We start from the raw sequence: 144,179 nt of genomic DNA, 5'->3' as shown, positions 1-144,179 counted from the left end.
CTCCCCAGCTTTCCTGTAGCCCCTTTAGGTACTGGAAGGCCACTATAAGGTCTCCCCAGAGCCTTTTTTTCTCCAGGCTGAACAACCCAAACTCTCTCAGCCTGTCTCCATAGCAGAGGTGCTCCAGCCCCTTGATCACCTTTGTGGCCCTTCTCTGGACCCTGTCCAACAGCTTCATGTCTTTCCTGTGCTGAGGGCACCAGAGCTGTACACAGTATTCCAGGTGCAGTCTCAGCAGAGCAGAGTAGAGGGGCAGAATCACCTCCCTGGCCCTGCTGCCCACGCTTCTTTTGATGCAGCCCAGGATGCAGTTGCTCTCTGGGCTCCAGCACACACTGGCAGCTCATGTTGAGCTTCTTATCAACTACCACCCCCAAGTCCTTCTCCTCAGGACTGCAATCTTGGGCACTGGCCCACCTCTCCAGCCTGTCAAGGTCCCTCTGGATGGCATCCCTTCCCTCTAGGGTGTCAGCCACACCACACAGCTTGGTATGGTCAGCAAACTTGCTGAGGATACACTCAATCCCACTGTCCATGTCTCCAACAAAGATGTTGAACAGCACTGGTCCCAATACTGACCCCTGAGGGACACCACTCATCACCTGCCTCCATTTGGACATTGAGCCATTGACCACAACTCTCTGAGTGTGGCCATCCAGCCAATCTCTTATCCACCAAGTGGTCCATCTCTCAAATCCATGCCTTGTCAGTTTGCAGACCAGGATGTCATGTGGGACAGTGTCAAAGGCCTTGCACAAATCCAGGGAGATTACGTCATTTGCTCTGCCACCATCCACCATCTCTGTAGCCTTCTTGTAGAAGGCCACCAGATTGGTCAGGCACGACTTGCCCTTAGTGAAGCCATGTTGGCTGTCACCAGTCACCTCTTTATTTTCCATGTGCTTTAGCAAACTTTCCAGGAGGATCTGCTCCATGACCTTGCCAGGCACAGAGGTGAGACTGACTGGCCTGTAGTTCCCTGGGTCTTCCTTTCTCCCCTTTTTAAAAATAGGGGCTATGTTCCCTTTTTTCCAATCAGCAGGAACCTCACCAGGCTGCCATGACCTCTCAAATATGATGGACAGAGGCTTAGCAACTGCATCTGCCAGCTCCCTCAGGACCTGTGGATGAATCCCATCAGATCCCATAGATTTATGCACCTTCAGGTTCTTTAGCATTTTGTGGCCTTTGTGTTGAGGTTGGAGCACTTGCCAAAGACGACTGAAGCAAAGAAGTCATTGAGGACCTCAGCCTCCTCAATACCCTGTGTTGCTACCTCACCCATTTCCTTCAGAAGAGAACCTACACTCTCCTTGGATATCCTTTTCTCCCCAGCATACCTAAAAAAGCTTTAGGTTTCTTTAGGTTTAATTCTAGTACGGATTTGGCTCTCTTTCCATGATCCCTACTAGAATTAAACCTAAAGAAACCTAAACTAAACTAAAAGAAACCTAAAGAAACCTGCTCAGACAACCTCTCTGTAATCCTCCTAGGACACCTGCCCTAGCTTCCACCCACTGTATGCTTCCTTCTTAAGTTTGAGCTGCTTACTCATCCATGCCAGCCTCTTGGAGTTTCTGCTTGATTTCCTCTTAGCTGGGATGCAGCGCTCTTGGGCCTGGAGAAGGTGGTCCTTAAATATGAGCCAGCTCTCATGGGCCCCTCTACCCTCCAGGATGTTATCCCAAGACACTAGTGGGGATTGTGTTATTCTGCTTTTAGATTTCAACCTCTTCCACCTACATACCTGCCCAGAACTCTAGCTGATATTTTACATTATATGCCCGATGAAGGATGCTGGTATGCATTGGCTGTACAAACTTGCCAGAATCTAAGTATTGGTGCTGGTCTTAGACATTTGTCAAGGAATTTATTCTGGCTTTTTAGAAGGAACCACAGATTTATGAGGGCTTTACATTACAATGCTTTGGTACTTAGGGCCAGAAATTATGTAGCGTGGCACTTAAGGTGGAAGTCCTGTCCTTCCGAAGTGAGATACAGGCACATACAATTAATGCTCAATATGAGTTTTATGTAAATTTGGACTCCCTCAGATGACAATTCTCAGCTCCTAATACACTGAGCTTACTAGTTCAAACTCAAAGTCAATGGGATCAGCATGCAGCTTCCTAAAAGCTATGCAGAGAAGAGAAGATTTCAGCCCCTGGGCCTTCTAGTGTGTGAGCACCTTATTTCAGATGCATTGAAGCATCTCTATGAAGCTTCTGACATCCTGCGGAGAAGTACTTGTAAGCTATCCTGCAATGAACTGCAAAAGGGTTTCCCTTTCAAAATCCATCTAAAGGAGGAAGGGGAGCAGTGTCAGCATTTTAAGTGATGGCTAATTTGGCATGTGGGAAGGAAAAGGCCTCTACCTTGTTTACTCCTCAGCTTGCAGAGATTGACATCTGTTGCTCTCTCAAGCATGTTGAATCACAAGGCTATTGATCTTAGCAGGCCAGGAGGAAAGTTGTTTCCAGCCATGTCTTTACTAGCAAATCAAACATCCCTCAGCCATGCTCTTCAACACTGAGACTGAGTAATACAGAATGGACCACACCTAAGCCAGTAAAACTTTACTCAGTAAACTCTGTTTTAACAGGGAGATTGTGTCCAAGCTGTGTCCCTGGAATGATTCCTGGACTTTTAGGTGCTCAAATACCGTAGCTGTGTCAGAGAATCAGAAGACTCCTAACTAGCAGAGACCAAAATTTTGCCTGGTAAGAGTGTAAACCATTGCATTCTTCCATAACTTTTTAATTTACTTTTCAGAGGCTACCCTCCACATCTGCTAGAAACCTTTGCTTCTCTTGCCTGGAATATTAAATGTCTGCTTGGTAGCAAAATGAAAGCAAGGAGAGAGAAGTAGCAGGAACCTGTGTCTAACACTTGGGGCAATCAGTGATTTTGTCATCCCTGTTCTCAGAACTTTGTGCTACAAGAGGCTTTGGATAAAGTCTACAAACAACCCTGGGAGCAAAAACATTGGTTTCTTTGCTTTGAAATAACCACTCAAATCACCTCTACTTCAAAAAATGTGTTCCTTCTACTCAAAACCCTTCACCACTCTAAACCAAAAGTGAGAGTGTTCCACCCTGCAAAGTCTACTCCTCAAAGATTAGGATGAGAAAGAGAAGATTCAAGAAGTGATGTGACTGAAAGTAAAGCCCTGGCAGAGGAGAAATGAGGTGAGCATATGAGATACAGGAGACTGGGAGGTGAGAAGATATATACTGCAATCACAGGGTTGGCAGTCACTTGCTGGATAAAGTAGATTCATCACACTTTAAATTATTGTAATATTATTTTAATTTTCCATTTCCTCAGTAGCAACTGCCTAATAATGAATACAAGGAATAGGTGGTGTTTGTTTTTTTTTCTGACATCAGATACCTTAAGATTCTGTGCCTGGCTTGAAAATACATTAATTCATAGATGAGATTTTTCAGGTCTTTGGAAGGCCTGAGAGTCAGGTCTGTCAAGCTGGGCAGTTTTGCAGAATATCTTGAGAATATCTTGTGTAGAGACTTTTGTTTGGCTTTTTGAAACATAGCTACTAAAGTTCAACCCTCTACATCTTGTAAGCAAATAATTCTCTTGTCCTTCTGTTAGTTTTTCTTTCATAGTATAGAAATAAATCCAGAAAGTAATTTGTAGCTGTTTTGTTTTGTCAGAAACAAGATGTGAATGTTCCAGTGAGAAGGTTATCAGAGGGAGTTTGTTTAAGTGGTTTGCAGAAAAGGCTGTGGTGATTCCCTAAGTCCCAGCAAGTCTTTGCCTGTTTTCAAATCTGTTGTTCTATTTGAGTCTCAGAAAAGCAGTAATTCCAAATCACTACATCTAAAATCCTCCACTTGTCATTCCTCACAGGAAAATACTTCCCCCTCTTCATGTACCATGTTATTTTCCTAACTGCACAAGTACTTGCCATTTACATAGCAAGAAAATAATTAAATATGTTTTTCCTTGTAAAACTGCATATTATGGCAGCTAAAAATTGTTAGGAATCCACACTGTAATGTTTGTGTTTTCATCTCACTTCTCTTAGAAGGATATTCTGTGTTCCACAGTAAGTGGCCAATGTATAGGGGCAGTTGTATAATTTGTCTAACTTAACATTGACAGACACTGAAATGTCTTTGAATGTATCTGCTCACCAGCCTAAATTCCCTTTGTCTATTCACATGTGCTCAGATAAAACAAAACTTGCATTGACTGCTTTCATTAAAATCACAGCCTTTTTGGACATAGACATTGTAGTGAGCACTTTTTGTAGTAGTGACAAAAATTATAACAGTAAAGATGACCTGTGGCAATCAATGCTTGCAATAAAAGGGAAACCCCGAAGTGTGTTTATTTGTGAGAGCAAGATCTGGAGATGAATGAGCTCTCTGCTTTTCTAGTCATGTTTTATATTTTAGTTCCAGCCCCACCCTTGCTCTCTGTATGTAAATCTGCTTTCTGCTGGTAGATAAGAAAGCATACTTTGTTTAAAAGAATAATAATTTTAAAAGTATGTTTTTTTCATGTTAATGCACTTATTTGTCTTGGCCTGTGGTGGAACAGCTATCAGCTGTACGGGTTTCTGGTCTCCTGCGATATTGTTTGATGAAGAGGTTCAGAGCTGCTCCATTTGAGAGCTAGCTGGCCTGTAGAAAAGAGGATACACAACTTTTAATAACACACGGAAACACATGCATAAATGCTGAGAACATACCGAGCTTCTAGAAGGAGAATATACTCCCTTTTGCAAGAACTCCAGGACCAAAACCACTTTCCCATACAGGATTGGAAGCCATGCAGCAGTAACCATATACCTTAAAAATTCTGCTTCAATTAGTAGATGCTTGCCATTGTCCTGCAATCAGTATTTGTTTCCTGACACCCTAGGATCACACTGTCTACATCGAGCTGAGGCTTGTGTGGGAGCAGAGTGCAAGAGGCCACCATTATGAGCCCTGTCCTGGATGATCTCCAGTGCTGCTGGAGGCATCATGCTGATCTCAAACCTCCACCCTGAGCTCTTCTGTCAGCCTCTGCCCAGTTCTGACAGTGACTCAGTTTGAATCCCTGGCTGGATGACCATAGCCAAATGTAAGGGACTAGAAAAAAACCCAAAACATTATTAGATTGAAATACAATCCCACTTAAGAAGCTTTATTTAACCTTTCTTCCTTAAGATATTGTAAATATTGATGGAAAAGAAGATTTTGAAGCCTGTTAGAAGAAATGGTGAGAAGCCTGTTGGAGGAATCTAACTGGCTTGGAGTAAACAGCAGATACTTAAAGACAACAAGCAATTAATATTTGAGTCTGTGGCATTGTCAGAGCCACTGTGACTGTGTGTGGTCAGAAAGTTTTCATGCCTTTCCCATAAAAATATGTTCTAAACTGCTATCCCTCATTCTCTTTTTCCTCAGTTTGCTCATATACTTAGGATGACTCTCAGCTCAGTTCATTACAGCTCACCTTCAAATCCCAAAGCTGCCTTGTTCAACAAGTATTCTCATAAAAAAAAGAGAGAGAAAAAAGAAGAGGACTGTGATTTATCAGGGACATCAAACTACGGCACATTTTGTAGATAAAATGTCAGAGCAGACACTCAGTCCAGCTATCTACAGTGTCTGTAGCATGGTCTCTACATTTCAAGAATTCTAAAAGAAAAATTGACTTATTTCCCAGCATAAAGTAATCTTGCATCCAAACTGGTGTTGTGGTGGAGGAATATGATGCAATGAAATTGTTTCTGAAATGTACATAAATCTGAATGCAGAAGAAAAGACCACTATGCAGCTAAATCAGTTGTCATTTTGCACACCAGTCACTGCACTATGTCTATAAATCCCCATCCAGTGAAATGGGAATGTAAAACTTAATGCATAACTTCCTGCAATGACTAGTTTCACTGCCAATCAATGAATGGAACTAAATATTCAATTTAAAATTAGCTAGCAGTTGAGAAAAGAGAAGTTCTAGGAACCACTTTCTCAGTAAAAACAAATGCAAGGAATAAGCTGCTAGTGTTAGCCAGCACACAGTTTCACTAGTGCCTAAAGCAATGGCTGAATGTTACTGCTCTGTGAGCTGCACTTTCAGTCCAAGTAACTCCTTCCCCCACCAAGACTGTCTGCTCCTTCCTGCCAGTGCAGTGCTAATTTTCTTTGCATAACTACTCTGTAACCATGATATTAAAAATTATGAAGTTTTAACAAACAAGTTGCAGTAATAAAGCACCCAGCAGCTGAGGAGGCATAAATGTCTGATGGCAGTGATGAGTGACTGGGGATGTAGGGGGAAAGAGAGGAGAGAAACATCAGCAGTCTCTGTGAAACAGTAACTTGTCTTTAGGATCAAGCAGGCCCTCATTTTACTAGTGCCAAAGGTATCGTGAAAATGTTCCTGCTTTGGAAATAAGCTCAAAGACACTAAAAATACTAATACATATATTGTTTGCATTTAAATGGAGCAGTTAGAATTATGTTAGAATTGAACAGCAAATTATTAGAAACATATTCACCTTTAAAAAAGGGAAATGCACATCATGCTCAATGGGTAAACTAGGTCAGCCATTGTTTAAATTCTGTATTGCTGAGACAACGATGCCAAAGGGAATGTGATTTAGCACTAGATCCATCTGGCAGATCATTACAAAAAGCTAGTGTTGTAATTGCCATTGCTTTATCAAATCATAAAAATCACAGAAATGTGGAGTGAAAGGGACCTAAAATGAATCTTTTATATGCTCTGCTAATCAAGTGAGATTATATCTCTTCTGAGAGATACTTGGATAAGCCAAAATCATCCAGAGTTGGGGATTTCACTACCTTTATGAAAGCCTATTAAAGCCTTTTAGCACTTCCTTCTCTGCTAGACTTAGAAAAAAATAAAAGGAAGGTTTTTCTCATACCTGCCTGATACATCAGTTTCTGAAAATTAAGCTTATTATTTCTTCTTCTACCTTTGGTAGACATGGAGAAAAACCACATATACTATTTTTTACTGCAACTACTTTTTACTACAATTTTTTACTACAAAAATTCCCATTATTCCATTCTTTTCTAGGCTACACAATCCCACTTATTTGGATTTTTTTTCTTTTGTTAGATCACTCTTTCTAGGCTTTGCACTCTTTACTTATATATGTTTTGGATTTTCTTCAAATGCCCAAGATTAGCCTCAAGTGTGGTGACCTGAACTGACCAGTGTTTTCCAGCTGACATGTGGTCAGTGCCATATGATACTCTTACTAATGCATTCTGGAAATCCAAAACTTCATTCACCATTTTTCACAGCAACAGCCCACTTAAAACATCTGGAGTTTTTTCTGTAGTGCTCATTGTTTGCTGGCTCTTCTCTAGCATTTCTGCATTGGATAGCTTTTCATCAGGAGGGGAACTGGCTGACAGACCAGACGGTGACAGTAAATAGTTCCTCCTCAAACTGGCAACCGGTCACAAGTGGGGTTCCCCAGGGATCGATATTGGGCCCAGTGTGTTTAACATCTTCCTAAGTGACCTGGATGTTGGGACCAAGAGCACCTGATGAAGTTTGCTGACAACACCAAGATGAGTGGAGAGGCTGACACTCAGAAGGAAGAGCCACCCTCCAGTATGACCTGGACAGACTGGAGGAGTGGGCTAACAAGAACCTTATGAGGTTGAACAGGGAGAAATGTAAGATCTTGCTCCTGGGAACAGATAACCCAGGAGTGCAGTTCAGACTGGGATCAACCTGGCTGGAGAGCAGCCTGTGGAAAGGAACCTGGGGGTCTTGGTGGCTAACAGGCTCAACATGACTGAACAGTGTGCTGCAGTGGCAAAGAAAGCCAACAGGACTTTCTGGGCTGCATCAACAAGGGCATCACCAGCAGAGATAAAGAAGTCATCATCCCCCTCTACTCAATGCTTGTCAGACCACACCTGGAGTATTGCATTCAGTTTTGGTCCCCGCTCTACAAAAAGGATGTGGACAGGCTGGAGAGGGTCCAGAGAAGGGCCACAAGGAGGATCAGACCTGCCATATGAGGAGAGCCTGAGAAAACTGGTCTTGTTCAGCCTTGAGAGAAGACGGCTTGGGGGAGACCTTATTGCAATGTTCCAGTACTTAACGGATGGCTACCAAGGAGATGGAGACTCCCTGTTTACAAGGAGTCACATGGAAAATATAAGTGGTAATGGGCTCAAGTTGCTCCTGGGGAGATTCTGATTGGACAGAAGAGGTAAATTTTTCACCATGAGGACAGTCAAACATTGGAATAGTCTCCCAAAGGAAGTGGTAGATTCCCCCACATTGGGCAGTTTTAAGTCTCAGCTTGACAAGGTGCTGAGCCATCTCCTATAAACTACAGTAGTACCTAGAAAGGTTGGACCAGGTGATCCTTGAGGTCCCTTCCAACATGGCATTCTATGATTTTATGATTCTTGATTTCAGAGCCCTTCTGTAGTTGATTCAGACAATTCAGATGTGTGTACACTATTCTTTCAACCATGTAGAATATTAATGTATGAATACTACTGATGATGATACAGATTATAGTGTTTCATGTAATGTTTCATAGGGGACCCACTAGCCCCCTAATGTTACCTCTTTGACACAGTAGCAAGCAAATGTGTTGTGTTAACCACAGAAATTTGCAAAAGGTTATAGCACCAACTTGCCTCACTGAGTATCTAATCCAATATTAGGCACCATAAAGGTCTGAACAATCAAAACTGTCAACATAGTCACGCTTATGATTCTCCAGGTAAGCATATAAAAAACCTGCCTGAGCTGGCAGTGTTGCCCAGTCCTGCCTGCTGACAGAGGGCTCAGTAAATAAAGGGGAATTTACCATGTGGAACAGACACAGACTGAAGATTAAATTATATACATGCAAGCAGCAAATGAAAAAAAGAGGCTTGGAAATAACTCATACATTAGGTGGATTTACCAAGACAAAACTGTTTTTTTTTTCCTTGCACAAAGTTTCATAAAAGCATAAGTGTGACAGTAATTTCTAATTTTGGACGGAGGAAAACAACTCAAGTGAGAAATGCCTCCATGTGAGAGGGCAGATTCCATTTCCTTGCCATCTAAGCCGAGCAGTGCCATCAAAGGCAATGGTTTCCGTAGTGCCAACAGCTCTCCAGATGACTAACTCTCTGTGCCTGCCCGTTCCTCCTATGACAATTTCTCCCACAGTTGATTTAATCCCCAAATAAAATCCAGAATTCTGTATTACACAGAATCACAGAATTGCCATGGTTGGGAAAAAACTCTAAGAACACCGTGTCCAACTGTCAACACCCTCCCCAAAAAAACCCCAAAAAAGCCCTCCTCCCCCCCAATGTTCTACCTTGGTGGCAGAACCGGGAAGGCTGGAGGTTGACAGAGGTAGTGATGCTCCATTGCTACCTTACCTATCTTCAGCCTCCTCTTCCACATCCAGCACCGAGAGGCTATTTCAAATGAGGGCCAGATGAGTGAGATGAGAACTTCTCCCCCGTTCCTCTGTCCTCAGGCAATACAGAATTGTTCTGGTTTAGTTTGGTGGATTTTTTTGGTAGCGGGGGAGGGGCTTTCTGGGCTGCAAGTGCACCATGTTGAGCTTCTCATCAACTAACACCCCCAACTCCTTTTCCTCAGGGCTGTTCTCAATCCATTCCTCTCCCAGCCAGCATTTGTGCTTGGGACTGCTGCAACCCAGGTGCAGGACTTTGCACTTGGCCCTGTTGAACTTCATGAGGTTGGCACTGGCCCACCTCTCAGGTCTGTCAAGGTCCCTCTGGATGGCATCCCTTCCCTCCAGCGTGTCAACCACACCACACAGCTTGGTGTCATCTGCAAACTTGCTGAGGATACACTCAATCCCACTGTCCATGTCACTGACAAAGATGTTAAACAGCATGAGTTGGAGTGCTGTCCTGAGGAGCAAATGCTTTAAGACCTCCGAGAAAACATCTTTTGTAAGAATCAGCCCTAAAGATGCTGAAAATACTCTGGCCTTGATTCAGTAAAGCACTTAAAGAGGTATTTAACTTAAGAGTCGAAAGGAATACCCTGGGGAAAAAAACACTCTTAAAGCTAAGTACAGACTTTTGTGCTTTGTTGGATCAAAACCAAAGCACTCAAACCCTTGCAGGGCTGAGCCCTCCTGCTTTTTGTTTTTATTCAGTATTTGTTTACTGAGTTTCATGCTCATCCATCAGACAGATAATAGATGTACTGAATGGAAGATGAGTGACAGTCTGTGTCCTGAAGTTATATTCATACCCCGGTATTTATTGCTTCCAGAAATGTTTGGGGTTTTTTTCAGAAATGAGTTTTACAAGCAAAGACAGAGAGAAACTCTTTCAACAAGGCATTTCCCATCTCTATATAGGGCAATCCTGCAGAGGAGCATCGCAATTAAGCAAGGGTGGGAAGAAAGGAAGAGGAAGCTGACATGGGAATATACCCACACGGCAGGAGCAGAGCGTGACCCCTGCGGAAGCAGTTACCACAAACAGCCTGAAGAGTCTGCCTGACTGCAAAAAGAATGAGTTAACAACCTGCCACTTCAAAACAACAAAGTAAGCCTTCATTTCCCACTGCTTCTGAAAGAGGAGATGGTCGAAAATATCAAAAGGCAATAGCTACAAGAGGCAATTAAAAAGAAAGAGGAAGGCAGACTTCAGGGACACAACAGGGCCAGGCTGTGGATTTCTTGCTCATCTTTGAAAATAAAAAATAAGTAAAACAAGAAGGTACTTACTGGTAGGCTTCCCCACTGGGCTTTGACTGGAGCTCAATAATATGCTTGCGTTTGCCCCATGCAGAATGCCAGAGCTGTGTGTGCTGTCTTGGTAAATCCTATCAGCATTGCTATAATGAAGTTCGAGGGTGTATGTTGACTACGGCAACCACCTGGACATACTGGGGGGAACCTGCCAGTGAACTTCTCAGGCATATCAAAATCAGCACTTAGCCAATAGTAATATTGTTCACATACCCCTAATCTATCTTTAGCAAATATTCTGAGTTTTGGTTTGGGTTTTTTTTTCGGTGTTTGTTTGTTGTTTTGGGGGGTTTTTTATCCTTTTGCCTCTTAGGCTCCATGTGTGGAAAACTACCAGTCTGTTCTCCTAGTAATGGTAGTTTCTGCCTTACGAAATAGAAGCTGCAGAACTACTGGCAAGATCAGAAACCACAAAACTAAAATAAGTGAGAAGAAGCTGAATCAAAAGAGTACTAAAAATGAAGATGGTGCATAGGATGTATATTTAAACAAAGAAAATAAGTAGCAAAAAGGTAAGTGTACATTTAATGTTAAGGAAAACTCTTTTTTCATAAAAGTCTGCTAAAGGAGCAGCCTTTGAGTGTGCAGAAAAAGAAATCTCACAGAGGCATGATTTTACTAGACCCTAAAAATGTTTACCTCAAACAAATGTGTTATGACTTGTAAAGTGGACTGATCTACTACTTCTTTTCATTTTCTGTTTTATCATTACAATGTTGCCACAAAAGGTTAGACCTACATGTTGTTTTTAAAAAAAATGCTTGGAACATCTCACATGTCTTTAATATAAACTATCTAGTCAAGTTGAATGTTTTATGTTTCTGAGTCATGGCTCTGTTGTAGTCTGGGTGCTACCAAAACTCCCATGTTTTTATTCATGCACGTTACCATGAACCATTCAGTACATGGTGCATGTTTCTTTTGCTTCATGCTACCTTCCCTAGTGAATCTAGTGCTAAGTAATTGCCTACAGAAAATTGCACTGGCCCCAGGTTTGGTTAAGATGGAACTTTACACCCATAGATGCCTATTTAAACATTTCCAAATTGCAGTCGGTGTTTTTTAGTTTGAGGCTGGTGAGACATTGGAACAGGTTGCCCAGGGAAGCTGTGGAAGCCCCATCCTTGGAACTGTTCAAGGGCAGGTTGGACAGGGCTCTGAACAACTTGGTCTGGTGGGAGTCGTCCCTGCCCATGCAGGGGGTTGGATCTAAATGATCTTTAAGGTCCCTTCCAACCCAAACCATTCTATGATTCTATGATTCTTTCATATTTTTTACTGGTGTTCTTTCTTTCTGTCCTAGAAGATCTCCATATCATGAAGCTTATGACAGTGTTTTCTACACTCCATTTGGATTCCTTTCAAGAAACACGTGAACACATAATCAGAAAAAGAGCAAATGAAACAAAATTTAGTATTGATATTTCATGATCCTCCTGAACTTCTGTCATGTAAGAGTCTCTTCCCTGAACTTACAGATGTTTCCCCTTGAAGTCTTCGTGTGATGTGTGCTCACCATAGCAGGCTTGTTTGCATTTTGTGAGAAGGACCTCGTCACATTTTTGTTCTTTTCTCTGGTGCTCTGAGTTGTATTCAGGTCAACACGATGGTTCAGGGCTTCTCCACATCCCTTTCTTCCTGTGCAACATCACTTCTGCCATATAACCAAGATGTGGGGATAGCACTGAGAGCTGCTCTCAGAATGTGGAGATTTTGATTTTGGTAAATGAAGCAGCACTGCACTCCTGAGTCCTAGTTGTTGTGTCCCCCCTTTACACATGCAAACCTGAATGGAAAAAACAAAAACAAAAACAAAAAGATACTATGTTTGACATAGGTCTTCTTCAGTTCATCATTATTTTGAACATCCAGATAAATCACTCAGTAGAGATAGACAGCAAGATCTTTAATCAGCATAGTTGCACTGAAGTCCCAATATACTCAACATAGTTCAGTAATCAGAATAACTGGAGGTAAATCATGGCCAGACCTTTTTTTTAAAAAACCCTTAACAATAACTTCACAAAATGCATAGATCTACAACAAAGTTATGGCTATGGATGAAAATTTAACATTCTACTGATACACAAACAGAAACATGTTTCTTGTATAGACACATGTCAAAGATCCCTGTTTGGTTCATAAGTACAATGGTACAGTGACTGCTGCAGGCAGTGTAGCTTATGTAGGTAAGCACACCATATCTCTGTTGGATTAAGTCCTAAATGGAAATTCCACCCTAGATTGAATTATTTTATTTTAAAATGCACAATATAATGATACACGTTCCTAAATTTGTTCAGCTACTGACTTCTCATTTAAAAGCTAGGCACAATGCTCCATTGTTTACTGGTTTTATGTTTTCAATATATTTTACCTCTTGCTTTACTATATATTAATACAGTATCCCTCACAGACATATCCTTTTTGAAGTTCAATGAGAACTATTAGCACTTAATTAGCTTTGAATCTGTGATTCCTGAAATTTAAGTCCATGTGAAAAATCTGATGAGGACAGCTCTATCAGGAGATAGAAAAGAGAAAAAACCTGGAACATTTTAAATTAATTAAGTAAATCCTTTGTGTGTGTGTGTGCATAAGGAGCTGTATTTTCTCCTCTCTTCTTGCTTATTTTCAGTCCGTTTCTACAGTTCAGTGATTTATTTTTTTTTTTTTAACTTACTATGAGGAAACTGCAGAGAAGCTTTCTCTCCTAGATAGGCATGAAACAAATCACTTCATTCTACTTATGCTTTTTCTGTTTTCCATGGCTTTGAACACATGGATGTGCTGCCTTTTATGCTGCTTAGATTTTCTGCAAATTTCCATTATAATGAAGGATCAATATTCTGTTTTTTGCCAACACAATGAATCAATGAGCAAATGCCAGAAGCATGACAAGCATGATAAATTACAGCAGTGATCAATACCAGTAGGAGTCATTGCAGAAAAGATCTCATACAGCCACTGTTGTTTCATTGCTTTGCAAAGCATTCACTGTGTGCTCACACCCTGGTGACAATTACACTGTTAGCAGATCTTTCACCTACTCAGGGGATTTTACATCCTCTCTTGGATGGGACAAGTATGAATTATTGCAAATAAATGACCAAGCAACACCAGATCTTCTTTGAAACTTCTAAAATACAGGTGGGGACCCACTGTTTTGAAACCAAAAGTTGCAACTGCTCACTGTGTCTTCTTACCAGAAGGGCCAAAGAAAAGGAATGGCTGCAACATGAATAATATTGACTAAAAAAGGCTTAGCACTTGAGATGTCTCTAGATCTTCCCTTCTGTTATTTTAATTTTTATTTGCTTTCGTTGGCAAAAGTTGTAGAACATCAAAAAAACAGTCTGAAATTTAGAAACCAGGAAACTCAGCAGCTTTTACATGGGAAAACAAAATCAAAAGGGTTAGAGTCTTGTAATCTCTTATTATTGGTCTGAATTTCAGAAAAGTTGAACTGTCTACTCTCAACAGTCTTTCATGTACAGATTATTATGCCAGTCACAGTAACTTGAGGTGAAGAGGATGAGGTGGTGGTAAATAATAATCCTACACCCAACTTGTGGGGAATGCAGTGTTTCTGCAATTTTGCTGCACAATATGAGTACAAGGTGCAAGTGAGAGCACAAAGTGAAAAAAGAGAAGGCAGGATATAATTAGATGGTTTATGTATAGACCATATATTCCAAAGGAAAATGGCTTGGACTTGTTTGCCAGAAGGACTTTTCAGCTAACTTCTTCCAAGAGTAAATCTTGGCTGTTCACCACCAGCCTCAGATAATTGTGGAAGTGAAACCTTTACTCTGTTGATAGATTATACAGATTTATCACAGTATAACCATTTTTGCTTAAAATAGAGATGTGTTCTCTCTTTAATGTGTGAGAAATAAAACATAACCTGCCCTTAAGGTCTTAATACTCTTTTGTGAACTGAAGTAATTTCCTGACACTTTACAATTCCATTGCTATTTTAAGAATGAAAACTAATACAAACTGAGCCCTGTAGGAAATTTAGCATCTGTTTCAGACTCTATTTGTACCCCAAATGAGCTAAGTAATGAAATAACACAGATGCATCAAACTTCCCATATGGTTAAGCTTATTAAGAAATGGTGCATATGCCAATTTGAAGAATTTTCATAATTATTTATGGAAAAAGGATCTGTGTCCCCCTCCTGTCTTCATTAGTTGCATAGTGACAATGGCACAAGTGCTGTGTCATTGTAGTTGTGCCTCTGATGTCCTACCTTGTCCACACTGCAGCTGGCTCTAGTCCTATCCTAAAGGCTTGACCTATGTGTTTGTGTAGACCACTTTAGCAGAGTTCCTTCCATTGCCACAATACTTCCTATGACATGGGCTTTATTACTTTTCCATTGTTTTCAACTTTTGCTTGTTGTCCCTGTCAAGAAAAGCAAAAGGTCCAGGTGCCACAGTCAAGGGTAGCTTTGCACACCAGTTTCTATATGCTCTAGCTTGATCAAATTCAAAGTAGAATAAATGGTGGGAACAAGACAGACAAAAAGAGCAAGTCTATCTAATTAATCCTTTAAAAAAATGTTTTATATAGGTCTCAAATACCACATGGCTAACAAAAATCCTCAATATTCCAGCAAAGGTACCGCTTAACGAGATAAGCACTTCCCAGATTTCCATTCTGTGGGGCATGTCAATATTGTTGTGTTTGATTTTCTGTCACGAGGACAGAAGTCAAAATACAGAAATACTTTTTAGAACACATCTTTGCATCCTCTTCACCCAGCACCTTGCCCTCTAGGACTCACTGCAAGTGAATGCCTGAGCCTTGCTCTCCTCCTGCAGCTCATCTTCCCTGGTCAGCTGTGGTCCTACCTGCAGCCTCTCCTCTGCAGCACAAAATCACAGAATATTCTGCTTGGAAAAGACTTTTAAGATTGTTGAGTCCAACCATTACCTCCCAAGCAGGGAGGATGATGCTGGGTCCAGTGTGATGGGGGTTGATCGTTTCATGGGTGCATAACGGAAAATGGAATCAAGGCAGAACTGGGACTATGAGCACAGGATTTTGAAGTGCCTAAGGTGAACATGAAGATTTTCAGTCAATACCTCTTTCGGATTTTCCTGATGGAAATGTTTAGTGTTCTTTCTAATAGGCAATTTCAATGAGATCACACTTTCCTATAGAAAAAAGTCTTTAATGTAATTTTGTACTAGCTCCTTGATATTATTTAGCATTACAGCTCATCAATTATACAAAATAAATAAGAAAATAGGGAAGGAAATGCCACCTTGTGCAGTGACGTGGTCCAGTGGCTGTTTTTGCATTACAGGTAGGATAACTAAGTAAAAACAGACAGGTACAACTGGTCTCTGCTTAGGAGTACTTTATAAGTTTATAGTCTTAATAATCTTAAAAGTTATTAAAAATAAATACTCCACTACAATTTAGCCAAAGCTAACTTTTTTTGGGCCAGACTCCTAGCTAATATAAATAGTCAGAGAGCAGCTGAAATCCAAACAGAAAGAGACTCAAATTTAAGACATGCAAAATTGGATGCTGGGTTTTTGGTTCAAGCCCAAATCTAGATTAAATGAAAAAGCTTATGGTTAAAACACTGATTTAGAAGCCTTTTAAACATTCCTTTTAAAGTCCTTTAACATGGTTTGTGACCCAAAAAGCACTTCAGTCTGAAAAGCACTTCATTTTATATACACATTTAAGATCTATTGATATCAAATTGGCACTTTTTGCAACTAGTTATGTACTTTTCAAGCATTAAATCATTTTAGTGTTCATGTCACTTCAGTAATGTGAATCCTTTGCTGTAATGTTCTGACCACGCTCTGTTGCATGCTTGAGGAGCAAAGAAAACAGACCATTCAGTTGTCTGGAGTCCCATCATCCTGGGATCCTGGCAGCAAGTGCAGTCAGGTAAGCCTAAGTAGATTGAGCAGCTCCTCTGGATGCAGCAGTATTCATGGGGGACAGGAGGGAACAAGCACCACTGAGGTACTTTGAGAAGGGAGGTAAATATTTTGTTGACCAGAAACAGCTCTTAGCTACCCTGCTGGTCACAGCTGCCAGCTCCCCTTAGCTCAAGTTGCCCTGCAAATTTGCATCAGTAGAACATGAATTTAAAACCATCTTCTGTGCTTCATTCTGATTGATGCTCCTTGCTGTGCTATTTTAGATAATATCTACTGTCATTATTGCACATTATTCTATAAAGGGCTTTCTACAGATTTACAATAATAGAGATAAGAAAGAAGCAAGCTGCTGGGGAAATGCAAAGGAAATATTTTTTTGGCTATTCCCCAAGCAGCTTAGCAGTACTCCCCAAATAAATGAACTGTAGCAGATCTAGATGATGTCTCATACGTGATAAGACACCTTCCTGTTACCACTGCGCACTCATGGCAATAGTATAAATTAGCTCAACAGGCACTGTGGTATGTCAGGCGTTCTGTTTGGGAGTGACTAATATGTTAAGGTCATGTCATGGGCTGCATGTGAGAAGCAATGGTGGAATTCACCTAAGGAATTGTGCATGTCTGCACTGGAGCTAGTTAGCCCTGGCTCTTCATGGCACATCAGAGCACAGTTCATGTGCTTATGGGGACATCTAACATACAGCAGCTAAATTATGCCAAAACAGGGCTTGTTTTCCACTGCTGACCATCCAGGGTAGTGAGTTAAACATACATTTCAGTATAGTAAACCACTGAAATTATACACATGACACAGCTGGACAAGAAAAAAACCTAACTTCTGTTAATTTACCAGCAGTTACCAGATGGTTTTGCAGTCATATCTGAACTTGTGGCCAACCTGCAACCCATTTTCCCAATAATACCATAAAATTTATTTTTTGGAAGAGCTGAGGTGGTGCAGTATCTTTTCTGGACATAGCAAATTATAAGACACTGACTAGCTGAGGAACATGAGGCTTTCAGGTGTCCAGGCCAGCCAGATTCCTGGATTGCCTGACTTTTGGCAAGATGACCAGGAGGCTGGAAGCTGTAAGGCCTCTAGCCTTTGGAACGTCTATAGGACAGGACTGACCGAGGAAGAGAGGGCTGTGTCTGACAAAGATGACTGGTGTGTGAGCACAAGAAGATGTTTTTTGTTTTTTCTTATAAAAAAATATTTTCTGAAGAGTGTTGGTTATCTTGCAAACTCTGAAGTCAGCCAGGAGAGGACAGGATCATGCCAAGGATGAGGAAAACACAGCTGACAGGAAGATGCTGGTTTGTGAGTCTGGCTCTGCAAATGGCAAAAAAGTCATGGGCAATATATCAGGAATTTGCAAGTCAGATCCAACTAAAGAATGCAGCAAAAACACAGAAACAAATTGAAAATACAGACCGAAGTGGCAACATGTTTGGTCTGAATGTGTTATGTATTTTTGCTTTTCCAGACTAAACATGTGCCCCTGCCATTCCCTTACACTGAGAGTCAGGGCTTGGTGAGGGAATGCTTTCTAGAGCATTGGAAGATGAAGCATAGTCAAAAAAAGAAAAATAAAACCCTTTCTAAAAATTTTCAGCTTTTTTTGCATTGTGGGTGAAAAAGCAAATTAGCAAGGACTTCTAGGAACTGCATGATTTTTAGTGTGTGATATCCAGTGGAGTAGCAGTACTTCAGAAATTGTATATAATGCTCCAGTTGTGGTTCTTCCATTGTTCTGGGTGGCAGAGGCTGGAAAAGCTGGGTGTGACCCAGCTGTGATTAGGAGACAGGCATGCAGGAAGTACTGGATTGAAAATGCAGTAAATCTCTGAACTCTTTGCTTCAAGTTGCCTACACCAGTTCGTATGGGTTTAAAGAGACAATATAATGAAGGAAAACTAGATAATTCCTAACCACACAGAAACAACATCAGTTTAAGGAGGTCCCTGAGCCTGAAAACAGTTGGAAGCTCAGAGTGTATTAGAAAGAAATGCTGTATTTGCACACTCTCATTGTATGTTCTGGTACCTGCTAAAAATCTCATTGGCAGTTTCCCACTTGAGACATTGGCTGAATCATTCCCCTGGGATGACCCTGGAGGGCAGCTGGGACATTTGGCTCCATCTCTGCCTGGCAGCTTGTGGGGATTTCCACTTGTCAGTCATCCTCTGATCTTAGCTGGGCCTTTGGGATTATAGTGTTTAGCCTTTAATCCTTAAGCTCTTCCTACCAACAAGACGCGGGATCAGGCGAAACCTGCAAAACAGCACATTTCTGAGCATGAAATGCTACCTTCTGCAAAAGCCAAGAGTTGCCCCTGTCTTCTCAATTACTATTTCCAGTTTACTTTTGTAATGGATTTGGAGCAACTTTTTTAAAAAATCACTGCAGTATGTTTCCACTTCTAGCATTCAATACAGCTTGCAAATGAGTTGTACAAAACACGAGAAAGAGTAAATTTGCCGTTTTTATTTACTTCCCAACGCACACACTTTCCAGGGCTACTGTAATCTGACATTGTTATAATACTCATTTGCTGCACAAAAGGAGGAAGAAAGGAAAACAACTGTGGAAACATCAAGCTCTATTAAAGGAAGCCTAAGTATTTCTTGAATGAATGAGCATTAAAAAGAAAAAGTGAGTCTGTTTTCCAGTTGATATTGTGAGAAACATTTGTCACAGGCCCAAACGGATCCTTCAGCAAAGCACAGTTTATTTACACTCTTGCAAGAATGGGTGACTTAACAAGTAGGCACACCCAGAGTAAGGTGAATAACTGTTTATATTCCCTATTCCCGATGCAAAGTTCCCTCCCCTGTTTCCTCACTGGCTGGGTACTCCAGGGTTTACAGCCTATTTGATGCTTCTAATTATCCTATAAGTTTCCTGCCCCTGTTTACACATTCCATTCTAGGAGTTTACTTTTTGCCTTTTAAGGTATAATTCTGACCTTTCTTGCCCCCTTGGCTGTCTTCCCAGTCACCAAAATGATCTATACCTACTGGTGTCATCATGCTCCAAGGAGCAAGATAGAAGTGACTTTGTTTGGTCTTATCTTGGGCCATAAATCCTTCTCCGTGTTCGGATTCCCCAGGTGGAGCCCAATTAAGTCCCTTAGTTTCTTGGACTGTAGACCACCCCAGGTGTCCTTGGAATGTGCAGATATCTCACTTCTCTCTTAAACAAACTATTATATTCCTAACACTAGGGTATATAAAAAAACTTCTAGCACTAAGATGCGAAAACCACACTACATTTCCTTTTTAACAATATGGACCTGTCAGAAGGGAGACCTGGGCAGGCTGGAAGAGTGGGCTAGTAAGTTTAAGCATGAACTTTAACAAAGACAACTGCCTAGTACAGGCTATGATCTGTGTGACTGAAGAGTAGTCCTGCTGAAAGGGACCTGGTGTTCTTGGTGGACAAGAAGCTGAACATGGGTCAGCAGTGTGCTGCTGCAGCATTCCAGGAAGATCAGCTCCTGGGCTGCATCTGCATGGGCATAACTAGCAGACATAGAGGTGTGACTATCCCACTTTACTCAGCATTTGTCAGGCTGCACCAGAACTATTATGTCCAGGTCTGGTTCCCACAATTCAAGAAAGACACAGACAGACTGGAGAGAGTCCAAAGGAGGGCAGTGAAGATGACCAAAGGGCTGGAGAATCTGCTCTGTAAGGATGTCTGTGAGATTTCCTCTGTGAGGAAAGACTAAAGGAGAAGAGAAGGCTCAGGGGGGACCACATTACAGTATTCCACTGCTTAAAGAACAGCTACAAAGGGAATGGAAGCCCTCTCTTCAAAAGGAGACAGAGAAGACTAGGGACAACAGGTACAAGTTACGCTGGGGAAGGTTTCATCTCAACAGAAGAAATATTTTTTTTACTGTGAGAAGAATCAGTCACCGGAACAATCTCCCCAGGGACATGGTAGATTCCCTGTCACTGGAGGTTTTAAAGAGACAATGGGACAGGGTGCTAGATGGTCTCACCTAGGCACCTTTTCCCATGTAAGGCTGGACCAGATGGTCTTTTACTGTCCTTTCCCACCTGGGCTGTTCTATGGTTCTGTGAGTCTATGATCTGTACGTAGCAAGTAGGGCTGTAATTCCTACAAATTGTTACTGACGCTATTGCCACTGAAGTGTGGATGGGCAGTGAATCAATTTGTGAACCTATTAATCCTCAAATGACAAAGAAATGAGCAATGAATGCTTAAAAAGTAATTGCAATAATCTGTAAAGTCAAGGCAGGTGCAAGAATAAAAACTAGATAAGGAAAAAGTGAGAAAAAGGTAACTGTTACCTTAGATTTGGTTAGTCAGCTAGCCAGTATCCAAAACAAGTTATGGTAAATGGCTAGATAGTTGAGAAAGCAGACTTTGTAATTCTGTTATGAGATTACACAAATGAATACTAGGTGGGAGTATAATGAAAATACAGTCATTGCTGAACATGCACTCTCCTGAGGAACAGCTTCAGCTGGTAAAGCAGAGATCAACATCAGTCAAGGATCATTTAGTCTTTACTACAACGAATACCACTTTCCTGGCTGCAGATGTCCATTTTGTTCACAGAAACTGTGAGACTAGCAAAGAATAACCAAGTAGAATAAAAATCATTATCAATCAGATGTTTAACTTCCACACATCATTAGTTGATACGATAGTCTTTCAGAAGAGGATGAAAATACAAATAGCCTTTCTTGCAAGCAAAGAATTTGAGAAATCTCAATTATAGTTTCCAAAGTCACTTTGTGCAGGCTGTTTATGTCTTTGATGTCACTCATTCTATTACAGCTCCTTTCAAGCTTCAGAAATATTTAGTGCATGAGTAACATAGAATCTTTTCAGGAAGCATTTTTATTAAATACATATTCTTAGACTGAGTTCACAGTAATTTTCTGCTCACTTGCTGTAGGTATATTTCTATCAAAATGTAATAGCAAAAATAATTTTGAGTCACTTGACTTGAACAGCAGTTCAAAATGTCCACAGAAAGCACCTGTTTTAAATTATAAAATTTTGCCCAGGAAATTTGGTCCAAATAGTTCTATTCACCAGCTAAAGCCACAGAAAAGAACCTGAGCTATTTTCCATAGAGTGCACAGACCTATCTTCACATGGATACAGTCCACTCACACCTTGTTAAAGCAATGGGGCATAAATTCCTATATTCATATCCAGCCAAAGGATGGGGACATGCATCTCCAAAGGTTACCTCCACTGTTGATGTCTCATGCAAACACCTGTGACCAATGCTGGCAGCAAGTTGTACACCTTCTCACAGCATGCCCTGGGTTTGCAGTCCAAGAGTTACCTAGTCATCTTTGACAGAAAACCTTAATGTATCTAAAGCAGCATGGTCCACCAGGCAACCCCAGAGATGCTGCTGGGTGAGCCAGATCCCACCCTCCTGCTACCCAAATGGCTGGATGAGCCCCCCTGCCCTTGCTTACCTGCAGTAGCAAGTGTCAAGTCACTATGAGGGTCAAAAATGGTGACTTAGACACAGGGGCAAGTAGGAATATAGGGAAAGGCAGGTGGACCAGGGCGGGCTGTGACTCCAAGAAAGTAGTTCACCAGTATGACTTGTGAGGTGTTGATCTGGTCCTTGCTGCTGTCACAATTCAGCCACCACCAGTGGAATCCATTCTCCACAAGGTCACTGGAAGGGAAAGTGGGGAAAGGGGAGGTAAACTCTTCACTTCAAATATAAATCTACATATGGACAGGCACCCAAAGGCATACTGTGCAGCAGAGAAAGTGATTTTACTAGGACTTATTCACCTTTCACATAAAATGGTGCAAATCCACAGTGAGGGTGGAAACATCTGTTTGGAGACATTACTGCAAAAATGGTGAAGATCCGACTTCACATGATGAAGACTTATCCCAGCGCAAAAAAACACTCTAGAACAACTACCAGAAGATGGACACCAAATGAGAAGGCAGATGAGGCAGATGTAATTGAGTATGAGAAAATACTCATTCCTAGTGGTTTTCACTGAATCTAAATCTAAGCTGGATCCCCTTGTGATGGACAGTCTGTGCAGGGATGACTCTTCTCCGGTTGAACTGGTGGTTCAGCTACCTCCCACTTCACTCCCATAATTTGAAACCGATTTGTAGCAGTTCCAAATGATCCTGGACAATTTCCCAGCTGGCAATTTCAATAACAAATAGAAGTAGCTATTTTGTTTACCTCGGTCAAATTTATGTTTTTCCATGGGTACTTAATTCTTATTTTGACAGCTGTTTCTGGACATGCCTGATCTGAAGGAATGGAAGCACAGGCAGCAATGGCAGTAATTCCTGCTTTAATGACATTTCTCACAACTCTGCATAGTTTTGATTAATTCCTGTGATTATCACTTTCTATCCAAGATCACTCATATATCAGAGCTGTCTGACTGTTAGGATGAGGAAATAACCATTCCCTTCCCCATCTAGCTCATGTGCAGACATCCCTAATTTCTGGACTAGCTAAAGTAATTTTATGGACGAGGACACTAGGTTCTTACTGAGTTTTATGTATGTTGCTAGTCCCAGCACTTGTTGTTGAGTATTCCTCAGGGGCAACTCCCAAAAGTAAGCTCTTCAAAAGAGGATATTTTGTAATAAAAAATTCTGAGAAGAAATTAATTTCCCCATCCTCTCCAGGTCTCATATCCTCATTCTGGAGTGCACCACTGGTAACATTATTATTTCATCTGCAATGGCTGTGGCAATTGGAAGGGCTGTGCGGCCCTTCCACAAAATAGTGCACAGCAATAATTCAGTCCAGTATTACAAAGCATGTTATGATATGGCATGCTCAGGAAGAGACTGGAAAACATACCAAAATTCATTGGATATCTATTTGGACCTATTAATTTGAAAACTGGCCTTTTTTAGCCAGTTTTCTTCAGCTGTACACTTCATGCCTTCTGTTTCTCAGATTTATGTATCGTAAGATTTTGACAAAGTGTCTGAAGACTCTAATGCACTAAAAATTCTTCAGTGGAAGAATTTCATAACTAGAAAGCTTTCTACCAGTCAGTAATCCCTGTTATGTTTTAATGACTCCCATGGCTTGCTCCAACATCTGCCTCCACAAATAGCAATCATGAGGCAATCCATGCGGTTTGCCACAAGCAGTGGGAATAACTGGTACCTATTTAGATGGGATTCACAGCTTGGCAACTAAGTTCCCTCTGCACTCCATCGATGCAGTCCATAAATTTGTAACACTGCTTTTTCTACAATGGGATTGGTGGCTCTCTGGAGATGCTAATCTCTCTCTCTCTCTCTCTCCCCTCCCTCCTGGAGTAGAGGCAGCCATATTGACTAGCTTAAACCCCTCTTTTATATTGTTAAGGTATGTGTGCATAACATACGTAAGTGGGCTGCAGTGTCCCCTGGGCCAGCTGGGGGTCACTGGGTTATTTGTCGTGGAAGAAATCTCAATTGCACTGAATAGTTCTGCAATAGAGACTTTACTGCACACAGTGCTTGAACTAAGAGACCATCTGGTACTTTTAAAATAGTTTCCATTTTAAATTCTTCATACTCTCTTTCCTTCAGACTGAGGGGCCAGCAAAGCAACCTTGTGTTTGAAGAAATTGTCATCATGTAAAAAAGAAAGGCAGTGAATTGATAAGGAATGTAAATGCCATGTTCTAACGTAATGTTACCGAACAGCAACACCATGGAGTAAGATGTAGCTTTTCTATGATGCCCTAATGCATTTTAAAATTAAGTTTTCTAGTAGCACCCTCCCTCAGTACCCCCAGGACTGCCCCCTGCATACCAAATGCCTCCAGGATCCCCCTAGCACCCATAAGAGCTTTCACTTTAGTACTCAGAGGACCCCTCTGCACCCCAAATACCCCCAGCACCTGTAAGACCCCTCCCAGCATCCATACATCCCCCTTGGCACCTATAGACCCTGGCCCCTAGACTACTCCAGGGCCCCAAGGGACATACCCCAGCCGTCTCCCTCAACAACCAGAGCCTCCTAAACTAGCAGGATTGCCTCTTGTGTCCAAGTAAGTGCTGCCCTGAATGGGTTCCTCCTGGTTTTGGGGATCCCCCCCTCCATGGTCTTGCTGTCTGGGTGAATCCTTTGTGGATCACTGCAGCTCTGCTAAGAGAGGAGACTGGGCAGAAGACACTTGGCCAGCAGATGGGCAGCCAGCAGACTGAGTTCTCCTGTGAATTGCTTGCAAAGATGAAGCACTCCAAGCAAATCTGTTTCTTCTCTTCCCTTTGGACATGGAGGAACATCCTCCAGATGGCTTGTGGAACCCTGAGTGCTATTTGGGAAGCAATTGGGGCATTGCCTTTCCCACCGGAGAGGTTGAAGCAAGGGTTGGGACTGCACAGTGTGGTAAGTTTGGTTTGCTGGCTTTTCTTTATTGGTAGTGCTTCAAAGAGGCTCTGGTTTTTACAGAGCTGTGTGAATTTGTGTGACCATCCAAAACCTGGGATGGGCACAGTCTTGGCAGCCCAGGACACCCCTTAGGTCTCCTTGTCTCCCCCTGTAGGTCTAGGTAATGGTTCCTGTAGGGGGAAACTGAAGTACAGGGGAATGGTCCAACCACCTTAGGGAGCAGCAGTACCTGGACAGCTGCCACCTCCTGCACCATCTCCTCAGTATTTGCCCCTTTTAAAATACTTTTCCCCTACAAAACTGTGCAGGTTTCCTGTGACTTCTGTTCCCTGTCCATGGATGTTGTTGGCCTGGTTGCCTCCCAGCCTCGTGAGAGGGGGTGATCAGGATCCAGCCCTGGCACTAACAAAGTGAGCACCAACTTTACTCAATTTGCATAAAATAGATTACTACCTATATGGCATCTGCAACTACTACCTGGCATGTGAACACAGGTGGCTTTAACAAATATTTCTAATAGATCATTGGAGGACACCCTCCATGATCAGGGAAATAGTGGGTGCATTCAGAGGTGATGTGGACACGGGACTCCAGCTCTAGCTACAAGAGCTCCAGACACATTTCAGCAGTTAGAATCACCAGCTCTAGTGCATGGTGCCTACCATTAAGCCTCAGAGGTCTCAAACTGAGCACCCGAGATCCTTTCTAAGGAGACATTTTCTCAATGTCTGATTCTTTGCATGTTCCAGGATAGCTCACAAGGCCTCAAAAACGGAAATGAAAATGCAGTCCAGAAGTGCAAAGGGCTTCTAGTCTTAAAATAAACACAAGCCAGTCCCTCTCTTTAGAGAATTCACCCACAATTATCTTTTTAATACATAGCACTGGGGGACAGGAAAGCTTACACTGTAAACTACATGGGAAATCTTGGCTGCATAATTTTCTGCTTGTAGAGATACCACTATTATTATTTTATTTCACAGACTACAGTGTCTGAGACTACCTACGGATGAGCCAGACATTTCAAAATAAAATATACACCAAATGCTTCTCTCTGGTGTTGAACATGGAGCCCAGCCACAACTAGACTCAAAACTGTGACAAAGTGAGAACAAACAGATAAACCACAGAGTTTGCTTGGTGAGAATGGGGCCTTTGTGGCTTTTTCTACTGTTTTCCTTTTATTCTCCAGTGAGAGATGTTGGAGGTATGGCTAAACAGTTAAATGACAGCAGTCAATCCCCTTTATTTTATAAAGGCCTGGTTCCATCTTTGATCAGCAGACTTCCCATACACTTTCCCAGGAGGTTGCTGGACCTTCTCCCTTCCAGCAGGGACACCTGCCAGAGAGACTGGTTCTCGAGAATTACGATCCACCCAGGGACACCCAGCTGCAGCTGGGCAAGGGTGAGAGGTATTCACCCCTTTATTGTCTTTATTAGCAAACTTGACGTTAAGTAATTTTCATTATTAAGTTTTAAGACTACAGAATTCTTTAAAATTAGTAGTTGTGTTCTAGGCTTAGTATAAAACTTGGTAATAAGTTAGTGGCCAACATTTTAATGATTATCCTTCATTGTTTGATCCAACTATAAGTGGTAAATTTTACTGTTAAGATACTCTGTTGTTTTTACACAGCATTTCCCTGGGTCTGACAGACAGAGCTTCCCTTCAAACCTTGAGAAATACTTAGAAAAACAAAATCTTTTATGTTCTTCAGCCTTTGAGTAAATCTTTTTTATAGTCCTTATTCACAAAGAAAATTATCTGAGACGTTTGCCCATCCAGGATAATTATGTTTGTTATTCCATAGCTTATAGTTTAAAATTCCATCCTCCTGCTACTACGAAAAACAAGCTGTTATAATTTTCTATTCAGTAACATCTTCTAGTAAGTGGTTTGAACTTGGGCTTCACTCTGGTTTTGTCTGTAGCCAGACTATGGTTTTAGAGCAGGTGCAGAGTAGTGCTGCCCAGGACAGATGCTGCTGCTTGGAGACAGAGGCCCTGCAAGGCTTGTTCTGGAAAGGGGAGCTGTGGGCAGGGCACACCGGGGGGGCAAGATGCCTTGCTGTGACCATCAGTGACCTCAGGGGACAGTTCTATTCCCAGAGAATTCAACAACATGAGCTCTCACTTGATTCTGTGAGGGCAGTGATATTAGATCAGACACCAGGAATAAATTCTTCACCATGAGGGTAGTAAGGCACAGGAGCAGGTTGCCCAGGGAGGTCGTGGATTCGCCCTCCCTGGAGGTGTTCAAGACCAGGTTGGATGAGGCTTTGTGCAGCCTGGTCTAGTGTGAGGTGTCCCTCCTCATAGCAGGGAGGTTAAAACCTGATGGTCTTCAAGGTCCCTTCCAACCATAGCCATTCTATGATAATAAAGAATTCATGGATTATGATGTGATTTTGTCTGGGGGCTTTACCTGCCCAGGAGCACGTAGCATGTAGCAGTGTGCTGAGTTATGCATGGAGGTTTTATACTGGCTTTGAACACATCTTGAAAATAATTAGAAGTTCACAAAGGTATTTTAAGCTATGTTTTCTCCTCACCAGTAAATTTTTAAATGTGTTTGATAATTTCAGTAGGAAGAGAGCTCTTCTGCAACATTTGCATGTATACTTCTTAAATAATTAATTGTACCCTAAAGGGGATGATTCAATCAACTCAAAAGTGATTTGTGTTTGTCCAGTGCAGGCTGTTTCTGTTTGTGCAATACTTATTCCACAAGATATATTAAAAGATATATCAAAGAGTGGATTGAAAAATCCATTCTAAAAAGACAGAACTGACAGTTTTGCAATGCTACTCGCAATGTCTGAGATGTAAGAGCCCAATATCCACTAATGAACAACACACTCATTTTTTAAACTTTGGTCTCACAGTTGCTGCTGCATCAGGGGACGTGAATTAACTGCTGCAGAGAGTTGCTCTGTGTCCACAGTGAGACAGCCAGAACTTTGCTAAACATTTCTTAGCAGGAAAGCTGGGCAGCTGCAGCCTTGTCTTGCTGGTCACGGTGTGCCTTGAAGGTGGCAGTGGGGCAGCATGGAGCCAGTGGGCTGCTCCCAAGCAGCTTTGAAAGTACAAACTGGTTCTTCAGTCCTACTGGGGCAGTTGCTGAAAAAATATTCTTTTTTTTTTTTTTCTCACCATGGAAGCAATTTCTTCTGAACATTAAGGGAGCTACCTGCCTGCACCAGTCTCTCAGAGGTTTTCACCCCTCTGCTCAGCCTCAGCAGTAAACACTTCCATTCTTTACACCAGTAGAGAGGCTCTGGCATGGAGAAACCTCAGTCTGACCTGCAAATAGCCAACACAATGAAGTGTGCTGGTGGGAAGAGCCAGTTGTGTCTCTCACTTGTGCCATGGAAGCCACAGAGCACATGGGAAGTTGTGGGGACTCAATCAGAATCACAGAATCACCGAATCACCAAGGCTGGAAGAGACCTTTAAGATCATCAAGTCCAGCCTATGACCAACACCGCCACATCAGCTAGACCATGGCATCAAGTGCCACATCCAGCCTTTCTTGAACACATCCAGGGACAGTGCCACCACCACTTCCCTGAGAGGTCCATTCCGATGTCTAATCACCCTCTCCATGAGCAAGTACTTCCTAATATCCAACCAAAACCTCCCCTGGAGCAGCTTGAGGCTGTGCCCTCTTGTCTTGTTGCTAGTTGCCTGGAAAAAGAGCCCAGCCCCCACCTGACTACAGCCTCCCTTCAGGTAGTTGAAGAGATTGATAAAGTCTCCCCTGAGTCTCCTCTTCTCCAGGCTAAACAACCCCAGCTCCCCCAGCCCTGTAAGACTTTCCCTCTAGTCCTTTCACCAGCCTTGTTGCTCTCCTCTGGACCGGCTCCAGCACCTCAATATCTTCCTTGAAGTGAGGGGTCCAGAACTGTACAGAACTCGAGGTGAGACCTCACCAGTGCTGTGTACAGGGGGAGAATCACATCCCTGCTCCTGCTGGCCACACTATTCCTGATACAAACCAGGATGCCATTGGCCTTCCAGGCCACCTGGGCACACTGCTGGCTCATGTTCAACCAGTTGCCAGCCAGTAATCCCAGGTCCCTCTCTGCTGGGCTGCTCTCCAGCCACTCCTCCCCCAGCCTGTAGGGCTGCCTAGGGTTATTGTGGCCAAAGTGCAGGACTAATCATGGATCATGAAATCATGGATCAAGGAATCCCAGCATCTCCAGTGTTACACCTTTGCTGCCCAAGCAGTGAGTGCACCCCTGGGAAGGCTGCAATAAAACCCTGATGCAAGACACTGGTGATGAGCTCTGCAAGGGCCCAAGGTGTTAAATGAAAATAGACTCTACTTCACAAGGAAAGACTTTAAACCTGCAGCTCACGGCAGTAACTGCCCAATTAATCTCCAGTGGGATGAAGGCAGCAGGAGGAACACACTGTGTAACACATCACTGGCACTGGGGACTGGTGCAGATCTGAGGAGCTAACGTTGGGTGACAGGGTGGCTGGAGGCAAACCAAGCAGGAAGGAGGTGATAGGAGAGACGGGCTGAACAGGTAAGTGGTGCAGACAGCCTGAGCTGCTTCCTCAGGGGCTGTGAGCAGTGGATAATCCTTCCTGCAGAAAGGTGCTGTGGGTGGGATGCTGGGACATCAAGGAGCTCTTGTGTGGTCTCCAACTCCCAGCACTGCTGGCACCAGCCTTACAGGGAGGACAACTGCAGACCTGGGTTTTGGGACTTGCTCTGAATAGCTGTGTAGGTGCCATGGACACCGTGGGCTAGGGACTCGCGTAGGTTTGGTGCTGCCACTGACAGGAACTTTAGAAAGCAGCAGCATTTTGTATAAATGTACTAATTATTCCCAGGAGCTTGTCACCATGCAGCAAATGCCTGGCACTGTGACAGTTATTAAAAATCTGTAAACAGGCTCTGGAGGAAGGTGCCTGGAGTCACCTTGCCAGGTTGAAGAGAACTTGTCAAATAAGTAAAAATAAATTGGATCTGAACCTGTGTTAGGCAGCTACAGAGATTCCTCAGAACCAGAAGCTCAGGGAGGATCTTATCAATAAGTAGCTGCAGGGAGGGCATAGATGAGACAAAACCAAAGTCTCAGCGGTGCCCAGCAACAGGAGAAGAGGCAGTGGGCATGAACTGAGACACAGGCAAGTCCAATTAAACATAAGAAAACTCCTTATACTGTGAGGAAGATCAAACACTGGCACAGGTTTCCCACAGAGGTGGTGGGGCCTCCTCCCTTGGAAATACTCAAAAGTCATGTGGACATGTTGGTAGCCCTGCTGAGCAGGGTGTGGGGCTGGACCAGAAGACCTTCAGAGGTGCATGGACTATTCTGCAATTCTGAGTTTCTGTGCAGATGTGCTGGGTTCTTGAGAGACAGCTCTGACAAGCATTCCCAGAGGGAAGCAACATGTGAGGGATCTGCTCACCTGGGAGCAGCCAGTACAGCATTGGCTCCAGTCCTCTTAGGGGCTCAGTGTGACTAATGGATGGAGTCAATGAAATACTCATCTGGAGTAAGTATTTCAGCCCAGCTAGAACTGGACTCCATTTTCTTCCTCTTCACAAGCTGCTGTTCACAGGTCCAGCGTTAAAAGGTCTTTGCAGGATGTGCAAAGTTAGAGTTGCTGCCATGCACAAGAGAAAATTCTAGACAAGAAAAGTCCCTGCTTGGAGCTTCAGCTTTCAAGTAGCAAGTCCCTGAGAGCAGGGTTTGGGTGATGGAGGCAACTGCACTGGCTCAAGGTTGTTTCCACATAGCTACTTCCTTCATCTCTTGGCCCATTTGCTGTGGTTTTAGTAATAAATTACTATCTTCAGAGCCAAGTTGCAGCAGGAATTGCAGTGTATCAGAGGACACCACAAAACCTGGGGTGAGGATATCACTTCTGAACTAGTTCTCTTAGTGATAGTTTATGTGTCAATCCAGGTCTTCTGGGCCTATGTGCTGTCCAGACCAGGAGATGGTGGAAGTGTTGCTCCATGGGTTGTGCACAGGTCCCCCCACACTGTATTTGCCAGAGCTGTGCTGAGGCTGCTGTTTGCAGACAGGTGTTTGAGAACATTTGGTCTCGACCAGATGTGTAGTCTCAAGTGTGCCCTGTGTCCATTGCTTTCAACCTGTAAAGCCAGAAAATCATGGTGCAGCAAAGCTCTGGGAAGAGAGCCTAGCAGGGCCATCAAAGTGACTGCTGGAGTATGCCCAAGATATTTGGCCCTGTGGACCAAAAAGGACAGCACTTTTTTGGGATCCAGGACACCCAGGATCTCAGTCTTGATGGTGTGATATAAAGGGAAACACTACAGGACATCTGAACACTTAATTTGAAGGAAAACATCATATGCACAGGAAAAGCTTCAGATATCTGAAGGGATATCCTATTGATGAAGAAGTTCGCTAAGGGTGATCTGCCATAATTTTTAATACGTGCCCAGCAGAAGCAGTGGCTATCAGGAGGTTGGTCACCTTCGTGAATAGCTGTGGCAGTAAGTCCACAGTCCATTGTCCTAGCAGTGATAAGCATGCTAGAAACTTCTCCAAGGGGCTTGCTAAGACTGACTGCAACATGGAGATCAGTATCTACATCCGTGAGCATGCTCAATTGGCATCCACTCATGTGAAGATATGAAAGCTGCAGAGACTTTGCTATGTTTTTACATCTTCACTTCAGTATCTCCTTACTTTCTGCATTTCTACAATCTCTACTCTCTTGATTGTAACCTATCTGACCTCCCAGGACATTCATTCTAGAAATGAGAAAGATTTTAAGAAAGAAATGGATTAATTGCTAACAATGGTCATGAAAACACCCATTATAAGGAACACCTAGAAGGCTGCTGGAAGGGCAGGAAATGTTTTATCTGTTTTTTAAAGACTGTCAGAACAGTAGCAGGCCTCTATAGCCTGATGAGTATTCATTATACCATTCAGATAAACAAGCAGCAAGGCATGAAAGGGGAAAGCCAGCTCTGGTAAAAGAAAAGTCATGTCTTATTCTGATAGGACTTCTAATCTTTTTCAGACATTCAAGCTGGACTTGTCAGAGTTCCTCACGAGAACATAATACCTTGGCAATTATGGGATGATTATGACATTTTGTGTGGTTAAAAAATGTATTTCAGTGTTCACTAAGAGTAAAGTGATCCCAGAATTAACACTTGTAAGATCAGAAGCATTTTGGCTAACGTACAATCAGCAGGAAAATTCCAGCCTGAACAAACAGTACTGGAAAAAGAACAAATTATTAACTTGGCGTGTTGGGATAAGAGAGACACTGAGAACTTCTCAGCAGAGCTAAAGAAATGGGCAGAATGAGACCACAGGACCAAGGGCAGGTTGCACCAAAGCTCCCTTCTTTCCATTATGACAATCCATTATTCAGGTACTTTTGAGTTAGATCTGAATCCCCAGCAGACCTACCAGCCCACTCCATTTCTGCTTTCATGTAAAGAGGCAGCACCTGAACACTTTGTCCCATGGCATCAATGAGCAAGTGACATTCCTACAAAGCCTGAAATACTTACAAGGCAAGTGGGCACAAACTAGTTGATGATGCATAGTAATTTTCCCACCAAAAATGTCTTTACTGGGTTTTTATTATGACAGCTAACAAACTGCTTCTGCTCTAGATTTTTCAAGATGTATTTTTAAGTCGAGTCTGTAAAATATTAACAACCTACTGCTTTTTACTTTTCTGGAGGTGCTCTGTGTAAGAGCTAGGATCTTCAGTCTTCAGACTTATAAAAACATTGCTTTAAAAATGTATTTCTCACAGGAATAGCTCAGATTTTTATTTTTTTTTTTATAGTTTACAAAAGCAGCATGCCTACAGTTTTCATCAATAATGTTTTATGATACTCCATTGATGTAATATCCTATCACTCCTCTCCATAGCCTGCCTTCCAAACCAATTCTTCCTTTCTTTGAGTTTTTTTAGTTTCCTAAATATTTTAATTCCTAGTATTTTAGGAATAAAAGGTCACTTCTGTCATGCTGCTTCAAGGATTGCATATCATCCCTTATGTATCCAGAGGGGCAGAATAGTTTGGTAAATTATTACTTAATTGCTTTCAACACTATGAAGATGGGAATCAGAAGTCTAATGCTTGCTAACACCTCCAGAATCCTTGCAGCAAAACCCAGAGCTAACAGCAAGAGAAAAGACAGCCCCTATTACCAGAATTGAAAGCTCCTTGTCTTTCCCTGACCTGTTCTGCCTCCACAGGGCCCAGGGAGATGTAAAATACCACCAGTTTGAAGTTAGAAGTGACTAGGCTATGTTGCAAGACCTTTGGAGAATGTGATACTGACATACGTTTTGTGATAGCATCAAGATTCCCAAACACGAGGTGCTCATTGCAAAAGCATTTTTTGTCTGAACTAGGGACTTGAAAGTTAGCCTACCTGGGGAAGCATGTCAAGGCAGAATATGGAAAAAACTCCAAACTTGAAGCTGCCTTTTAGTACAACTGAACATACTCTTCAGGTGATAAAATTATATGACACAGGTGCTTAAATAATCCTGAACTCAGTTTGCAAAGAGAAAGAAAGCGTAAAACGTTAAAAGAAGAAAGCTTTTATTCAGTTTTCAGCTCTCACAGTTCTAAACAGTAAACATAATTAACAATTCACCCATCCTACCAGAGGACATACCTGCGGTATCAGTAAAATGTCTACTGTTCAAGGCACTGATAGTGGGAAGAAAAAAGATATAATATGGGTTGCTCCTGTTTAATCAGAACTTGAATCTATTATGAATAGATGCTTGCTATCCAAATGCTTAAAGTTCCACAAGCTAAACCCACAAACAAATTTTTATACAACTTCAGTAATTTCTGAAACAGCAATCAGTGGTTCTCCTACTTTGACTAGTACTGCATTACTTCAGAGCGGAATCAATTTTTAACCTACTACAGGAAAATATCACACAAATTACTTCAACAATATGGCTTAAACCCCCGTATTTGGTGACAATACAGCAAGCAAAGTTAAATAACAGCATACAAGTGCCATATGCTGTCATCTTAAAAGGAGCTGTTTTACAGTATAGAAATTAGTTCAGAACATACTTGAGCTAGTTTTTGTACAAACTTTTTTACAAAAGTGAATTACTCAAAGAAAAAAGAATTGAGATCTTTTTAAACATGAATCCCTCTTTGCATGTATGCTTCAAATTGCTTATCTTGATGATATAAATTAGGAATACTACAGAATATTAAAGCTGGCATCCATATACTCTCAGAATGCACACATCAGAAAATACTGAAGTGTTAGTTCTGCAATAATCTTTAAGAGTTACATTTATACTTGCCAAATACATACACAGTGACTTAGGTTTCTGATGGAGCCACAGTGACCTCCCGTGGCCGCTTAAGAAATCCCTGTCCTTAACCTTTTCCTTCGATTTTGAACACGACATTCCTCAAAAATGCTAATAAACTTGAAGGTACAACAGTGGTTCACAGATTGGTCCACCTAGCCCTGAAAAGTACAATATTTCTATTTGAGATGAGGGGAAAAGAACGTAGCCCTCACACAATCTAGCTCCTGGTCACAGCCTCCTCTCTGCTTTAGCAGGAACCTGTTCCAGAACAGGGACCTGTTTTCTGTAGGCCAATGACAGATATGTTCAATAAACAGTCAACACATGTTCAGCATTAGGCTCCCAAATATCTCACTTCAGCTTCTGAGCGAACAAAGGAGAGATATAAATGGGTGCTGTCTGACTCAAAGCCCAAACCAGAACACAGACCAAGTTGCATCAAACATAAATGGTGTGTCAAGTTCATTGGTATACAAAAGCTCCCAAAACTTTCAGAAAGAAACCAAGTATAACAAAGGATCAAAAAGCCCATCAGGTGCCTTCTTCCCTTGCTCTGAAAGAATGTAACAAGAAGGAACAAAACATTGGCTTCTATGTCATGAACAGATGAACAAGGTGAGAACAGAACAAAAATCACAGTAGTGACTGTCTCTCATCTGAGATACATTCATCAACTCTTCTCGTCTTCTGCTGTTTATAAATCCTCCCTGTTATATCCAACTTTCTTTCCATTAACTGACTCTTCTGTGTTTGGTGCCAGCCATGTGAAATATACCTTCACTGGATCAATATTCCAATGCTTGTGGAATGATACTGGAATTTGGTGAGAAAGGTAGTCTTTTGGGTAGTCCATTGGCCGTGCCTAAGATGGAAGAATAAATCAAAATCACTATTACTCCATGATGAAAGATAATTTCAGAACAACAAAGTATCTCCATTCACTGGCCTCTGTGTCATAACAAAGCCACGTGGCACTGACAAAACATACAAGGTGGTAAAAAAGGGTTTTTACATCATTCTGTTGAATTAATTGATAGGCACTAGTTCAGATCTGCAACTCATGGTTCAGGCATCCTGGTATGAAGTACACTGATACTGAATATGCCCTGTTTCTCAGGGTGAAATGGTCCCCATCTATGAAAGCAAGTGATAAACAGTGTCATTTGTATTCCATCTTTTTAAATATACAGTTTGGGTTCAATAAAGACAAGATTATTTAAAGTAATACTCTCTTGCTAATTCTCTTAATCAGAGTTGCTAGCACTGCCAGTGTGATTGCAGGATTCCCCAATAAGGCTATAAGCAGCCAAAATATATGAAGTTTTATAAGGAAAGGTTACCAAGCACAGGAAACACTGTGGTGCCAGAAAACTGCATTGCTGCTCTTTATGGGGTTACATCAAAGGAGAAAGAACTGCAACACGGCCACGTGATGCAGCTGCCTTCTGAATGCACCAAGCATGCTTCATTTCCTCTGGCAGTTTAATGGCATCTAAGTGCATCATTATAAATAAGCCCCACCTGCAGAGGTCCCTGGTAAAATAACTAGATTTTGCCATTGTAAACAGAGTTTTTATAGAGAAATACATGAAAGGCTCACATTCAGTTTTTTTTCTAGATGTAAAACACAGTAAGAAAATGAAGTGATTTGGATATTGAATGACTGACTTGATGCCTGAGCTAGTGACTGATTTAACACTGCAGACTTCATCTACTTACGGGGGTATTAATGAATTCTAACTCTGTGCTCTTCATGCAATTCTGTATACACTCCAGCTGTAAAATTAGGCAATAGGATTTGACACTAAGAAATCTCTCTCTATATATATATATTTAAAATACTGATATTTAAAACACAGAGAACGTTGGTTTCAAAAACCTGAAGAATTTAAAGCAATTTACTTCAGACAGAGACAGTTTTTTGGTATCTGAGGCCAAAGTTCTTTGCTGTTTGAAAATCAATCCTTTTATTGAGCTATAGACAAAATGGTTGTGTTTTGATAATACTGAAATAATGAGATTTGCTCTGATAACTATAGTGTTTATTACATTGCTCTCTGAGAATCATACCCCCTTATAGCCAGTTGAACTTAAAATAGGAATTTCTGGAACAACTTCTTCCTTGTATTTTGTGGAATCAACCATGGTAACCTTTGGGTGTTGGGGGTTTTTTGTTTGGTTTTTGTTTTGTTTTTCTGGTGCTAGAATTTGTATTTGGTATTTTACAAAAAGAAAGTACATTGCTATTGCCCAGATTTTACATTTTAAATCACAATCCTGACTGTCACTCAGCATGGAAGATTTCCATTCTCCTAAAAAGCTTGATCACATCAGAAGCCTCTGGAACAGGTTACAAAACATGTGCCTACCCTAGGATGTAGACAACAGGAAATGCTTAAGAAAGAGCAAGGCCTGTTACCTTACAGACACTCTAAGGATGAAGATCTCTCTGTTTCTGTCTCATAATATATACTCAGTACAATTTTGGAGTCATGTACTTTAAGGAACATTGTACATCATAATATTTCAGTCAAGTCTTAACAAAAATAATTTTCTGGTTGACAGAAAATCCAATTTTGGTTTTCTCATTTTAAAACTATTTGTTGCATAATAGTGGAATTCATAGAATAAGCACACTCAGTTTTTATTCAGTAGTTTTCTCCTCAGGATTAGTTTTTGTTCAAGGTATGTTAAAATTAGAATTTGTTATAAGTGACAGTGCAGATGAATTACAATTCGAGTGTAATTTTCTATGTGGAAAACCAAACTGCTAGGATTTCACATTCAGAGTGATTCAGTATCAAATGCACAACATTAAGGATTATAGAAAATGCTTTGGCCATTCCTACAAATCTGTAGAATGTGTTCTGTTTTTTCTGACTCTAACTAGGTGGGGTTTATTTTTTTAAAAACATCTGTGCAAGCACAAATTATTCAATAATTGTGTTGATTTTTTAAGATGCCTTACTTGTTTTCTTTCTATACTGAAAGGAGTAAGTGATGATAAACAAAGCAGGAAAGTAAAGCAAATATGGTTTTCTTATATGGACAAGGAATTAAAATACTGAATGGTGCATTCTCAGTCTTCCCATTTCTCTAAATAGTAAATGTAATCTGGGAGAAAACCTTAACACAGAGAAAACTTTTAATTTAAATAGCAAACTCCCCCCTGACAGCTGCTTTGAATTACATGGTAATTTACTTATTTTCAAATACCCTATTATCTTAATCTCAGTTCCTATCAGCTACACAGGTCTTCCCAGTTTTTAAGCTAGATTAACACCTTAACACTAATTTATATGCTGATTTTTAAAACAGTTGTGCACTGCTTGGGAAAAATTGTAAGTGCTGCTTCTCTTCAATGCCATGAGAGGAAAGTTAAGTGTTTATTTGGTTTACAAGGCAGCAAATCTCTGGGATTCAATGCATCGTGTTTTCCACTGTGACACCGTAGTTGGATTGCTAAATATTCTGGAAGACAGAAACAAGATTCAATATATTCCAACCCACTTCTCCCAAACTGGAGAATATACTCACAAAAAATGATGTTTTGTTACCTCTTTTTCCCCTTGGGCTAGCATAGGGCAATTGATCATATTTATCATATCTTCTTTGATAATTTATTATATTCTTCAGAATCCACCACAAAAGCAACATTCTGGGAATACTTTTACATTTTTTATCTTCATTAATGGGATATTTCAGAATAGTAAACACTGAATCAATAGACAACTTAGATAAGTAGAGAAGACAATTTACTGAAAAACTTCACAGTCAGCTCTCCATCACCTGAAGAAAAAAGTATTGTGGTGTGGGTTTTTTTCTCAGAGGACATTTCACAAGTAGTCAAAGCATGTGGCTTCTAATTCTATTTGATTTTCAAAGATCTCACCTCTGGGTGACAGGGTAACTAAAGTATCTTATAAACTATTAAAGCATTGTAGTAATTAATGGTTTGATACTATTCTTATTTGGTTGATCAAACTTGTTCCGGAGAGAAATAAGGCACAGCAGCAGCATCTCGGCTACCACTATTAAACATTATTTAAGTTTGCAGTATTTATGAGTCCTGCGTTATGTGTATACTGAAAAGGATTAAATATATTTTAAATACTATTAAAAATAACTCTCTGACCTGATGGAAAAGTGGACTGTGTGTTATTGGGATTCCTAAGCCACTGAAACACATCCCAAGCACCATATCATCAGGGGCATCCATGCTGTAACACCGGCATTTACTAGCAAGTAGTTTCTGAACAGCTACTCTGCTGAAAACCATCCTGAACAAAAAAAAAGGAAACAAAATGTGTAAGACAATATCTACTAGAGAAGCCAAATGACTGTAAAAAATAAATACTGCTAAATGACAAAAAACTGCTAGACAAAATGTATCCCTTTGGTGCCATGAGTGAAATTTCAAAACTTGAGAAGTCAGTACTGGCAAGTAGTTTAAGAGGAATTTTCTGAAAGGTAATTACTTTATCTAATGAAAATTAATTATATCAATTATGCCAGTTGTTTTTATTCCAACAATTACTTTGCTAGCCACCATTTTTACCACAGCTGATAAATCCTCCTAAATTTGGCCAGGATATTCTCCTCTATTTTACTGAAATGTATTGTCCAGTTATTAACATGTGCCAATTAAATTAATTCTAAACCTGAACTGTCATTTCTTGAACCCTCAGTTATAGAGTTCTCTGCCTAAGTGCAAAATGTTCCTTGAAGCCATTGCAAGGCTCTTCTGTTCATCTTAACTTTCTTGCTCATCTAAATTTCAACCACAGCTTGGAGCTGTTAGATCATTATCACTAAAATAAGCCTTCAATAGACCAGAAATATGATGATACCTTCAACAGCTGAGGGCATATACTCCTGTGTAGCATTGCATAGCTGCCTTTTCTAAAGTATCCTAGTCTACCCAGTCTGATCAGAACACAGGGTGCTCTAGATACACAAGCAAAAAGACTCACATTCTGAAATGTCTGCATGGCTTCATGAATTCATTCCCTATATGACAAACCCTTTGCTTAGCACTGGCACATAGCAAAACTTCTACCGAAACGGAATGCTAAGGCAAAGACCGACCTGAAAATACTGTCAGACTGAAGTTGTAAAAGACTCCATCACTATCATTGCAACTTTGAAGACTGCATGTATCATAAAAAGAAAAAAAAACAGTAGAGCACAATAGGAAGTAGTATCTCAGTACTCAGATCAAACAGAGAAGGAATAATAAGCTAGAGCCTTAGGGGAAAAAAAAAAAAAGAAAATAGAAAAAATACTAAAAAGGGAAAAAAAAAAGGAAAAAAGGAGAAAAAAAAGAGCTGGGACTTGTGCCCAGCATGTGCTGCCACACAGAATGTGTGACCTAAATTTGCATACATTTGGGGAATACACTTGCTAGTTGACTACCTGGACTGTTATATGGAATTTATAAGTTACAACAAACCTTCTCAAAATCAGAGTATGAAGCACGGTGGATGATCTGCGCCTTTATCTGCTCAAAGAGGAGAATGAAAATAACCCACATCTAGATGACAAAAGAGAAACTAAGACATAAACACTAAAATTATATAGAAGTACAGGACTGGTAACCAACAAACATACCAGCACCAGCAGAATGTTTGTTTCTTAACTCAAGCATAAGCCCTACTTAGGTAAGATCTTAGGCAACTCTGCAAAACAAAGAGAAGGCCAGTCAGCTGATTCTTCCTTACTCATGGATGGGTAAGAATCCAATAGCTTACTAGAGCCATTATTTTTCACTGAGAAAGACACTAAGAGCATTCAGACGTCCACACTACTTGCTGTAGACACACAAGATGGATAGATCAGTCTTACTGCAATGTTAGCCAACCTGAAAGTCCACATACATATTATTTAAGCCAAATTTTGCACACAGTCACAGGGACCCCTGTGTCTTATGCATGAGATCAACCCACAATGACCTCTTTCTATGAGAAACTATTTTCCAAGACATCAACATCGAACTTTTTGCTCAGCCACCTCTCAATAAATCACAGCATAAAGTTCAAGAACTAAAGGAGAATCAGTATCATTTTTCTTCACGCTTGGACCAAGAAAGAAAACAGGAAAGAATATTCTCACTGTGGCAATTTGTAGCCCTAGGTGTGCTGCTTTGGGTTCTCCTGCTAACTCCACAACAGTTGAGATCACTAATGTACTTTCTAAAGCAACTATCCCCATTGGCTCTGCTTACTACACTTTGAATCATACTGTAAGATGGTCTCGGAGGATGCAGAATGTAACGGGTATCAGGAGAACACATGGAGCAGATAAGTGATGACAGGCACTCAGTTCCCAGGACCAGTCAAGCTGAAGTGACCCCTCCTGACACATGCATGGTCTTCAGCACCTCAGATTTGCTCTCAAAATCTGTTCCTACTCGGCAGCACAGCTTCTTACTAGTTAGGACACTCAGGTCTTTGAACATCATTACATTCTCATTGTACAAGAAAACATCACTGTTTCTGTTGCAACGAATTTGTGTTGTAATTCAAAACATTTGCATTCAAAGCAGGGACTGCTGTAGATGTCAGTAGGAGTTTAAATAAATTACCCTCCACCACCAGTGATATAACTATATCCTCCAGTTCCCAAGCCATAACCGTAACGCTCTCCAAGAAACACCGGTTCGTTTGGGTCGTAGCAGCTCAGCAATTTTCGGAGCCTGAAGATACTATCATATGAAAATCCATTACAAAAAAAATCAAATCATGTAGACATTCATTTTTAAAGACACTGCAAGTGTAAATGGCATTCTAGTAAACAAGACAAAAATGACAGGAGAAATTCAGAAATTCTACAAAAAACAGAGATACAAACTTTGACACAGAAATTTGTGATGAGTTATTTACTACATGATTGCTGATTTTGGTCAAATGAAGAATCAATTAGCTTAAAAATATTTTTCTGAATAAGCAAGCAAAGTTATTCAACAAAACTGAGTCTTATAGCCTCTTCCAAATTCCTTTTCTGTTGCACCATTTAATGTAAAGCATAATCTTGAACCACTTATTCTCATGTTCACAACCATGTGACCCTGCTGGCTGGTCACTGTGCCTTATTTCACTTATATCCCAGTGCCAGTTTTCACTGAATGGGATCCAATTTTCTAACAAGGGCAAGTCCCTGGACAGCATTCTGGGTGGCTTTGACAGCTGATCCTAACTTACAAAACCTTTCTTCTGGCAGTTATGTGAGGAATACATCTTGGAAAGTGTATCAGCAAATGACTAAAACCAATCAGCTCAGACATGCCTACACTGAAGAATCCCCAAGTGTTACAAGCTGTACTCATAGGTATATGATTACACGGTAACACTAATATGCATAGTTTTTATCAAGTTACAAGATTACCTTGTTCTTAATATCAGACAAGGAATGCAGAAGGAAAGTGACAGTATTTTCCTTGAAGGAATAGAAATCTACATTAACAAAATATCTGCACCCCTTAAATACAAAAGAAGAGATGAATATTGCTAAAGATGTAATTGACATGAGCAGTGGTAACACTGACACATTACAATGTACCTTATCAGTGTGTCATCATCCACTATGACTAGCCAAGGAGTCCTGGGAGAGCTATAATTCAAAAACCTTTCCAAAATGGCAAAAGTTTTCCCACAGTGACCTAAAGGAAGCAAAGTAACATAGCATGTAAATTTAAATAAAAGGAGATTTTGTAATAAACAATAATTCATTAATTAAATAATCAGCTTATAGTGCTATGTAAAACATTTTTTAAATGACTGGTACAGTATTTGAGATGCAAATTCCTTCATTTCTGTGGTATTTGGTATTTGTACAAATAGTTCCAACATAATTATTGCTTTCTATGCAGGAACTGACTTTTGAAGAACGCTAAAGTACGGAAATTCTTTGAAGTATGAAAATTCTTTGAATTATGGAAACCTTAAAAAAGAAGGTCTATTCTAGCTATCCTAATATGCTGCTGGACAATACTTGGCAAACTGCTATTCATAATTTTCAGAACTGTGGAAGGAGGAGACTATGATAGAAATGTGTTCTGCAAAACATGTCACTGCACCTCTGCAAATGGAAATCCCCGCCCTTTCCCTCTCTGCCTCTAATAGACCCCATGGAGGACAAAAAAGGGCAGCTGAAAATAAGCCAGAGATCAGAACAATTGACCTAGTGGGCCAGATAAGGCTAACAGGTCACAGCTTGGACAGCTCTAATTCAGAAGGTAACAGCCTATAGAAGAGACTATGAGCCTAAGAACAATAGATGAAATGAAAGAAAAAGCCCTAAAACTAGTAAACTCATGTAAGCCATCAAATCCGTAGCCTTTTTTCCATTCAAACACAAAGTAAACTACTTTAAAACCACACTATTTGTCATAAAAATATCCTCCAATCTTAACATTTACATTTTGTGCTGAAATCAAGACATACCAGGCACAAGCATACAATATTTGAGTACCATATGGCAAGTAGTTTATGCTCAGTAACCAGATGGCACTGCCTGAGGACTTCTGACATAGATCTATGACTTCTGCTATCACTGATGATCTTACTCAAGAATGCCAGTAACTCAAGAGTTATTATTCTTATCCAGACTAATAACACCAATTTTGGGCTCTTGGAGCATATCAGTGTACCAAGCTTTCATACTCACAGTATTTAGGTTTCTACTAAAAAGAACATTCTACCTAAGCAGGTGAACTGTACTCTCCATTTCCTGTGTGGAAAAAGCATTTGTTTACTTTAGGCTGTACAAACCTGCCACAAAAATATAGAATTTCTAAATTATAAGCCATACATATAATCCATAAAACTTACCAACTTTAGACAATTATTTGCACAAAACTGACAACAACAGTCAGCAGCTCACCTCTGTCAGTATTAGGTATGCCTAAATCTATAGTAGGAATGGAGTTGTCTGCATAATCACTGTAGTATTCAATAAGGGCAGCTTCCCTTTCCCAAGTCTGCTTTACCACTGGTACTGCAAAACAATCATTGACATTGAAACATAAGTAACATGATTAAAACATGCACTTGATCAAAACGTTTATGCACCTTGTTAACTGACATATTTCTTTTCATGCTAATGGAAAGGCTGTTTCAAATACAGCATCATGGTTCTAAATGTTCATTCTTTTTTCTTTCCTACAATATTTAGAGAGACAGCATTTTACATTTTTATGAAAGCCAGTCAGGGCAGTTTTACTTATAGAGTAATAAATTTTATTTTAAAATATGACTAGTTTCATACATAATACATTGAAAAGTGTGATGTTTAAATTTCTGCTAACCCATATATGGAATACATTACTTCTACACTTGCAGTAACAAATTGTATAGCACACATCAGCATGAACACTGTCAGAGATCAATCATTCTTCCTGTACCGAAACTGCCACATTTTAAAAACAGCACATCCAACTGTACAGCAGGTAAAAGATTCTGATTCAGAAACAGACCAAATGTACCTTTTGAATTACTACACTTGTGTATATACATCATATCTGACAGCAACATCATGTTAATGCTCAAGGGCACCTGTCTCTGGAGACATACTAATAGAAGGACATTTATAAATACCATACAACCAGTTTTTATTCCATGGAGATTCTTTTCAAAGGAGGACTGCTTAATGCTTCTCTACAGGAGCAATCCTTTTCTTATTAGTTGTCATTTGACATAAAAATTTAATTTAAGCATACAAAGTTCTAACAATGATGCTACAAATGTTTAAATTATATCCAGAAGTGAATAAATCATGGGCAACACAAAAAAAAAAAAAGCTGAATGCCTTCAGGGTGTTTAGAAGAGAATGATCAGATTAAAAGAAATGTTGGATTTTTTTCCATTTAAAAATTAAATGGTCAGGACTTAGATGAACCACAGAATCACAGAACGTTAGGGGTTGGAAGGGACCTCTGAAGATCATCTAGTGCAACCCCCCTACCAGGGCAGGATCACCTAGAGCAGATTGCACAGGATGGTATCCAGGTGGGTTTTGAGTATCTCCAGGGATGGAGACTCCACAACCTCTCTGGGCAGCCTGCTCCCGTGCTCTGTCACCCTAAAGTAAAGAAGTTCCTCCTCATGTTTAGACGGTACTTCCTATGTTCAAGTTTGTGTCCATTACCTCTTGAACAACTGCTCTGAAACACTGTGCATTCTGCTGTAACTGTTTGTACACTTTATGTTCTTTGATACCACCCAGTAGGTCTTACTAGTAGCGGCCAGCTCTTTAAATTTAGGAAATATTTACACAACTTCCCATTTTTGCTATATTACTCTGATACTTGTGAACAACTCATTTTAGCTCCATGCTGGAATCGTTCATCAACTAATTTGATGTTTGTTAGGAACTTACTTGCTCACTTTCCTCTGCTCTGACCACAGAGAGATTTGTAGGATTTATTATTCTTGACTGACCAATAGTCAGTTTGATAAGACTAAAATTAATTGAAAGGTGACTGTTCGCATAGAGTAGTAAAAACTTAATGCACTAACAGAAAGGTTTTAATATTTGGAAATAATAAAATTGTGCAATGGACAATACTGCTTCTGAAAGTTTTAAGACACTTGAAACTGCTCTCAAACTTTTGCATTAAAAAATACAAAGGGAATTTTGTACAAAAAATACGTTCATAGAATATGGCAGTGGAGTTTTGAAATGCAAAGCTAGGAATTTCACAATACATTATCTCTTATTAGGTACTAAAGTCACATTACATCATACAACAACTGCATAATCATGCATTAACTGACAGAGAATGCCATGCAAACCTTTTTGTTTTCCCAAACAGAAAAATGAAGTAGGTAGGAAATTATTAGGGTTACTATTTTGTGGAAATGTTCTATTTCAAAACTGGTTATTGGAAAAACAAAATCAGAAATCTTCCAGAAAGGCCCCTATACAGAAAGGTCACAGATCTACAAAATGCTTCCAACCTTCACCTGGCAGAAGAGACATACCCATAAAGGCTGTTTCCAATCAAGGACCTCAACCTAAGTGTGGTGTTTTAGCATACAGAACTATTTTCTGTTATGGTCTAAGCCTCTCAATATCTTCAGTGGAGCCTCCTTTTTTTGTATAAATGAACAAAGATCACCAAAGCAAGGACCTGAGTCTTATCTCAGGTAATTGGTCTAATGTGGAGGCTACAAGCTAAAAGCATCTCTCTCTTTGCCTTGCTTGTTTTGACGGAAGTGTCACCTCCCAGACTAATGTCTACTGTAAACTGAATCCCACAATACTTTGTAATTTCTATGTTCCATAAAAAGAACTGTTTGAAATTTCTGACTGTGCAAGTATTTATCAATATGTATTAATACTTGTGATCACTCCAAAGTTGTAATACTGCACTACAGAGGTACTTACAGAAGGTCAGCTCTAAGCTTTTAATCATATTTCATTTGTGCTAATTCTAGAACCTTGTGTCTTGGTTTGAGCCCGGAGGAAGCCAATTTTCTTTTTACTGATTTTTTTTCTTCAGAGAACTCTCTTTCAAGCAGCACACTTGCTGAAACTAACAGCAAGTTTTCCATCTAGTGGACTGATAACACCCTAATGTTTATAGTTACTGCTGAGAGACTTTGCTCAGCTTGTTGAATCTACTGCTTTGGACACTAAAGGAGCAGAAGAGTCATATCTACACCCTCCTGCAGGGAGGAGCAGACTAGACAGATGGCAAAATTGGTCAATTAGATTATTCCATATACATAATTATTAGTATAAATTCAGGGATCACAGAAGTCAAGTCCCTTTTTCCTTCTTCTTCTGTCCATGGCCGGTGTCCAGGGAGGACTCCATCCATCACCACTGATCCCCAGGCTTGTGCATCCCTGACCCTCATCACTCTCCCCTCAGCTCCTGTCTACTCTGCCCTCTCTCCAGCAGCTCCGGGACATTTCAGAACTGCTCACAGCTCAGGAAATGCTGAGGGAGACGCTGAGGGTGGGGAGAAGCGATAGGGGGTTCACATATTCCTGCACATGCTTATGAATATTTGTACATATTTATTTTTATCATTAGTATTTAATCAAAATTGTCTAGTTTAGTTTTCAACCTGGAAGCCTCTCTCCTTACTCTCTCTCCTTTCCCTGTCTGGGAGGGCATCAAAAGCATTATTGTCATTGGTTTAATTGCCAACCCTGAATCAAACCGTGACATCTTGATGCATGTTTGCAGTCCTGAAAGTTTCTTATCTAACCTATACAGTATCTGTAAGAAGGAGAGTTGTACCTGAACTAAATTCTGAGGTAAAATTTGGCTGCTTTTGCACACTTAATTCCAAGACATACGGTGGCACTAATGTAGTTCTTGGCAGACAATAAAAAAGTGACTTACCAGGTAAAAGGAGCTCTCTGAAGCTGGCATCCACTAATCTTTCAAAATCTTGAGTAAGATTATCCTCTATTGCATAATACTGGAAGCTGTGAGGAAAGTTCAAGAATTTTCCTCAGTCTTCAGCAGATGTCTCTTGAAGGACGTTTACATTATCTTTTTGAAGCTTTATATTATTTTCTGTCTTTCTAGGTTTGTGTGGGTTTTTTTGTTTTGTTTTAATTTTGATGTAAGGAAATAAACATGGATCCAGAAAGGAGAACTCTTCAGTGAACTCCAATTACAGGATAGTCAATTTTGTTTTGTCTAAAGCTACTTTAAAAATAGCCTAATAATTAGGTGATTAAAAGACTTTCATCAAGTGCAGTCACATTAAAAAAAATCCATACATCTTATTTTGAAGAAAAAAAACAGCAACTGGCAAATTGTCTAAATTACAAGTAACAGAACCTACAGGTTTTTATGCAGAAGCAAAGGGGGACTTAGTTAAAAAAATAGCATTTTTCTTCATCCTGTCCTCTGACAATAGATGTGGCAAAACTGCCAAAAAAATCAGTAAAACTATCAGCCATTACTTAATCTTCCATTTTTTTGGCCAATAATAATCACCTTAAACTAATTAATGAACAAACTAAGCCTGGAGTATTCAAGGGCACATAAAACTCAAGTAAATTCCTGGAAATAATCCATTCCTGAATTTCTTTATTAACGAAACAACTAGAAGTAAACCAGAACGAACTGGCAGGTGGCATCAAGCAGGTAGAGCATCCTCTGTTAAATCAGTGGATTTAGAATTCTTCCTTCCACGTTTTGTAGCCATTGGATCTACCTCAACTTAGCTGAGCCTGAATGTGTATTAGCTAAAGCTGAGTGTCTCTGTCTTCATTTTCTGTCCCCCTGAGATGCAAGTTAATACCCACTAGACATACCCTGTTGGGCTGTGCTAGGTTTGTTTGCTTGTTATTTTACCATGGATATGATATTCATATTTTCATGGTGACCATCAGTACCTGCATAACAGTACTATTTCCAGACAAAACACAGTATAGTGTTGGCACAGAGACCAAATTTCCCATTCCAAGCATTATAAAACACTGGTGCACATCCAATTGCATAGGGTGACAACAGCTCAGTCTTTCATGGCAGGGGAGGGCAGGACAAAAGGAAGGAAGGGAGAGACCTTTCAGCTCGTTCCATTTCTAAATCAGCCACCATACAGCTGCACAATTGCCATGCTGAGGGATACTAAAAGCTGCTATATTAATTAATACTGCAACAACTCCAGTTTACAATACTACAAGCTAACTTTATGCATACTCTTCATTTAAATATTAAGTTTCAAGATTTTTGCCAACCAGGCACCATCATGAAAACATTAAAATGACCACAACTTTTCATCTTAAACATTTCACAGCACTCCTGAAGAACTCTGAATAGCAAAAAAATCCTACCTAAAGAACAAGTTGTTTAAATTCTAAAGCCTTCACTTTTTTCAGTGGATTTTACATTTAGTCCCAAGACCTACACAGACAGGGTATATCAGCTTATATTTTAAATATTAATTTAATAAACTATATTGCAAGGAATTACTACCTTGACTAACAGACAACTTACTTCTGTCTCCATGAAATTTCTGACACGTTTTTACAGCAACAAAGACATCTTCCTTTTTCACTGGCTCTCCCTGTATGAACAAAAGAAAAAAGAATTTTGTAATTGCAGGCTCTGCCTGTAACATTTTATAGGATATGTATGTCCATGCAAATAATAAAACAGAAAATACTTTTTCATTGTACAGCACATCAAGAAGAACAGTGTACAACTAATACAGTAGAAAGCACATTTTTGTCTTTTGGAAAAAAAAAAAAGGTCACTAGTGGTTTAAAATTCCTGAGATAACGTTCCTGAAATACTTTTTCCATTGAGGTAGTATTCTAACATGAACTAAAACACATCTCATTAGGAAAAGAGAATGGCTAGTAGAACTTCTTGAACTAAGAATAATTAATCTGAAAAAGAATGTTTTCTTAATTTATTTTAAATTAGTCACTGTGAGAACATGTTGAACTGTATCATACTTGGAAAAAGAAGCTTAAATACTACACATGAGAAATCTTTGCATTTTCTCAAGCTATAAAATAATTTAACCTTTTTTATTTGTCTTGTTTTCTGGCACCTAGAATTTTGCTCTCCTGGAAGTATGGAACACCTTTTGGCCTCTAGACACAGTTAACCCATTAATAGCATAAATGTATTATTCTAGAGGAACAAGAAACGGGTTGTACATGAATGCATCAAATATTATATTTTAATCTTTAGCCTCAAAATTTTTTAGATTCCCATCTGTGAAAAAAATATTATCTATACCTCATTAGCTCAAAGAAATGTAAGAAGAAATACTTTCTAGATCATGGGCTGCTCAAACATTGTGGTAGAAAGACCAATTAAAGCATATGCAATATTTGTTTGCCATGAAATATCCTGTGCCACGGAAGGCTGAAAGCATATCCAAAAACCAATAAATGCCAGAACAAACTTTTCCTTTTTTAACTTACTGAAAAATATTTTCTTTAAGCTTGAGATTTTTAAGGTCAAGTACAATGCATTTTAATAAGAGTTTCACCTTTTAGTAACTGGAATTTAAAATTTAGCACTTACACAAAGCGGCAGAAAATTACTGAATGTTGTTGCACAATGATCAGCCTTATAGGAGCTCACACCATCTGTGCAGAACTCAGGCACTGGAGTAAGATGGGGTCCTTCCCCTTTCTGCCAAATATACAGGGCAATCTACCAAAACAGAAAACATTCATATCAGTAATGAAATTGGGAACAATTCTCAGGGAATACAGAAAAATCATACTAAAGGGCAAATTTAACAGGAAAAATGAAAAATAAGGGATGCTGTAGAAAATGTGTCCCTTAGTTGATTACCTAGTTGCGTATCTTAATTCTTGCTCACATTTCTAGAGCCAACATGTAATTTCTTTGCTATTTTTTTGTTCTTTTTTGTTTCATACAATGACAATTACTTTCATATATGTAAGCATGTCAAAACAACTCATCTTTAACTTTTATAAGAAGTGGTATTTATGCCTTCTTTTAAGTAAAGAAAAATCCTTTTTGTGTTGTTCTTTTTACATTATTTTGATAATTTGGAATATCTAGGTCTGTTTCATCATATGTGGCAATTTTCAGCTCTTCAAAATAAACCTATTATCTGGTGACAATTTCAAATGCTCAAAATCTGTAATGAAACTGAGAAGCCATAAAATACAATGAAAGATACTGTAACAGATATGCTATCCTACAGTAAACTATCATATATTTTAAATGCAACAACAACAAAAAAAAGCAGCCAAAATTTACAGGAAAAAAAGAAGCAAACCAGTAACATCTGAAGAAGATAAGAAAACCCCAATCCTTCGCATTTACATTAAATTCAGAACAACAACAACCAAATCAATCTGTACTTCAAAAACACTTAGACTTGCCCAACATTTCCACTGCAGTACTTTCACACCACTAATAACTTTCCCAGACTAAGGTTTCAGGGGAGGCAAAGGGGGCCTGATTCTACTGCAAAAGAGGAATGAGTCTCCTCCAAGGGAGGAAAATCAGTTCTAGTTCCTGCTTCTTGTGTTATTTACACATATTCCAAATTACTCTGACATGGACAAAAAGTGCTCCGCTACAATATGTGACCAGACTCAGCACATGCCAGAAGCAATGAAAATTAGCTTCCCTTTACTGCTTTATGCCTTTAAACTCCCTGCCCTTCCCAGGCCAGAAAGTATCTCTTCTTTTAGAAAGTAATGTGATAATTAAGCTATTATTAAGAGGACAAAATATTTCCTCTTCTCCAATGTTCAAGAAGAACTCAGCACAAACCAAGAGCATTAACTATGGTCTGGACAAGCCCAAGTCACCAAACCAGTTTGACTTCTAAGTTATAGATTATTTTCCTGCCCATCTCATCCCTGTCTATCCTCAGAAAATCACAACTACCTGCAGTTGCTAGTTGAAGAAAGCTCACTGAAATAAAAAAAAAGGATCAGCAAAAGAAAAACTGGCTTCATCCTGGCTCAAACCAGGACACCTGCACACAGCCATTTTGTTATGGGCCTGATTAGGACTAGGGACAGGGTTACGAATAAAATAGTATTTTGGAAACTTAAGCTTCCAGATTTAAAAGATTTTTTTATAGCAATCAGCTGGGGTACAGCCACATACTAGAACACAATTAACTGATGACTTTGTAACTGACTGTAACTGGCCTGTCATAACTACACATGCATTCTTACACCACCTCAACTGCAAAGTAAAAACACTTAGTTTGACTACACTAAAAAGATATTAAATTACTGCATTTTTCTGTGTAATTAAGCAGATGCAGATGACTGGGATCTGTGAGTAAAAATACGGTCACTACTACTGCTCAGCTGATAGTGACTTGCTAAGCCACTGTAACTCAGGTTCTTTTAAACATGAGTTTTGGAGTTTCCAAGTTCTAATTTTTCTTAGCCTCACCATTATTAAGAGGTCTGTTTCTTTGCTCTTTTGGCAACGCTTCTGAAAACACAGATCATCTTAGCATTACAGATGAGTTCAACAAAGAACTAAAAGGAAAGGCCACTCTACAGGGCAGAAGATGCAGAGGCATGACAGGCTGTTAAGACAAATACTGTTGACAGAGCTTAGAGTAGAGGAGTATGGAAATTACATGTAACATACATGCTTGTGGTAAGGAGGAGCCGATAAACACACACATACCTCACTTCCAAGGTTATCTTTTGGCCTTGTCACCACATTCACATTACGGGATAAAAGTGGTTCCTGACCCTGCCTTGTAGCTGGAAGACTACACAACAACAAGGGATGGCACTTCTAAAGAGCTTCCAGCAATTTTTAAGATTGTATTAGTTCAAAATTCAGCTATTCAGAATTCATGTCCATCACAGGAACCAACAAAGAAGCAATGCTCCTGAAGTACAAAGAATACTTAACAATTGTAACTTAACATGAATTATTTATGGAAGTTCATAATGGGCTAAGATTTTCCATTGAATAATGAAATCTTCAATAGTCTGATAATGGTGTGAAGCTATCATATTCCACAAGGGAGATTAGAGTGCCATTTTGGGCTACAGAGCAGGATGACAGACAGTTCCTGAAACAATGGAGATGGATTTACAGTAAAATGATAAAAAATATTCTCAGTTTTGGTCCTAGTTCAAAACCTAATGTTAGATATAAAAAAAGTTATTCATTTCCAGTTTTGAATAAGCATTAGGGAACATGCTATGTATTGTGCAGTTAAAAAGTCTAAAAAATAATCTATGAATGAGCAGCAGCATGACAAAAACCCTCTACCATATCTGCAAACTAGGCCATACAGATGGGAAGTGATATAAACAGACTTGGAAGGCAATAGGGTGAAAAAAACCCTGATACAGAGCAGAATAAAATACCAGGGTCTAGAGGCACACATTATTAGGACACTATCAAACTAAAACATTTCTACATTTCTTAAAAATTTTATTATCCTTCCTAAATTTAAACATTACACACAATCATTAGATCACATTATATCCTTCAATTTGTTGTCAATCTTGATTCACACAAGAAAGATGCAGAGATTAAAATCATTTAAGAACGAGAAGATGGTGAACTATAAAATAAATGAGGGGGAATGGAAGTGTCTCTAGGGAGACAGCAGACTATGCAGAAAGAATAACTACAGGTCTGAAGAAGGTTATCTATGGCAATAAATCTGAAATGAAACACATGCAAAGCACTGCTAACGGAATAAGAAGTGGATAGAAGTTAATTTTGCCAGTCCAGTGATCAACTGTTTTTCATTAAGCAATCTGTGGCACATAAAAAATGTCTGCTAGTGATTTCTGGTTTTTTTCATGACACTATGTGCAGAGGCTTTGCTAATGCTGAGGTAGGCTGGAATATTGGGAACATAAGAATGACTTTGAGATAACTTAGAAAAAGAGTATTAGCAGTGTGAAGCCCAAGGTCTCGCATTTAGAAAAATTAACAAGAGGAAAGAAACAGCTTGTTGGCTTAACTCATGTAGCAGAATGAAAGCTGAGAATAGTCCAACTGCTTTTGAGAACTACATCAGTCGAGGAGGGGAAAGTATGTGAAAGAATAGTGTTAGCATAAAACCAAATTCATTTAATATGCTATCAATTTATACTCTTGAAATACATTGTAGATTTATGTTGGAAATGAGGAGCTTTACAAATATTACAGAATAAAGATCTGGAACAGGAGCAGTAGTTTCAGTAAGGTAGGTTTTCTTCTGGGCTGGAAACACAATATATAGTTGACTTTCAGGAGAGTTTTTAGAACTTAAAACTAATTCAACATCACCCAATTTCAGGCTGAAAATCAGTTAAGCTTATTACAGATTCATCCTCCCCTTCTACCCTGGTTCAGGGTGACAGTAGAAAACTGTGGGATGCACAAACATTTTGAAGGCAGAAAACATAAAAAAGCTTCAGAAAAGGTTCCACTGATCATCTTTCAGTCCCCACACTCCTTTCTTCTCCTGTTCCTTTCAGTAAAGGCACTTATTTTCTGAAAGACCTGGTAACTACCTTTAAAAACTGTTGCAAACCAGAGGCAAAAAAAATAAATAAATTCCAGAATTCCATGCTGCAAGTTGTAGAGTTGATTGTTCACACAACACCTAGGTTCCTCATATGGTTTAGTCCAAACTCCATCATATTTAGCTCTGTAGTCTGAATTAGAAAGTGAGTGAGGCTGGCGTGTATCAGACATACTATTCATGTCAGCTTATGCTTCATGAATTGGAAGTATCTTTCCTTCTTTATAGGGCAAGTCTTAGAAAATACTTCACTGTACACAGCCATGTAGGTGTTCATACATGAACACCATTTTATTCATTGAATCCTCTATGCTTGAAATACACTTTTAAAATGTTACGTTTTAATATTCTAAAGGAAGGGAAAGAAATTAAATATGCCATTGCAGTGAAACATTTTAGCAACCTCTAAGAAAATTTATTGCGATTATCATTTATCACCATGCAAATACATAGATTGGAGATAATTTTTTCTTTCATGACATCACTGCTTACCTCATGCTTTAAATCTATTGTAAAGTCTGACTTGAGTGGTTCACTTTTCAACTTCTTTGCAAGCCTATACAATCAAAGATGAAGAAATTTACTCAAAAAACCATATGAAAAAAATAAATCAGCCACTATTGTATGCAGCAAAGTGTAGCTGGTAGTCATGACCATCTTAAAAATTTTTTTAAAAAATTAAAAATCACACTTCTGTATTTATTGCCCCAAGAAGAAACTATATTTCTTTTTCATATACAGCTTTTTTTTTTTTTTTTCTGTTGAGCATAGTGTGATGTTAATATTTATTTACAGCACACACATTTTAAATATATTCTTTATGCCCAAGAAGAAACTGTCACCTGGAGTAGATGAATCATAGAATCATAGAATCCTAGGGGTTGGAAGGGACCTTGAAAGATCATCTAGTCCAACCCCCCTGCCAGAGCAGGATCACCCAGAGTACATCACACAGGAAGGCGTCCAGGCGGGTTTTGAATGTCTCCAGAGAAGGAGACTCCACAACCTCTCTGGGCAGCCTGTTCCAGTGCTCTGTCACTCTCACAGTAAAAAATTTGATGAATAATCTGGCATAAGATTTCCGAGACATTAAAAGCAGCAACACGTTTGAAGCCCAATACTGATCAGCATCTCAAGCTTCAGAAAATACTGTTTTCTGTATTCCAAAGCACAGTATTTAGGCACCTTCAAATTACATCAATCCTTGCTACAGTAAGTTGCATTTCAGATTAAAAACTAAGCATCTAATCTGAAATAAACATCTAGTTTGTCTCTATAGTGTGGGAGAAACACTTCTAGAGGGCAATGCAGCCACTCGAAGATCCAGGAATAAAACTGCTGTTTGGGGGAGAACACATTTTTAAAATTACACGCCATGGTATTGAAGTGGTTGAATGACTAGTAGTGGACAATCAACTAGCTGACATAACAACTTTCAGATAGGAAGAGTGAAGCAAAACGGATCACACACTCAGCAATGATACAGAAATCTATTTCTGTACCCCTCTCTACTAATGAATTCTTAAGCGTTCATCAAAAATAATTATGTTTGGAATGTGCAGAAAAGGGAAGAAATGGAATTTTAGCAAAGATGGATTTTCTGGGTAGGCAGGTAGTAGGAACACAAGTCTAGGTAGCCATACCCAGAGCTTGCTGTACGTGGCTGTGCCTGGCTACACACCTTAGATCTTCAAACTGAAGCAGACTTACATGCACTGGCATGGATGCTGATAAGGCAGGTGGCAGCAGCAAAAGCTCAGTGTAGGCTCTGAAGTCAAATCTATGACAGGTCAGTCTGCACTGACTGACTCGATCTCAAGCTGTCTGTCATAGCTAAATGCAATCAGCAACTTCAATTCAAAGACAGCTCACAGTTATTTGGCTTTGCATACCTATGAGTTCTGCAGTAAGACCTTCAACTGCACTGCAGGCAGACCTTCATGCTTTAGAGAAAATATTAATCCATATGAAATCATAACTCATTAAAATAACATTGATTTGCATTTAGAAGTAATCTATAAATACAGCACTCTTAATTACTATCAATAAACAACTAAGAAGTGATTAAAAATTAAATTCTTACTTGTTAACAAGTGGAATGCTAAGTGCCCAACCAGCAGCAAAATCTGGAAATTTAAAGACTGTAGGATTCTCAGCAAAGGCATAATGGTGAATTATTGTAGATTCTTCATCATATAATGCTTTACCTAAAAACCACTCCTGTAAAGGAATATAGAAAACATTTTTTTTTTTCATCTACAGCATCCTTTTAGTGAAGCTGATGACTATATTCATGCTGAATGAAGCAAACCTGAAAACAAGAACAAGGGAAGCGTATTGTTGACAGTAATCCAGACAAAAATGGTACTTGGTAAGAAATGAAACAAAAAGTCATTCTCTTGAGTTCAGGTACATACTGTGTTTTCAAACTCCAGCATATGCCCTGGATTCCACCTGTTCAAGGAGCACTGATTCCCAGAGGGGTTGAGGTTGGAGGGGACCTCTTGGGTTTCCCTAGTTCAATCCCCTTGCTCAGGCAGGGTTGGCCAGAGTAGGCTGCCCAGGACTGTGTCCAGTCATATTTTGAATACATTCCATAACCCTCCTGGACATCCTGTTCCAGTCTCTGACTGCCCAAACTCACTACTGATTAGACAAGACACCCAAAAGAATTGCGTTCCAAGAATTTCACGAGTATCTCCATTTTGAATTCCATCTGTCTGGCCTCTTTGATCCAAGGAACTTAAAAATAAAATATTTTTAAATACCTGGATCTTTAAAACAGTTAAATGAAGAAGGTCCCAAGAAGGTATTTCTAAAGTAAAAAATTGAGGAGTATTATTAGTTTTTAACAACAGTGTTTAAGAATTTACTACTGACTCTGCTGGACTCTGACTTAAACACTACATTTTTAATGTTCCTGTCAGTTATCCTGATCTTTCTGTTTAAGATGGATATAGAACAAGTATCCCTCCAAATTTTTGCAGAATAAGCACTGCAATGAAGGGGGAAAATAATATATGCTGTGTGTATATATATATGTATATATGTAAAAACATTTAAAAAATTAAAATAAAAAAATATCAACTGCTTTTCATGTCTACAAATACAAGAAAATGACATCAGAATTCTGAATTACCTTAGTGATTTTATTAAATGCATAAAGTGTGGATTTCTTTGCATTATGACAGTACCTCAGGCTTTTCTTTTCCTGAAAATTTACAAGTTCATCACTACAATAGATTCAAAGTGAGGGTGGCTGTTTGTTCACAAAAGATTCTTTCTCCACCTTCCCTGCAGTATTACATTTTTCTCCTCCTTTTAAGGAGCAGCTATCAGAAATAACAAAAAATTCCTTCAAGGCATAAGCACAGTTCACACACTTGACAGAAAGTAAATCAATAAAACAAAATTCAAGACAAAAGGAAAAATATTCAAGCAAAAGTACGGCAGAAACATCTGGGCAAAAAACCTTGATCTAACCCCAAGAGCATCCTGCTTCTCAGTAGCTACCTTTTTAACTCCCAGCAGATGTTGCTATATATGTAGACTGAGCTACATTTTATAGCTCCCCAGAGTTGATGAAGAGGAATGAGTGAGATCTGGCCCGGGCCAGTCAGCAAACAGCAGAAGAGAGACCTGTGTACACCAGGAGACATCTCCAGCCAAAACCCACTGGCTGAGCCTGGCAGGAGTCTGCAAGTATGGCTGCCCCAGCAGGCACAGCCTGGCAACCTGGATACAACCTGGAGCTTCCAACCAGGACTCAACCTGGCAGCCCAGAAAGCAGTAAAAGGGCAACCCTGGGGAGCTACCAGGGATGCTTGCCTTGCTGCACACATAGAGCTAAAGCCACAGGGTGCTGCCTGCTTCAAGAACCCCACCTCTGCAAGGATGGCCAGGACCCATGTTAAGCAACTGTGGGTCAAAGATACAGGATACATATAGTGTTCCCCTGCCAGGAACATGAGCTCTCCAAGGGACTGATGCAAGTGTAAGGTTAATGGCATGTCCCTGCGTGAGGTGCTGAGTGCACTGCCCATGAATTCTGCACATTTCCTCCCTCTCCTTTGATCAGCTACTCTCAAGAAAATTAAATTGAATCTATCTTGTACTTGACCAGCAACTTCTTCAGGTAACACAAATGCTGAAAACTTGTTTGCTCCCATTACCCTCATGTGCCTCCTGAGGCCAACAGCTAAGTGTTTAGGAATCTGTTGAGGAAACAGCCAAAATTAAACCAATACTACCCAACAGGTAAAAAAGGTAAGGGCTGAGGCTTTTCCACCATTTTTAAAATCACCTTTGTAGGAATTGTTACCTGGTACCTTCTTACTAAGGCTTGAACTTACACCTTTAATCACAACCGACCTTGTTTTCTCCTTCCTTTTTTGAAAGGATTGAATAGTGTTCACTGGAAGGATTAAAAAAAAGACAAAATATTGGGACATAAAAGAATATGGGCAAACATACTAGCTTTTATACACAAAGATGATTACCCTGAAATAATAAAAATTTGTACATATTTTTTAACTCTTTCACAGCCTGCAAGGCTTCAAGATACTGACAACATAAAAACACTGTTCTGCTTCAGAAAGTTAATAAACAGCAACATTTTAATGTGACAGTACTTTTTTTTTTTCTGAACCTCCACTTTGTTATGCTATGCAGTGAACAGAAGTTTTTACTTATCCTAATTTTGCATGCTAATTTTTACATCAAAGCAATGTATGGACTAAAAAACCCCACATCTTACTTTCCCTGCTCTACAAATAAAACACAAAATTAATCCCATACACATACCCTCCTCAGGTTTTCACATAATATTATTTCTGGCAATATTAAGCCAAAAATCACACTGAAAGCATTCCAGATAACAGACAATACTCTCCAAGCTTATTTAGTCATAACACTGTTTATTTACTGATATGCAAGACAGGTCAAACTGTGCAGGCTGCCTTTACAAGATTAAATTAGTTATATGAGAAAGAACTTATAAAGTAACTTAAGGAGTGATGGTAATCAAATTGCATACAGGCAAAAATCTGGATAAGAGAAAATAATGCAGTTTATTGCATTACAGGTAACTACCATCCACAGCATCAGTTAATATATTGTGCTTCAAAAAATAGGAAAAATCACTTACCTTCTGTAAGAGCACTCCAAAGACTTTGGAACACTTTAAACTAATAGCTAGGAAGAATTAATAGAAGGAATTTGCTGCTAGAAAACTCAATGCCAGACCTCAAGGAGGGCAGGGTTGACTTTACCTAACTTGCTCTAAGTTGATTGCACTTGCTCTTGTACCCACTTACAAATACCAAGACAAGTGTGGTGAATTCATCCTTTTGACTTGTATCTGACACAGAGGACAGGAGAATTCAGCTGTCACATCCTTACAGTGTCTTACTATAACACCTTATGATTTTTTATGATTCTCCAAGACAAACTGTTCCTCAGACAGATCTTTTATATCCTTTAGGTATCAACAGCTACTAAGTCATTAATACCCATCAGCTTGGTTTACTCATTCTGGGTATCTTTCGGGCTGTAGACTGTCATCCTGTTAGGGTAACAGGATGAGGAAAGGCACATACAATTTGGTTTAACCTTGCTTCCATCTTCCATTATGAAAGCACAAGTTGAATCAATCTGCTGTTAAAACACAGAAGCACAGAGAAGCTGAGGTTGGAAGGGACTTCCAGGGATCAAGTGGTTTAACTCAATGCTCAAGCAGGGCCATCTCCTGGTTGTCCAGGACCACATCTAGAGTCTGTGAGTTATCTCTCAGGATGGAGACTCCATAACCTCTTTGGGCAACTTGTGCTGGTGCTCAGTCACTCTCACAGTAAAACAGGGTTTCCTAATGTTCAGATATAATTCACCATGTGAGTGCTTGCCTTGAGGTCTTTATGTAAACCAGATATTCCTCACTGGTTTTTACTGCAGTCAATAATGTGGTTATCAATGCAGGTCATTCTCTTAATATTTCTCCACAGTCTCTTATGATGCTTTCACACTTTTTTTTCCCCTCACTATTACATATCAGTCTCAATAGTTCTGTTACTAACCTCTACATATCCAGATTGAAAACCTGCAGATTCATCAACTATTCACATGCCTCTTCTAGACTTTTTATTGTGATTAATGTATACCAGCTTTTTATTAATCAGACTGCTGATGTTTGAAAATGAATAATGAATGAGCTCATTCTGGTCTAACTCTCCTTACATTTTCTGACTAAGGGACTTCTGCTGTATATAAGGAATCAGTTATGGGCTGTTACACTAAGATGATGATTACTATGTAGAAGAGCAAAATCTTTTACTTTCAATGCAGGTTTGAACATAATTTATTATTATAGTAGAATTTACATGTGATGCAACAGAGAGATTAAAACTGGCATAAGAGCAGAATCTAGAACATCAATTAGGAGCAGGTGTTTCTTAAATAGAAACAAATCGATATTCCAAATGTCTGAATATATTCACTCAGCCATTTTGAAGACAGTGTTAAAAAAATGCAATCTCTGAGTTACTATTATTACCCATTTTATTAAAAAAAAAAATTGTGAGAAAAAACTGACAAGTCCATGTGCCTGCAAAAGAAGTAAAAATGCTACAGTGAGACCTGAATCAGGATTCCATACTCGGTCAAGGAAGCAAAAAAGAGGCAAAACATATTTCACATAAGAGATTTTTACTTCTTTCATTCCAGACAAAGGACAGAGATCAAGCTGAGTCTTCCGAACACTGAGAATTAACAGCTTTCATGCTGCATTGCCAGATTTACTTTATTCCTTGGTGACTGCATTTTTCTTTTGCTCTGCAAGTCTTTTGGTCTCATTTCTTTTCCAGCAGGTAAAGAAATCTGTCTTAGCACCAAGAGAGTTCAGAAACAGATTGCAAATAAAATACCCTACCATATTAGATGAGAGACATATAGACAAACTAACATCAGTCATTCTGTCTGATGATAACTGGAACTGATGGCAGACAGGAAAACATGGAGAGGGACCACATGGCAGATTCTATTAATCTTTTTACTACTGCTACATCATTTTCAAGCTATGCACAAAAGGAAACTTTTCTCCACTCAATTTCAACAGTTATTCAGCAGCTAGACAGGTTCTTATACTGTTTCATGTTAAATACCTCGCTCATGTTCAGCCTCAGCAACAGAAATCTATTCCCCTATTTTAAGCTGTTTGGGCACATCTCTTCCCATGTTTGGAGCTCTGAACCTTCCAGGCATTGTTCAAAAAATTGAATTCTGGACCACAGAAACTGCTCTGTAACTAGGAATTCTAAAATTCTGAATTTATAATTTTGTACTTAAAATGATTCCATGTTTCATCTAAAACTCCATTCAAGCACATACAAAATAAAGTTAAATATCTAAGTTTTTATTTCACCTTAGAACCGTCAAATCTTCCAAGTGTTTCTAGCAGCTTTACAACTTGTATTCTTGTATCTTCTTCACAGAAGAAAATCCATGTGGAGTTCCTACCATAGGTAACAGAGAAGCTAACAAAAGAAATTAACATTTTACTAATAAGCTGGCTTATGAACAGAATGATAGATTCAACCCACATTCCCCAAATATTAGTACTCTGCAATCAATTATTTCTTTATTATGAAACTGAAACTTTTATTACTAACTTAGAATTAAATATCAAGGCTACAGTGAATGGATAAAGATACTGCTTTGCCTGCTATTTATATAGCACCAGTTATTCCAGAAAGAAGGGAACAGAGATACATAAAGATTCTTCACATAGGAATGTATAGGTACTACAGGTCTAATAGCCACCTATGAATTCAGAAGTTTACAGATAACGTTTTAAGTTACTTTCCCCTCTGTACCTCAACTTTCTGCCAAGGAACCTCACTGCTGGACATCTAACACCATTGCAACTACCATGAACATGCCTAATGAGAGATTTTTTCACAGATGTTTGACAATTATCACCTCCAACCCAGAAGATTCATTAGCTTTTTCAGTACAGTGACATTACACAGATTGAAGGGGCTCCCCTACCTTTTTCAAAGCTAACACTATAGTCAGTGCAGGAGTCTTGACTCCTTCAAAAAATTCTCATTCCTCATTTCTCTACTCCTACCAGCTTCACTCTTCCACTACTCAACAAAAGAAAACCTTATAAATTCATGACATCCTAATGGAAAAAAAACAAAACAACCAACCAACTATCTTGTTCAGTTTCCTTTGCATAGCTTTTATGTTGATTGAATTTTTTAAATAATCTGAAGAGGGGGATAACAAAATTAGCACCTATAAACATCACAGATTTGTTTCTCTACAGTGCTGTCTACTCATAAAATCAGACATGTCTTCCCAAGTTACTGTTAGGCGTTATGGAGCCCTGCTTTCCTGGAGATGGGAAGAAGGGAATGAATTCCTTGTTTTGCTTCGCTTGCATACATGATTTTATCTTTACCTGTTAAACTGTCTTTATCTTAACCCACGAGTTTTCTCACCTTTATACCCTTCTGATTCTCCCTCCCATCCCACAGGGGCAGGGGAGTGAGTGAGTGGCTGTCTGGTGCTTAGTTGCTGGCTGAGGTTAAACCATGACAATCACCTTCCTATAAAGCTTCCTTTATGTCTTGCAAGTATTCACTGCTTTCTGCTTATGATACTTAATGTGCTATACTGTAACAGCCAGAAGAACTCAGGATCCATTCATCCCTTTAGTTCGTAGGATCATATACTTGTTGTCTACTCAACACTGAAATCTGGGCATCTCTGCCCTTCAGACAAGAAAAAAAAAAAGACACAATCAGCTGGGAAAGACACTTTCTAGCCATTCCTTCTGAAACTTGCCAAACAAGTACAGAAAGAGTATCAAACACCCTAATGTTTTTAGATATGTACAGTATTTAATGCTCTGTGAAGGCTTTTCTCTCATGCTTTAATGCTCAGTTAGAACTTTAGGAGAAATATCTGGTTATACAAAAGCAGGTGGGTGAAGGGCAAGGAGAATACACCTGAATGACAACCCAGAAAGGCTTACTGTATCTTGTGAATATAGCACATGCAAGTTCACCAAAAGAATAATCTGTTAATCTAGCTGTTGATGGACAAAATGGATGGCTAAGTGTTAAAGGCCTGCAGAGAGGCTTATACAGACCTCATACCACAGAGCTTTGGAGTTCAGATTGCAAGGAGACATTGGAGATACTCAGGTAAGATACAGTTTTGGGGTCACAATTAAAAAAAATACTTCTCTGCTTAATGAACATGGTTACTGAGAAGAAATGTGGTGGGCCTTTTGGAGACAGTAATAAAACATCCACTGTGTAAAAAAACCCCACAACAATTGATGTTTTATGGTTTGATCTGAAATAAAGTATTTTGGTCAAGTTGACCTATGCTCAAAAACTAAGAGGTAAGAATTGTTATAAATATTTAGAGGCCTCTTTAAAAATGCTGACAACTTCAGAACTGAGGAAAGCTATTCTTTTGAAAGCAGTTTCCAGATAAGAATACATTTTATATCACAATTCCAACAGCTGCTGCAGAACGGGGTGATCTCCCATCCTCCTCTTCTGTCCATCAAGAAAACTAAACAGTACAAGCCTCACGACATCGACATACTTCTGAACTACTCCATGTTTCTTTTCTCCTAAAAGTGGCATATTCCAGAATTATCAAGATGGAAATCTTGTACTTAAGCTTTCCCTTCTGATTTCTGAAGAATTTTCTTCTGTTTTAACATACAAATGAGCATTTGTATTTTTCTCCTGAGTTCTGCTCTCTTGTAAGAGCTGTGGCTGTAAACCCTGGCACTGAGACAAATAATTCAGAAGAGGAACCACTAGGTCACTGAAACAGGTGCTTGGACAGAAAAACAATGATAGATAATAGTTGGAACATAAACAATTTACTTTAATTCTCCTTTTGCTTCTTTTCACAGTTTACATGTATCTCAGAGACAGCTACTATGCAAGTACTATTTTCATGTTTCTACACACACAGAAAGCAAGGAAAAGCAGAAGGAAAAGCATCCTGTCCCTGCAACCACTCTGATGCAAAAAACTCAAATCAAACAAAAGCATCCTTCTAAGTAACTCAAATTATATTAACTAAATTGGGGCTCAAGAGGTTGCATGCATTTCAAGTGCAAGTTTTAGGCACAGGATAGCCTTCAGCACCATGGAGCTTTTAGGACTTCCTGAAACAAGAATCCTTGCTTCTTAACAGTTTGCAACATACTACCATGTAAATGCAGCATGTCTTCCTTGGAGCCATCTGCACACGCTAAGACAAAAAGGTATTTGAGATAACCTGCCTTCTCTGACCATAGCAGGATGAAAACTGGCCAAATGAGCTTCTAAAAAAAATGTTGAAACCTGCACCTTTGCACTATAGAGGCATACTACCTCCAAGAAACACTGAAAGCAATAAAAGATAGAAACCCAAAACAGGTATCATTATTTTTAAAACCTTTTTATTCACTTAATTCAGCCAAGTAATCTGAAAGGTCCAATGTTCTGAAATATCTCATACTTTACACTGTGCCAAGTGAGGACCAAATAGGAAAACACGCATTTTAAAATGGTATTTGACTGACTTCCCCAATAATTTTTAAACCTACAGTGACTTCAAGAAGGCAGCTATTCAGTCATGCTATATTATTGTTTTTCTTTTATTTAAAACAGCTTTCACTGATTTAAGGAAATTTAAAATAAAATTTATTTGGAAAACCAAAAAAACCAGTAAAGTAAGCAAGTGAAAAGATAAGGTTACAACTCTCATTCATGCACTTTACTTCTGAAAAAAGACCTTTGAGTAATTAATATTTATGTTCTTGGTTACAAATAATTCTAAAAATAACTGGCATTCGTTACACTTACTCTCTCATTAATGGTAATATTGTCCATGCACCTTCATGCCCTTCCATCTGATGAGTAAGCAGAACCACAGGTAATTCCTTCAAGAAAAACAAAACCATTCCCATTAAACTTGACTTAAATGCACTTTTTTTTCTAAACACCAACTAACCTTAAAAAATTACTCTGGAATGACTACTTAGTTCTTAACTGTTTTTTACTGATAAGTGGCCCTGCAGAATAGATGACTTAGAATGGTATGAAACAAGGTGAACTGCAATTCAGGGAAAATGCTTCTTCCAACTCAGGATTTCTTAATTCTCTACTAGATATAAAGCAAAACCACTTCAAGTTAAATGTTTTCTATCGGTCCCATGTGATCAATTAAGGAATATATCATACTTATTTCTTTACCATATCATAAAATTCCATACTGTAAATAAACTTTAAAATTACGTAGGGTATTCTGCAAAGTTTTCCATTTGATAATCATGTTACACAGCAATTATGTGAGAGTTCTAACACACTTTACTTTGCCAAGTTCAGCTCTGACCTGTCACACTAACAGCATGACAAAACCCCAATGGGCTTATGCAAAAATCAAAACAAGTAGTTCACATTTTTTTCTTACTGAAAAATCAAAGAAACTTCCTACAAAACAACTTTTTTTCCTATAAATTTCTTTGCTCTTTTATCACGTGAAATCTCCCTAGTGTGATAGATCCAGATGTTTAGCAGACAACCTGTCATTCTGGGGAAGCTCCCAAGAAAATATCCTTTAAACATGGTCCTCTGACAAACCCAACTGCATAATTTATTCAGTAGTTCATATAAAAAATGGGAGAGCTCTCTATCTCCCATAATATACAGGCAGTTATCTTACTCCATTGATTAACTACCTATTCCTGGTGTGGGAAACAGTTATTTTCTTCCCCACATAAGTCTAAACAAAATGCCTTTCAAGCCAGCGAAGGCCTCTCCTGATTATCCCCAGCTAACAGACTAAAACAGACTTGCTTCTCAAGGACAACTGAACCCAAAACAACAGATGTGGTCCGGGACAGAAAGGATGAGCAGCAAGCCATCCTGTGCCCCTGGCAGTCACCGCCCTAACCTGGGGCTCATGGACGCTCACTGGCTCTGGACAGTGACACTGAGGGGAAAGGTGGGTCAGGGGGTATCAAAGGGGCAAGTGCAGCAGGTGGGCCCTTCCCTCCTCCCTGAGGCTCGTTCGGACGCTTTCTGCGTGGGACACCCCCCTGCTGTGGACACTGGTGCTGGGACCCTGCCTGCCTGCCCTGGTTCCAGCCTGAGCCTCAGCGCCCAGCACACCCACACACACCCACACACAGGAGGATCTCTGTTGCTTTTCCTTTCTCATTTTATTATTTTCTCTCTGAATCTAGTGTATCTGGGTTGACCTACTAATCTTACTTATTCTATCTTCAGTACAAAGAAAAAGGGCAAAAAGTACCTGATGTCAGATTTGGAGAGCAACAGAGCATGTGCAATGAAGAAAAAGATAATTCAGAATAAAATATTTTTAAAGAAATGATTAAAAGGATTGGTAACCTGAAACAAGTACCATAAATCTTTCAGTACTACATGCAATTTCATGTTACTTTACCAAAACCTATATAAGAAATGCACAGTTTATAGAGAACGAAACAGTATCATGTGAAAACAAAGAAAAGGGCTAAAATTTCATAGACTACAAGGTCAAAAGGTACCTCTGTAAGCACCCAGGATGGCACAGATCATCCCCAGCTAAAATGGCATTTCCACAGCTGGGTCACAAGCTCAAAGACCCTCTAGCAGACCTGCACTTGCTTTATTTTTCTGCAGAACAGAGTTCACTGAATTTCATCTAAGCATAACTGAATCTTGCCCCACACATATAGTTTAGTGAGAACACGCTTCTTATAATGTAATTCAAACTGGAAGTTGCTCACCAGTATTTATTAGATGCCCTACATGACACAATATTTTAAGAATTATGGAACTGAGGTGAAATGCAAAACATGACAGGAATATGTTTACTGTTATATTACTGAGTCACCTGAGCAGAGCAAACGGCAAATTTGCAACACATTGCAGAAGAATACAGAAGTGTACAGGAATCTCACATTGCAGAAGAATACAGAAGTGTACAGGAATCTGCTCTTAATGAGTCCAGTATACTGGTACCTGCAGTTTATTAAGCTGCCTCATGAAACCCAGAACTGGGAAACAGGAGGGGGCATCCTAAACCCTAGACACTGTTATTGAATTAGAAATGTTTTCCAAGCTTTTGCTCTACATGGTTTACAAGCACTGAATATTTTCCCTACTCTCTTACCTTCTTTTCAGAAATTAAGCCTAAATCATGGTCAGAGCTAGCCTATCTATCCTCTTCTCAGCCCTCCCTTGCGAGATTAAATAGAGCAAGCTCTTTGATTCATCCATTATGAGCACTTTGACAAAGGAGAGTTGTGGAATACACACTGAAATCTCCCTACAGATTTCTTTCCACAAACATGGCACTCCTGTACCTGTCCTGAAGATTTCTAAAATGACAGAAAGCAAGAGCAAACCTCCTACCTCTAAACCCAGTGGGTCAATCAATTTGTAAAGGGATGTTGAATACTACACTGTACACTATATCTTCTCCATATTCTAACAATTCCCTAAAACTGAAAAATATAAGACACATTTCAAATATTTTCAAATATTCAAAGTTTTTTGTTTTAAAGACATAAGTATAAACATTTATCAGAGCATCAAGTCCAAGAAACCAGGCCAAAGCATTATTTCAATATATCCCCTCAAATAAAACCGATTAATGATTTAAAGTACTATTTTAAAATAAAGCACTTTGCTTCTGTTTAACAAGTCAGTAATCTGGGATCTTGTAATGACCTTTTTAAACCTTAGCTCTATTACTCCCTTCAAGCTGTTTTAAAAAACCCACATTGCTAATGAAGCATAATATCCAATAAACAGACATTTTGTAATGTTTCACTCCTTAGGAAGTCTAAAGTAATAATCTACTATTTTCTGTTAAGAGAGAATATCTGCTTCTGTTCTATTCTCAGATGTCTGCTTATAATTTTAAAAAATAATTTGAGTTTTCTCAATATATTATGTGCAGTTTCAAAGGGTTCAGGGAAAGGCCACAGCTGTACTCTACTCTCATCAATCAAGAGCAAGATGCTGTGTGTAAATCTGTTGTCAAACAAACTTACATTAAAGAAAAGACAGAAGCATTTACCCAGTCACATGGAGGTAATAGCTGCAACTTAAAAAAGTGAATTGCAGTGTTCCTGACTATAACTTCAGATGAAAAGCAAAAAAAAGGAAGAGTCTTAATAAAGAGGAAGTAATCTTATTCCATTTTCCTACTGTACATTATATTGAAATCCTCAGGACATAGCTTAGCTGCCAGTAAAATATGCTCGAATGCACAACTAAACCACTGGCTTTTGAGCACTTGCAGGTCAGATCCAAGAACTCATTGCCTGGGAAAAATCTACAATGAGTATTGGTATCTGAAGAGACTGAATTTTAGAGAGTTAGTTTATCACACAATGATTGATATTCCAGCAATTTCATCATGAAAAAGAAAGGTTTCTGGTACAATATATTTCTGCCTTCAAAACTAGTAATTATTATTGATGTAACTTTTTCATGTGGGAAATATTTTTTATTTTACTGGCTTGTTCTTCAACAGTAGTGGGAGTAAATTTCAGCATGCACAATATAATGCTGCCAGTTGCTAATGTGCTGCCTGGAGTTCCCACAATTAGAAATTCAGTAAAAAGATCCATTAAGCTTTTTGTGATCCACAAATAATTCACTTATTGTCAGTAGTAATCAGTGTTAATCTGGTTTCCAGTGTGTTGATGGGACATCACAACTACTGGTACAAACAACTGTCCGGTTACAAACTGAAAAACAGCCATACAAAGAACTTATAAGCATGCCTGTTTTCCATGATCAGGAGCAAAAAATGTGTCAACATCAATACAACTGCCTCCAGTCTTGCAGATGAAAACCTGGATAGGTCACAATTCAGATGATGAGGACATAAGAAGACTCAAGAAAATACTCTATTTTTACAAAATTATTTTTTTCCAAATAATTGTCTATCAACACATGAATTATGCCAACTCACCTGCCTTGCCCAATTAGTCAAAAACCATACAATAATTCTACTTTTATTTATTTTAATCTAGATTGGGCTACCTGTTTCAAAGCTCCAAATGAAGTCTGGAGTCTTCAATTAGTGCTTGCTGATAGAGCTGTCAACTCCTGACTGGCGCAGCAAGTTCACAGAAGGGCAACTGAGCTGGTGAAGGGGCTGGAGAACAAGTCCTTTGAGGAGAGACCTAATTGCCCTCTCTGTCTGAATCGAGGCTGTAGGGAGGTGGATGTTGGCCTCTTCTCTCAAGTAAATAACAGTAAGAGTAGAGGAAATGGCCTGAAGTTGCACCAGGGGCAGTTTATACTAGATACTAGGAAGAATTTATTAACTGAAAGAATGGCCAGATGCTCAAACAGGCTGCCCAGGGAGGTGGTGGAGTCACCACCCCTGGAGATATTTAAAAACTGTTTAGATGAAGCACTTCAGGACATACTCCAGTGGACGTTTTCTTTCTTTTTACATTCTCATTTTATTATTTTATTTTAGGACTGGAGGGAGTCGATGGTTGGACATGGTGATCTTAGAGGTCTTTTCCAACCATGACAATTCTGTGATTCTGTGACTTTTCAAACTACACAATACAAAAAGCTAACTAATTTAATTATTGTAATTACTGACACGTGAATAACATTCAGAGGTATTGATCTACTTCAAAATTATAATCATACATATTAATATCTAAAAAAGACATACTCAGTCAATAAAGTTCAAACCTAATTGCAAGATGGAAACCTAGACCAAAACCAGCTCCTACTGCTTCCTAACACTGTCTCATATATTCAGTCTAGGTTAGTCCATTTTTGTGCAATTTTTCCTAATCACTGCGCTGTCTGACATCACAGACTGCACAAACTGTATTCCTTTGGAATGGAATTAAACCAGAAGACATGCTGCTAACAGACTTCTAGTTCACAGAACCAAATCAGAACTAGTTCAAAGCAAAACCCTTTGAAATGTCATGTAACACTAGTGTTAACTCCTCAGCCACAACTACTTTGCTCTTCCTATTTGCTCATTTTGCATTCAGCTACTTGCTAATGTAGAAATAGTCCAAAAACTATTCCAGATGTGCCAAGTGTTTGGCATATCTGCTATACTTTCAGTTAACTGGGATCTAATAAAAAATAAAATAATTACATGGATTTAAAGTCATTGTAATATTTAGTTTGAGCAGCAGTCTGAATTTTGAAAACTGAGACAAGTATTTGAACTTGTTAATTAAAAAGTGGACCTTTGGAGGGAGAAACTTCAACAATATAGGCGTTCTCACCAATTTATACTGCATTTTCTTCTTCCGCCCCTAGAATCCTCTATCTTCTCTGTTTTGTCTTTTTGAGAGTTAATGTTCACCAACATCCCAAAGTCAGTCTTATTTTGTAACAAGACAAGAAAGATGTAGAAAAATCTGGAAAATATTTGAGTACTTACTATAAGAAATGCTACCAGAGCTGTGTATAATGAGACAGTAGGCTAGAATGACAACAGTAAATTGTATTTTAGTGCCATTTGTTTATCACTTGCATGGATAAAAATCTGTCAAGAATACTGTCTCCACAGCTCACAGTTTGCTGGTACACTAAATAAAAACAATCATACAGAAGACAGATGTGTGATATACAGTACATAGCTATTATTCATGAAAGCAGGTATTAATGGTGAACCATAATAATTAAGTTGCCAACTGATCTGAGTAAGATTCTTTATTTAGAATGGGTGTTTAAGACTTTGCTTTTAAGTAAAAACTCATACATCGATGGTACCAGCCACAATACTAAAATCCTTTCTCAATCAGAACTAATACATAAAACCATTTAATAAATGAAAATTTCCAGTGATGTCCAGTGATAGGACAAGGGGCAATAGGTGCAAACTGGAGCACAGGAGGTTCCATGTGAACATCAGAGAAAACTTCTTTCCTGTGAGGGTGACAGAGCACTGGGACAGGCTGCCCAGAGAGGTTGTGGAGTCTCCTTCACTGGCGACATTCAAAACCTGCCTGGACACGTTCCTGTGTGATGTGCTCTAGGTGACCCTGCTCTGGCAGGGGGGTTGGACTGGATGATCTTTTGAGGTCCCTTCCAACCCCTAAGATTCTGTGATTGTGTGAATTAAGCTATTTATGGATTTCTGTTGATTCTTTTATTATTAGTAAATTGTCCCTTCAAAATCTATGAAGACTATTCTAACATTGGATGGTTTGCAAATTCAACATGTAGGACACACCAATGGATGATGGTTTGTTTCTGCAGTCTGCTCTTCTTTCCCTTTAGCCTATGGAAAACTATACAAGCTCACTAAACTTCAACTTTTTATTGCAGGATCTACTGAAATTCTTAGCCTCACAGAGGGTTTTAAGTATTTCAATTTATTAGCAGACTTTTATATTTACAGACAAATAAGTGTGGAGCATCAACTTTCACTAACAGTGAGTTTGAGGCAGTCATCACCCTAGCTGACTTAATGTGATACATGGGCCAGCAGGTCCCTTCACCCCAGTAGACTCTTACCAATTAACCTAACATAGATTTTCTAACTTATGGAGGAGAAATGAATAAGAGAAGGAACTGGAGAACAGAAAGAAGCTTCCCCAAGGCAAGAAATGTTGTGCTCAGGAGAGCTTAAAAGAAACAAAGAAAACTAAACTAGTACTGATTTTAAATAATTTCTCATTATTTAGTAATTCTAGTCTCATATGTACTTGAAAGCACTCTATTCAAAGATGATTGAGCAATATGACAGATGACTGTCAACATGGCAGACAGCTGTCGCAGTGGGAGAGGAAACTTTAGATCAACCTCTTACTCTTCACTAACAAAGATATCCCTTGGCAAAATCCAATCATGTATGCAGAGATTGCTGCAGAAGAGGCTGAGAGGCATCTTTTTCTAAAACACTTAAAACTTGCCAATTTCATCTATATTTTTTTGTCCTGACATGAGAAGTCATGTCTGTAAGGTGACAGGTCCAATTTTCTGCATACAAAAGCCACTGCAGTTATCACATATTTGACTAGGAAAAGCAGCTACACAAAAACAGTGTATGCTGTACAAGGCAGGGCTGAGAGAAGCCCATTTGCCATTACTAAAACTTTAAATAACTCTCATTAGTGCAGTGTTCTTCAACTTCTGCTATTTCTTTCAAATCTACTGAATATTTATTATTGGAAGATAATTTTTATCTTCTAGCATTACAGTACAGGTAAGCTTTACAGTTTCAAACAAAATAATTAACAAGCTAGACATTGATTTTGTGGATAATAAAGCCTAGTAAGTGTCAAAAGGATTCTGGTACCTTTGCAGAATGAGAAACAAGGGCCTACTGGAAAGTCACAGAGATCAAACAATTAAAACAAAAAGGCAGGAGAACAGCTGGAGGAAAGCAGAGATGAAACAAAGTCTGTCCAATTTGTAAAGTCCTACAAGATGAATCTGAAGAAAAAAAGTTCAAGAGAACCCAGAAATACATTTTCCAAGCTAAATAGTAATTTTGTACACTTTTCCTCAAACATTTTCAAAAGGTTTGATTTTTGGAACTTGGGGCACCTCACCCTTCAACAGATCAGAGCTTAGAAGCATTTCAAAAATTGAGCACCCAAATATCAAGGCCCCAAAAGGAACAGGTGTATTTTAAAAAGGCAATTCCTTAAAGAAATTAAGCATTATGAAGACAGACTATATACTCAACAGGAAAGAAAATGACCAAGAACATGCTGATATCAGACAAAAAGTAGAGTAAGTAATACATCAGAAAACAAACAAATGCAGATGTTACTACGGATGAGGGGAAATATGAACTTCATACACTGACCACTTAAATGCAAGCACTTATTAGAGACAAGATTTTTTTACACTGCAAACTCTACCAACATAACAGACGTGAAGTTTTATGGACAGATGTGGAAGACTATAAAAATTTGAAAGTTTTGATTGATGTTACAAATAGAAGTCAGGCCAAACAGAAGCAAAAGTGGAAAGAAAATAGGTTGGATAAAAATGAATGTCCAGCTAAGCTGCATACAAGAATCTGAAAATGACGGCAAGTCCAAAATACTAAATTAATCCATGAATTTGTTTTCTATCTTTTAAACAACAAAAAATATGCAAATTATGCAAGGTCCAAGCATGCAAGTTCAAGACAAAATTCAACTAGTATGGCAATACCTCACAGAATCATTAATCATAGAATCATAAAGTTGGAAAAGACTCTAAGATCATCAGGTCTAAGTTAGGTGTTGATTCTCTAAATGGAAAGCATTAACCAAAAGGGGTGAGAGGGAAGAAAAGAACAAAGAAATCTTGTATCCAGAATTTTCTATTCATAAACCAGAGACGATCCAGGGCTCCTAGTAGTTACTGGTACAATTGTCTGACTCAAGCAAAACAGACAGAAAAAAGGATCACAAGAGCAACTCATACTGAGTAATAAGATAATTGAAACACAGTCAAGGATCTGTGTAGGTTCAGGAGGCCACTGATATAGGCTGGAACTTCTTCCTTCCTCTCTTTCACTGCAATACCATGTTCCCTAATTACTCTAATTCTTTGAGTGCATGATGAACCCCCCGCAGAGACTTCACTTTTTTGAGAAATAAGAGTGTCCCATGCTCCAGGTACCCCATCAGTGTCGCTGTCCTCAACACAGAAATGGAGAACTTGTCATCTCAGCAAGACACCTTCACACAGCCTATTGCCACTCATGTGCCAGGTTCATCATTTTGCTGTGGAAAGAGTTCTCCTGATCCGCCAAAGACCACCAAGACCTGTGACAAGTAGAGTGGGCATACAAGATTAGTATCACAGATGACATGACAGTATCTTCCCCAACAGCTCTGGAATAGACTGCCATCTGATCTTTGCTCTACAAAGAAGGGAAAACGAAGGAAAGGTAATAGAGAAGGTATGCCAAAGAGTCCTGTTTTCCATAAATTAAGACTGGAAAAACTGTCCACTCCTGGCAGGATAAACTCTTACATCTTAAGGAAAAAGCTTTTTAAGAATTAAGGTGACAAGCACATTTCATAAGCCTGCAAGATTTATTTGACATTAATAAATCCTTGCAGAAGAAAAGAAAGCTGTTGCTAGGAAGGAAACAGACTGCACATTAACACTTTAAACAAAACAAAAAAAATAATAGACACTAGATCTAATAACACTGGGAAATATAATAATTTAAAGCTATGAATAAACCACCACTGTTCCAGTTTTAAAAAATGGAGTTAATCTTGGTATTGTAGAAAACCAGGCCATAAGATAAACTGTTGTAGACATGGAGATGGAGAAAGAGAATGTAGCCTAACACTTCAATAAAATCAATTAAATGTTGCTGAAAACTGTAAGATCCAAAGATGAATAATCTGATCAGTCTCAGTTGGAAGCAGCTTCCAAGGCATGGAAGCCATTATAGGAAGGGGAGGAGGAAACAGGGTCTTCAGACTGGCGTCTCAAATTTGAGAAAGAAATCCAGAAGTTGAAGCAACAGATATATTTATGGATTGCCTTTATTTATAGTATTAATTTTGAAAGGGCTCCAATAAATTAAGCCTATTAAGAGCTTTTCTAAATACACAGTTCAGTTTAAACAACTCTGTTGCAGTATGCAAGAAATCATTCCACTGGATTTTATCACCACAGCATTATTACCATGCATGTGAGCTTTACATTAAGGGTAAAATGCAGAACAGTTCAGACTTACTCCAAGACTCAGAACTGCCAGGAAATTTTAGCTACACAGCCTGCTGTAAATCTGGAAGCAGAATGTGTGGCTGTGCATTTGTGGAATACATCTAACAAAGAATAAAATAAGGCAACTGCTACCACAGACCAAGAAAAATCCAGACACGTTTTCAGAGTTGTTTCTATCATAGCCTGATAGTATTTCAAAGTCTCTTTCAGATGAGCTATGGATGTCAGAATTCACTGTGGGAATAGTATCAAATAATAGAGGAATATTTATGGAGGCTTTTGGACAATAAAACTTCAGCTGCTTCACACCAGTGTCTGAAATCAGATGTGGAATTAAAGCTAGGAAGTACTGCAGAAAACACTAATTCACCCAGAAAAGGAATGCATGTCCCACTGGCATGGGAGTGAAAAAAAAGATAGTCTATAAATTCCCTGAAAGTAGTCTCTCACAGATGGCCAAAACATGAGCAGGAACAATTTGGAAACAGATCATTTCAGACAGGAATATGGGGATGGTTCAACATGTATACATTAAAATTCAAGCAAACTAATTATACTTTTTTTCCTCCTCTCAACTTTTTAACCAAGAAATCTTCCTTATTATTGAAACAGTGCAGTGCTGCCATCAGTACAGCCCACACAATTAAAAATAACAGACTTTTAAAGCACACATGCCATACTCAACAACAATTGGCACTTTGGCAACAGATATGGTGGCCATCACTCTAATGACATAACAAAATAAAACTGAGATAGGCACCAAGAGGCTTTTAAACCTTATAGATGCAGCAGTTCGGATACTGAGTTACAGTCAATGTGTGCTGGAAGCAGAAAAATAGAACCTTCTGTCAACGTGATCCCATAAGATAACAAAGAGACTGAACTTCTGAGGCACAGACCAGCAGCACAGGCCAGCTGGCTTTCTGATATTTTTTTTTCCTGCTGCACTTCGGGACACAGGATTTTGCAAAATTGTTTTAAATAAACAAGAATACAACTATAGAATGCTCCTAATGTGTCTCCTATTTCCAACATTAGCCAAAATGGGAGACAGACAAAGAAAAAATATTATGAAAATTTAATGAAGATATTAACTAAAGCGAGTACCTACTTAAGCAACATAATGTGGAGGTATTTGACATACAGTTCCATAATTTTTTACTTTTTCTTCCTTTTAACTGATGCTAATGATCACTATGGTAATAGTCCTAGAGCTCATGAACAAGCAATATTCCCCTTTATGTCCAGGAATAGTTTACACCAGAAATAGTTTAAATTTCATTCCTATGAGATGATATAGAAGGTGGGATTTTACTCCAAAAAAAAGTAAGCCTAATTGTAAAAATACTGCAAAATATAGTTACCACGCTTCTATAAAAAAGGGTCATTCTTCACATCATCTATTATTCATATGGAAGTATGTGATACTAATTTTCATTTTCCAGTACTCCGAGGTATCAGTCTTAAAACATTATTCTTACATTCTCAGTTTCTTTTTTTGGTGTTTGCTGTTGGTTGATGGGTTTTGCTTTTTGTTTAATTCCATAATAAATACTACTTATTTGTTATATTTATTCTGGTTAATATACATAGGGTAACATTTAATCTCTAGGCTTTTTGGGAAAAATAGAAGTGTTTTTTTAACATAATGAATTGGCTGAGGGTGTTCAATGGAAGAACCCTTGGAGTAAAAAAAAAAAAAAAAAAAAAAAGGGCATTTACTCTTTACTCTACTAGACCAGTTTTCATGAAGAAATACAAAAATGTTTGTTTTCAAAGCAATGTCATTGCCCCAGACAATCAAACAGCATTAACTGCATCTAAGCAGAATTTCAGACAAAATCTACCCCTTTTCAAAAACCATGTTTTACCTGTCTTCTAGCCTTAAATGTAGTAGCCAAAGAGTAATCCTGGTCTTAAATTTTTTCAGAAGACAGAAAGAGAACAGTCCGAAACATTATTATTTCACACCATCACAGCTTTCTTACTTGTATCTGTTTTTTCTTAGGAGAGTGTCACTTAACAAGGCTCTTAAATACAGAAATCTCAGAAAATTAAGAAACTCGGTAAAAATCTTGAGTAATTTTCTTCATTGCCATGTTCCAGACATTGTTTAATAGACTTAAGAATTTTGGTTAATATTCAATAAATAGCCACATGCTTTTAAGCATGAACTGAATAATGACATCTATTGGTGACTGGAATTACAGGTTAGTTTCACATGAAAAAAAGGTGTTAAGTACACAGTGAAAGAAAAAAAATGGACAAGCTACTTGTAAATATTAATGTAAAGCAAATATGAATGTGATTGATCTAGTCCATTTTAAAGAAATGCAGATATTCTAGTTTCATTAAATAACACAAATCTAGCTGCTCGTTTCCACTTCACATTTTAAAACAACAGAAAGTAATAATTAATGAAAACACAAGGATGTAATATCCTTTGTCTGAAAGTAATAACTTCACATGTATTATTTTTAATGAAAAATTGACATGCATTTAAGAGATCTTCTGTCTCTTCTCCATAATTAGTATTACTAGTCATGCCTCACAGTAGCTGACAGTAGAATTATGGCTTGACAAACCAAGCAGATGCTGGCTCTGCTAAATTTTTTTCCTGTACATTGATGGATTTCCCCTTTTCCTGGATTAAGGAATGAGATTTTTGACGCGATGTATCTTCATCACTTCTTGAGCTACCCCAAATGTATCAGGAAACAGATACTCTTCATGTTGGAAAAGCACCACCATTTCAGCATTTGCATAAAGGAATCTCCTTAATTAGACAGTAAGTTTTTTAAAAGCTATGTCAGTTTACTCAAGGCAGAACTATGCATATGTAAACTCTTTGATTATAGGAAGGATTTTACCTCTCTCCCATAAAATATGCCTATATTCCTGCCTCACTGAAACTATTTATACTTCCACTTATTGATCTTCTCATAATTCATTTTCTGTGACACCAATTACAGAACAAAAATCCTTATTTTTAACAGAAGAAAGCATAATCCTCTCTTCACACTGTATCTGAACACTTGCCCAATCTGAAAGAGGACTCTGAAAGAGCAGAACTCTGCAGAACAAAGGCTGTTCACATGACTGATTTTGTTAAGGGATTAAAAATTGTATTTAGAATGGATTTAGTAACAACAGGTTTGATAAGCTTGGATAAATGAAGTCTAAAATGCCCAAGAACCTGATTTAGGCACTCCAAGGCCAAGATACATAAGAAAATTTAAATCAGACTTTTTTTTTGTCCCTTTACAACAAAGAACCTGGAATTGAAAGATAAGTCAAATAACCTTGCAGCAAGCAACTCCATATTATGGTATATGCCTCTTACTTTGCTCTCATTTTTATTAAAGACAAAGAAATTAGGCATTATTTATGTACACGTAACTTTCAATGAAAGTATCTTAAAACCTCTCCTCTCTAAGCTCAAGCTTTACAAGTAAAATTTCATATTCAAGTGTTAAGACAAAACCAAACTTGTACAATGTGCAGCTGCCAGGCCAGCATGGCCCCCCAGCAGGTGACAGGCAGAGTGCTCAGTCTGCAGTGGGGTGGCAGAGGAACAAGGAGTAGTTACAGAAGGAACTGCATCACCATGGGAGCTAATACCCACACGGGCAAGAGAAGTGTGGGGGGCTATAGCTGGAGAAAGTAGGGAATCCTGTGTCGGGATTTTAATGTCCATATACATTGCTGTTCTACTGCCACAATGCTACAGTCATCCAATGCAATTCTGACAAAATCTACATTACAGCGTCTTCATTGGCTCTAATAAAATAAAGTGTTCACCTAAAAATCAGTCTAAGTATTACCTAAATGATTCCTTCCTTATGAAGTGAAAAACATAATCTGACTTTGTCTCAAGGTCACATTACAAGTCTCTCTTGTTAACACTTTTACATGAAATGCCATCCAAACAAAAACAGTTATATAAAAAGGTAGATAGTTCAAATTAAAATTACTTGGTGATACATCATGGCATACGATCAGTAAACACTCACTGAAATAGTTACCTTATAAGCACACAGAACACAATAAATAAAACGGATCAAAAAAAGCACAATAGAAAACCGTATTTTCAGTAAAATGCAGTGAAAACATAAATAACAAGGTGCAATCTATATTATCTAAACATACCTTTCCAAGATCTGCAGCCTGTTTTAAAATATCTCTTTTTAGATCTTCTGCTTTCTTGGAATGAAAATAATTACTTTGACTCTGGATGACAAATACAATTTCTTTTAATTCTGTGAACCAGAAAATAAGAAGATTTTAAGACAAAAGAAGTTATTTTCAGTTTTGTTCCAAAGCTACTGAGAACCCAGCTGTGTGGAGGGGAATCTATTACATAGCAAGCTGCTTCTTTAGTTATACAAAAACTTCATGGTACAATAAAAAGTCATAATTTAACAGAGAAAAAAAAAATCCAAACCAGTCCTTTTAAGGCTTAATACATAAAAAAGTATGACATGACTAGAAGACCTGCAGCCACAAAGCAAATTATGCCCACATTTAAGAGTAGCCATATCCATACAGTTTCTTTTTCTCCAATACACTAGCACTCCTACTACCAGAGTTAAAAGATGTTAGCCATAGACCAGCATCTCCCCTCACGAGGCAATGGATGAACACAAAATGGAAAAGATGCTACCTTGATAAAGAGCTTAAAATCCTACCCCAAAACAAACATAAGCTGGAGAGAAACCCATGTGAGAACAATGAACTAATACTTTTCTGCTAGGGCAGCATCAGCACCTCAAACGTGCTCAGTGTTTTACAGCATCATAGCTAAGAACTTGGAACAGGAGGCTGTGAGAAATCAAAAAGAAAATAATGAAGTAGCTTTGCAAACATCTATGAACAGGGAAAAAAAAAAAGCTTATTAAAAATTAGAAGTAGGTGAAGGCTGATACCATGGAGAAGCTGAAAATAGCAATGTTTTATTGATGACTGTACCTAGAATATCTCTCAGCACTCTGAAAGGTAAGAAAAACAGGCAGATGTGATAACGTTCAGAAGCAGAACACAGCAGAAGATGAGGAGGTGAAAGGAAAAGGAGAGATGCCCTTTCCAAAATTCTTACCATATTTGACCTATGGTATGTAAGCCACCCAAGACTATAACTAAGTAACAACATTTAAGATAAGGAGACACTATTGGAGTTTCCGTTTGGTTTGCCAAAAAAGGTTGAACTTTATAAATAACTTTGCAAAAACATAGACAAGGAAATTCAGGGTATAATAAATTTAGAGTTACAAGTAATGGCCTCACCAATTAATGCCAATTACTAACACAGGATTGTAATGATGTTCAGTGTTCAAAGAGATAAGCAGACAACTCCTAGGGAGGGTGGGCGAGGACTGAGAACTGTATTTTAATTCTGTGACTCGAGGTGATATTCAGACCAGGCATAAGAGATAACAGATTCTACTTAATTCAAGGAGACAGCACAGAAAAGGTTGTGTAGTTAACATTTACAGATGACATCACTCCAGCACAAGGGAGCACCAAAAGGAAAGAAATCAAACATGAAGTTCCATGGGATCTGCACAGAATGTCCAAAAATGTGGAGAAAGAATGAGGTGTGCACACAAAAATATATAGGCAGCAAAAAAGACATAGTAAACAAATTTCAGGAAAGTGAAACTTCAAGACCACGAACATTAACAACATTATTAAAGCTGGCAAAGATATAAAACATCCATGAGAGCTTTCTAAGAACTGTTACTGGCATTCCATTAAAACCAAACTTCCAATGACACACAGGAGATGTAAAACTGAAAACAGTCCAGGATCTAAGTTCAGAAGAGAAAATCCTGAGTCACAGCTGCCAGAAAGCTGCCAGATTTTACTACAACCAATGTTTGTGTGTAGACATTCCAAGGACAGAGCACCTTAGAGGAAGCATGTGAAGCTTCTCATCAGGCAGTATTTCAATACTTTTAATCTGCAGTTTCATTGCAGTATAAATTCAACTTTTACATCATGCAGTATTTATTTTTAAAATGTTTATTCTTGCATCATAGATCAAATCAAGCTAAAAGAGCTTAGTTTCACATCAAGATCTTGATCTCTAGGTTAAAAATGCTAACTTGGCAAACAGGGTGGAATGAGTGAAGAACAGTGGAATAAAGATGAAGAATAAATATCCAAAGAAGGAAAATAGTACTCTCAAGGAAAAAAGGTAACACTGAGCACTTGAAGAAGGATTACAATAAAAACAGCAGCAACAAAATGAGCATTAACCCCACATACCTTTGCTAACATTATGAGAAGTTGCCAAATCCAAGACCTGACCATCCATTACCTTCCATTGTTCCTCTGAACAGTTACTTGTTAATTGCGACAGCCTGGTCTAGTGTGAGGTGTCCCTGCTCATGGCAGGGAGGTGGGAACCTGATGATCTTTCAGGTCCCTTCCAACCTTAACCATTCTATGATTCTATTCTATGAGACCTATGACAACTCAAAGCTGCAGTTATGTTTTTCTACTTCCCCCAACATTCACTTCTCTCAATTTATTAGCTCATTCACCAAGACAAACTCTAAAGATGTCAAAATGTGTGAGGTTTCTGGTAATAAGAGTTGCGGAGATGGCATAAGCACTAACACATATCAATACTCATGTCACCTTTTTTTCCATGCTCTGACCCACTCTGCTTAAAAAAACTATGCACAATAAAAATGTCTGAATGGCAGTTATTTGCTGTCTAGCAAGAAATTTTCTAGATTTCCTGTGCAGAAATCAAAATTAGTGTAAAAAATAAAATTATGTTCCAATGACACTACTGAGATACAAAGGGCTAAATCTACATGCACAACACTGAAAACACCCCTGGAGATACAAAGCAAAACCTGTACTGATTTATATAATTACTGTTTCAGTATCAGTACATTTTCAGATATGCAAGCATCTGCATTACACTCATTTTCACTTACAGTACATTTAACAACAGCTGTGGTATCCCACAATAGAATACTTCCAAGGACTAATCTAACACCTGCTTTTGTGTTACTGCTTTAAACTGATGGAAATAGTTTCCTCTCACATAGACACTTAAAAATAGTTCATAAAAAGAACTATTCATTTATTAAAATGTTGACAGAACGTATGTATGATTTTAAACACCTACATTGCTTCTCCAGTCAATAAAAAGTCAACCAAGTAAGACAAAGAATGGAATATTTTCAAAGATTAATATCCAAAAGAGAGATACACTGACACTTTATTTCTCTTTTATTTCTCTAATATATTTCCATATCTGCAGAGTATCTTCAACAATCTCTAATACTCACTGATTGGAAAGAAACTGCAAGCTGACAGGAAAAAAATATTTTAAGAAAAGTGGGAAACAGTAATGCTGAAACTTCCTTACCTTGCTGAGTCTCCTTATCACAACCATGGCTCATTGCTAAACAGAACGGAGCCTTAAAAAACAAGCCACCAACAGTAATGTGTATGTTAGCCAGCATACAATGACCCTAAGCAAAGTACACATCTTTAGGAATTACCACTAAGTCAGTTCTAAAGCCGGCAAAATGGAAATACTGGAAATACTGCTATTTGGAAGATAAGCATTGCAGTTTTGGGGTTTTCTTGGTGAAGTTTATTCACCACAAAGGGCTGCTTTAGTCTACTCAAAGCTACTGAAAAATTTAAAACAAACATTTCAAGAAAAAAAAAAAAAAAAAAAAAAAAGATGATGATGCTGCCTGCTAGCCTTCCTCTGCTAGCCAAAGGTTCAGGTCTTCACCCAGGATGCAAGAAACCGATTCTCCTCAGTGAGGCAGTTTGGGCCTGAATGTAGGTCTCTGGCAGCCCAAGTCAGTCTCTGCATTTCCTGGCTACAAGGAATTCTGGGGTGGGTCTTCCTCATTCTCTCCTATTGTTCTAGAAACAGAGAAGAGTAAAAATGGCTCCTGAGCTTCCTAGTTACCTAACTCGCCTCAAACAGTGGGCATCTAGAACAATGCCTCTGACTCACTGAGTGTTTTAACACATCATTAAGAAGGTACAACTGGCATCAACTGAAAAGGAATCCCATTATGATTTATCTACTTATCTGGAATATGTGTGACCCAGTTCAAGCCATTTCCACAAAAAAATTACAGTTCTAACTACCACTTAAAAATAACTGGGATGCAGCCTAACCACTGGCCTCTAACAGGTAAAAGAATGCCACTGACATTTTTGCAATTCTGTCAATGATCAATAGCTCCTCTACCCTTTGGGGTTTTCATTCCTAGGTAATGCTGGAAATAAAATTAATTTGTTTTAAGGCTAAATTGAATACTTGTAAAATAAAAACCCATTGAAAAAGTACAAAAAGTCTCATTACTCATTCAGACATAACTAAACTGCAGAAGCACTGGTGCTTTAACTCATAAAACAGAGACTATACTGTGTAGGTCAGAAAACTAGGCTTCCAATTCAAGTTTAAAAAAACTGAAGTCACTTGTGTATCATCAGCCTTCCCCTCCTTTTATGCCAACTCTAAAATCAACCTGAATCTCCAGATCAGGATTTTTTAGCTCCTAAGCTTTGAGCAGATTATTGCAGCCTAGTATAAAGCTTCTATGGGTAACAGTAGAGACAAGTCTTTTTTAACACTAAAAACACTAATTTGCAAATGTGTTTATATAAAGTTATTGGAATTTTTCTGGATTAAGGACAGTGTATACATACATATAGAGACACATAAGCTCATTTGTGTGTGTGCTTATTTATCATACCTGTCATAAGCATTGTATATGACTGATTTATCTGTTTATGGCCTGCAACATGGAACTGAAAGCCTTCCTGACTTCAAAACAATCTCCCTCAACACAGTTTGAGTATTACTAATATTTCTATTTCCTGAATTTTACTAAGCTACTTGCCTTAGTAACTTTCAAAAACCCTACTTCAAAATACATGCTCCTCAGACTGCACTCATAGTTTTGCAATATATAAAGTATTTTGATTACCACTTCAGAAGTCATGATGTGTCTTAACACTTACTGAACCAAAAAAAAGGTTCATCACCTACACATTTGCTCTGATACTAAAGAAAAAAAAATTAAACCTTGCACGTTGTTCTTGACTTTCCACCTGAACTTCCCTCATTAATTCCTAGAATGCTATCTAAAATGCAGAACTAAGCAAGGTAGGATACTAAAAGGATTTAACAGTGAAAAATACTTCTGATCCTTCCAGAATACTGCACATATTTGATGATCAGAGGACATATAACATCACCATATTTGCAAGGATCAAATCCAAGAAAAAAAAGACCCAACACTCCTTCATTATTCTTCTCTCATTTAACACACAGGTTTAAACAAACAAACAAACAAAACACCATGAAACTAAATACTCCCTCATCCTGCAGCCAAAAGCTAGTACATACTCCTGTGGCGAGAGGGGTATCTCGAGAGAGAATGACTCAACATACCTTGGATCCCAGTTACCCTCTGGAAATGCTCCTCTCTTTCCTCAAACTGCAGGAAGAATCTAGAGAATTCACGCACTCAAACTCAGTGCTTCCTTGAGTTTCCAAAGGAGGTAAAATCATTATACTGGCCTTCCAGTACCTGAAGGGGCCTACAGGAAAGCTGGGGAGGGACCTTTTATAAAGGCATATAGTGAGAGGACAGGGGGTAATGGTTTTAAGCTGGAAGAGGGTAGATTTAGGTTAGACAGTAGGAAGGAACTCTATGAGGGTGGTGAGACACCAGAACAGGTTGCCCGGAGTTGTGAATGACCCATCTCTGGAAGTGTTCAAGACCAGGTTGTATGGGGCTTTTAAGTAACCTGGTCTACTGGGCGGTGTCCCTGCCCATGCAGGAGGATTGGCATTAGATGATCTTTAAGGTCCCTTCCAACCCAAGCCATTCTACGATTGCACATGAGCCTGAAATAGCCAGTGTCCCACTTCAAGAATCAAACATTCTAAAAGCCGAAAATAATATTGGTCAGCAATACAGCCCACCGTGTGGGCTAAAACTCACTAATAGAGTACCTATACATCAATCTGAAGTGCAAGATGTTTTCCCATAGTGTGGCAACGATGACACAACATTGCTACGTCACAACACAGGTCTGCTGGGAGTGATTAAAGCAGCAGCCAGCACCTGGCTGTGCTGAGACTTCACAGAAAGAGAAGAAAAGAGGAAGTGGACTTTCTTTGACACCAGATAAGGATTGGTGAAAAGGGAAACAGTAATACTCCTATAGACAGGTCCTGACCTTTTAATGGTAAAATAGGAGATTATCAGCACAAGAGACTTCATTATTTTCAACAAAAGTTATCTGTGTTAGGGACAGAGCTTGCAACTATGTCCAAAAAAAGCCAAAAAAACAAACAAAAAACAGATCTTCTCAGCACCATTCACAGTTCTCTTAGCAACTCCAATGAAAGCATGCCAAGTCTTCCTGGTGTTCAGCTTTCATGTCAGAACTACTCAGAAACTGCTGCAACAGAGACATGGTCAAGCTGGCTCTTTATAGAACAATAAGACCCAAGTGTTCAGGGTTTAGAAGTGTCCAAACTGTCCAAGTTGCTTTAAGAATTAAACTGCTATAGTATAGCAGAGGCAGCACAAAGTTATGAAGCAGAGACTGCAAGTCCTTATCTCAGGTCTGTAAACTTTTTGCTGGAAGGACATCAGACTTATTTTCAGGAAAGACAGAAGCCTTTATCTCACATGTCCAGAAAAAATTATTTTACCACTCAGTATCCTATTAACGTTTGACATGTTTGTTAAATACATAGATAGATAGATAGATAGATAGATAGATAGATAGATAGATAGATAGATAGATAGATAGATAGATAGATATTACAAAGTTATTACAAGTTGTTACAAGCAATTTATAACAACCCTAGTAATTACAAATACCAGGAGAGCTTAGCAAAATGGTAACATTGAGTTTCATGTTAGATTTTTACAAGAACTAAGTATCATAAAGTGTGATTATAGAATATAATGTACTACAAAAAGCAATGCATCAGTTTCATAGTGCAAGTTTTCAGAAACACACTCAACTACAAGAACTTCAAATACAAAAAGATCAGAGACTTCTGTTTCATGAGACTATGGAACCAAAGGAAAAAAAAAAAACCCACAAACTATTTGGGATTGGCAATTAACTAACACTGCTGTTGAGCATTTAGGCCCTGTTCCAACCACCACTCTTCAAAGCATAACTGTATTTTATTTATATTAAAAAGGCAGTCAAGTGAAAACAAATACAGACTACACAGTACTCACCTCTGCTTATTTTACTAATTGTTCCACTTTTTTCAGATTTCTAGAAGAAAGGAGAAAAAGCAAAATAAGAATAAAGGCAAAACCTCCAATATTTCTATAAAGAGACATAGGGAGTCAAAACGTTCATCAGATTTGTAAATGCATACACAGAGGTTTTAACACAAGAATTAATAAAGAAAACTAAAGTAAAAAGTTTTTCAACATTGAAAATTTAAACAGATACTCCATGTGTCTGTATACTATTACTTAGACAATACAGTAAAAAAATAAAAAGAAAAAAAAAAGAGATAATGCTTTTCCATGACTCGATTTATACCAGAGTTCTTTAAGTTAATACTAATTGTATTTTTTTTCTTCTTTTAATATATAACTTCTGAGCACAAAATTTGACATACTGAACTCTACACTACAAACACACCTGTTCAGTGAGTAAAAAAACCCCAACACACTCTTACTCATTGGATCCACTAGCTACTGAAACACCTTTTGTTAAAGGAAGACACAAAAGCAATTAATATAAAGACAAATAAATATGAAAATGTTGCTGCACAAAACTTGGTTTCCCTGGGATTTACTCAGGTATAATATACATTTGCAATGGAATTTTAACAGAGTGCTGAGGAACAGAAAACAGTGACACTGCATTTCCATCGTTAACCAGGAAAACAAGACACACACATAAAAGTATCTTAGGAGCATAATCAATTGCTTCTAAATAACAGAGGCTGGGTAGAAAGGTGATGTTTAAGAACTGCTGACGGGTAAAGAGACAGGACTGGAGAATTAGCTCTCCACCTCCTACAAAAAATGCAGGAAGGAAAACAGAGCCTTTGTTTATTGTGCTATTTCTCCCTGGTAACTGCACCTCAGTGCTCACGTTTCTTCACATGTAAAGATCATCTTTACTAATTGCAGAAGGATGTTGTAGATTCATGATGGTTTTTTGAGACCTTCTGAAGGTCTCAAATGCCATACATCATTCCTCTGTAATAAGTCTGAATATAGTTCTCCTACCCTTGTGAATTTATTCCTACTTATAAACACTTTCCCTCTTTTTTTTTTTTTTATCATATCCATCTAATTATTTTAGTCCTATTTGCATCAGATGGTCTCTCTCTCTGTCCAGGTCTGACTTACACTGAAATTCATAAGCTCCAACTTCCTTGCCAGCCATCTGTAAAACCTTTTCAAGAATGAAGGCATTGCACCCATGCTCATGACTCCTTTTGCTGAGTCCACAAAATTTAAAAAATTCCTGTAAGTAGAAGTTATTTTGATGACTATACACAGTTCTACCATCTATACACCACACATTACCCTATATCATAAACGACATGGGAAGATTAATTTTCCACGCAAACATAAAAATGTGTGCTGTGTGATACACAGTGTGATGAACAAGCTACATTTTACAATGACCTTTATTAAAACACAAAACAAAACAACTGTTGTCCATTGCATTCATGTTAACACAAAAAAAGGAAGGAAAAAAAAAAAGGAATTTGGCCTGAAGAGTTCTAGAAGGCACCTCTGACTTCCAAATAGTAGGAAAGCCTTCAAAAATTAGATCCTGTAGAAGAATGCTTACGTTAATCAGCTGGATCAAGAACAGTAATAGAATTTGACAAACAGCAATTTACAAGTAAAAAGAGAGTGACATTTCCTAATCTCACAGATACATTGCAGCAAATCAACAGTCTGCAATAGTCATATTTTTCATTTATGAAAATTACTGTAGATATAGCAATCATCATCAAAACCAAAACATATAATTTGAAACACATCTCTGACAACATTTCTATTGCATTTTATGTGAGTCTAAGTGGCACACAGAGATTCTAATTCTTGATTCATTCCAGTACTTTTATTTGATTTACCTCCTTTAAATCTCTTTTATATGCACACAAATATCTGTTACAAATATATACATTTTTAAAAAATCGTAAATTACTTTTAAAGGACATACATGCAACCATACCTAACATCCATTGTGCTGTTTAATGGTTGGGCTAGCTCTGACCATTAGTTCTTCTAATCTGTTAATTTGAAATTTCATGCCCAAGCTTTACTTGAGCCATGACTTGGGCAACAATACGTAATAATACTAATTTAGCAGAGAGGCAGCCACTTTCCTCTCAATGTATTATCCAGTTAACAAAACCAAGGAGAAAGCCAAACTTGCCTCTGAACTAATAAAGGTAATACACTCAAAAACTATTCTCAACAACACTATCTCAATAATACTATCAACTCATAGAAGCTATGCAAAATAGTAAACTTTTTCTTTTACTCTAAGTTTCTAAAGCACTCTTCAGCTGATTGTATAAAAAAGTAAATTGTTTTCTAAATTATTGTTACACAAAAAACCCCAAAAAACCTAATTCTCTTAAAACAAATGTCAACTTAAGTCAGAAAATCAGGAACAAGAAAGAAATCAAAAGTATTACATATAAATTTATTCCAGTAATTCTAAGAATCTGTAAGATAAATTAAGATCCTAGTAATAGTAGAAGTGTAGTGTTATATGCAACTTGTGTTCCATTAAAGGTCTCATATGACATTTAGTACCACTGAAGTCAATGATCAAAATAATCCATGTCACAGATGTTCAGCTGTCTGCCCTGGTATCTTCTAGAAGATTTTATAATGTCTGTAAAATGCTCTTGCTCTAGCAATTAAAATTTATTACCTGCAGCACTGGTAGTTCAGTCTCATCTTCTGCAGCTCCAGGAGCTACACCTACAGCAAAAGCTGAAAGAAAAAGCAGACTTTTTTCATATTATAATAAGAGCTCATTTTCACACCTGATAAAGTTCTGCAGTAAAACAAATAAAAAAAATAACATTTAGGTAGAGTTTCACATTAAATTATACTATATTGGTAATAATCTTAATGAACCTAAGACAGTCCATTATTACAGAATTTATACATTTGCTGCCTGACAATTCTATTCTTGTACATTGTTGAAGAGATCACTCTTTGATGTGAAGCCAATTTATCTTGGAATAAATCTGTTCAGTCCAGTAGTTCACTTGACAACAGCATAAAGTGTTATGACATGGGAAACCTGCATTCCACTCTACCTTAAGGATTACCAAAGCTCAACTGGGAACCACAGAAACTTGAAGATGGCTGTCCTATGCTTTGAATGCCATCTGTGAACAACAAATTCGTTAATGTGTAGGAAACCCAGACAAATGTTTATAAAAAGAACAAAGAGCAAATCTGCACAGACCTACTATTACCTTTAACCTTCCATATTGACACCAAACTGTGGATACACTTCCGGTTTGTATTCAAAAAATCATAAAAAAGGGTTCCTGTGGGTTTTTTTGCTTCTTGATGTTCTCGCCTAATTAATTAGTCTCAGCTTGCTAATTTGTAAAATTTCTTTTATTTAACATAAGAAAGCTTTGCTAAGATACTTGATAAGGAATCTTAAAGGTACTAAAGAGATGCAAGTGAAAGTAAATCGCTATGATTTGGAAGGAACTCAAGATACTACTACTCATCATGGTCAAATAGATCGTTTTCTTAAAAACCAGGGCAGAAAAAAAAACCAACAAGATTCAAATAGACTGTCGCACTGCAAGTTTAAATTATTTATTGCTTGAAATTGATTTCAAAGAGAATTGCTACCACCTGTCAATTCCTTTTATACACTAGAAATCTGAAATGTAGGAAAGCAAAAAGACAAGATTGTCCAAACCCTGTGGTGCTCATGTCCAATCACCTATATTCCTATCACAGATTCACAATCATCAGATTCATAGATTCCTACAACAGGAACCAGAGATTTCATCAAGTGTCTAGGAGCTGTGTTTCACAATGGTCCTGATTGACTCAAATCACAAATCACACCACTAGATGCAGACAACCCAAAATCAGTCTAACACAACAGACTCATGTTGACCTTAGTCACATTACAATAAGGCATTTAGCCAGGAAGAAGAAAACAGTACAAATAGGACTGTCCCCCCAGTGTCGTCATCAAATAATGTTTTGCACTTCTGGTTCAAAAGCACACAGTGAGTACCTCCATCTGCCTATTATATCCCTTTCTGACAGCATGTTCTGGTAACTTCTCTCCTGCTTTTACAACATAACAGCACTTAAAGCTCCAGATAGGAATATCTTCCTCTACATAAACCAGATCCCCATCTTCTAATTGACACAATCCTAATTACAACATCAACATGAATCACCCTTTTTCCAGGAAAGGAAATCACATAGTATTAACCTAAAGAAGCATCACCTCATACAGTCGGCTTATCTGCAAAACTGAATGCAAGCAGAATTTTCATGACCGTCAGTTTTTAATATGCAGCTGAGGAACAGCACATTGAGACCTGAAACAACTGTGATTGACAAGAGATACTGCCTTTCTTACCATAATATTCAATAACCCATGCCATGTTGCTTCTAGGATTTATAAAATATTAATTCACATGATCCTTGAAACAAATCAAACGATACTCAAATAATCTGGGGAAAAAAATACCTATTTCATACTATGTCTTTGACAACACAGATAAAGCTCTTTGGGGAACTATTTTAACAATCTATTTCATCTTGGTGTTATAGAATCACAGAATTGTTGAGGTTACAAAGGACCCCTGAGGATCATGTAGTCCAACCTCAGGATGCTCAGGACCCTGTCTAGTGAGATACAAGTATTTCCTAGGAGAAAGACTCCAGAAAATCTCCAAGTAACCTCTTCCAGTGTTCAATCACTCTTAGACTAAAACAATAATAATTTCTTATGTTTAAATAGAATTTCCTGTATTTCAGTTTGTGCCAACTACTTCACGTCCTTTTAGGCATCACAGAAGTCTTTCTTACCTGTGCTGACCCCCATAAGGCATTTACTCATGTTGGTAAGATCCTCCCTGAACCTTCCCTTCTCCAGTCCCAGTTCCGTCAACCTCTTCTCAGATGTCAGGTGCTCCAGTCTATTCCTAATCTTCACAGTCCTTGCTAGGCTCACTCCAGTATATCCATGTCACTCTTGTACTAAGCAACCCAGACCTGGATAGAGCTCTCCAGGTGTGTCGCAACAGTACTGAAAAGAGAGGTCACCTGCCTTGACCTGCTGGATAAACTCTGCTTAATGCAGCCCAGAAGGCTGATGACCATCTTTGCCACAATGGCACACTGCTAGTTCATGGTCAGTTTGTTGCCCACCAGGAGGGAGTCTCAAGTCCTTCTCCACAAAGCTGCTTCCCAGACAGTGTGGCCCCCCACCATGTGCACTGCTGCATGGGGTGACTCTTTGCCAGGGGCAGGACTTGGCACTTCCCTTCACTGAACTTGGATTTCCAAGTTTCCCATTTGCTCATTTCTCCAGCCTGCTTAGGTCCCTCTGAAAGGCAGCACAACCCCTCCTGCCCATTTTGTATCCTCTGCAACTTGACGAGTGTGCACTTTGTCCCACTGTCCAGGTCATTAATGATGAGCCTGAACACTTCTGGAGCCATTACCAACCCTGGAGTGCACCACACCGCTGATGAGAGCCCATGAGCCCAGAAAATCAAACAGTTCTCTGTCCACATAGCTAGCCCATACTTCATAAAGGATACAGTGCTGAAGTCCTTGCTAAAACTGAGATAAACAACATCCACTGTTTTGCCCACATTCACACAGGCAGCCATCTCATCACAGAACTATTTTGGGTTGGTCAAGCATGATTGCCCCTTTGTAAAAACATGCTGACTTCTCCAAATCACCTTGTCTTTTGTATGTTTGTCTTGTCCTTTCTTGTTCATTATTTAATGCAGTGTGTATTTTGAAGCTGGTTAACACACAGAGCTGTTCACATCATTTGGCACAAGCAGACAGAAGCTGAATGGGCCAACTGCCAGTCCACCCCTCCTTTTGCTAAATGCTCAAAGACTGAGGATAAGAAAGAAAAGGAAATAAATTTTAGGAAGACTTTAAAGTTATTTTCTTCAATTTTATCTTTATTTCTGTTGAAAGCAGGACTGAAGTCCACTGAAAAAGCTAGACAACATTGCCTTATCCATTCAAAGCCTGGAAATTTAATCAGAGAATGTAATATAAGCAACTTCAATTCCTATTTATTTTTCTCAAGTGTCCCATTATTTCTATTAAAACCTTGGGGAGTAAACAGACTTGCTTATACCACTAGAAAGTAACACTTTATAATTTATTTTCATTGTTCAGCAGCTGAACTGCAGGAGCATGTGCCAACAAACTATTAGGAAAACGAATGCAAATACTGTAGCATTAAAATACAATACACTGAATAAATACATATAATTATATAGTACCACATTATAAACGTAGAAGTAATCTTTCCTTCAGTTCTACCCTTTGAAGTGTAAATAACTTCCAACTGGTTACAATTTATGTCATTTAAGTGCAAAGGATGCTGAAAACTGAGAAGTTAATGGTTTCACTGGGGAAGAAAGGTAGCATTTCTGTTATCTTCCTCATCTGAGGCCTGACTGAAGGCTGACTGACTCCACAGAGTCACTCCAATCACCTCACTGGGCTGAGGGTCAGTTTAAATGAGCTACAAAAAAGTTATGATTCTGTGACTTCTATATGGCCAAACCATGACTAATAATAACCACTTGAAACAGTTAAAGGCATTGATTATGTTGTACACAGTAGACTAAATATTTAAAATAGAATTCATTTATACTTCTAATTATAATATAATGAAAGGCCTATTCTTGTTTGGTTGGGGGTTGGCTGGGTTTCCTCACCCCCTTCAAGTTTTCAAAGAACATAATATTCTATGGACTGACGTGATTCCAGGAAAAATGTGCACTGATGCTGTCAGTCAAAGAGACAGGATCTTCCATCATGAGACAGCCTAGGAGTTCTAGCAAGCAAAATAAATTAGTTTCATATATTTATATGCAACCTTTTGTAACATTTCTTCATTGTTGCTGCCCTATCAGCATCAAAGACCCTGGTCTAGCCAGGTAAGAATGAAGACTTGCATATTTATCAACCCAAAACAGGGAGAGAGCATGGGGAGGAGGAGGTGATGCAAGCAAATTTCCAGCATCTCAAGCTTATCATAAAATAAAAGCAACTTGGTTTATTTCTTTACTAAATTTCTTTAAGCTAATGACACATAGGGGAAGAAGGCAGCTGAAACCACCACTGTGAACCACTGAAATGCCTAAATGAGTGCTGCGTAGACCAATACCTTTATAAAAGGCAAGAAAAGAAAAACAGTACTAGAGAAAGCATCTTCATTATCCCTCCTGATTGTCTGATTGTTAGACCAAACAAAATAATCTGAATACATTTTCCCATTCTGCAAACTGCCACCCACAAGCTGGAATTTATGAAATCACTTAACTAGCAAAAGAGAAGCTGCTTTCTTCTGTGAAATGCAGTCTAAATGATTTGTTTTCCAAGGGCAAAGCTAACTGTTTTGCAAACTTGCTATCCTGGCCATCTCAAAAGCACAAAGTATTTTTTATGAAAGGAAAGGCTTTTAACACAAAAGGGTTTTTTAAAAACTAGAAGAAAGCCACGATACTCCAATAAGCTTCAGGTGAACAAGTTCTCTACAAGCATTAATAGAGACCTGCTAACCAAGAGATAACTGGGCAAGCAAGAGCGCCTAGGGTTTTCTATTTCTGCCTTCTACCTGCGTGTATGTACATACATATGACAAATATACAGGGAAAAATGAAGCTGTGATTACAATCTCTTCAAGGTTACAATTGCCACCGTACTTTGCTGAAGCACTGGAGCTAAACTACTCATCCTAGAAATAAATACTGCTTTAGGAAGAGCAGTGGAGTACTAGGACTCCTCCAAAAACCAAACTGCATACGTGAAACATGAAGTGTTCTACAAGAGAAAAATCAAAACACTACAGTCTTACTTCGCTGAAAACAGGATTTATTTGTACCAGGTTGCCCCTGCAAGGTTTCGATCCACAAGCCATAGTACTGAAAGAGAATCCAACCCAAAGGCTCAAAACAAACCGACAAGCCTGTGCTGGCAGAGATCGAAACAGGCAGGCACAGAAATAATGAGAGACAGAACAGATGAAAACATTTACTTCTGCCTCCTGCACTCACAGCAACAGCTCCTCAGCTCCAAGAGCCTGTAGCGATCCCACGACAGACAGACATACTACTAGTCCTTTCAGTTTTCTCCCATCTGCCTGGACACATTAAAAACGTCTCTAAAACACAGCAAGACACGTTACGCTGACCCGGTAACCCTTCCACCTCCCCTCAGCAACACCCAGCCAGCAAGCAGCTGCTCCAAACGCGAGCGGCCCCGCGGCGGCTTCAGCCGCCTGCCTCGCCAGGGCCGCCTGCCGCGCCGAGGACGCCCCGCGCAGCCCCGCGCCGCCCCGCGCAGCCCCGCGCCGCCCCGCGCAGCCCCGCGCAGCCCCGCGCAGCCCCGCGCAGCCCCGGGAGCCGGTCCCGGCGCCGCCAGCCCCTCAGAGCCAGGGCCGCCCGGGGCAGCCGGCGCCGTCCCGCCCGCGCTCCAGCCCAGCTCCCCGACAAACTCGGGAGGAAGGGGCACTGCCTCCCGCCCGCCTGCCCTCCCGGGAAGGGGCAGAGCAGTGCGGCAGCGGCAGCTCCCACGCCCCGTTAAGCTCTTCCAGCTCTGTCCCGTGCCCTCCTGCCCTCATCACCCCCCCGGCGGGGCCGAGCGTCCCGAACCTCCTCCCTTCACCTCGCCATGGAGTCCTGGCCCGGGCCCGGCCACTCACCCCGTGCGAGGAGCGGCGGCAGGAGGAAGAGGCAGGCGCACGCAGCGAAAAGCGGCCAGCGGCTGCAGCCGGGCTCCCGAGACATCTTGGCAAGGGCCGCACGGTGGGGGGAGGAGGAGAAGGAGGAGAGGGGCTCCGGCTGCCCGCCTCTGCCGCAAGAGCGCGGGCGAGCAGCCCCGGCGGGTGTCGGTGCCGCCGGGCGGGCGGGCGGGCAGAGGGGCCGCTCCGCTCCGCTCCCTCCCCTCCTCCCGCCCCCGCCGGGGCCCCGGGAGGCGGAGCGGCGCCCTCTGGCGGGCGGCAGCGGGACAGGCGGGGCTCCGCGCCACCCCCCGGCTCCGGCCTCCCGCGGCCGCACCGGCCGCCCCAGGGAGGCTGCGGACTAACTATCCAACCCCACATAGTGCTAGCATGATTAGCTGTCCTTCCGGCATCTGTTACCGAAACCAAGAATATCTTCGAGTCCTAACGGTGAATTATTAACTCTACAGAAAGTCCTCCGATCAGGTGTCCAGGTTGCCCAATTTAGACAAAAGAAGTTTATTTTGGTTATTAGCTTCATCATCCTCCTCTCACAAACATATTTAAGTATCGTCAGCCAAATGATACCTAGCACTCTGAAAGGAACCTGGTCCACAGTGATAGGTGGCCTGCTTTGTCTCTACAACAACCCCCCCAAAACCATTACCCAAAAAAGCATGCGACACCTCCAGACAGCCATCTCATAACTACCTGTGCCACCAGGAGCGGAGACACAGGGTGCCCCACAGACCGCAAGCACGTGGCACGGCCCCTGAGGCCCCACAGCTACAAACAACTAACCCAGGGTTGGTCAGAGAAACACAGACCTGGAGCTGCACAAAACTGGTCTTATGGGTAGCAAAAGGCACAAAGAAGTGGTATCTGACATGTAAATGTCATGATATAGGTAGTAAACAGATATATTGTAGAGCTGCAGACCAATGAAGAAAGATCAAAAGTGTTAAGCCTTGTTAGCAAATAAAAATCTCTCCGGTGGATCCTGGAGCGAGGAAGACCATCCACACGAACATCAGATTTGTTCCAGTGAAGGATTCCACATGCTGACAACTCGCTGCCACCCACCCCAGAGTGAAACTGCTGACCTTCAGAGCCAGGGGAGCCACAGAAGGGTGAGCAGGAAAAGCTGTGTGTGTCAAGTTTTCACTGCATTGTCAGTAATTCTTTTTTCTGTAGCAATTAAATCTGTATTAATGATTATTATTCACATTTCAGCTATAGCAGCAAGAAATTATTGCCTTTACTTACTTAAAAGGTGTGATTCCTCTTTGTCCTTAAACATGATTTTGAGTGCAGCACCTGGTGCCCCTAGGTAACAATTCCTTACATGCTGGGTTATGTTACCATGAGGTTCAGCCAGATTTATATATGCACACATTTTCCTACCAAATACTTCCCACACAGCTCCCACCTACCAACCCAGCTATTCAGTACACACTGATCTCACTGGAAACAAACAGTGCAACATCCAGGTCAGCCATAAACTTACCATATTGTTAATCCAGTAAGGCCAACACCATGGGACCCAACTTGGATTTTTCTTCAAAGCTGCAGCTTCTAGATCTACTGTGTTCTTTTCCTGACAGATCAATGGTTTACAACAGGGTGCCTTAAGTATGCCAGAGAGGTGATTTTGAAGATGAATGGAAATCTTGGCAGTGATAAATGCTCACTCTCACTGCAAGTTCAGGCAAGCACATCCATATCACTGTACCTTGGTAGATGACTTCACAGTCTCTTTCAAACCTTTCTCAATAGAAATATATTAGCCCAACTTCCTTGGGGTATTAGCCTTGCTTTATGAGTTTGCTACCCCTTATATTGCTGAAAAGAGAGGGAAAATGGGAAAAAAAGAGTTTTTCATTCCGTTTCTATACCTGTTACAATATAAAAGGCATGAATCCTTCTGCAAAATACGTATATCTGCATTTGCTTGTTCTTCCTCATAAGATTCAACAGTGTTTCCTGCCCTTTCTCCCATTTCTCTGTTCAGTGCTCGTTTCTGTAAGTATTCATGTCACAAAGATCATGTCCACAACAGCTGGGATAAACGTAAGACTTCGCTTTCAAAATGGTTTAGATACACCCACATTCAAACATTTCCCCATGCTGCAAGTCAGTAAGAAAAAACCCCCAACATATCCAACAATCAAGCTTTTGCTGAGATATAATCAATGTTTTGGTTTCTCTCAAATATAGCAGATATTTCATTGTAACAACCTCCCTAGAAATACAGAACTCTACCCTGAAACCTAAGAAAAACAGCATTTAAATGTTTCAAATCTTACATTCAGGGGTGGGAAGAGGAAAGAGAAATAAATATTTTTCTTGAATTCTACTCTACGTACAAACTCAGATTGTGTTTGTTGTTCTAACTACCTCACTGAGAATTTCCATCTCAGGAAGGATGAAAATAATGAACTTTCTGGTAAGGTACACAGAGGTCGGAATACCACCAAGCTTCCTTTCCTTACAGTATTACATATATCTTACATTTAGAAATAATACAAATGTAGCACCATCTCTGTCCCACCTCTCAAATTAACAAGGAGGGCTGCAAATGCAAAGAAATCCTGTCAAGAGATATATACATAAAGTTATGAATATCAAATGCATTTTGTTTTGGTATATACAGATACTCAACACAATTAAACATTTTAAATTAATTATTCAACACAAGTGAGATTTTTAGAAGAAAAAAAAGCAAAAAATTAGTATTTTTTCCAGAATGGAAAATAAACCTGGACTTTTTGGAAAACCAGTAGTTAAAATAATGAACTTAATATATTATTTGAAATTTTTATAATTTAGTAATTTTATAAGTAATTTTGCATCCAAAGTACTAACATTTTAGTTAATAACATTGAGTATTGAATTATAAACTGTGGGATTGCACGGCCTGTAGAATTTACGAGGTTATTTTTCTTACTGATTTGCTTCTTTACTTCAGCTTGGCAACTGGATGTGATAGACTGAGAGATGTTTCACCAACACAAAACTGTCAGTGATTCAAATGGGGACTTTTCACCTATGATTTTGGTCCTGAAAACACTTTATGTGCATAAGCAGTTACAGAGCAACAAAGTCATTCATACAGTAAATTTAAGTCCTTACACCTTTTCACTGTTTTAACACTTTAGGAATCCAATGGCTACAAGAAGTTAAAGAAGCTGTAGATCCAGTGGTGAAATAAGCTTGAAGTTACGGCAAGTGTTTATGTTTTATCAAGCATAAACTTCCACAGCATATACAAACCCTACCTGTATTCCAATCATGCCATTTGGGATAATTAATTATTCACACCTTCCTTTACATAAACCAAGGAACAGTCAACCTTTGTAACCCAGAAGAAAACACTCAGATCACTGTATCAGAGAAAAAGGGAACCGTGGGAGATGATGAGAGGCAGATAACACTGTCCACTTGAGACTGGCCAGGCTGGCATGTGGTTCAAGGGTGGTTTGCCCATGTGTGCAGGCAGCCCAGGAGTGATTCTGGATACTCAGACAGCTCTGTCATCTCTTCCTATGGAAGAACTCTAACGTGGGAGAAGAGAGAAATTATGAACCCGACACTACGGCAATCATTGAGTTAAGAGAATTTGACTGGAACTATTTTGTTGTATTAACCATTTGAGAAGCACTGAACTAATCCAGGAATGACAGTGAACTCAAATGGTGTGGCATGGACAGGGTGGGAAGGCCTTTTCAGCAGAAATGGGTCTGTTAATCACACAAGTTCTGTTCCAGCTCTCTCTCAGGCTGCTGCAGTTGGACCTCTCTGTCCTCAGCAAGTTACATTAGCAGGAGCACAGCCTGAAGTCAGCAAAAGCAATCCAAGTGAGCTCAGAATCACACAATTACTTTTTCAGTCACAACATGCATCTGGCAACAGGAGTTTCTCTGCTTTCAGCTACTCAAGACAGTAATTCAATGGTAGTTCCATTTCATTAACATCACAATGTCCAGTTAACATCTATATTTGTCAAATGCTAGGCAGTGGGTTTGAGGATGGGAGCTTTGATGGTCTGCATTGCTCAGATCTTAACTACACTCCCTTGTCCCATTTGGACCTCTTTAAATAGTTCTCCCCAGGAGAAATCTGCAGTAGTGGGGAAAGCCCTGAGCACTGCAGACATGAGTTGATCAGTGGCACTTGTCCTGGGGCTTGTGCCCCATCTTGTTCAGGAAAATGTATAAACTTGCAGTATCAGAGCACAGGGATGCTGTCAGCCTGGCAACCAAACCACTGAGGGAGCTCAGCATTCCAGTCAACTCATCACAGTGAACTCTGAGTTTAGTCTCACTTGTTCTTTATTAAAATTTGAGGTTTCCAACTTAAGGTAAGATTGTCTTAGAGCATTCAATCAAAGCTTTGTAGAGAACTTGTCTGGAGCTGTAGCAGAGAGTCCAGGGACAGTGTTCAACCAAGGAATTTCTATGACTGAGGCTGCTGTTACTAGATTACACACTCTTAAGACCAGGAAAAACACTGGGCATGAAGTGATCACTCAGATTCTTAGAAAATTGTAAAGATGGATCAAAGACAATTCCTTTCCTATGAGGCAAATAATGCCTGCTTAACAACACCTCTCTGTCTTCTGTCACAGAAACACTTGAAAATACCGTATGTAGTTTATTTTCTGGAGCTTATGAGAGGATTATCCAAGAGGCAGAGTATATTGTGGAAGGACACAGAAATTTCAGCATCTCAGAACCATTACAGACTAAGCCATGGATGAGAAGCAGATCTATCAGCCTGTGGAACTGACTTAGATCCCCAAAGTATCTCAAAACAGCTGCGTAGATGTCAGTGCTTCAATCTCCCTTACAAACCACACCCTGAAATTTCTGATCTGGTCCTTCTTGTAGGCATTACTGAAAATCTGTTGCCTCCAGACTGCCAGATTCCAGGTGTGGCTTACCCTTTGAAATGCTTAACCTGAAAGAAACAACAGTAAGGAAACCAAAAATGGTTATGCTTATTATTCAGGTAGCATAAAGAATACAGGCTATAACTGCAGCTTTTTCAAGTTTGTCTTTGCGAGAAATGCAAACTTAAAATCCAGAGTCCTTCAGAAGGGGAACCTAGGAACTAAATTCCCTCCCTTATCCTGCTTTAAACCTTTTTCCCCACTTCTTCTCCTCCACTTCAGTCAATAACTTGGCTCTCTCTCTCCTTCCCCCAGGATCACAGCTTAGTTGCAGAGTCTGATTCTTTCTTGACAAATCAGTTCGGACATTAAATTTTATTGACTGTATCTTAGAAAGTCCTCCTTTGTTCTCTACAGCTCTTTATTCTCCTTGCAAAGTCACAATGTTGGCATTAGTCATTCTGCACTCCTAAACTTCTGCTTCCTCTTTGGCTTTGTTCCAACTACAGTATATCTAATCTGTCTAAAAAACCTACTACAAGATCATCCAGCCTACCTGTATAGTAATGGAAATTATTATACTAATCTATCAAACCAGAGAAGGAATTCAGACTGTCAGAGTCCTGTGGAAAGGACTTTATTATCCCTAAATTGGCACTAATATTTTATAACACTAAAGTATGTGCAATTATAAAGTTTTCCTTTCTATTTTGGAAGCTCACTGTTGTCTCCAGTTTTACATTATTAGATTACTTTTAAAATTAAGTAATTTGCTTAGAAATGTATCTAGGTTCAAAACTGACTGACAGAAATTATTTAATCCCATATGATATTGACAGGAAGATTCCATTGCAAACTATTTTAGCACATCACTCCTGAAAAGCTATAGTATAAACTCTTCAGAATCAGAATCTGCAGACAAATAGCTGACAAGTTAAAACTAGGGAGAAAATGCAGTATTTTGATTTCTTGAAACTGTTGGGTGATGGTAGGAAGATGATTTATACTCCTGTCTTTGTACTGCACACAGTCAAGAAGAAACAAGGGTAATAATTCTACAGGCAGATGTAGAGGATTTAAGCTTTTCAGTCTCAATTATAAGCCAAGGGCATATTGCTCACTCCTTTGGTCAAATGAACAGCGTGCCTAAAAGAACTGTCAGACTTGATACTCCGTCCTGTTTAGTCTCCTGCTGCTTCCAGCTGACACAGAACTGCCTCTACCAAGTGTATAGAGCTCTTTATATTTTCCCTGCTTAAGTGCAACTATCTAAAAATACAAAATGTTAAACTACCTGACAGTGTCTTTTTATCAAGATATGAAAATATTACCTTGTCAACTGATATCAAAGAATGTATGAACAGCAAGGGATTTACTTGAGCAAAACCATAAAGGAACACAATGCTTCCATATATTTTAAAGTGTCTAGTGGCCATATTGACTACTTTCCCACTGCTTCTGTTCCTACAAGAAAAGCAATAATGGTATGAAGAATCACCTACCCTTCTCCACTCTACTAAGTCACAGTGGCAGGGAGGAAAACAAGGTGAGAACACTGGAGTGGGTGGTCAAATAATATCCTCTGAACTTGCCTTTAACTTTTCTGCTGTTTTAATGGGCTGTAAATAAAGTGATCACTCAAGCGTTAGCCAACCTGCATCAGCTGTCTGGATTACTGCTTCAAGAGGTCACACATCTCACAAATGGATTCTATATATTTTGTTTTACCTTATTACAGCCACAATGTGATCTATGACAGTTCAGAAACCAACTCAAGCATTGTTATGATATCCCAATTTGGAAAAAAAAAATAAAAATAAAAATCCTTCAGAGTAGAAGAGATGAAGTCACATCAATATACAGAGATGTTCAAACTGGGTGCAACATCTGAACTAGGTTTTAGACCCTGGAAAAATCCATCCTGTAAAATAGTGACACCAAAGACTTTGGGGTATGTCTGACAGTTTTTAATGCCACTAATCCCAAGATGTGCAGGAGTTTACACTTAAGAATACTCTAACCAGAAACAGCTAGTTTCTTTAGCTCAAGTAACTGTCTTGTGAACTAACTCAGGTGTGCACAGTAATCATGCCCCTGAACACGGAGAGTTGGAAAATCCCCACTAGTTGGTAGGTCTTTACATTTTATTTTAGTACAACTAGATGATTAAGTATAGCTTTCTCATTCTGTCATCTATGTCTCCATAAACCTTTGTAGCTATGTTATGTATCATAAATATTTTGCTCTCATGTTAACGCCACTTGAGAGAAATCTCTAGCTGAGATACTAGAAATGTCAATGCTATAGGAGTAGCTTTCAAACATGGACACGCTCACAGCATTCCAACATATAGGGTGTTAAAAAGCCAGTATGTTGCATTGGCTGATTAACAGATGGCCAGTATATTGAAGAATCATCTTCTCATGGTCATCATCAGCCAGGAACATTTTGTGGTGTAGAGCTGAAATAGAGGAGTCCAAACCTCATAGATCCCAAAAAAACTTCTGACAATGACATCATACTGTTACATTCTGCCTTGATATCTGCAGCTACTTGACAAAGAGTGATAAAATAGAGCAGTTGGACTGCACAGGCAGCAGCTGGTCTTTTTATCACTCTCCCAAATGATTCTTAGGGGGCATACCTTCAGTATGTTTGTGGATGACACCAAGCTATTGGACTGCCCTTCAAAAGGCCCTTGACAAGCTTTAATCCCAAAACCACTCAGCTAAGACTGGCCCACTATGCTATACTGCTAAATATCAATAACAAATCTTTACATAGCTTTACAGAAACCACCACCAATCCTCAGGAAATACCTAGGAGATACACAATGAACCTCAATAGCCAAAACTTTGTGTAGACAGTGTGGAAAAAACCTTGACTTTTCCCTAAAAAGCTGTAAAGTCTCAGTGTACTCCATCTGACCAAGATAGAGTTAACTTTCTTCATAGCAGTGAAGTGCTATCCTTGCCCCCAAGTTAAGCAAGAACTTGGGAGGGGACACAGCCAGGACTCAAACTGGCCAAAGGCATATTCTGTATCATAAAGTTATGCTGAGCAATAAAAGCAGGGTTAGAAGAAGGTGGGGGGGTGGCTGTTGCTTGGAGACTAGTTGGACATTGCTTTGAGAGGTGGCGAGCAATTGCCTTGGCATCACTTTCTCCCTCTCTTTCTTTCACTTACTAAACTTTTTATCTCAGCCCATGTTTTCTTGCTTTGGTCTTACTATTTCTTGGGGGAGGTGAGGGAGTGAGCAAGCAGCTGTGTGGCTCCTCAGCTGTTGGCAAGGGTCAACCCACAACAGTTGGTAATGATCTTCACTAAATCAGTAACAGTTTTGTCTTTTCATCACCATTATTTGGCAGTGACTTTACTGTAACAGATCAGGGATGTTGGTCTGAATAGTAAGTGTGAAAGATAAATTACTGTTTCCAGCAGACTAATCTACCACAGAATGTACAATATTAAAATCATGGGGTGGGACCAGATAGGACTTAAAAGAAACCTCTGAAGGTCATATCTGCTCACAGGATACATTCCGCCTCTCAAAGCATGGAGACACCACAAACCAAAAGCATCTTCCAGTTGTGCAAGGCACTGACTCCCAGTTCCAGCTGACACTGAGCTCCAAACCCTGTGGGAGCCAAAAAGCACAGTATCAGCTGAGTAGTCCAAAGAAAGTCCATAGAAAGAAAACTACCATCCATCATATCTATTCTTCAACCACAATTCCTAGTCCTCCTCTATCTCCTCACTCCCAGTTCTAGCCAGAAGGCACAATGAACTGGGTCTAAACCATTTTGACTGTTGCTTGAAATCCCTGTCATTAGAAGCTGCTATGCAAAAGTCTACCTCAGTATTTACTGCTCATTATTAGACTGCTTCTTTCTGATATCAGACATATCTTGTTTTAATTCTATGACATTAATTCTCATCATATTCTTTACGGGCCAATAGAAAGTCCTAACCTAGTTTTCTAGTACTTGAGAAATAGTATGATGTTTGTTTTCAATTTATTTTCCCCACTAAAAAGAATTAAAAAGTAGGATACTTCTAATAGATCACTGATCCTCAGTGGTTCTCCTAGTGTATATTTAAAGCTTCTGCCCCATTTTTCAGCTCTGAAACTGGATTATCTGTTACTCCAAGTTTACTTGCAAGGCTCTAAATGTCTGAAGAATGAAAGATCTGGAACTTGCAGAGCTGCACTGCAATCAGTTATAGAGCAGTAGAAACAGATAGAGCCAATCAGATTACGCATTACAAAGAGATAATCCAAAACATTTATTTTAATAATCTGTTCTTGAATTTTGTACTTGGTTCAAATTCTACAGAACATATTCCTTACAAGGCTTAACAATTCAAACTCCTGCAGGTAGCAGGCTCATAGGTGGTTTATACTATTAATACATTATTTGTTATTGTTTCTGATAACTCAACAGGATGAACACATTTTCAAACAGTAAGGAATTATTTTATGCAGGTTTCTATTTACACTAACACTGTGGTATCTTTAGGTTGAACAGCCAACATACATGTAACCAGGATGGAGGAGCGTTAAAAAAAAAAACAAACTGGTATTCCTTCAGCTTCTATCAGAATGTTTTCCCTCAGATAAGTCAGTCCTAACACTGATCTACGTAACTCCAACATTTCTCTGCTATGAGACTTTCTGAAACAACTGCAAAACTTAATTCACACTTTTGCCTCAAAATAGCCATAAACTACAAATTAACCTGAATACTATATTCCTTTCTACCAGCTTATTCATTCCACAATAGTAAATACTGTGTAACTGGTTAGTCAATTTTCAAAATGCAGTCTCTGGCAGTTTAATTAATTTAATGGCAAAATGCCATTAGTTATCTACTATTGTATACTATTTGAGTATTTTGCTCTGTACAATACATTTAATGAACCCTGGGAATAAAAAAAATAATAATTCCAGTAGCTAGAAGAGGTATTTGTCATATTCTTTATACAAGTAATAGATTAAAATTGAAAGTGGCATGCACACAAATGTCTCCTGATCTGGAACAAATTGCCAACAAGAAAATCAAGATCCAATTTAAAAAAACTAAATACATCTTTAAAGTAAACTTAGAGACCTTGCACTTTCAGAAACATATAATGGTACTGGATATGTCAGCTATGTCATCAATGCAAAACAGCCCATAATTAAAAAATTATTTTACACTGAAATTTTATTAAAGACAATAAAATATACAAGTGCTATTACTGATTTTTGCATTAGTGCACAGTTTCATTACAGGCTGGCTGGGGCACATGCATACAAAAGCATATTGGCTATAAAGAGTATCTTTCTATTTCAGTCAAGAGCTCCACAGAAGATCTGTAAATCAGCACTTGAAAACAAACAACAGTTCTTAAACTAAGCAACATCAGTTCTTGGTCAAAAATCCATCACCATTTAAAGCAAGATGTTTACTGAAAATCAAGCTAAAAAAAGAAAGAAGGCTACTAGTTCTCCTTTTTTACTTGCCTTATATAGTTTTGCTAAAAGAAAAAAAGGACCTGAGCCAACACTGCAAAACTTAAGCTAGAATGCATTTATAGGGTGGTTACGTGAAGCAATGGTGCCACCCATTGTCCAGAAGTTGTACATAAGCTTGTTTTTCTTTATTGATCCAAGAGAAAGCAAAAAAAAAACCAAAAAACAAAACCCAACAAAAAGTATAAAAATGCTTACTAGTAATCATACCTGTATGTCAAGGCTTGGCTCAGGCATAAGATTAACAGCTGTGGTACATTTCAAAAAAGGCAAATATTTAATATTTCTTTTGTTTCAGCTTGAATTATCTGTAAAATGGATATTAGCATAGCCCAGGTAAATCCAGACAAGGTGTCCAGATGCATTTACCAGCATTTTCCTAAGGTTCTTGTTATTTTAGTTTCTCAGTTTTTGCACCCACTCAATTGCAGCCTCTCATAGGGATCAGTCTTCAGCATGTTCCAAGCAGCACGTGGATTTTACTACGACACTACTACTATCAAATCACTTGCATGACAATCCAGTTTTCATCCACAGAACCTTGAATCTAGGCCATGTTCAAAGGACAGTAACTTTTTAGAAAGGCAACCATCCATAACTGTGAATAATTCAAACATGTTTATCATACTGGAATAGTTCACTAGATCATTAATGACAGTCAGTGTTAAAAGCATACATCTTGTTTTAGTTTTGAATTTTGCTTTCATCCTTCTGCTAGGGGAATGTTACATGACTATGTCTAAAATAAATTAAAAGAATATCTGATAAGCATATACCTTTCTTGTGTAAGTAATTAGAAGTCTGTAAGTAAATCTAAACAATGAATTATTTATAACCACTTTGCAGAATGTGCTTTCTACACTACAAAGAATGCTGCCATTTCTCTGAGCTATCTTCAACTCTTCCAAATCATCTATAAATGTAAATAGAAGAAACTATGCACATCAAGTCACACTGTTTACACAAGCACCAACATTACAAATGTCGTGTATTAAGACCTATGTCCCTGTAGTAAAATGTTCTGATAGTTTTTCAAATGTTGCTTCTTTCTCCTGCTTGCTAGTCCTTTATATAACTATGGGATTGTACTACACATACTTATGTGAATCTTATGGTCACCTAACAAATAAACAAGCTCCCTTCATAGGCCCTTAATATCCAGACTACACATAGTATATCTTAGTCAAGTATATATATATATATACGTATATATATATATATATACGTATATATATGTGTATATATATATATATATATATATATATATATATATATATATATTCCCCCCCCAAAAAAAAAAAATAAGTGTTTTCATAGCTTTGCATGTACCACCTTTGAAACATTTCTGGAGGAGAAGGAAACAATCAGACCTGCTAGAGTAATTACTCAGTCTGTTGATTTTTTAACTTTCTGTATTTGATACTCTATCCAATAGATTTTTGGAGCTTTCACATGAAAGGAGTTTGAAGTTTTAAATTCTCAAAATATGTGTTATTAACAGAATTCTGTGGCATGTTTAAAATTGTAATATATTTATAATAGCTAACTTATTCTAAGTATATTCTAAGTGTAGCTATATACATGCTATAAGCACTCAAAAGAAACATTCATACCACTCCATTTGTGGCAATTGTTGAATTTGTGACAACACAAGCAGAGATACAACATACCTACATTTATTTTTAGAAAAAAAACCCACAACTGTTAGACCTGTGTATGCATGGACACAGCACCATGCACACACACTTTAAAAAGATGTTATATGCTCTTTCAAAGCATGCTTACTGGAAGCCGTGGTGTTTATACAGCTAGGTAGGTAGTTATTTTTGCATACTGTTCAGGCCTATCTGCTTAGTCAGTAGATTTTCACTAAGTTAGTGAAAAAGAAAAATAAATTAATTTCTTAGCATCTGTACAGAAGGTACTGATATTATATTGGGTTTTATTTTTTACATAAGTCAAAATTTGAACAGTCTTTGAAGTACTTAGGATATTTTCTAATTAAAAAAATGGCTTGGATTACTGTCAGAAATTCGTAATAAGTACACATCATACTAATACTGCAAGTGTTATTTTTAAAACATTCTACCAATGTTGAAAGGAGCCTGCATAATCCATGCACATCTAACTAGCACTGAGTCATATAAATGACATAGTGATTTAGCAGCATATTGCCAGATGGTTTGCTATCAGACCAAGTAGTAATCACTTAGCTTATTTTTCTCCATTTTCCCCTCCCCGATTTTCATTTATATCAATTTTTATATCTCTACCTAAAAAAACCATTCAGATATTTTGATTTTATATACACAAACAAGTCAAAACCTACTGATTTATTTTTTTTTTAATCCAGTCTGCCTTCATGCTTTGCAATCTTTTTGCTTTTACAAGTGCATTTGCTTTATTAATTGCACTTAGGCATCAGAGAGTTTATGCAACCTAATTCCTTACTTACTTTAAGAATGTTCAGCTCTTCACTACTTCTAATTAATGATGTGCAGCTGGTCGCCTACACTGAATTTGTTTTGTGCCATAATCCTATGGTCTTATTTTCTTATTGCAAACACTTCTTGTGTCTAAGCAACGGGGAAAAAATTTAAAATGTTATGAGGGAATTATAAACATATAACCACTTGAGTTAAAGTATTTGAGATTCATGAATACTTAAGGTTTAGTATCGTTTGAAAGTTCCTGAACTCCATAATTTTGTATCTTTAAGCATTTATGGCATACTTACCTTGCTGTACTGTGTTTATTAAATACCAAGGAAATAAAGCATAAGTGTTCTTTTTAATAAAATCTTCACATTTTCCAAAAGGACAATCCAGTTGTTTTAAGTGAAAGGATGAAAACATCTGTACATCTAAGTGAACAGAACTAAGAAGCTTACAGTAACCTTGGCACTATAGCCTTTAACTTACCTTCTCTGCCTTTGCATTATTTAGTTTCAGTCTTAATTCCATGTTTTTCTAAATCCAAAGAACGCTCAATCAACATCAGACAGTAATGGCAGTTTAGCAGCAATCAAAACAGACATTCACAATTACTATTTGTGAGGAGATCATGTTAACCTCAAAAGCAAAGCCTGCTCCATTTTAATTCATGTTTTAGAAGCACATAGATGGGTTAACAGGTGTGAAAAAAAAACCCAAACAAAAAAACCCAAGAAAACCAGATAAAAAGGACATCCTTGTATTTGGATTAAGAAGTTACTTTCAGGTTAAGAGTCTTATTTAGAGTGTCAGGAAGATAAAGCATCACCCCCTTGGTTGCTCAGGGATTTTGATCTAGGCTATGCTGCCAGTTAAAGTATGCTGATACATGGCAGAGCTGCGAAGAGTCACATTAGAATTTGCAAAGTGCTGAGGCTTTAATCAGTAAGCATGCAAAAATCTATCAAGTGAAGTTTATTTGCCTTACCCGAGAGGCCAAGCATTTTGTTTAAAGTGGACATTCCCCACAGTAGGGATGCTCTGAACAACAGAGCTCTGATGTCAAACCTTTAGAAAGCAGTGGCCATTGGCTGCTTGACTTCAGACTGCTTACACCACCGCACTGGTGACGTATCCTCCTCTGTCCTCCAGGATAAGTATGTGGATCAAGGTATTAACCAAGATAATACTGTAGAATATGATCATTAGCACTTCCTACACAGAAGACACCAAAAAAAAGAACTAATGAAAATACCTAGCTATTTTACAGGCATAATGTATTACCTATTGCTTCATACAGTTGAATAAACATTTGGCATGTCATATTAGTTTCTTCATTATTATCATCTTCATTTGATTTACAAAATGTTCATGTACACAAAAATAAGCATCATACAGAGGTAAGATAGTGGTCTGAAAAAAAGTGCAGTACAGCACTGTACAGCAAGGGTCAGACCACCTAGTGATTTAATTCATTCTTCCAGAGAACCACGACTTGACGGGAACATCAGGAAAAAGCATTCGCCTCAAATACTCTTTACCCTTTAAAACTTAGCCCGGAACCCTAGAACAATGAATCCTGTTCTCATCAGGTTTGCATCAATGGCCTTCTCATATGATTAGAGACAGAAATGGTGCAGAAGCTTAGACTGACCAGCATGTCCATCATGCACTATCATAAGAGCCAACTGCTCACAGTTACAGAATGCCAGCTGCTGTAAAGCTGGCACAGGCAACCTCCAAATAGATTAGAATGATAGCATGGGCTGGAATGCAGCTCAGCCCACAAATGGATAGCAAGAACATGAAGTCCCCAGAGAAATTATAGAGACCTGTCCACTCATAACACAACGTTTAGATGCTGCCTGCCTATGCTGGGATGGGCTTCCCCGTCTTATGTTTTAACTAAACTGTGAAGATTACGTACAAAGAATGCTGCCTCTGCTGTCCCAGCAGAGCTCCTGTACATCTCTGTTTGGGCCGCTGGCAACATAGCAAAAATCGTAAGCACTAAATAGATCCCTGTGTTCTGTGTTGCCTAGCCTTCCACAGGGACATTAGCCAGTCTGCTCTAGATCACACAGGTCATGTTTTATAATGGTAATATTCCCTAAATAAACACTAATGTCATTGTACCTCCACACCCTATGGCAGTTTACCAACACTAGGATTGGCTTAACAGAAGAGAAGTCCTGTTTCTGTATCAAATTCAGTTTCTTAAACACCTTTATTTATGCTCTGATAGAGGCCATAACATAGAACATCAAATACCAAATATGAAAATAGTTTTTAAGGGCCTGACCAGCTGGCATTTTAAAGCATTGCTTGCACTGATCAAGGCCAGACTGCTCTTTTCTCCAAGTTAGAATGTGGGTATGTTTAAAGAAGTGTCTAACTGTCATAGACAGTAAGAGCCCCTACAGAGCTGAACTCCCTGTGTGTGCTGAGGAATAAAGGAAAATTCACAAGAGATACTATTTTTTGGTCACCAAATGATCTCCTTATTTCCACAAGCTAAACACCTAAGCAGACAGAATACCTGGGTAGACTGAGCAACACTCAACTGTACAAGGCAACCTTAAAAGGTTGAAACACATGGGTCAATGAACTTTGTTGTGGTAACAAGCTGCAGTAATTGGTGCACTGCAAAAACACAAGGGTTGAAATACAGCCTCCATGTATAAAAAATCCAGTATCTCACTGCATGAGAAAGCAGGAGCAGCAGAACTCCTCTTTCCTTCCCACAGAATCAAGATCCCAGACTACTTGGCATGTACAAAGGAGAACATTAATAGAAATTTAACATCAGGCCAGCATGTCTACCCACACAGCCATCTAGTGAAGGCTGATGTGACAATCACAAACATCAGTTATTCAGTTTCTGCAAACTCACAAGCTTTCCAACACAAGTAATACCCAGAAGTTAGTTACAGTGTTTTCCCACCATACAAGACAGTATCTAACGCGAACTATCTCTAGTTCAGATAGGAATGTCACACAAGAGGCACACATCATTGGAATAAAGGACCAAAAATTGTAAGGTGTGGGTTTTGGTTGTTTTTTTTGTTTGTTTTGGTCATTGTTTTTTTTTCCCCAGACTTTTAAAAGACAGTTTATCATCTCACCTCTACAGCCCTTGGTCAATCTGTTTTAGCAATTCCAATCCTGCTATGTCATCCAGAGCATCAGCCTAACCAGACAGATGCAAATCTTCTCACTGCCAGGCCTCACCAGTGTGTTACCCTGAGACAGTCGATGTCACATCATTTCGATGGTCCTTTGATCTTGTAACTGTTGGTCTTCATCAGTGATGAGGCCCCAAGTCCAGCCTTAGGTACCATCTTGAGGAGTCATCCTACCACTATCACCAAACTCAGCAGTTCTTACCTCCTCTCTACTTCCTCCCAACCCTTAACACTTCTACAGTTCCACACTGGGAATTCACCTCACTGATGATGCCAAGTCACTATCAATATGTGCTTCTACTCCTTTACTGGGATTCCAGTTCACTGAAGCCATAGCTCCACCATAGCACTGCACCAAAAGATGGTGCCAGCAGAGTAACTTCCAAATTCAGTGCTGAGCTGAACATTTTTTATCTCTTCAGAGACTAGCTGCACATCTGGGCAAACAGTCAAGTTTTACTTATTTCTTTTCAAGGATAAGCAATTTACAGCAAAGGAAAAAAAGCAAAAGGAATATTTGGTATCTACTTTTACCCTCTGCAGTAACTCCTGAACTAGCTGACATGTTTTATGTTCATTATTTGCCACAACAGGATTTTCTAAGCAATCACTGAAAGTACTAGGCACCTAGGTTCTTGTCAGATAGAGTGACATCTGATGGATAGATGAAGTAGCAATAAAGGGGCTGGATTTTCACCTTCAAGCTCCAGAGTAGTAATTATTCAGGATGCAAAGATTTTGGACATTCGTGAAGGCAGCAGAAGCATTTTGAGCATTTCTGCATCACTCAAGAAAAAGCAGGATATTTAAGCACCTAAATACTTTAAAGAAGTCTACCTCCTAATTTAAAATTGGGAGTGCATAATCAGGAATATTTACCATGTTGAGTAGGGGCAGGAAATCTTAACAATAAACACACCTTAGCGTTTGGCCAACCTGTCAGCTTATTCTCAAGCCAGAAGTTGCATCCTCAGCTGGTCACATCACAGTCTCAATGGATTTTTCAACTTTGTGGGCCCTCTGAAACAGGCAAGCATTATTTTAGGGGACCATTTCCTCCCCCATATGTACTCAGGAGGGGTCCAGATGTAACACAGAGCTGAATGTTACTCCGCTGTGAAGCATTAGCAGAGATGGATTGCTACAGCACAGTATATAGAGAGCAGAGGCAAAATACTTGCCTCTTCCTCACAGGGACACTCAGGACTCTTAAATACTCCCTTCTCTCCCTGCCCTTTGAAACAGTCAGGAGCAGAAGGGCAGTGTATGCCAAGCAAAACCACAGCCCGTGCACCTGCCATGCCTCTATGCGGAACGCAGGAGGTTAAGGCCTGTCTGTAGCAGGCGATCAGGTCCTGAACAAACAGCTAAAGTCAGACAGCCAGGAGGCAACAGGACAACTTACACTACTGTGGATTGTGACACTGGACAGAGAGACAGAAGGAGGATCTTAAGGAGGGCAAACCTGTTAGGTTTGTAGCCCCAGGGGCACCCCAGCATAACTGCGGGCAGGTCCCTGTCAACACGGCAGACAAGAGTACTGACAAGTTCCCCGGTGTGCTAGAGGAGTCCGGGTACCGCCACCGCTGCTCCTCCCCCGTTCTCCCGCGCATGCAGGGGCAGCAAAACACAAGCTCCTTGCACAACGGAGTCGAGGAGCACACAGGGACAGCAGAGCACCCCGGCAGCTTCCTCACACAGCCCCGCGGAGCTCCCGCCTCCAGCTCAGCTCCTCCCGCCCCGCCGCGCTCGGCAGCGCCTCACCCAGCCCTCCGCGCCCACAGCCGCCCCGCCCCCGGCGCTTCTTCTCTCCGCGAGCAGCAGAGAACTTCCCGCACCGCCCCCGCTCCCCGCGCCGCCTCTCCCGGCCGGGGGGAGAACCCCCCGCCGCCCCCGCAGCAGCGCCGCGCCGAGCGGCCAAGGAGGCTGCGAGCCGAAGGGAAGACGCGGGGCCCAGGGCAGAGGCTGGGCAGGCTGGGCAGGCAGCCCCGCAGCCCCGGGGCTCCCGCCTCACGCCGCCCCCGCCAGACCCGCCTGCGCGCGCCTCCCGCCCCCGCCTTCCCTCAGGCCCCGCCCCTCCCCGCCTGGCCCCGCCCCCGCCCCTCGGGCCCCGCCCCCGCGGGCGCTGCCCCGCCCCTCCCCTCCCCGGGCCGGCGGCGTCCGCGGTCGCCATGGGAACGCCCCGCACCCCCGGGCTCCGGCGCCGCCGATTGGCGGGAATTGTTCGAGAAGGCCGCCGAAGGCGGAAGCGGAAGCTGCACGTGGAGCCGGTGAGTGGTTGCCGCAGTTTCTGGAAACTTCGTCTCATTGTCATATTTAAAGCGGCGGCGCCGGCTGCCTTCCCTTCCCCTCCCGCCTGCGCACCGAGCGCCCGCGCGCGGTACCGGGGCCGGCGGCCGCGGCGCCGGGAGCGGGCAGGGCAGGGCGGGGGCTTCCCCTGGCGCGGGGCCATGGCCGTGGTGGGCTTTGACCTGGGCTTTCAGAGCTGCTACATCGCCGTGGCGCGGGCCGGCGGTATCGAGACCGTCGCCAACGAGTTCAGCGACCGGTGCACGCCGTGAGTGAGGGGCGGGGGGTCCCTCCCGGGCGGGGGGGGCAGGCAGGAGCCCGGCGGGGAGCCGGGAAGGTGCTGGAAGCTTGCAGGCGGGGGTGCCTGCCGCGGGAGAGCAGGGCACTCCCCGCTTCCTGGCGGGCTCCCGACCGGCTGCTGGGGAGCCCGGGGCGGGGGCAGGTGCCCTGTGGCGGGGAGGCGCGGGGCGGGCGGTGCGCAGCAGCCTGTCCCGCAGCCTGTCCCGCAGCCTGTCCCGCAGCCTGTCCCGCGGGCGCCGGCTGGAAGAGGGGGCCGGGCCGCCCCGCTCTGGGGGTCTTCGCGGCTGGTGGTGCGAGGGGAATCCCCATCGGGACAGCCTGGTGTGCAGGGGACGCGGGGACGAGGCGCGCACCCCCGCTGTGCCGCGGGGTGGGGTCTCCCCCTGCCCGGGACAGCTCCCCGCGCGGCGCGGTGCGGTGCGGTGAGAGCCTCAGCCTCGCAGCAGGAGGTAGCCGTGAAGTTACCAGCCGCCGAACACAGAGGGGGGGAAGGTAGCCTGGATGTGAGCTCTTTAATTGTGATCATCGTGTTTAACTGTTTGGATGAACCATTGTGGAAAGGCCTGGATTCGTGCCAAGGCTGTGCGATGGATAAGAATCTTCTTGGAGTGTGTTGCTGAAAGCTGGAAGAACGGCACTTCAACAGAAAGACTTGGGTGTCTTATTTGCAATCGCAGAGGATGTGCCCAGGGCAGTCCTCAGTCGCCTTTACTGGCAGCGCTGAATTAATCAGCCTGTTGTTCTTTTCAGATCGGTGGTTTCGTTTGGATCCAAAAACAGAGCTATTGGTGTCTCTGCTAAAAACCAGGTAGGTCGTCCCTGGCATTTGTGCGTAACGGTAAATGGGCCAGTGCAAACTGATTAAGTAAAGAGAGTTTTGCTTGCTCTAGTTAAAACCAGACTTCGTTTTCCTTGTCAAGCCTTTTATTTTAGAAATGCTGCACTATGGTACCATGCTTCCCTAGGAGAAATGCTAGAACGTTACTGTTGTCTCTTTCATTAATGGTAATATTTTCCCGTTGAACACATTCCTTTTCTGACAACTTAAGATGATTGGGTTAGTTTTTCTGATGCTTGTACATAGAATTTTTCTTGTGCTTGAAGGAAAACGTATTAAATGTTGTGTAGAATTAGATACAAAGGGAGACTCTTGGCTCAGATTCTTAAAGCTGTTAAGGTACCAAACTGCCTTTGGTTTCACTGAAAGGTAAATGCCTGTGGTTTTGAAGGTGTGAGCCCTTAGGGTTTTGGTTTTTTTGATAGAGGTTCTCTGAAAGATAGAGACTTTGCTTCATTAAAGTAGTATTTTCAATTGAGAAGGCGAGCGTGATTCTGACAAAGCTTAGAACAGCTAAATGGGATGGTTAAATAAATCCTCAGGTATGGTGTTGTAGGCTGTTACATAACTGCTGCTGGTCTCTCGGGTGGTGAGAGGGCTGCAGTGGGTTTCCATGGAGAAAACACTAAAGGAGACTTTTTTCCTCTCCACTGTAGTAACACCCCTCTTGATTTTGAACAGTGATAAGAGCAGCTTATGTGTTCGCAAGCACACGTACACTGCCAGTTACAGATTAACATTTGAAGTAGTACAGTACATGTATGTGCTTGTGGGTTTTTTTCTGTAAATCTCATGTTAACATTGATTTTGTTTATTTGACTGCTTCCACGGCTTCCAACATACAAGTTGGAAACTAGTAAGATTCATCAGCATGCAGAAATGAGTTGTTACTCAAAACGGCAAGTGATCTAAATCCCATCTACTTTCAAGTGTGTTTCAGTATTGTTAGGTTATTCCAGTAAATGCTGTTGAAAATGTGAAGTAAGCTGAAGGTGAAGGAGATTCTCTAAAATTGCATCTAAAAGCATGTATTTGCAGTGATGAGCACCTATGGCTTCAGTTGCCTTCAGACTAACCTTTACAGGAGCTTACTAGATTGAGTCTTTTCATGCTTGGTTGTCCTAGCAGTTGAAACTAATTTTTTTTTGCCAGAAGAGAAGAATGTGATACTTGAAATGATGAAAGATTTCAGAGCATTTATTTGTCTTCTCTGGCTTGGCTCACCAGCTGAGTAAATAGTGTTTTTGTAAATGTTTATTGACATGAACAACTGAGAGTTGTATTATCAGTGTCCTAGGGTGTAGTAGCTACTAAAATCAAGGAGTAAAACGATCCCTTTCATTTTAATTATTTTCTTCATTTAAAAAACAAACAACAACAACAAAACACCAAAAAAAGAAAAGAAAAAATGTCCAGTGTTTGACTGGTGAGTTCAACAATGTGATTATGTGCAGAGAGCTTATAATACTCAGAGGCATTCTCTTTAACACTTGAGGAGCTGCTGTTGGAGTGAAACTTGAGAGAATTTTTGTTTCCTTTAGGTAAGTCCGGTAGCGTTGGAGTTAAGAGTAGTATGTTAGTTAACAAACCATAGTTATCAGCTTTCTGAATTGTGACTCAGCCTGAAGATACTAGAATGTGCTACAGACCTAATGGTATACAGTTAATCTAAAAATACCTTAAGATTGTTCTCTTAAAAAAGGCTCTGAGCTTAATTCTAAATTAGGTTAGAAAAGCTACCCGAGGGTTGGTTCTTCTCTGACCACTACATGGCAATAATTCTTGCTTCTACGTTCTTCAGCAATACAGCTGTGTGTTGTGCAGCATTCAAATACCCTGAAGTTATGACTATGCAAATAAATGAAACCATGCTGAGAGATGATGTGGACATGGGAACTTAAATAGTCTTGCATTAAAGTACTGGAATAGTTCCTGGTATGATTTTTGGCCTCTTCTCACTTGTGCTCTTACTAATAATTGCTGAGCACTGTTTGGTGATTAGAATAAAGCAGGATTGATTCCCAGTAGGGAATTTGGGTGTGACATCTTTCTCTCCACACACACAGCTTTCTGAAAGTTACTGTTTAATATTATGGATATGGCCTGCTTACTTGTCAGGAAGATTTTCTGTTGCAGAACTGGTATGGTTGCATAGTTTTCTAATTTAAGATGTAGCTCAGATTTTTCACTTCCATGATAGAAAACTTAGCATGCAGTAAGAAGCTTAATGTTTTCCTTTGAGGGTTAGTGAATGTTAGAAATCTTCCTCTCTATGCTCCTAATTTCAATTACTAGCATGCAGTCTGCTGGTGCCTGCCCAAGTCTGGTCTGGAGAGAACAATGCACTTGCATGGTTTCTCTCCAATATTCATTCTACTCTGAGATACTTGCTATATGTCTTTTAGGCCAGTCCAGTTGTCCAATTTCTGTTCTGCCTTGCATTCCTGATAAATAATGTGTCTCTAGATCAGTTTGTTCTGTGGGGAGCTTGGACTTTGGTTTAGAATATACTTTTACACTAACATTGTTACAAAAAAGTGTCATTTTCTTGATGCTGTCTATGTGCTGTATCCTTTTCTGGTCTGATGCAAGAATTTGTGTGATTGCTAGGTAGATGTGAACTGGGAAATGATGAGTTTTAAATGTATCTTGGGAAAATGTGAGTGTTGTGATGTATGGGGAGACCGGAACTTGGTGACTGCAAGAACAGTGGTTTGCACTTAATACAATGGAGTTTAAAGTGAACAGCTGGAGGTGAGGTGGTGGGGATTGGAGTGCTAGTTTGCAGGCATTGCTACTACTTGTGAAGCTCCTAGCTTTAATTATTTTAATTTTATCTAAATTAGGTTGATAAAGTAATAGGCACTATATATAGATTTTGTTATTTCTCACCTAATTGCTTCAAAGTTTTAGAGATACTTGTGTAATCTTCATAGTACTTAATAAATAACGGCCTATAAGTATCTATGTCTCCGACTGACAATCTTCTGTAGTAATAAGCTGGCATAAAGTAGCAGATAGTAATTACGGGTATTATAAAAACATATATGATATGATATATGATATGACAAGAGTGAGTGGTCATCTTAAAACTCGACTGATGCTTGGGGATATACAGAGCAGCACTGAACATGGCAGGTTGATTGGGTGAATTTCTAAATATCCTTTATTTCTTTACAGCAAATTACTCATGCCCACAACACAGTATCCAACTTCAAGAGATTCCATGGCCGTGCATTTAATGATCCTTTTGTTCAGAAGGAAAAAGAAAGGTTGAGCTATGATTTGGTTCCCATGAAGAATGGTGGAGTTGGAGTAAAGGTAAATTTGCAATGTATCTTTTTGGGTTTTATAGCTATATTTTAATGTTTACTTTTCAGCACCTAGTCATGAAAATGTGGGTTTTGTTTAATTACCCTAAAGATTTTCATTGACCTTTCTCTTAAAGAAGTGCTCTTGTATGAGTAGACAGCTTCATCTTTAACTACTGGATCTCAGCTGTCAAATTAAGTTTCATTTTTGAGTAACTGCTGAAACAGTGAGTTTCCCTGTTGGCAAATTGCACATCCAGCTCCAACATCCTGGCAGAAAACCTGCTAAGATAATTACGAGGTCTGATGGTTTTACTTCAAAGTATTAACCTTTTTTTCACTCGTGTGGAATGCACTGCAAACAGTCTAACAGTACATGGTTACAAATTCCTTACAGTGTAGTTGAAACTCCTCTCCAAGGTAATTGCTATAGATGAGTGAGGAGCTGGTCTTCAGTGGACTGCCTGGTAGAAGTTACTTGCAACAAATGTTCAAAGCCCGTTTGTACCACATTGCAACTCTGACTCTTGCTTACATTTCGAGGAGTTTGCTGATACAATGTTGTTTTTTTGTAGAATAGGTGCAGTTAATATCATATTCATTTACAGAAGTGTAGAAAAATATTGATAGTGAAACCCTGCTGGCATAACACATGCTGTTGCTTCACTAATGAAGACCCTAGCTTAGGGCTGTGCATTTAAGACTGGGTTGTTTAGAGAACAGTTTTTCTGTTAAAAATGAAATGCTTAACTTTTCTCAAAATTGGACTGTTGTGAATAAAAAGCCAGTGCTGTTCTTAAGAGTCAATTGGAACTGTTCTTTCATGATCACCATTTGTTCTATTACACAGAAAAATGGTAATTCAAGACTGATTTGTTGATAAGGGAGCAACAAGTAAACTTTTTGCTGAGCTTCATTTTAAAGTTCAAGTTGTTTTTTGTGTGTAGGTGAACTGTTGTTGCTCAGTTCTTTCTTTCAGAAACCTTTCATTTACATGAGCAGAAGCATAAAAATGTCAGGGGAATGTTGTCAGCAAGTAATTCTGGATTTTTTTGCAGCAATTTTAAAATTGATTGCTATTTTTACTTTTTTGTCATCATGCTGTGTGAGTGTGTCTAGCTTTTAGTCACATTTTAGAATTGTGTCACTTTTTAAATCACTTCCTAGCCATTTCCTTCATCTATAGAGTTGAAATGCTTCTTCATGTTTTCAGTCGGTGAAAATGGAATTACTGTTTCTGTAGACATTCAAGTGGGAAATGAAATAGTAAAGTGAAGTTCTATAAAAGTTAGTTAAGCATGTCATGATTCATAGAGTTAGTCAGCAGTGTGTCAAAAAACATTGAATGTGAGTAATTTTTCCTCTAGTTGAAATAATAGCATTATTTTACTTATTTCTTTTATCCAGGTCATGTACATGGATGAGGAGCATATCTTCAGTGTGGAACAGATTTCAGCTATGTTATTAACTAAATTAAAGGAAACTGCAGAGAGTAACCTGAAAAAGCCAGTAACAGACTGTGTTATTTCTGTAAGTAATTGTAGTGCACAGGAACATTGTCTTTTAATTGAAGCTATTGAGGGCATTGTGTTTCTATTAGTGTAGAATGAAAAAAAAAAACAACCACCACTGCATAAGCACCTACAGAGGGATTAATCCTAACTGGCTTTAGAGCTTTTGACTTAACAAAATCCCAAGGCTACTTCCATATTCCAGACTCTGACCCACTTCATGAATTCACTCTCATGGAGAGATGTCTGAACTTTGAGACCCAGAAAATTTCTGGGATCCTGGTGTAAACCCTCCTACTGCAGCTTTTTGCTGTGACTAATCACACTTATTACTCATTAAATACATCTCTGATCTAAGTTTACCCTCTGGCAGCTGAAAACCTCAGTTTCTGTCCTGTCCAGGTTCATCCTCTCAGTAAGCTTTTGTTTGTTGTTTTTTTTTTTTCCTTTATGACTATGCAGAAAATGACCTCAGATAATGAACAGTCATTCCATTGCAAAGTCTGAGTATAAAATAACATCTGCTTCTGTTCTCAATGGCTCTTGGAACAAGTCTGTCTCATGTTGCATCTAGGAATTTTTAGGTCTGTTATTATTAGAAGAGTTTGTTCTCCAGTTGATACCTGGAAAGTTAATTTCTAGTGTTGTAATTTCTGTCCCTGAGGATATATGAGGTCCCTGTCCAGCCCCAGTGCTAAGAGATCTGTAGCAAGTTTTCAACAACATATTCTTTTAGAGTTTCTTACCACTTCTTACCCAAAGTAATTTTGGCCAAAACAGATTATCTTTTTTAGTTATTCCTTATCTCTTTGGATCTCTCACATCTCACTTCATCACATTCCTTTTTTCTTTTTTTTCTTTTTTTTTTTTCCCCCCCTCTTCACTTCCTTGGACAGGAATGCATCTACTAATTTTGGTAAAGGTTATTCCATGTCTTTGTCTCTAATACCCAGTTTTGTATTTTGCACCAGTAATTACGGTTCCTAGCATTTTTATCCAAATAACTAATTTGTTTCTTGCTAGTGTGTGCACATGTAAATTGGCTGATGCTTGCTTAATTCCATCTCAGCTTGATTGAATAGAATTTTTAAAGTTTTTATTTAGTACAATAGTTGCATGTTAAAAGACTTGAAGTAAGCAAATATATTCCTCAAAGAGGAGAAACAGATACATTTTTTTTTTTAATTAATCTTTTGAAATAAACATTATAATGTTTCATTTTAGGGAAATAACTTCCCAATCTCACCTGTTTTCTTCAGGTTCCATCATTTTTCACAGATGCTGAGAGGAGGTCCCTTCTGGATGCAGCTCAGATTGTCGGATTAAATTGTCTTCGATTAATGAATGACATGACAGCAGGTAAGTAATGTAAAATAGCAGTTTCTACAAATGAGAACTGTGATAGAAGGTGTATTTAATTACTCCATGAAACAGGGCTGACCTGAAAAATTGGGCACGAGACATAAGCATTCTAAAAACTTGCTGCTCTTTGCTTGGTTCGCTTATGTTTCATTTTAATGTCTTCTGTGTGAAGGGTTAGAGAGATGAAGCTTTGGTGATAGTTATTCCCAACTACTTATTTACGGGTTGCCACATGTGCCTGGACTACTTTTCCATTTAATTAACTGTCCAGATTTTGTGAAAGAAATGTTATGATGCATAATTGTGGAATTTAGGCACCCAAAGGAAGTTCCTTGGTTAGGCATCAACACTTCGTAATTTCCAAAGCTTTTATCAGTATGATTATGGTTTTAAAATCTATATGGTAACTGAGAAGATTTCTACCAAATGTAGATGTTTCATGATTATTAAAATCTTTATGATGAACACTGTATATTTGCACCTAATGAAGTGCAAACCTGACCATATCACTGCAGAAGCCATAGGTGTACTTTCTGTCCTCTAGCTTAATTCTTTGCTTACAATAGCAAAAAAAAGTGCTTTGAAATTTTAGCAGTCAAAAAAAGAGTACCTTTCCAAACTCTTTCTGTATTAAAGCAGAAGCAATCCTTCACACACTATTCAGAGATGACCTGTCATGATGAGGTGATATAAGCCAACTAAAGGCCATGACAAAAAGGCGCTTGGCAGAACACATCAGCCCTGTCTTTGGCCATGCTAGACTTCTCAGTAGGGATCTTCAGAAGCTTTGCCATTGGGATGAGCAATCTCCAGAAAAGCACCTAGCTCTTTCATCTCTTAGCAGCACCAGCAGCCTGTTTTTTACTGTGTAGTGCATAGCAATTCTAGTATTCTTATACTTATCTTGCAAGGCTAATGAGTACTGTCCAAGTTTTTCTAATGTTTTAAATGTAAGAGTCTTTGATTATAACTTTGGAGAAGGGGTCCTGGGTTAAAGTAAAGCAGAAAAGAAAAACTATTTACGTTTGTTCTTTAACAAAAGGCAAATGCTGCTGTGATCTATCAAATTTTGTATCTTGCAAACAAGGGCAGTGTGTTCAGTCTGCTAAAAACTCGAACATTACGTGAATGAAAAGACCAAGACCCAGTTTCAATCAGATCTAGATCTCGAGGATGTAACAGATATATTTAATGAAAAAGAGTTTCTATTTTTAATTAACCACCTCTTAATGACTGCTTGTGGGAGGGATTACTAAGTTCTGGTATTGGGTTTTTGTAGACCCCAAAGAATCTCCACAGACAGGAAAGAGTGCACCAACTGCAGGGGAGCTATATTAGACACCAGAATCCATAAATCTCAAGTCTCTGAGCAGTGGGAAACTTGTCTGTCCTTGTTCCAGATGGTCTGGAGCTGCTGCTTTTGATGTGAGAGAGGGAGTTGGTGTCCCTTTCTCCTCAAGTGAGAGGATGTCAGTGCGACAATGAAACACTGCTCTCCAGAGCATGTATTCACAGCCTTCCTTATCACCTTCTTTAATGCTCTGATTCTTTTGCCTGATAATCTGTCTAGGATGCTGGCTCTTATCTTCAGCTTGGCATTTTTTTTGTCCTACACAAATGTACGTTCTTGCACATTCTTTCTCATGCTAAAATTTCAGCCCTTCCTAGTAGCCAAAAATCTCTAGGGTTTTATTTGTCTTCAGTTCCTGCATCAGCCTTTTGCCCAGCTTTGACATAGCTATCCATCAGAACAAATACTGCTGCAAAACTATTCTGTCCTTGGACTTCATCCTACATACACCACTGACTTCTGTTTTACACTTCTCATGCACTTCCCAAACTGTCCCTGCCTCTGTATAGACTGAGACTCTTTTTTTTTTTTGCAGCCTCTGCTGGCCATCTATACCTTTCTCAGGCAAATCTTTCATGCCTGAGAGTTATTCCTTGTAAATACGAAACTGGGTTTGGATTTTGTTGTAAAGATGTTCTGTGTTTCTGATTACTATGCAAAGCTAGAATCTGAGTTGTTAATTAACAGATCAAAGTAGAAAACCCCCAAAGTCTTGCATGCTTAAACCCTTAGAGAGCAAATACGTCACACTGCAGGATTTTTTTGCTTCTTAGATCCTACAACATACATTAATGAAATCAAGCTTACATGTCGATAAGACCTTTTACATGTGTATGTCTGGATTGGTCTTGCAGCTCTTGATCCTGTAGCTTAATATTCTCTGGGGTGTGATGGCATGCAATTGAAGAATCACTAGAGAGTGCATTGATAATATCTGACACTTGCTTTGCAGTGGCTCTGAATTATGGAATTTATAAACAAGACCTTCCTGCTCCTGAAGAGAAGCCACGGATAGTTGTGTTTGTTGACATGGGGCATTCTGCATTTCAAGTATCAGCCTGTGCATTCAACAAGAGTAAACTAAAGGTAGTAAGATTAAATGAAAACAAAAGGTTTTATGACACATGAGAATCAAGTAGCCTATAAACCTGCCTTGTTTTTAGAATTGGAAGTGGCATTCAGAGAGTGTAAGGGCACTGATAAAAATATTTTACCTTTCATTTTATTAAAATGGTTTCAATGAGAGGCTGTAAATACCTTGCAGTGCACCTGTGTAAGATACACAATGGCTGTCTTTTAGTTTGTTTTAACTAAATGGATGTAGGTATGCATTAAAATTGTGAATCACAGACTGATCAGAGTTAGAAGGGACCTCTGAAGACCATCCAGTCCAACCCCTCTGCTAGAGCAGGATCACCTGCAGTAGATCACACAGGAACACATCCAGGTGGGTTTTGAATGTCTCCAGAGAAGTAGACTCCACAACCTCTCCGGGCAGCCTGTTCCAGTGCTCTGTTGCCTTACAGAATGCTGAGGATTGTCACCTGGTTACTTAGTCTTGCTGCCAGTGTAAAAATGAAGAGCTGTTTCTGGCTGATGTGGTTGATGGAAAAATTTAAGTCTGTGTATTGAAAGATAGGCTGAGTTCTCCTAACCCTGTGGAGTAGTTGACACTCTAGAGGGAAGGGATGCCATGCAGAGGGACCTCAACAGACTTGAGAGATGGGCCAATGCCAACCTCATGAAGTTCAACAAGGCCAAGTGCACCTGGGTTGGGGCAACCCCAAGCACAAATACAGGCTAGGATGAAGAATGGCTGGAGAGCAGTCCTGAGGGAAAGGACTCGGGGGTGGTAGTTGATGAGAAGCTCAACATGAGCTGCCAGTGTGTGCTGGAGCCCAGAGAGCAACTGCATCCTGGGCTGCATCAAAAGAAGTGTGGCCAGCAGGGCCAGGGAGGTGATTCTGCCCCTCTGCTCTGGTGAGACCTCACCTGTAATACTGTGTACAGCTCTGGTGCCCTCAGCACAAGAAAGACATGGAGCTGTTGGAGAGGGTCCAAAGAAGGGCCACCAAGATGATCAAAGGGCTGGAGCACCTCTGCTATGGAGACAGGCTGAGAGAGTTTGGGGTATTTCACCTGGAGAAGAGAAGGCTCTGGCAGGATGTTATAGCAGCCTTCAGTGCCTGAAGGGGTTACAGGAAAGCTGGGGAGGGACTTTTCACCGGAGAAGGTAGTGACAGGACAAGGAGTAATGGCTTTAAACTGAAAGAGGGGAGATTTAACTTAAACATCAGGAAGAAATTCTTCACCATGAGGGTAACAAGGTGCTGGAACAGGTTGCCCAGGGGGGCTGTAGAACCCCCCTCTCTGGAGGTGTTTTAGGACAGGTTGGATGATGCTTTGTGCAGGCTGGTCTAGTGGGTGGTTGGAACCTGATGATCTTTAAGGTCCCTTCCAACCTTGACCGTTCTATGATTCTCATATTGGAAGACTGCTATTCCATTTGATTTCTACTGAGCATAAGACCAAATTGTGTTCTTTCAAACCAGGTACTTGGCACAGCATTTGACCCATTCCTAGGTGGAAGAAACTTCGATGGCAAGTTAGTAGATTACTTTTGTGCAGAAATAAAAGCAAAGTACAAACTGGATCCAAAAACAAAAGTACGAGCTCTGCTGCGTCTGTATCAGGAATGTGAGAAGCTGAAGAAACTAATGAGTTCAAATAGCACAGACATTCCCCTAAATATTGAGTGTTTCATGAATGATACTGATGTATCTGGGAAGATGAACAGGTGAGTTCTATACAAGACAATTTTGGTGACCGTATTTCTAAAACAAGTGTTTCTTTCAGTTTTTTAAAAACTTCTGGTGCTAAACTCATGTGCAAGTGCTGAATAGCTGTGGGATATTTGTAATGCTAGAATAACTAAGGCTGAGAAATGTAGTGCTCAGCTGCCTGAGCAATTTTTTTGTTGTGTAATAATGCATGCATAAGAAGCTTGGATTCCTTTCATAGAATGATACGTTCTTAAAACTGTGGATTGATGCATGCAGAGCAGACGCAGGGAGCTTGGCTGCATATTTAGGCCTCCTGTGTATTTTAGGTAACCTAAATCCCATATTGCTCTTCAGCAATTGAAGCTTTGTTCCTTTTTTCTTTTCTTACTGTGCTATGGATATTGGCAGAGAAATGGAGGACAGAAATGGTGCTTATAAGGGATGACTTGATTATGGCCTGAGTGGTTGGTGTTGGGTTTTTTTTGTTTCCCTCCAGTATTTAAGCAACATTTTTTTCATTGTAATGGAAGTACCACTTTTTTCTTTATTCTTTCTGTAACCTCTACTGAGAGGCAAATATATAGCACTGCCCAAAAAATACCTTTATCTTATTTAACTACTTTGATCACAGCATAGGAAAATCTGTAAGCCTTGTCTATGGTTTTTACTTCAGCCTACTCACATCTTTAAGTCTCTCTGTGGTGTACTTAACAAACCTTCTCAACATCCATTACATCTGTGATTAATTCAGTTTTTTTCCCTAGGTCACAATTTGAAGAATTGTGTGCTGACCTGCTGCAGAGGATAGAGATGCCTCTACTGTCATTAATGGAACAAACACAACTGAAAGTGGAAGATGTGACTGCTGTAGAGATTGTTGGAGGAGCAACTCGCATTCCTGCTGTCAAAGAGAGGATTGCTAAGTTCTTTGGCAAAGATGTCAGTACTACACTGAATGCAGATGAAGCCATAGCTAGGGGCTGTGCTCTGCAGGTATAGTACTGGCAACACTTGATAAGCTTAAAAGTTATATTTCTCGACAGCACTCCTTTGAAGAATTACCAAGCAGTTACAAGAAATGGCAGAAGTAGAACACTTTAAACTGTGTCAGAGAACTTATGTGTTCACTGTATCTTCTCATGGGACTATGCTATTTAAAAAGTCCAGAGCACTCCTCTGTGTTGCAGTACTTTACTGAAAATATTGAGTCTGGGTGTGTTCTGTACTCGTCTCCTGTCCACTCTTTTACTGAAAAGAACAGGATATAGGGATTTGTAATTTCAGTTGATGTCAAGCTGAGGCAAGAGATATTTTAAATTAAGGTGTGTAAGAAATATCTATGTAGAGCCCAAGCAATGCAAGTTTGCATTTTTCTGGTATCCTGCTTTCAATCCATGTGAATCAGACTTTTATTTGTTCTACTTCCTATTTTTTCAGCTGCCAAGTAGTGAACTATATTTTATAAACCACTCTTTCTGATTTCTTCTTTTTCTCCTTTATATATTCTCTTTTTTCACCCTCTTCTTGACTTGTCTCTTACCCCATCTCACTAATTACATAGACACCACTTCTAGCACTTAACTAATGCAGCACTTCTGTTCTTTACACTTCTATTTGTTTAGACTCTCTACCTTTTTTTACAAGCTATGGTAAGAATAAGGCCAGAAGTTCTGCTAACCCAAAGAGTAACAACATTTCTGTGTGGGATTTCTGTTTTCATATCACACTCCATGAAATAAGCAATTTGCCTAGCTCTGCTTTAGTAAAGTCAGCACCATTTTACTTTCTTGTTTAAAGATGTTTAGCTGTGTAGGGAGCAGGTGGAGCAGAGCAGTTAAATACCTCAACCCATGTCTGTCTTTTTGTGCAGTGTGCAATTCTTTCTCCAGCATTTAAAGTGAGAGAATTCTCTGTGACAGATGCTACACCATTCCCAATATCTCTGTTGTGGAACACAGAAACAGAGGATGCTGAAGGGTAGGTAGCTCAAACTACAGTTCTGTGAAACTTTTGGTCTTCATAATTCAAGGATTTTGTTTTAGGTTGCTTTTCAGCTAGGATCTTGGCATTCTGATGCAGAATACCTGTAGTCCATGTACCAGAGATGGCTAGCAGTAGAGACTGTGTAAAGGCATACATTGAAATTTTAACCCTAACTCCTCAGTTGTTAAAAAACAAAGAATTAAAAAATGTGATTGAGCTACCAACCAATGTCTTTTCCTCCATTGCCCTTGTCTAGTTGTCAGGTTTTGGAATACAAAACACACTAGAGCAGCTGCTGGATCCTGATCCCGCTTTCCTTTCTGGCTTTGTTACTGAAGGTGTTCCTAATGCCTAATCTGGATTCTTGTTTTAGTGGGAACATTATGCACTATGTAAATATTGTGAGCTTACATGGATGCTCTTGATCTGGCTGAAAACAGAAGCAAGGATTTAACTCCTAGGGCTGTGTAAGAAAATTTCTTGCAATTGTAGTGTCTTAAGACACTGACCTTGCTGCTCTTAACTGTGCCATGCCTGTGGGAAATGTAGTTAGTGCCTAGGATGTAAAGAGGTCTGTGTTTAACTTCTCAGGAGTTCAAGAGTTCTAGAGGCACTTGTTCATACCTTTATCATATGCTTTTTAATTCAGCCTTTTCCTTTTTGGTCTGTCTTCTGTGGAGGTGCAGAACCTAGTTGTACTGTCACATACTTCTGAGAGCAACCTGTGGATTTATATTCTAGGTGAAGCTCCTATTTTCTCACATTTAGGTTATTACATGAGATCCTTCCATAGTTAGGAGACAAAAATGAGTTGGAAATTAGAATCAGCCTGGTATAATGGCAGACAGACCCTAGAGGAAAAATGTAAAATAAAGCTGGCTGCCTTTCTGTCATATCAAGGAGTGAATAATAATTTGGTGTCAGGGTTCTCAACTGAGGCGCAGAAAGTAAATGAGGAAGGACTTAACAGGCCATAAAAAGGCTTTTGAGACTCACTGAGGAAGGGTGCAAATTATAATTTAAATTATGCTATTTCAAGCTCAGGATAGTGTTTTTGCAGGAAACCAGTTTTGGAGGTCTGCTGACAGTCTGTCACTGAACTGCCACCTACTTCTAACTTGCTTCTGAGACTCAAAATTAGTGGAACAGGACTATTTCCCATTACAGTACACAACAGTAACCTTTTTTTCTAAAAGTAGTGAGGTATTTTGCTTGGAGTTGTTCAAAAGGCTAAATGTTTCAAAACATGATGATGTTTCTCTGAAGAGTTCTGACCCTTTCAGCTCAAATACTCAAAGTGATAACTTTTCTCTTAATTGTAGGGTTCATGAGGTGTTCAGCAGAAATCATGCAGCACCTTTCTCCAAGGTTCTTACATTCTATAGGAAAGGTCCATTTGAGCTAGAAGCTTTTTATTCTGATCCTAATGGAGTCCCCTATCCTGAGTCAAAAATTGGTAAGTAAATGTCCTGGAAATGTTGTCTCCCATTGTTTGGTCTTAAATATTTAAGTTCAGTAACTGTCTTGTGTTACAGTATGGTTATATAACATATATATTTGTTTTTTTGTGTCTGGAGGACTCAATTTTCAATTCCCCCATTCCATAGGTAACTGAATTTGAATTTTTTTCTAGCTTCTAAAGTTGCTTTAGTGCAGTGAAGAAATGAGGGGAAACTATAGCTGAATGCCCAGGACTAGAATGGGGCTATCACCACAAAAGATAACTTTTTATTTTCTGCTTATTGCTAAACAAGCTAGGAATACTTGAAAAATATCTCTGGCATATAAAAAACTTGAACACGTCTTGAGTAACTAGTTGTTTTTTTCTCTAGTGCTTTCTGAGTTTGATGTAATGCTGAATAACTTATAATCAAGACAGCCTGAACTAGTGGCAGCTGCAAGACTACAGTATTTATTTGAGTTGTCTAGATACCATTTAGAAGCAGCTCTCTCATCCCATTTGACAAATTACAGTATTGACAGTGTAGTCACTTAGAATTTACAGTGTGGTTAGTTAAAAAAATTGTGACGGCAAAATCGGGTTAATTAAATAATTGCTCTTGAGTTTCAACTCATGCTATTAAATGTGTGTTCGCATCTAAAATTGAGACAGAGCTATTCCTAGTTGTCAAGTCATTGCTTTTCTTTTTATTAGAAAGCTCAACAGTTAGAAAACTCGACTTCCCTCCCCCACCCCCCAGAGTGGCAGAGAAAGTGACAAATCTTGATTAAGTGTTTGACAATACAGCTGTCCTCTTGATTGATGTGCACTTACAGTACAGTATCACCAGACTGTAGTGTTGAAGATAAACTTTATAAATATTCATTGAAAGGGTGGGAGACTATATAGAGCAACATCTCCATCTGATTTACCAATATTTTAGCTAATACCTAATGCACTACAAAGTTAACAAAAAGCTATTATCCTAACAGAAAACATCCCTTATTATTTTCTACTTCAAAGCAAATTATGTGGTTGTCACTGAGAACTAGAAAGTTCAAATGAAATCAAAACAACATTTTTGTAATTTGAAAAACAGCAGACTTGCTTTTGTGTTAACTCTTACCATGAAAACTGTTCGTAGGATTTGTGAGTGTTCAATTTATGTGGCTTTAACAAACAAGATGATGTTTAACTGCTGTTCTGCACACTGGTGAGAACAGAACTGGGAATTGGACTGAGTTCAGTTCTCTTGCTCAGAACTGAATTGGTAGTAGTCCTAATAGGTGAGTCAGTAGCTCTGATGAGACTACCAAAAAGTATGATAGATCACACCTGCAGAATTACTGGTTTTACATTCTTTAGCCTATAAAGTAAGCATGTAAAAGTTTGTGTGGAAGCAGTTTAGATGTGTTGATGAAAGCATGGTGTGTGCCAGCATGTGTATGTACAGCCTGTGATGAAATCAGTGAACTTACACTTTGCAGCTATAAAAGCATCATAATCTCCATGTGACGGTTTTGGTGTTAGGCATATATCTGTGTAGTAAGAAAAAACTGCTCTTAATGTCAAGGAGATCTGATCCTCCGTACCTTGTTAAACTAGTTGTCTGCTTCTTAGTTTCACAATGCTTGTTTCAAGTAATACAGGAGTTACAAAACAATTATGTTCAGCCCTAGAGTAAAAGATAATGGCAGACTTACAGGAATGTTAGAAGCTGAAATAAACACTTCTAGAAATACTGTTTCTGTGTTGGGCAGTAAATTGTACTAAACAGACATACCACTTACAATTGGCATTAGACTAAATCTTTGTGTAGTCTTCATCCCACTATAGCATCACAGATAGCACAAGTAAAGGGGAGTGAGCTTTTACTTTTTGTATTTATTCTATATTACTAGTGGCAGGAGGACCTATCCCAAATGATGAAAATAAACATTATCCCTTTTGATTTGTAAGGTAAAGTTGGCTGAAAAGCCACATGCTTCTTCGGTTTTTGTAGTATTAATTGCATTTTGGGGACTGTGAGATGGACACAGAGACTTCATCAGATATGTAGAAAATGTATCCACTGTGAAAGAGAGAGGTGTTTTCCTTGTGCTATAATATTACTTCTTTAATTCCACTGTGTGAGCATGAATCCTTTTGGTTTTAGGTAGGTATGTTATCCAGAATGTGGCAGCCCAGAAAGATGGAGAGAAGTCTAAGGTCAAAGTGAAAGTCCGTGTCAATACTCATGGCATTTTCAGTGTGTCCACTGCATCCATGGTAGAACCAGTTAAAAGTGAAGAGAGTGAAGATGTCAGTGTAGAGACTGAAGTGGAATCTCAGGACCAGAGGCCTATTGAAAACTCAAGTGATGTAAGTTGACCTTTCTTGAGCATGAATGTCCTTACTGATGAAAGTGTGTTCTGCTGTCGCATACTCTGGAAGAAAAATGCCTTCTTCTAAGGAAACCAAATGAGGTTAATTTTGAGATGTGCATAGCTGTCAGGAAATATTATAATGTCTTTATGAGGACAGGAGAAAATTAGTGCTAGCTTGGAAGTGTGTGGACTCCAAAATCAATTATTGGTCAAAGTGCCAAATAGCTGCAGGTGGGTTGCTTGCAGCTGTCATTGTTACCAGATTGTTCCAAATAGGAAAACTTGGTTTGGATTCTCTGTGTTAAAAGGAACTCTGTGTTGCCCTTCATATTAGTAAAGTTTTAAAACTTTGTGGAAGGGAAGGCTGGATTGTTTTCTACAGCATTGAAGGGAAGGGGAGCACTGGGGAATAACAGTGTACTTGATATACAGCATTGTAATTGTGTACATGATGTTTTAATTATTTTATGTGGGGGGGGGAAAAACAGCTTAAAAGTTTTGACTCAATAAATGAAAAGCCCTTTTTTTAAGAGAAAGTGGTAACATGCACACACACACAATTATGCTGCAAGCCTGGCACTGGTAGCATTTTCACTAAGTCCTTCTGAACTTGCACCTAATCGGTATCTCCTTCAGTTAAAGTGTGTATGTTTCTGCGTGTGCACAGAATGCTTTCTAGGGCACTTTGTATAGTATGTGGGTCAGAAGTGCCCTATAACTTTTAGTAAATACAAGTGCACATGCCTTCTACATCCTTTGTGCCTGGGCTTTCATTTCAGAAAAATATCCAGCAAGAGAACAGTGAGGCTGGAACACAGTCCCAGGTACAAACTGATGGTCAGCAAACGTCACAGTCTCCCCCTTCATCAGAACCTCCCTCTGAAGAAAACAAAATCCCAGATGTCAAGAAAGTGAGTGACCCTTTAACTCTGTTGAAAATGTTATGCTCTGTAATGGTGGCAATTAAAATGGTAACATATTCCATGAAAAAGTAAGGAACTTCGTGCTTGGAACCTTCTTAATTTGTATATATTTTCTATTGTGAAAAATAATGGGTGTATCTCATGAGGATTTTCATAAAGACCATGCAAAAGAATTCCTCAAGAAGTCTCAACCACTTCCCTCTCTTTATGCAGTGTTGTACAGCTAAGTCATTTGGGTTGCAGACATCTCAGCTGTTAAAGGCCAAGCTTTTAGGCCTGCTGAGAGAAGAGGGGCTCAGGATTCATAAACCTAAAAGGAAATATTCCATGTAAAAAACATACGCCTGCATGATATTGCTAGTAGTTTGCTCTTTCATCTGTGTAAGATGAAAAACGATTTGGTTTAAAATCTTGCCGTGGTCAGTGTCACTAGTGAAGTGCTAAGATACAGATGTGCACATCTGGAAGACCTGCAAATGTACTGTATATCTGAGAAACATCCTTCCTGTAGCTCACTCACTCTCCTTGAAATAGCTTGTAGGCAGATTAAGCTAGAAGGTGAAATTCCCAAAGGGAAAGTGCCTCACAACTGTATACTGAAGATTCTGAAAGAACACAGAACATGTCTGCATGTTCTTCCTGTGAATGTGTCTTTCATTACTGTGCTACTTCATCAGAAGAAAGTCAGGAAAATTATCTTATTTTTCTTCTCTCCAACTCAGACAAATGAGAAGAAAGCTGATCAGCCCCCAGAAGCTAAAAAACCCAAGATAAAAGTGAAGAATGTGGAACTGCCTATTGAAGCTAACTTGGTTTGGCAGTTAGGAAAAGATCTCCTCAATATGTATATTGAAACAGAGGTGAGTTAGAGTGTGGCTTAGACTGCTTTCTGGATTGCAGTTATTAACCATTGGTCAAGCTTTTCAGGCAACCTCTGATACTTTACTGTAACCCTGAAGTGTTGACTCAAGTAACTTAGAGTGAGCTAATATACAGTCTTAACACATAACTGACTAATGTTAATCAGAAAGATTGAAGTGTTGTTTATAGCCATACTATCAGAGCAATGATCCATGGAATGACATAACAGATAGGTTTAAGCTGTTCTATTCTGGAGAAGCGCATCTCATTTCTTCAGGTGAGTCTACTTGTAGCAATGAGAATTCCAGCAGTTTTGTGAGCCAAGGCCACAGTGACATGACTGTTTTACAGGAGCTGTGCTGTGTAGCCTGCTATTTGAACACAGGTATTTTTAAATTAAACTGTTTTTTGTGGTTATACAGGGAAAGATGATTATGCAAGATAAACTGGAGAAAGAAAGAAATGATGCAAAGAATGCAGTGGAGGAATATGTGTATGAGTTCAGGGACAAGTTGTCCGGACCATATGAAAAATTTGTTTGTGAAAAGGTGGGTAATGGTTTCAGGAGCTTCTCTGAAAATATTGACACCAAATATCTGTTCTGTATACTTTTGTCAGGGTTTCTCACAGCCACCCTGGAAATACTTGAAAACCCTACTTCATTTGAGTGATGTCTGGGACTGATCCAGAATTATGTTCAGGCTTAGGAAATAATACTTATGACTGAAAATAAATTTTGTTAGAAATGGAGTAGTTTTGATGCCAAGGAGAAGCTGTGTTGCTCTATCCATAACCAGAAACATGAATTAGAACTGTACCCCAAGTACTAGCCTAATCAAGGACAAAAAGCTGAAATGGTGCCTCTGTTGTAGATGTTTGTTTCCCACTTCAGAAGCTGGTGGGGTTTAATTGACTTGATTAGGCAAAAGCTGCAGAAGAAATATAATTTTTATGTAGGAGGCTAAGAATTGAACACTGAGAATTAAACACTGGTGCAGGTACTAGTGTTCTGTTACTGCAAGACAAACACAGTTACTTGGTGCGTATTTTGATGTTTGACATGTTGAATTGTATTTAATACATAGGATCTGCAGGGATTCTCTGCCCTCCTAACAGAGACAGAAGACTGGCTGTATGAAGAGGGTGAGGATGAAGCTAAGCAGGTGTATGTAGACAAATTAGAGGATTTAAAGGTAAGTCTGTTAGGATACCCAAATGGCAAAACTTCCAAAATGTCACACAACAATGTTGAGGAATCACATAATGCATAGGAATTGCTTTTTCTAGAAACTGGGGACTCCAATTGAAATGCGCTACCAAGAAGCAGAAGAACGACCAAAGCTGTTAGAGGAACTGGGACACAGGCTCCAGTATTATGCTGCAATAGCTGGGGAATTCAGGAATAAAGTAAGTGGCTTCAGAATAACTTTCTTTTACTACATAGTGTTTCACTGAGGCTCACCAGCTGGCAAGGGTTTCAAATTCACTTGCAGATGAGCTGCAATAATCTGCTGTTATATAAGTCACAAAGGTAGCACTGCAAATGTTTCCCAGTACTCAAAAAAATCTCTCATAGTGAGTCATCTCTTCAGTAACTTGATGCTTCTGGATGTTTTCAGGCAAAAGGGACATCATTAAAAAGAGTGTGGGTTAGGCTGTCGTCTGATTCTTGACCTTTTTAAAAGCTAATCTGACACTTTTAAAAGCGTGCTCTTCTTCCAGTTCTTTTGGGAACAAAAATTGTGCCCTGATGAGAAGCATTAGTGAAAAAGCTACTCAGGATAAACTAAAATGTTTACCTTTTTTATACTATATGGATATTGGGTTTGTATCTTTTTGCCATTGGTATTTAAAGATTACTTTCTTGATAAGCATCCCTGCCTAGTGAAAATTTACTCCTTGGATTTCAACTTAATGAGATTTAATATTGTGGCTCCGCACTCAAACTAATTCTTTGTGAGATTGGTGCTTGCATCAGAAACAATTATGTCCTCACAGCTATAGATGACAAAGTTGTCAATAATTAAGTGAAGTCCTTCAGTAGTATTACACAGTCTTGAAATAACTAGCAACATTGAAAGTAGTACATTGAAAAGGTGAAGCCATATTTAGAATTCTCAATTAAAATCGTATGTTGTGTTGCTGGTTAGGCCCTTTTCCTGACAGCAGCTGCATGTGTAACTATGGCATTGTAGGGAATGTTCTAAAATTGCACAACTGATCCCTTCCCTTTCAGTGGACAGCAGAATCCCACTGTCTAAACCACCTGGGGCCCATGTAAGGCCCTCCAGGAGGGAGAGGGTGGTTTTTAACAACCAGGTTAAGAATGTTAAATTTTATTGCGTTACCTGTTCGTGAACCTTCTATTCCTTCTATGAACTAGGTTTCTTGTTTGATTACTGGACAAAAGAAGCTTTATTTTGACATCTGTCTGTCTTGGTGTTTTTTGTTATAACAGATCTGGCTTGTTGCCATATTCTATTTATTTTGAAAATCAGTGAAGATTTTAATTTGTGGATAATCAGAATAGTCTTGTTGGCATAACTTGATGACAGTAAACTTGACATGATTAACTCATATGAAATGTTTGTATTTGGGTAGGATGAGAAGTACATCCATATCGATGAAATGGAAATGATGAAAGTAGAGAAGTGCGTCAGTGAAGTGGTGGAATGGATGAATAATGCTGTGAGTGCACAGGCTAAGAAGAGCTTAGATCAGGATCCAGCTGTGCATTCCAGTGAAATTAAGGCGAAGCTACAGGTAAGTACTACAAGAAACTAACTTTAGAAGCTGGTGCTAAAGTTAGACTGATAGCTGTCCTCCTCCCTCTCCCCCAATTTCATCTTACTGCTCCAGTGTTCTTAAAGGGTAGCTAGAAAGTATGAAGGGGAGGAGATTCAGTAGGAAGCAGAAGAGCTGTGCTATACTGTATACAATTCTGTGGAGCTTATTGACATGTCTTTCAGTCACCTTAAAAACTCAGGCTGTTTTTCATTGTTACTGGTAAGCACAAAGTAGTCTTAAAAAAACCCACCAAAGTGAAATCCAGACTGTTGAGTTGAAGAACTTTGCCCACAGAACTTCAGAAAGCAGACCAGTTAATTTATTTCAGGGTATAATCATAGAATCATAGAATCCTAGGGGTTGGGAGGGACCTCGAAAGATCATCTAGTCCAACCCCCCCTGCCAGAGCAGGGTCACCTAGAGCACATCACACAGGCATGCGTCCAGGCGGGTAATACGTACTTGTTGGTTTGGACGCAGGATACAAATACAGAAGCAAGTTTCAAACAGTCTTTTAGGCACAGGACTTTTCACACTAGTGAAGCTGATGGGTCCTTAATATGTATTTTGATCACATCTTTTCTCTCTTTTAGGAGTTAAACAATGTCTGTGAGCCTGTTGTGACACAACCAAAACCAAAAGTTGACTCCCCTAAAGAGGAAAACCCACTGAATGAACGGGGTGATTATAAAACTGAAGAGATGGGAGAAGATGACAAAAATTCTGAAATGCCTCAGCAAAATGGCGAATGTCACCCAGGTGATCAAACCACCATTAGCATGGACTTGGACTAAACCACTGCAATTACAGCCAGTTTTATCATCCCATGACAGAAGATATTTTTGCTGTCTTATGTGATGGGGGGTGGGAATGCATTGTTTTGGGGACTATTTATATTTTTTTCTTAAGAGTTGTCTGGGATATGTTGTGTTATGGGAGGAAGAAGAGTAGTAGTGTTGGTCCTGACTATCCTAAAAGGAAAATTGCCTTGGTAACTTTCAGATTCCTGTGGAATTGTGAGTTCATACTAAGCTTCTGTGCAGTATTTAACCATTTGCATCACTAAAGATGAGAAGAAGCCTTTGCTCTGAAATATACTGCTCCTTCAAAAGGTTGTAATCGAAACCTTCGTAGGCATTTGTAGATGCCAAGGTAGTTTTCTTTCATCTGGACATCTAATTGGGTATGTCAATAAAAAGACAGTGTCTGTCCTGCTCGTAAGAACTTTCCAGAATAAATCCCTCTGTTCTAAGGTTTTTGATTATGGCAGTCCAAAGCACTTACCAGACAATGAGATGGTGAAATTATTAGTAGCATGCAGAAACACTTGCATTTCATCTCTTGCTGAACAAGACATTTTTCATGTGGGGTACATAAAATGAAGGAAATGCTAATTCTGTTAGTGTTATTGTGAAGCTTTTTAATGAGCTTTGAAATAAAGTTCATATTGCTGGTATCTCCTGACTTGTTGGATTAAGCTGTCTCCAGTACTTCTGGTTTGTTACCCTTGTCACAGTTTGTGACAGGCCATTGATTTGTGTTTCTGTGCATGAGAGTCATAAAAAGGCTTAAAATTCATACTTAGAACAGTTGTGCAGCGAGTTGAAAGTAACTGAGTGGCTTAATGAGTTACACCTCTTTCTTTTCTTTGCCCCAAGGGTTGTACACACCTGAAAGAACCTGGAAGCTTCACAGATGTTAAGGGTCAGGACAAAATTTTTAACACACAGCTTAGAGACATAAAATATTATATATATATATAATGTAATAATTATAGCTTAGAGACAATAATCTGCAGTTCATAATAAGATGTTAAAACCTGATTGAACACTTGGGCCAGGATCTGCTGCCTTAAGAGTTCTCAGGTAAATTTGTAGTCTATTGAAGAAGCTTATTTTTAGGCACTTGGAGCAGGGGATGATGCTAAAAAGGGATGGTTAAATCTTCTGCTTTAGACATGAAATTCTAGTAAGGCATTGGGCACCTAAACTACTGAGGCAAGGATTTTTCTTGGAACCATAATGATGTTCTACGTAAACATCAGAAAAAACTTCTTTCCTGTGAGAGTGACATAGGACTGGGACAGGCTGCCTAGAGAGGTTGTGGAGTCTCCTTCTCTGGAGACATTCCAAACCTGCCTGGACATGTTCCTGGGTGATGTGCTCTAGGTGACCCTGCACTGGCAGGGGGGTTGGACTGGATGATCTTTCGAGATCACCTCCAGCCCCTAAGATTCTGTGATTCTGTATTGGAGCATAGACCCCATATTTAAGCATGTGACACCAGATGCTGCAATATAAGTGTCACTACATGCAGAGGTATGCCTTTTTTTTTAGGACTTAGTGTGGCTACAGCAGTATTTTGTCCGCAAAAACATAATCAGAAGGAGGAAAGATAAATTAGCCCCACTGGAGCTATTTAAGAGGGAGTGCAGCTGGAGGGCCAACTAATCCTACTCCTGGCTAGTGTTTTGTTCCTGGTTGGTGCTTTTAGCAGCACCCTAAGTTTTCCCACAGTCAGGGGCAAGAGCAGCACCACAGTGTGTTCAGCTTCCCATGGTAGTGCCTGGTTTTCTGCATTGACTATAAGCAAGTGGATTATCAAAATCCCTATTATTGACTACTTTGAGCTGCCTGTTCTTTACCTCTGCTGATCCATTAGACAATTGTGTACAGTAGGCAACACTAAAAATATTTTGATCCCCATCATTTCTGTAGAGCTAAAGAATAGGAAGTAAGACCAGACTTCAAAACCATGTTTGGAGTGCTTCTGTGTTGGTACCTGTAGAGTGTTAGCATTGAGGGTTAAGCTTTTATAACAGGCTAGAGGTTGCTTAGATTATTGCTGAAATGGAAATGATGGTTCTAGCACCATAAGAGCTATGACTTTACACTGCAGCATCAGTAGGATGCCATAGCAGGAAGCTTAGCCTGATCAGAGAAAAACTTGGTAAACACATTTAAGTAGATTACTGTCAGAACTTTTAGTCCTGAATCTACAAAAAGAAGCTTTGCTGGTCCTGGAGTGATGGATTGATGTGTTCAGTTACCTCTACAGAAGGTGCTCCAATTTTTCTCTAATGAAACTTCATAAAAGAAATCTGTACTGAGAACCGACAGATTTGGGTAGGTTTGTGTTGTTAGTTTATTTTTTTGTGAGATTGGTTGTTTTGAAAGACAAAGACATGCTTTACGTGCACCATCTTGCTTCCACTGCTTGTTTTGCTGGAGAGTGCAAAGCGCAAGCACTGGAGAGCCTACCTGCTTTGCAAAGAAAGTTTGTTGCCTGAGCACAAACCTCAGGCAAAAGCTGCCCCAGAGCTTTAGGATTCTGGTCTGAACTGAGGACCTGCAGAACAGAAGATCCTCTTCCTAGCTCAGCCTGGCTAAAGGTCCCAGGGAAAGGAAAAGGAAAAGAAGATACCCATGTGAAGAAGCAATTGCACATAAGGAGAACTCAGCAGAGCTCAGGGTGTAGTACCAGCTACAAAGCTGGTAGGAAGTCTTACAGTTAACTTTTTTTCTGGGGAGAAGAGGAGCAGAAAGCAGGATCATAACATACATACAACAGAGCTATCAAGGAAGGAGAGGCCTGAAGCATTGCCATGACTGATCTTTGGCCCCTGGCTTTTTATTCAAGTGAGTTAGGGCTACTGGTTCCCTTAATTCTAAAGAAGGATACTGAAATGCCAGGTGAGTTTCTAAATTTGTTGCAATGTAGGTTATTACTTCTTTATTATAGATGAGCACCTGATACCAGGGTATCTACTGCTCTAGTACAGACATTTTTGTGTCCTATGCATATATTTATTTTATATCTCCCTGTGATGAAGGCACAATACAACCCTTTGAAAAATGTTCCAAAAATAGACACATGTTTATGTAATCTTCCAAGTTGGATGTTATTTATTCCATGGACCTTCATCAGTCTCCCAAACTGATACTGATTTCAGTGAATTCAGATAGTTCTAAGCGGACTTTTGGGCGTGATGAAGGAAATCAAGCTGCATATAAGGAAACAGGTCTTAGGCATAAAATTTCCACTTTTTGTTGTTGTTGTTGTTGTTAAAAAGGCATAACAGGCACAATAAAACCTCTTAAAAATGTATTTTTACCTTTTGAGGTGTCTTAAAAGCTGACCTGTAGTTCTGGCTGAAGGAAGTAAGTTTTAATTATTGTGCTTCCTCCTTGGAATGTAGCATGCATATGGAAAGAATGAAAAAAGGCCAAGGGCATTCCTCATGGAATGAACAAACCCCATCTTGTCACTCAGCTGTACCCCTAGTCATTTAAAATGTAGATGTAGACTGAAGCAGGAGATACAAGACAGAAAAATATAATCTAAACACTAAATGCATTTCATGAATCTAGGCTGTAGCATCTCATCTGCCCGTGGCTCCAGCAGCAGGGTGATTAGGAAAGGCCACATTGGTTTCCTGCAGGTATTTTTCCTGTGCATCTGCTGTGTGTCATTTGTGTGCTTAGCTGCTGGCATTACTCACCTGTGTGTTCTGCAGCCAGACTCTGCAGATGAACTGTGCCATCTACACACGAGGACAGCAGGACTCTCTCTTCATCCATCACCTCTAATCTATCAAAGCAGAGGCAGAACAGCACGTGAGTGCTCAGGCTCCTACCAGGAAACCTGTGAGTGTGTCACTAACTTACACTGCCCATTGTTTACCTCTACTGTGTCAGCAATAACAGGTAGCTTTGAAGACTAGCTTTAACATATGGATGGAGGCTCATCCCTCTTGGAACCCCCCTCCAGAGAACGGGGAGCAGAGAGATTCTCCAAAGAGAGATTTAGAAAGGGGAGAGACTGGACTACTGAGAGGCTGGGGGTGTCATCCTTCTCTGACCAAGGAGCTCTGATACCTCGTACAGTACCCGTGCCCAGTGCTAATGCTGTATCCCAGCTGCTTGTTTCAGAGCTCCAGAGAGGATAAGACACATTCAAATAATGCTGAAGTAGAAATGGCACCATGAATGGCACTTCATGGCTTGAGATTTGAGGAGTCATCACTGCCAGTGACCTGTAGACCATGCCGAGGGCAGAGCTGAGGTTTCCTGTGCTGCCTGGGGGGATGTGGATATTTCCACAGCCTGAAATCAGCTATGTAAGACTTACAGTTTGACTGTGTTTGTATGCACTCACCAATTATATGTATCTACAGCAAAATAAAGAATGAATCTGTAATGTCCCACACAATTTCAGCAATACACAGATACAGGTCAACAGAGAAGAACCTGTCACTGAATGACACTGCAAAACGGCCACGCTTTTGTGCAGGCCAAACACAAAGCCTCACAACTGAAAACTAAGTGCCTCGGTAATGCTGTTTTAACGCAACAAAACATTGAGACAGTTTTCAAGCAGAGTGTGAAACAGATGCATGTGGGTAAATAGCTCCCACTAAACTGCAAGGATGTGAGTGTCACAGGGTGCTAGGCTAGAGTCCTTGCTGAGATTTTGCTCAGTCCTTGCCTCCTACTGAATTCAAAGGAGGTTTGTCAGCATTTAGCCAATGGGCCATTAAATTGTTTTACTTGAAATGCTACACAGGGGCAAACTTAGCCGTGCTGAAAACAAGCCCCTGCAGTACCAAGGACAGATTTATGAGAACATACAAGAGGAGAAAAGAGATTAACATGAGGGAGGAGAGGACATTTTGATTTGGTAAATATACTGGGGTTTTTTAATATAGCCACAAATCATAGGCAGGACTTGACTCATTTAAATCCTTATTTTCTCTTATCATGTTTGTTCAGATGCACACACGTGTACAACCCCTCAAACCGTTTATCTCTGTAGGAACAATCCATATTATGTACACTGTGGTGATGCCTGCTCTGCATTCCCAAGGGTGTAATGCTTGGTGCTGTTGCGATCCACGCATCGTCGGGAGAGCTGGCTGGTGTGGGGAGAGAGCTGAGCTGGGCTGCCGGGGGAGAGCCAGAGGGAGAGAGGGGACAGCAGAGCTGGGCTGCTGCTGAGCTCCCGGCTGAGACCAGCATCTGTGCCAGGGGTGATTAACCACTTGTGTACAGCCTGTGATAATCCAGCAGGGGCTGGTTTAATGGCCATACCCTGCATTGTGCAGGGCCTGTAACAAGCCCAAAGAGGGGATGCATGTCTGCAGCAGCTCATCAGAGAGAACACTGCTTTCCTCCCTCCCTTGACATACGGCTTGTCTGCAGCTGCAGGAATGGTGCTGAGCTCCGCTCTGTGGGGAGCGGACATGCAGCCAGCAATACCTGCAGGTGGAAAGCTGAGCAGGCTCCAGGAGTATCAGAGAATCACAGGATGGCTTGGCTTGGTAGGGACCTTAAAGACCATCTAGTTCCAACCCCCCCTGCATGGGCAGGGACACCTCCCACCAGACCAGGTTGCTCAAAACCCCATCCAACCTGTCCTTGAACACTTCGAGGGATGGGACTTCCACAGCTTCCCTGGGCAACCTGTTCCAGCGTCTCACCACCCTCACAGTAAAGAACTTCTTCCTAATGTCTAACCTAAACCCACCCTCTTCCAGTTTAAAAACATTGTCCTTGTACTATCATTACAGGCCCTTGTAAAAAGTCCCTCCCCAGATTTCTTGTAGAAAGAACCTGCAGAAAAACAAACAGTGATGACAAAAACATTTCTCAGTAACAATGGAATGTGAGTCTGTTGGGAAAGGAGCATGCAGGGGAGGAGATTAGAGCTAGAAGCAGCAATCCCAAACCTTCCTCCACTGAACATCATTTGCCTACAAGGTGTCTATCTACAAGTTCTCTGTAACATGTCAGCTTTCTAATTTTTCTTATTCACCTCAAGTATTCTCTGGGTATTTGTCTTCTGAGCAAATTATCACTTTCATGCAAAATGTTAACATAAAGAAAGGGAGTGACCAATAAAATACCCACATTTAATTTGACAAAATAAAGCAACCCAAAAAGAGTTTAAAAAGATTACAGCAAGTCCTGCTCAGGGAAAATGAGAGCTCTCCCACAGGACAGATCACCATGTCATGCCAGGGCCAGAGGTCCTGCATATTTTACGTCACAGGAGAGGCATGTTGTGCCACCACAAATTTAAGCGATTTGTTTTAAGACACGGAAAAATCAATAATCTGCATCTAAATGCTCATGAATTAAAAACAGAGGGAGAGGGAAGATCAGGCATGACTGCAAACTGAGAAACAACTAATTCATAGTTTTCCAAAAACACGTAAGCAGTCATTTTTGATAAAAAAACAAAACATCAAAAACAACACTGTATATATAATTTAAAAGAAACACCCTATATAGCACAGAGTTGAGACACATGCTGGGATGTGCACAACATCCTGGTGTTAACTCCTGCCTCGAGGCCTACTGGAAATGAAAGCTGCTGCTCCAGATCCCAACCCAGCCATGCAAGTTTGTAGGAATACCACTTGGATACCACTTGTGGCTGCAGTTTGGTAAACAAAAGGAAGAAAAAGAGCTGTACATACACTGTAAGCCTGCCTAAATGTGAAAGAATTTAAGAATTACTTAAATTACACAATTCAGAATTACCTTTCTGAAATTAATGGTGTTAAATTAATAAAATGCGTCATGTTAACACAGTCAGATGTCTCTTTGTTGCCCTGTAGAAATTACAGAGCCCCCCACTTCTGCCATTTTCTAAAGCAGTTCTAATGTTGTGATATTCATTTATTATAGCTGCCCCTTCATGGTCCTGCAAGGCTGCCACTGGGATCAGATATCACCACGGACAGCTTTCAGTACAGCTAGTCATAGAAGGATGGAAATGTTTTGCACTGGAAAAAGAGCCTACTGAAATGCAAAGCAGGCTGCTGGATGATGGCTGTGACTGAGGTTTCACTTTGGAGCGACACCTTAGCAAAGAAGTCCAGCAAGTCTCTAAAAGAGGCTGTTTTCGCATTTGCAGAACAAACCCAGGGTTTGTCTTCCTTTAGAAAAATACCTCTAATTAGGTTAATAGTCTGTAAATTAAGTATATGGCAGAAGTAATCCCATAAAAGTCAAAGCCAAGTATTTCAAGCTGTCTTAAATACTTTTGTGGTGTTTCTTTTGCAATGATTTTGAAAAGCTGGGATATACTGATTGTCACTGCAGTTTTGCCAAGCAGCATTTGCCTCCTCTGCTGGTGCAGCTGGTGAGCAGCATCACATGAGGTTGCATACCCAGCCAGACAGCATGCTTCAAACTACAGTGTCACCTCTGCAACCAGCTGAGGTGAGGACAGTCAGTGTACAGTGGCCATCACACGGGTTATCTTCTTTGTGGAACTTGGGATCACAGAATTGTTTTGGCTGGAAAAGACCTGTAAGGTCATCAGATCCAACTGTTAAGCTAGCACACTGCCAAGTCCACCACTAAACCTTGTCCCTAAGCATTACATCTACAGGGCTTTCAAACCCCTCCAGGGACGGTGACTCCACAACCTCCCTGGGCAGCCTCTTCCAGTGCCTGATGACACTTTAAGTGAAGAAATTTTTCCTAATATCCAATCTAAATCTCCCCTGGCACAACTTGGGGGCAATCTCCTCTTCTCCTATTGCTTGTGACTTAGGAAAAGAGACCAACCCTATCCTTGCTGTGACCTCCTGTCAGGTAGCTGTAGAGAGCAATAAGGTCTCCCCTCAGCCTCCTCTTCTCCAGAGTAAATAACACCCAATCCCTAAACCGCTCCTTGTAAGACTTGCTCTCCAGACCCTTCACACAGCACCTCAACATTCTTCTTGTAGTAAGGGGATGGATGAAAGCAGAGAAAAACCACAAAAAAACCAGTATTCATCCTCCCCTTTCATTCAGGATTGTCTTCCTTTGCCCCCAACATGTGCTCCCTGCTCAGTGGATGGGAAGGTCAGCATGACTCAGGTTTATGTGTCTCTACCAGGAGAAGGAGCTGACCAGAAAATAGGAAAGCCACTTCCCAGATGGTACAGAAGTATCTGACTTCTCACCCTGCCCCCCTTCCCCCCCCCTAGTTTTGAATAAAGTGAACTACTTTTTCTTTTAAAGACAGAGCAAGCAAGAGGAGTGTCCCAGAATAGGCAGATGCTAATTACAGGGGTATTTCCCCCCCATTCAGCCCCATTCCCAACACTGCCCAGTTTCTTGAAGCCAACACATTTTATGACCAAAACCTCTTTTTTGGGAGGATGCCTGCTGGTGCTTCCCTGGGTCTCCAAAGGGAATCCTGCACCTTGCAAGGAAAGAGCAGGCCCTTCAGGTCAGCAGAAGTAACAAACAGTTCCTCTCTGCATTTTAAATCCAACCTTGGCCATTGCCACCACAATTTGGCAACCCAATAAAAGGCAGATGGATGCTTCTCTGATCACTGGCAAATGCAGCTTTACACTTTTTTTTTTTTTTTTTTTAATCCTAATAAATGATCCAAGATTCTATGTTCAGAGGACAATAAAACCTCATGGTGCTTCCGCAAAGTTGTACAGACATACCCTGGGCTTGTTAGTCAAGCTGACCTCAACAAAATTACTTCCAGCTCCCAAAGTCAGCCCACAGTCAAGCAACTGGGTGTTTTCCCAGGGGGCAGAGGGAGTGTGTGGCTAGTGTAATACCACTTCCCCTGTGGAAAGATCCCTGAGGGTTTGTGTATCTTGGGCACAATTTTGGTTTCATGTTCAAACAGCAGGTTCTAGTAGTGGCAAAGTGATTTTTTTGCTCTGTTTTATTCTTTACCGAGATCTAAACACTGAGTTCAGATTTTAATTTACAAGAGTTTCAGATTCTTTTAATGCTAATAGATAATCTCTTTTAGATGCCATCTTTCTATTTCCAAAGCACGTTTGCTTTGTCCCATCTGACAGCCACAAAATACCTAGAAGAACATTCTGGACACTGCTCAGGAGGTCTTTGATTTATCAACATAGTTTTCCAAAATTAGAAAGACACGTGGTATTTACACATGCTTAGTTCAAATAACTACCCACTGGTCTCCAAAAGGAT

The 144,179-nt window shown here is 39.6% G+C and overlaps 2 protein-coding genes across 9 annotated transcripts; one reads left to right on the top strand and one right to left on the bottom strand.

Moving 5' to 3' along the window:
* Positions 1–33,628: 33,628 nt before the first annotated feature.
* B3GLCT (beta 3-glucosyltransferase) lies at positions 33,629–94,295 on the bottom strand. 7 transcript variants are annotated; one of them, XR_007891020.1, is made up of 16 exons: positions 94,068–94,295; positions 88,038–88,099; positions 85,349–85,388; positions 78,234–78,343; positions 64,245–64,321; positions 60,782–60,893; positions 55,451–55,587; positions 53,860–53,923; positions 49,401–49,532; positions 48,357–48,426; positions 43,272–43,385; positions 41,949–42,048; positions 40,975–41,094; positions 38,527–38,671; positions 37,949–38,180; positions 35,194–35,253 (listed from the first exon to the last, which is right to left on the bottom strand). XR_007891020.1 is itself a non-coding variant. In XM_051633672.1 (15 exons), exons 1-15 carry the CDS (start codon positions 94,150–94,152, stop codon positions 35,086–35,088), a joined length of 1,536 nt encoding a protein of 511 aa, XP_051489632.1. In that variant the 5' UTR covers positions 94,153–94,295; the 3' UTR covers positions 33,629–35,085. The 7 variants fall into 7 exon arrangements, 6 of the variants coding, with proteins under 6 accessions (XP_051489632.1, XP_051489640.1, XP_051489649.1 ...); XM_051633672.1 differs by lacking the exon at positions 37,949–38,180 and having other exon boundaries at positions 33,629–35,253; XM_051633720.1 differs by lacking the exons at positions 37,949–38,180; positions 38,527–38,671 and adding an exon at positions 35,404–35,525 and having other exon boundaries at positions 35,216–35,253.
* Positions 94,296–112,432: 18,137 nt separating this feature from the next.
* Positions 112,433–135,670, top strand: HSPH1 (heat shock protein family H (Hsp110) member 1). Of its 2 annotated transcripts, XM_051608314.1 has the most exons (18): positions 112,435–112,665; positions 113,448–113,505; positions 116,716–116,856; positions 118,254–118,376; positions 119,617–119,716; positions 122,023–122,156; positions 123,623–123,867; positions 124,618–124,846; positions 125,724–125,830; positions 127,159–127,292; positions 129,433–129,638; positions 130,423–130,554; positions 131,289–131,426; positions 131,850–131,975; positions 132,513–132,620; positions 132,715–132,834; positions 134,029–134,190; positions 134,808–135,670. In XM_051608314.1, the coding sequence occupies exons 1-18, from the start codon at positions 112,559–112,561 to the stop codon at positions 135,006–135,008; spliced, it is 2,571 nt and encodes an 856-aa protein (XP_051464274.1). In that variant the 5' UTR covers positions 112,435–112,558; the 3' UTR covers positions 135,009–135,670. The 2 variants fall into 2 exon arrangements, with proteins under 2 accessions (XP_051464275.1, XP_051464274.1); XM_051608315.1 differs by lacking the exon at positions 130,423–130,554 and having other exon boundaries at positions 112,433–112,665.
* The last annotated feature ends 8,509 nt before the right edge of the window (positions 135,671–144,179 follow it).

This window comes from Apus apus, chromosome 1 (assembly GCF_020740795.1).
Source record: "Apus apus isolate bApuApu2 chromosome 1, bApuApu2.pri.cur, whole genome shotgun sequence".
NCBI classification, from domain to species: domain Eukaryota; kingdom Metazoa; phylum Chordata; class Aves; order Apodiformes; family Apodidae; genus Apus; species Apus apus.
The sequence above is the reverse complement of the archived record's forward strand: the minus strand, read 5'-3'. Positions and strand labels throughout refer to the sequence as shown.

What these genes read in the sequence shown, in the direction of transcription:
- B3GLCT (XM_051633672.1), bottom strand. Translation starts at nt 94,152, where the DNA reads ATGTCTCGGGAGCCCGGCTGCAGCCGCTGGCCGCTTTTCGCTGCGTGC. An exon ending in CTGAACTACCAGTGCTGCAG is followed by an intron (nt 85,389 to 88,037) that starts GTAATAAATTTT and finishes CCTTTCTTCTAG; the next exon opens with AAATCTGAAAAAAGTGGAAC. An exon ending in GAAATTTCATGGAGACAGAA is followed by an intron (nt 43,386 to 48,356) that starts GTAAGTTGTCTG and finishes ATTGTTTTGCAG; the next exon opens with TACCAGTGGTAAAGCAGACT.
- HSPH1 (XM_051608314.1), top strand. Translation starts at nt 112,559, where the DNA reads ATGGCCGTGGTGGGCTTTGACCTGGGCTTTCAGAGCTGCTACATCGCC. An exon ending in GAAACAGAGGATGCTGAAGG is followed by an intron (nt 125,831 to 127,158) that starts GTAGGTAGCTCA and finishes TCTTAATTGTAG; the next exon opens with GGTTCATGAGGTGTTCAGCA. An exon ending in CTATTGAAAACTCAAGTGAT is followed by an intron (nt 129,639 to 130,422) that starts GTAAGTTGACCT and finishes CTTTCATTTCAG; the next exon opens with AAAAATATCCAGCAAGAGAA.